The sequence below is a fragment of the Camelus dromedarius genome, chromosome 2 (assembly GCF_036321535.1).
Source record: "Camelus dromedarius isolate mCamDro1 chromosome 2, mCamDro1.pat, whole genome shotgun sequence".
Classification (NCBI taxonomy): Eukaryota; Metazoa; Chordata; class Mammalia; order Artiodactyla; family Camelidae; genus Camelus; species Camelus dromedarius.
The window spans coordinates 23,722,843-23,864,636 of record NC_087437.1 but is presented as its reverse complement, the minus strand read 5'-3'; the positions used below and the strand labels follow the sequence as shown (position 1 = coordinate 23,864,636).

The window sequence follows — 141,794 nt, the reverse complement described above, 5'->3', positions numbered from 1 at the left end:
GATAGATATGCTCAGCAGCTGTCAGAATCCACACATTGGTTCCCTGACCTGGGAGTGAGGGCTGTTATGGTGAGAAATGCCAAGTGGAAGGCACTAGAATTGCCTCTACTTAGGAAAGTAGTTAAGAAAACACAATTCCACATTCCTGGAGGGATTGTAGAGTGTAATGTTGCCATCAAACACTTGAAATTGTAGGAGTAGTTATTCCCACAACATCCCTATTTAACTTGTCTGGCCTGTGTAGAAGACAGATGGATCTTGGAGAGTGACAGTGGATTATCTCAAGCCTAACCAGGTAGTAACTCCAATTGTAGCGGCTCTACCAGATGTGGTTTCATTACTTGAGCAAATTAACACAGTCCTTTATTTCTAATATTCAGCTATTGATCTGACAAATGCTTTTGTTCTCTACACCTGCTAGTGAAGACCACAAAAAACAGCTTTCAGCTGTCAGGGCCAGCAATATATCTTCACTGCCCTACCTCATAAATTTAATAACTCTCCAGCCCTATCTCACAATTCAGTTCACAGTGATCTTGTTCACTTTTCCCTTCACTGACCCATTACATTGATTACATTGTTCTAATTGGACCTAATGTACAAGAAGTAGCAACCACTCTAGATTCACTGGTAAGAGTTTGCAAGGCAGAGAATGGGGAAATAAACCCAACAAAAATTCAGGGTAATTTTTGTTTACCACCTCAGTGTAATTTTTAAGGCCTCAGTGACATGAGGCATGTCAAGATATCCCTTCTACAGTAATGGATAACTTGTTGCTGGTGGCCCTTGCCACAATCCAAGCAGAGACACAAAAGAGGCATCAACCCTTCCCTCAGTCTCTAGCCTGTCTGCCTACCCAGCACGATTTAGACTTGTCAGTTTCCACAATTCCACAATCACATAAGACTATTCTTCAAAATAAATCATGAGAAAGAAAGAGAGAGGGAGAGGCATAGAGGGAGGCAGACACAGACAGACAGAGATCTATATATAGATATATATGGATATATACAGATGTATAAATACATAAAGAGAGCATGTGTACATATTTGTCTATATATTTTATATATAGTGTATATTGAAAAGTACACACACACACACACACACACACACACACTTGGTTCTGTTTCTCTGGAGAACTCTAATACACCAAATTATCTCTACAACCTATAATGCAGTAAATATTACTATACATGTATCCTTATGTACATATGACAGAGATTCTCTAGCGTTACTCCTATTAGTGAAGATCTTCATCATTATGAGGTATTATAACACTGTTCTCCAAACTGACTGTAACAATTTATGGTCTTAAAAGCAGTGTATGATTTTGCTACCATTTACTTACCTACCAAATGTTGGTATTGCCAGTTTTTATTTTGTTTTTGTCAAATAATATTTTTAATAAGGAATCTCATTGATTTTAATTCCATTTTTGGGATTTCTAGGAAAGATGGTCATGTTTTCATTTTTCTGTTGGATATTTGTAATTCCTCTAATGTGAACCACCTTTTCATAAATTTAAGTCATTTTTCTATTGGTTTGCTTCTCTCTGATCTTATGATTTGAAGTCCTTTTTCAGGTTACAAAGTCTTTTGTAAGTTACATACATCACAAATACCTTTTCCAAGGAGACAGCTATTATTTCAGTTATTTGTGATCTCATTTGTGTGGAAATTATAAATAGTCATATTTATCAAATCTTTTTCTGGTTTATGTTTTTGAGACATTTGCTTTTTGTTTTGCATGTTTTTTATTATGAAGATCATTAATCTCCTTGGAGTTCATTTTTACATGCTATGAGTAGATACCTAATTTTATTTTATGTAGATAGCTAACTTCCCCCAATATCAAAGAGGAGTCCATCTTTTCCACTAGTTTGTCTGAACATGTATAATGTATGCTGTACATAGGTAATGTATGCAAGTCATTGAGTTTGCAGATAAATACATATTCATGAAACCATTTTTGGCATAAACATATCCATCACCACCAAAAGTTTCCTCCCACCCTTTTTGTTTTTTATAAGAATATTTTTAACATAAGATCTACCCTCTTAGCAATTTTTTAAGCATAAAATGCAATGTTGTTAACTATAGGTACTATACTGCACAGTAATCTCCAGGATTTATTTACCTTGCATTATTAAAACCATGTACTCTTTGTCTAATTCCTCCCCCATTCCACCTCCCTGTTTCCCTTCCCCACAGCCCCTGGCTACCATCATTCTACTCTGTTTCTATGAGTTTGACTATTTTAGATTCCTCATTAAGTTGCATCATATATAAGCCATCTGTTTCTGGCTTATTTCACTTAGCATAATGTCTTCAAGTTTCATTCATGTTGCAAATATGAATAGTTCCTCCAGTTTTCAGGTTGAATAATATTCCATTATAAGTATGTATCACATTTTCTTTATCTACTCATCCACTGATGGACACTTAGGTTGTTCCCATGTCTTGGCTACTGTAAATAATGCTGCAGGGAACATAGGACTGAAGATCTCTTTTTGAGATTCTGATTTCATTTCCTTTGGATTTATAACCATAAGTGGGATTGCTGGATGATATGGTAGTTTTATTTTTAATTTTTTAAGTAGCTTCAATATTGTTTTCCATAGTGGCTGCAACAATTTTCATTCCCACCACGAGTGCACAAGGGTCCCCATTTCTCCACATCCTCACCAATACGTATTATCCCTTATCTTTTTGATAATAGCCATTCTAACAGATGTGAGGTAGTATCTCATTGTGGTTTTGATTTGCATTTCCCTGATTAGTGATGTTGAGCATCTTTTCATGTACCTGTTGGGTATCTGTATTTCTTCTTTGGAAAAATGTCTATTCAGTTCCTCTAGATTTTTTTTTTAATTATTGTTTTTTTTCCTTATTGAATTAAAACAGTTTTTATGTATTTTAGGTATTAACCCTTTATCAGATGTACAATTTAGATATTAACCCTTTATCAGATGTACAATTTGCAAAGATTTTCTCCTGTTCTGTAGGTTGCCTTTTCATTTTTCTGATGGTTTCCTTTACTGTACAGAAGCTTTTTAGTTAGATGTAGTCCCACTGTTTATTTTTGCTTCTGTTGCCTTTGCTTTTGGTGTCAAATCCAAAAAAGCATTGCCAAGACCAATGTCAAGGAGATTGACCCCTATGTTTTCTTCTAGAATTTTTATGGCTTCAAGTCTTATATTTATATCCATTTTGAGTTGATTTTTATATATGATATAAGATAAAGGTCCAGTTTCATTCTTTTGCATGTGAATAGTTTTTCCAGCACCATTTATTAAAGAGACTGTCCTTTCCCCATTGTATATTCTTATATCTTTGTCAAAGATCAGTTGAATGTGAGTGCATTTCTATACTCTCTCTTCTGTTCCATTGGTCTGTTTTATTATAATATCATACTGGTTTGATTATTGTAGCTTTGTAAAAAAAAAATAAAATCAGGAAGTGTGATACTTCCAGCTTTATTCTTCTTCCCCAAAAGTTATTTGGCTATTCAGGGTCTTATGTGTTTCCATATGAATTTTAGGATTGTTTTTTCTATTTCACCAAATTTGTAGATTACTTTAAGTAGTATGGACATTATAACAATATTAATTTTTCCAATTCCTGAACATGGGATGTTTTTACACTTATTATTTCTGCTTTAATTTTTTTCATCAGTGTTATGTGATTTTCAGCCTACATGTCTTTCACCTCCTTGGTTAAGTCTATCCCTAAGTATTTTATTCTCTTTAATACTATTATAAATGGGATTGCTTTCCTAATTTCCTTTTCAGATAAGTCATTGTTAGTGTACAAAAATACAACTGATTTTGAATGTTGGTTTTTGTATCTTGCAACTTTACTAAATTTGTTTATTAGTTCTAACAGGTGCATGTGTGCGTGTGTGTGTGTGTGTTTGGAATCTTTAGCATTTTCTACATATAAGATCATGTCATCTACAAAGAAAGACAAGTTTACTTCTTCCTCCAATTTCAATGCCTTTTCATTCTTTTTATTGCTTACTTACTCTGGCCAGGACTTTCAAGTACCACACTGAATAAAATTGGTTGGAGTGGGCATCCTTGTATTGTTTCAGATCTTAGAGGAAAAGTTTTCAGTTTTTTACCTTGAAAATGATGTTACCTGTAGGCTTGTCATATATGGCCTTTATTGGGTTGACGTAAGTTCCTTCTATACTTAATTTGTTAGACGTTTTTATCATGAAAGGAGGTTGACTTTTGCCAAATGCTTTTTCTGCATCAACTATGATCATGATTTTTATCCTTTATCCTGTTAAGGTGTTCTGTCACCTTAATTGACTTGCATATAATGCAACATCTTTGCATCTCAGAGATGAATCCCACTTGGTCATAGCGTGATCCTCTCAGTGTGTTGACTTTGGTTCAGTTAATATTTTGTTGAATATTTTGGCATTCATGTTCATCAGGTATATTGGCCTGTAATTGTTCCTTCTTGTGGTGTCTTTGTCTGGCTTTGGTATCAGGGTGATGCTGGCCACTTAAAATGGGTTTGGAAGTGTTCTTTCTTCTTTTACTTTTTGAAAACTAAGTATTCCCTTCAGTTCTTCTTTAAATGGTTGGTAGAATTCAGATGTGAAGCTTTCTGATCTCTGACTTTTATTTGTTGGGAGGTTTTGATTACTGATTCAGTTCCTTTCTTGTTATTGATCTCTTCAGGCTTCAGGAAGTAATTATGAAAATAGAAAATAAAATGCTAAAGGGTACTACAGGACTGAGGCAGAGAACGCTAGGAAGGACAAGGCTAGAGTTCAAACCTCTTTGGAGAAAGTGTAGTTGTGGCCTACCGGATGGTGGAGAATTTTACAGAGTTGCCTTTACCAGAGCTAATCCACAATCACCAGGCAAGGACACAAATCTCTGTAGTATAGGAAACTAGTCACCAGTGGAGGGGCATGCAGACAGACTTAGAGAGTTCTAATGTGGGTGTGATGTCTGGGAAATGCAGTGTCCCAGCAAGGAGTACCACAATCCTCTGGGATATAGATGAGCCACTTCAAGTAGAAGGGCATGCAGAGGGAGTTGGAGTCAGACTCCTGGGAAACATGGTCTCCACGCTGGGAAAGATGTAGGAAACAAACCTTCAGGGCACAAGTAAGCCACAACTTGCAGGTGGATATGTAGAGGGAGTTTGAGCGCCCTTGGTGACATAGGCCTAAAATATGTTGTGACCATATCAAGAGGCCAGAGAGCACATTACTGACCCATGCCAGGGCTGCAGAGGTTGCAGAGGTACTATGCAAACTGAATATGCTGGTAGGCAGAGCACCACTGGATGCCTGCAGACACCTGCACTGCTAAGCAAAATGCAGCAGGAGAAAGGGAAGGGGAGGGAAGGAAAAGCGCAGGGGAGGAGAGGAGAGGGAAAAAAGTCAAGTTAAGTCAAGTCAAGTCAGAGTAAGGCAACTAGAACTAGTAAAAGAATCCCTCGGCCTCCCACAGTATCTCCCCAATGCCCTCTACTGACAAGGATTATGCTCTCTGTAAAGGAGAAATTTTTGCGGATCCATATTTGCGGATAAGTATTAAAGACTGAAATTGGGGCTAAGAGATAATATATTGATAACTGACACAGTTATTTATAAATATATTGCTTAAATTTCTAAATTAGAAGGGATTTTTATGATCTTTTTATTACTAACTTTTATTTTAATTGTTACATTTAGCAGACATACTTTGTATTAATGCAATCCTTTTAAATTTTCTGAGAATTGTTTATTGGGACAGCAATACAGTCTACTTTGTTGAGTGTTCCATATGAATTTGAAAAGTATGTGTTTGCTGCTATTGTTGGGAGAACTGCTTTATAATGCCAATTAGATCAAGATTGTTGTTGGATCAATCAAATTCCTTATATCCTTACTGATTTTCTGTTGTTGGTCTATGGTGGGTTTTTTGTTATCTGTTACTGAATAACCAATTACTCCCAAATTTTGCTGCTTAAAGTGTAAAACATTTATTACCTTCTAGTTTCTGCAAAAGAGAAATTAGGAAATGGCATAGCTAGACAATTCTAGCTCAGCAGCTCTCATGAGGCTGCAGTGGCGATGTCTATGGGTCTACAGACACCTGAAGGTTTGACTGAAGATGGAAAATCTCCTTCCAAGAGGATCACTGACATGGCTATTGGCAGATGATCGCATTTCTTTTCTGTCTACTCGTAGACAGGAAGCATAATTCTCTGCCATGATTTAATTTTCGACACCTTGACTGTAACGTGGCTAGGGGTGATTTTCTCTGTATCTATCCCACTGAAATTTGATGAGCTTCTTGAATCTCTAAACATATTTCTTTCACCAAATTTATATAGGGTTTTTAAAGTGTGGGTTTAAAAGCTAGAATGTTGAATTTGGCTGTGGAATTGTGTTTACTAGATCAGACTGTTGCTGACTGCTTGGGTCTCAGAAATCTGTTCCCTGGACTGAAGCTATTGCTGATTTTCTGATTTTCAGAAGCTGTATGTTAAAGATGCTACTAACTCTCTTGGAGAATTGTGTGTGCTTTTGTAATCAATCACAGATTACTCACACATTTAGGTTTAACACTGGTCTTGATGGTTAGTCATTGCTATGGTGAAATTATAATCGGTTCTTCCTTAGGAGGATAAATATTTAGAAAAAGTTTGCTCCAGGCAGATGGAAAAGCAAGTACAAGGGCTCTAAGTCAAGAGGCTGCTGGGCAAGTTTTAGAAACTAAGAAAGCCACTACAACTGATGTATACCAAACAAGAGTGAGAGAAGTTTGAGTTGCAGAAGGAAACATAGCCAGGGACTAGATCACACAGAGTCTTGTGAGGCAAAATATGAAGGAGGAATTGACAAACTGTGGCACGTGACTAGATGTGAGCTATAAGGGAATTATAACTAAAAATTCAAGGATAAAGCCCCAGTTTCTCTCCAGCCCCAGTTCCTGTTGTGGAAAACTGAAGGTATGGCCATGCCACTCTCCAAAATAGGTACAACTCAGTGTTGGGGGTGCTATGATAAAAGAATGTATGTGAAGGCACAAAAAGAGAAAGCATTCAATGCACTTAGGGTGGCAGATTCGAATCCTTAGGGAGTAGTACTGTGTTGAACAAGGACCACTGATGGACATAGACAGATTTTTCTTTGTATAAGAAAGAATTTCATCACAATTAGAATTTTCCAGCCTCTCAAAATAGTGAAACAGTTCAACTTTCAACTTAAATGCTTCCAGGTCAGAAACTTAGAGAGTTTCCGTCTTGGGAAGATGTCAGACTGCATAATGTCCCAGACTCTCTGTAGGGACTACTGATAAGCTGAATGTGGCTGTAACCATAAGTGACAAGTGGCTTGGGAAGTTACTAGTGAGTGCTGTACACATGTTTGCAAGACAGTCAGGAGCATTCCGGGTTCCCTCCCAGCGCTGGGCTGGAATTATTTATGCTTTCAGTCGGAATGTCTTCATGTTGGTGAGTATGTTTTCACGATGAGATTTATGACCGTATGTACAGAACGCTAAAATTAGGATTCTTCCGACATAAAGAACAATGACCAATGAGGGTATGGGTTTAGGAGAAAGCCACATGAAAAAAATGAGGCATTGATAAAGTGTCCACTTCACAACTTTGTCTAAAATACACTTTTTAAAATAGAAGCTAAGCAAAGGTGTTAGTTGGAGAATACGTCATTGAAAGCATAATGTCCCTAATCTGCCTGGAGTGCTCTGATCATCCATAGGAGATAGCCAACTAGAGGACCTAATAGTGTTTTATATCAACCTAGAAAATCTACAAAGTCGTGCAGAGGGCTGGCTATGTGCTGCTGTACATCATTTGTGTGTTATGTGTGTATATTGTGGTGAGTAAGAACTATGCAGAGAATATGTTTATTTCCCATATTAAAGTACTTAGTCTATAGTAAAAGGGATGAAATGATAGGCACTAGGATTCAATTCAGCACTAAGAAAGTGAGCCTTAATAATTCTTCATAAAGAATGTCATAAGCTCAGTAGTTACACTAAAGTCATTAATACCACTTAAGTTACCCTAAAGTCTGCTGTCTCACACTATTCAGTTATTTGCACATGGGAAGATGTCAAATAAATTCTTTCTCTTCCTATATTTGGCTATCATCCTAATAAAAATAATAGTCAAGAAATATATAATATGGAATTTGACACAACACTGTAAAATGACTATAACTCAATAAAAAATGTAAAAAAAAAAACCCAAAAAACCCCAAAACAAAAGAAGAAATATATAATATGAGAATTACACATATGACAAAAATGTCATCTTAAAGCAATGGAGAAAAGTTAACTACTTTTAAAACAGCATTAGGATAATTAGAAAATATTTGCAAAAAGAAAAAGTTAGAATTCTTGTATGTGTCACATACAAAAGTAATTATCTGACAAAATGAAAAACAAAATGCAAAAAATAAAACCATAAAAAGATTAGAAAAACTAAAAGAGATTACTTTTATAATCACTATTTTGAGGAAGATGTCCTGATAAAAACCTGAGGAAAATACTGACAATTTTTAGTTTTATATTGCTGAGGCAATATGCCCTAAAAGTAAGAAGATTTAAAGAAAATATTGATTATCAATGAACTATTTATTTCCTAGAAATCTATAAAAATTGAATATAATAAGTCAAAATAAATAAACAGGAAATAAATGATAACAATCATCAGTATCCAGTATATTTACAAATGAAAACTCAATGTCAATAGCAATCAGAATCATAAATATTGTGAATTTTGGTGCTCTGAAGAAACTCCTTATACATATTATGTCAAGCAGAAGTTGTAAAAGAAGTTGTTTTACATGTGTCAGCAATGGTTGTTTTATATACTTTTAAAGTATCTTAGCTGTCTGACCTTTCAAAATTACAATAATTTTCGAAAACCTGAAAGTTTCAAACATAAAAAGCCCAATTAAATTATAATACATGTACAATTTCGAACTTCTAAAGATTTAGCTTTTAGAAGGCTAAATTTCTCATATTGAAAAACAAGAAACAAAAAGACTAACTTGCACACATTTAAAAAAATTACTGAGTTTAAAATGACAATATACATCACATACAGTCATTATAGACATATAACCTGGACATCCCTACCATCAGACTCTGTATTAGTGCACAGGCAAGGAAAGAGTTCCTTTCCATTTTTATTCCCTAGCACAAAGCACAGTACCTGATATGACAGAAGCCTCAAAATAATGGTCTGGGGATTTTTAAAATTACTGACTTCTATTAAACAATTTTATTCTATATTATCTTGTCATTAAGCTTATAAAGGAAAAAGAGTGATCTATACTTTAATTAAATAATCCTCAAAAATTATTCAAGCAGCCCAGCATTTATTTTGTAGAGACTTGAAAAAGATTCTCATATGTTTGGGGCCAGTTGAAGAGGCTTTGCTCTTACTTACTGAAGTATGATTTTACTAATGTGTGAATCAAAGCACCTCACAAATTATCCATTTTTCAGTTTCTAACCTTTCAAAAAAAAGTTCATTTTCATTTCATTAGAGTTTTGCTCTAGATTAAAAATCCATAAATTTTTGTTCCAATAGTGTGAGAAAAATGACATTTCTAATTTCATTGTATGTAATTAAGACAGGACCTCTGAACTCCTACCAAACTGAGCTGTTAGTAGTAGAAATAGTCATAACGATAATAGAAGTGGTGGAAACGGCAGTCATAACATAAGTAGTAGTGTAACTGTTGCCATTTCCAACTTTACAAATTTGGATCATTATTTCTCTTATTCTCCAGTTAGTTCTGTCAATTCACTGGAGTCTAGGCAGAGACTTTCAAAGTAGGCAAGAAAGGATAACAGAAGCACGTCTTCTGAATCTATGTGTTCTGTGTTATAGTTCATGAGAACTCTTTTTAAAAATAATATGGTCTACCTCTTCTTTGAAGGCTTGTAGACAATTTGTGAGAGATTCCTCAAAATATCATTTTGCATAAAATGGCTGAAATCATCATATTAGGAGAGAGAGATCACTCCATCTCCCAATTTACCAAGCCAATCCTATGGTTATTCAAGGCCTCAGTTCTACAAAGAATGGATTCTAAATTTTCACGAACTCTAATTCAAAACAGGACTTAACATAACACATCATACTGAGAGCTTTTGGTGTCATTTGGAGTTACAGCAGATTAGTATCCATTTATTATCTATAATGCCAAATTCAAGCCCTGAAAAAAGCAGCACTTTTCCAAATCTCAAAACTTAAGGTAAATATGTTTTATAGGCACACCAGATGGTAAAATTTAACTTGAATGATCCCTGAGAAGCTATCCTCCCAAAGAGGGAGTAAGCCTTGCAGAACTCCCGGTAGAGGACTGAGAGGAAATCAGAACTGGTCCACAGGACAAAACAGGTAGAAATGCAAGGTTGCACCCCACCCAGTCATGCAAGGGAAATAACTGGTGCTCCCTCAACCAGGAATAGTGAGTAGGGTAATGGGGCTGACAACCAGAGATCTGATACATCTCACTGCTGCCAGCATTAGACCATATTCAGAATGACAATCAAAAGTATAACTAGTAAGGAACCAAAGTGATCAGTATAGATGCTGGGGCAGACAGAATTCTAAAAGTGAGACCCTGCTTTCTTCACACTGATAACATCTGCCTCTCAAGCTTCAGATTTTGGATATGCTTCTGATTGGTGACCTCTCTTCTCTTCTGGAACTGGGAAGCAGAGGACACAATAAATTAGGCATTGTGTTTAACCAGAAGGTATGTGTGAGCACTTTTTCCTTGTCATTAGGCACAAACTAAAGGACATGATCCTGTGACCCGAATAGCAGGACGTGGCCACCGCAGCCACGACTTCTTTTACCTCCTACATCTTGTGCCTCACTGGACCGCCTCTCATTAAAAGTCTCTCCCAACCTTAGTTTCAGAACCATCACACTTGTTTGACGAATCTCTTCTTGTCCTCCCTTTCAATCCTCTTTAGGCAAAAGATGAAGAATCAGTGTTATTTAACTACCAGTTGTCCCCACTTGAATGTCCCACAGGCATCTCAGATTCATCTATCTAACTGGACTTTACCCCAAATCTCATCTGTGATATCTCACCATATGTGTGCACTGCCACCCATCCAATGCTCAGCTGGAAGCCTCCTTAAAACAATACTCTTCCCTTCCCCTGTCCCAAATCTGTTAACTCACCAAGCACCACCTACTCTTTTTCTTCTTTTTTAGCTCCCTGAAATCCCTCCCTCCCTTCTAGCTTTACCAAATAATATCTATCATTTTAGGATTACATTATTTTGTATCTGGAATTATCCCTAAATGATCCCCCAGCTGCTATTCTACAAATCATTCTTCACCCTGCCATATATTTAGTTTTTCTAAAGCAAGAGTCAAAGAGTGTTTTTCTCACACTAATAATTATGTAATTCTTCATTCCATCCTCCAAAATAAAATCCAATCTCTCCAGCTTAGTGTATGTCCTTTTACAAATGTCACCTGGCCAACTTTTTCAAGACTGATTACTTTGGATAACGGTAGCTATAGTAAGAACATTTCAAAGGCTTTCCCCAATAGCACTGTATTTCTCCATCAAGGTGGGGTCTCTGATCTTTGGGCAGCTTTTATCCACATGGTTTCAGGACCACAAGATCCTTCTGTTTTGTAGTTCTTTTTTTTCCTCATTTCATCATCTTCTGCATCCAACCAATGGTGGGGGCGTTGGGGGGTGGGTAGCATGGTGATAGCTCATCTACTTCTTAAGAACATTGGCCTGGAGGTGACTTACTGATTCATCTCACATCTACTAGCTGAAATTCAGTCACACAGCCTCATCTAGATGCAAGGAACTGTAGTCCTAAGCTAGATATCCAATTCTCAGTAACAATTCATTACCATGGAAGAAGGAACACAAATGATGTTAGTTACCATACAATTTAGATCTGACCAACAGAATGTGAACAGTAGTGATATGTGTGTCAATTCCAAGCCTGGCCCATAAAAACCTTTCATATGCAACTCTCTTCTTCCTTCCCTTTTCTGTAGACTCAATGTCAAAGCCCAGAGAACTTTGGAAACCACATATTAAAGATGCCAGTGCTTCCATTAACCTGGTCCTGGAGTAATGCTTGAGCTCGGAGTTCCAGTGCACCAAAGGGTGACATTTCCATTTGGTTGTTATATAATGAAATGACAACAACAACAGAAGCCTGTGCTGTGTTATAGAAGCTTTATGGTTGCTAATGCTACCAGTTTTACCCCTAGAATTAGAGCCCAACTCTGATGATTAACAGATTAATGGTAGTAATCTAATTGGAAAATTAAAATGCCCTACTTAGCCAATTTTATCAAAACAGAAAACCACAGCCTACGTCAGATGACCCTGAGGCACCAGATGTCAAGACCTACTCCTGCTTCTCACATAGCCCTATCATGCGAGCCTCACCCTGGGGCTGGGGGACTCTTGGAGCTACTGGCTACAGCAGCTGCCCTAGACAAGAAAACATACACATACAAACACATATACGTATATAAAAGTAGGTAGGAAATACTTTCCTAGAAGTTCTCAAGAAGATGTTTCCTTAGCCAAATCAGGGTAATATGCCACATGTACACCAATCACAGGAAAAGGAGGCTGGTACCACTATTATCTTCTACCAAAGAAAATTCATTCTTTGAGTTAGGACCCTCCTTCCATGAACACACTGCCCCTCAATACCTGATCAAAACAAGACTCCTGTACCAAGTGGTTCTCAGAGTGAGGTCCACAGAACAACATCAACAACATCACATGGGGACTTGTTAGAAAAGCAAATTCTCGGGCCCCATCAAAAACCCTAGGTGGGGCCCTGCAAAATGAGTTTGATAAGATTTCCAGGTAACTCAGATGCACTCTAAAATTTAAGGATCATAGTTTACCATGTAAAAGCAGATACACTCAATCCTCCCTATCCACAGATTCAGCAACCAAAGATTCAACCAATCTCTGATCAAAAACACTCCGAAAAATTTTTCAGAACGTTTCTAAAAGCAAAACAGAATTTGCTGTGCACCAACAACTACTTACATAGCATTTGCATTATATTTACAACAGTTCGCATAGCATTTACATTGCACTAGGTATTATAAAGTAATCTAGAGATGATTTAAAGTATAAAGGAGGATATATAAGAATGAGGAGGTCCAATTTAATTCCACAGAACCCCAAGGAGATGAGGACTTAGTGGTGCCAAATAAAGAGGAGGATAAAGTTGAAAATTAGAAATTAAACTGAAGGATGCACAAAGGCCTATATTCAGAAAGCTGTTCACCCACCATCATTCACTACCCTCCTGGAGAAAATGTAATAATGGTGTGTATTACACTAAGCAAAGAATGGATGATTCTTTCTGTGTAAAACTGAATAGACCAGTCTTCAGATTCAAAACATGACATTTATCAGGGAACCAGAAGTTGGAAAATAACATTTACTTTGGAAATCACTGGATCTCTGCAGTTTTCCTATCCCTTCTGCAGCAGAAGGTCAGCACTTAGGAAGCTAAACCCCAAGCAAAAGACTGGAGACCTTGGCATCTACTTTGACTGCTGCATAAAAATGGTATGAACTGAGTGTTTGTGTCCCCAGATTTCATATTTTGAAGCTCTCACATCCCTCCACCATTCGATAGTATTTGGAGATGGGGTCTTTGGGAGGTATTCAGGTTTAGATGAAATCATGATGGTGGGGCCTCATGATGGGCTGGGAATCCTTATAAGAAGAGGAGGAGAGACAAAAGCTAGTTCTCGCTGCCTTGTGAGGACATAGTAAGAAGGCAGCTGTCTGCATACCAGGATGAGGACCCTTACCAGGACACCTTGATCTTGGACTTCCCAGCTTCCAGAACTATAGGAAAAAGCATATGTTGTTACAGCCACCCAGACTATGGAATTCTGTTATAGCAGCACAAGCTGAATAAAACTGATGTCAAAACCAAAGATAAATTTCAGGATCTATCAAGAAGGAAAAGCTAATAGAAAATCCCTACTAAAATCTAGGCTCACAGAAAGTTATCACCTTATAAAACTAAAGAGTAACCCCACCGTGCAGAAAGAGCAAAGAGGAAACTTGACCCTCTTGACATGTTTCTGGATAAGGTATATCTATGTTTACATGTAAAAATATATATATATATATATATATACACACACACATATATATATATATACACACACACACATATAAGAATATGTTTATGAATTAAGTATTAATTTCAGACAAAATAAACATAAAGGGAAAGCATACTAAAAGTAAAGAGAACCACTTCATCATGACAAAGATTCAACTCATTGGGAAGATACAACCTTCAGTTTTTGCCTCATCTCATAATCTCAAAAATGAATGAAAAATTCAAAACAAGAAGAAATAAATCCATAATTATAGCTGAGATTTTAATATCTTTCTGAATAAATGATAGAACAAGCAATCAAAATAAAATGACCATATAATTAACAAATTGAGTCAACTAAAAAAAATAGAACACTGTACTCACAATTGAAGACCACACTATTTTTCAAGTAATTATAACTACAAAAATTGGCTGTGTACCAAAGGGCTATAATACAAGTCTTGAACCACTTCAAATGACTGAAACTATTCACAGCACTTTCTTGGACTACAACATAATTATAAATAATAGAAAGTATAACTAGAAATTCCCAACCCTTGGTAATTAGTTAAATAGATATCAAGGAAGAGGTCAAAATAAATGTCCTGGGGTTCAGTAGGCTTTTTAAAAATCAGGTACAGAACACAGAAGTAAAATTTTTTTAAAACACTAAAATGATTAAGAACAAAAGCTTACGTATCATGAAAGCAAGTGTAAGTAAGTTACAAACCAGAGACTCACTGGGCAAAGAGCTGTATCTTATTTAACAAATGAGAGCTTCAACTCCACAATATTAATAATAATAAAAAAAAAAAGTACCAACGAATCATTAAGGGGAAAGAATGCTAATCCCACAGAAAAATGGGTATTAAATATCAGACAAATCAAAGAATAAAATGGTAAATGATCAGTAATCATATTTAAATGTACTCAAACTTATTAACTGTTAGATATTACAAATAAAAACAAGAATAAGATAAAAATTGCCAGAGTAGCAAACATTTATAATTGAAATTATAGCATTGGAGAGATGTGGAAAAACAAGCATTCTCACACTTGACTGGCAGAAGAATAGAATGTTATTCTGTAGTTTGTACAGAAAAATATGTACAAAGATAATTACAATGACATAATATATAATTGTGAAAAACTGAAAATAAAGTACACCTAAATTATTAGATCAATAATTCAGTTCTGTATTAAAGGCTTGGAGATTTCCCAGACACATTATTTGGGAACAGTTGTATAAAATAATTCTGTTTATGCAAAAAATAAAAAAATAAAAAGCACTGTGTAGATGTGTAAACATATGTATACACATACTTGTATGTATAACATTTACATAATGCTTACTCTGGCAGGCACCATTCTAAACTCTTAATCTTCTTTAATCTTCATAAAAATCCTATGAAGCAGATACTATTACTACCTTCATTTAACATATAAAAATGAGGCACCGACATGGTCCGGTAACTTTCACAATGTCACAGAGATGGCAAATGGCTTAGAAAGGATTCAAACCAGCATGGTTTGGTCTCGTCCCTCCTTTCTCCGTCTTATTTTCTCAATTTTTCTCTCTATTCCCCTCCCTTCCAATATCCTTCTTCTCTCCTCCCACCTACCTCTCTTGGTTAAATATTCACGTGTCTGTTAACATGATTAACAGTGTAATGGGAAGAGAAACAGGGAGTGGAAAGGGTAAGGTTTCATTTTTTTTCCTCCATATCCAGCTTTATTGTTTGGAAGATCACGTGTTACTTTTGTAAATAAAAATTGTTTAAAAAAAAAAAAAAGAATGAACACACCAGTTTAACCGGTATGTATTTATGCATGGCTGTGTGTCATGTGGGGGCAAGAAAATTAAACACTGTACACATCTGATCGCTTTGACTGTTCAACTAGTTTAAAACGTCATCTGGTAGACAGAAAAGAGACCTTCAAGAAAATCAAGCGTGACCCATCCTCATTTGTTCTCTGAACCCCTCTCTGCACCCCAGCTTTGGAAGCAATGGGATTCTAGGCGATGGAAGTCAAGGTCTGAGAAAAGGAAATCCCCAGAGCTGGGCACTGAGAGCTCACGGTGAGGCAGCCACTCCCACATTAACGACTTCAAGTCTCAGCTGGGGGCCACGTCCCAGTTCCTCACAGCCCTGAACCTCAAAACCAACGTTTTTGGAGCCTCTCCACTAGTAAGAAAGGGAGCAGGCAACGTCTCTGTGGCTCGAGCCTCACCCAGAGCGGCGGTCTGGCCTCCATGGTCTACCGCCTTCCAGCAGCAACGCGGGGCCTCAGGGGAAGAGAATCACCTCAGGCACATGGACCCCAAACTTCCGCTGGCTCAGTTCTGACTGCGCAGGACCAGGGCAGAGGCAGAGCGCGTGCGCAAGAGCACGCGCAGGGGCCAAGACGGCCGGTGGGGGCGGGGCGCGAGGCTTCACCTGGTGGGGCTGGCGGCTCAGCCGCCTCTGGCAGTGACCTCAGAAACACAGCAGGGATCCAGCGAGGGGCCCAGCTAGCCCAGAGGTACCCCGGCCAGTCCCAGGACCTATACAAGGCCAACGTGTTTCCTGCCTGAAACCGCCTTGTAGGCTGCACTTTGCCTAGTACATCTCTTCACAGCGCTGAGAGCAGCCCTGGATCATGAGCAGAACCTGGGCTCAGGGGAGTCTGCCAGCACTTGGGGTATTAGAAGGGACGATTAATAGAACCTGCTAGCTGTCCCTGAACAGTAAGTATTAATGAGGAGTATGGCTGGAGCCAAAACTATGCTAGACGCCCCGGAACGCCAGAAGTGGGAAGACACAGGTGGTTTATCTCATTGAGGATAAAACCATTAGCTCAGGAGTCAACCTGCCTGACTTGAAGCTGCCTCTACTGCTTATTACCTGTGGACTCTGAGCCGCTTTCTTCCACATATTCCTTCCTTGATCATCTCTGAAATTGTGTAATGATCAAAAGTTAACAGGAGTTAGAGTATGATGTGTAACTTTATCAGACAGGGTCTGTCACTGCAGAATGTACTAGATTCATTATTAATATTTGACGAAGTCCCTGCTTCTCTAAGCTGTCTGGTTCCCATATGGTTTTATTTAGACAGTTATTCCTGGAAATTCTGACATAGCCCCTTCCCCACAGGCAATCTGACCACCCCAGTTTAGCAATTTGAGATACAAGGTTAGCACAAGTGTCACTTGCTTAGTGTAAAGTGTCAGGCGGTTCAGGGTCCTCTTTTTCTTCTTGGAACTTTCTTAACAACAGAACTTTCTCTTAATATCACCTGGGTGAATATGACAATTTTCAGGGCTTCGAACACTGAACAAATACAAGGAAATGAAAATAAATGAAAAGGGAAGCAAGTGCATGTCTGCAGTTAGACAGAAGTGGCATATAAAATAGCTGGGTCACATATTAGCCAGCCTTCACATCTGTAAGTAATAGCTGTTCTTTTTAACTGAAGGGACTGAAATAATACGGTACACACTGTTGAATCAACAAGCACCAGTTAAATGTCTTGTCCTGACGAGACAGGTCATGCTCTGGCCTTTGAGAGCCTAGAGAGCAGGTAAAGACACAGGAAACCTGTAAGAACTGTCCCCTGTCCACCTCTCCATCCTCCTGTCCAATGATCTTTCTCTTTGCTCTGTAACCCACAGATCTTCATTCCCTTGAATGAACCAAGCTCCTTCCAGCTTCAGAATTTCTACCCATACAGTTACCTTTGCCTCTAATGCCTCCCCACACCCAAACACACACCTCCATGGCCTGGTTGCTTTTAGACTTCCGGTGGCTCCCAGACCTGACTTTCTTGACAACTCTACCACCACCGCTGTCTAAAATGGTGCCTCCATCTCTCTTTCTTGTAAAACCATTATTTTTCATCATAGCACTTAGAGTATTTATAATATGGTACTTAATTTTGTTGTCCATTTTTCCCTTTGTTTTACTGCCTGGTATAAGGCCTTACCTACTTAGGATTTTGAAATGGAGAAGAGGATCTTCTTGGGAACACCAAATTTTAGTAAAGGATGTTAGAGATTTGTTGACTTTTTTTTCAAACATAAAATATAATATTATGTTAGTTTCTGGTGTACAACATAGTGATTTGACAATCAAATATATTAAAAAATAGTCACAATGATAAGTCTAATAATCAATATAACCGTACAAAATTACTACAGTATTACTGACTATATTCCTTATGCTGTATATTTCAGCCACTTCTTTTATACCTGGAAGTTTGTACTTCTTAATCCCTTTTACCCATTTTGCCCAACTCCACACCCCTGTCCCCTCTGGCAACTAGCAGTTTGTTCTCTGTATCTGTAAGTCTTTTCCTGTCTTGTTTTATTTGTTTATTTGTTTTATTTTTGGAGTCCACCTATAAGTGAGATCACAGCATATTTGTCTTTCTCTGACATATTTCAGTTAGCATAAAAACCTTTAGGTCCATCTGTGTTGTTGCAAATAGCAAGATTTCATTCTTTTCATAGCTAAGTAATATTCCTCTGTGTGTAAATGTTTATGTGTGTATGTGTATATGTAAGTGTGTATATACACCTTCTTTAGGCATTCATCTATTGATGAACATTTAGGTTGACTCCATATATTGGCTATTGTAAACAATGCTGCAGTGAACATAGGGGTGCATATATCTTTTTGAATTAATGCTTTTGTTATCTTTAGGTTAATACTCTGAAGTGGAATTGTTGGATCCTATGGTAGTCCTATTTTTAATTTTTTGAAATAGCCCGCATACTGGTTTCCATAATGGCTGCACTAATTTATATTCCCACCAACAGTGTATGAGGGTTCCCTTTTCTTCACATGCTTACCACCATTTATTATCTCTTGTATTTTTGATAAAAGCCATTCTAAGAAAGATTATTTGTTTTTCTTTGATATTGAGTTGTATGAGTTCTTTGTATAATCTGAGTATTAGACACTTATTGGAGGAATTATTTGACTTTATTTACCATTTATGATGACAGTAGGAAGCTTTAGTAAAGGGCAGACAAGACCGGACAGGGTTTGGGAAAGGGGAGGACTGATTCATATTAATGTGTAATTCAAGAGGAATCAGTCAGGTAACAGTTTTTGTCACATGTTAATTGTAATTAACAGGCATAAGTGGGTTGGGATTTAAGGTAGAGAGATAGCAAAAATAGTGACTAGGTGGTTGTGGGAAAAACTAGAATGAGATCAAGGCTCTAGAAAACAGAAGTTCTGAGTACAATGGGCTTGTCTGTTTTCTATTAAAATAATAGTTAGATTTCAGTTACATTATCATGTTTGTTTTCTACTGAAATAACCACAAAAAGTTTCAGTTCAATTATCATGGTGTTACAGCTCCCATAACCTCTGAGCAATTTTTTTTTTTTGGCTAAATGAATGTATTGATATATAAAACAGGGGGTCAGGCCTTCTCAAATTTGCTGTTCAAGCTAGGTAGAATATATCCTCAGGACCTGGAATTTCCAGAGGTATTTACAGTAGTACAACCTAATAGCTAAACTTTTTCCTCATGCTGGACCATGCCTGCAGCCCAGCCCTGAGGCTGGATGCTGGATCACATGCTCCATTGCTTTCTAACTTTGTTACCATATGCAGTCTTAAGCTCAAAATTTTTCTTCATGGCTTTCTGCCTCATTGGAGCCTCTCCCCTCAGGGTTTTAGAAATTGGTCACCATCCTGGGCTGACCAATCCCTTGTAAAATCCTATTCAGAAACACAGCAAAGGGGAAGGGTCAAGCCCAAGGGGTTTAAATGCCCAGATATGGCTATGCTAGATGAAAAAGAGGAATAGCCCATGTGTGTGTCTGTATAGCTTCAGAGTATCTTGTTTCAACTGTCATACTTGGCTTATAAATTTGTAGGCAGTGTATTAATATGAGGTCTTCTTTTTCAGAACTCTTTAAACCATGGACAACCAAAGTAAGTAATTCACTTTGCTTACTTTCCACCATATAATGTTAATTCTGTTGTTAACAGATTATTTGTTATAATGTTTTATTCAGTTTCAGAAAGGACATAATTTGCTTTGTGTTGTTTAATTCAAGAATCCAGTGTGTATTTCAGTATTGTACTATGGAGAAAATGTAGACAAATATCCAATTCTGCCTATTTTCCCTTTAAAAAATAAAAAAAAAAATTAGAGAAACCTAAGAAATGCTAAGTTTATTGGGAAATATATAATTTATTTCTCTATTCCATCCAGATCACTTTTCCCTTTTCTGTGGGCATTTCGTATATGCAAATGTTATTCAGATCATACTAATTAGTAAATAATAAATTTAATATGTCAATTCATTATGTAAAATCCTCAGCTATATCCCCTGATGTAATATTCTATAATATACACAAGTATATAGGTTTAAATAAATAACAACCATTATGTTCAGGCTCTTATTCTCTCAAGAAAATTCTAAAGAAGATGGATATTGATCAAGCATGTAATAAAAGACCTTCTCTTTTTAAAATTTTATTTTAAAGAGAAAAACAATAAATATGAGAGGAAAATGTTAAGAATAAAATCCTGAGGAGAACAAAGTTAGAGGACTGATTCTACCCAAAATCGAGACTTACTATAAATACAGTATCAAGACAATGTGGTGGTTGCAAAAGAACAGACAAATATAGGTCACTGGAACAGAACAGAGAGCCCATAGTTAGAAACTCAGTTTCTAACTATGTATAAATAGTCAACTGATCTTTGGCAAAGGAACAAGGCAATACAATGGAACAAAGATAGTCTCTTCAACGAATGGTGCTAGAGTAACTGGACATCCACATAAAAAAAAAAAAAAAAGAATCTACACACTGACCTTACACCTCTCACAAAAATTAACTCAAAATGCATTATAGACCTAAATGTGAAAAATGAAACTATAAAATCCCTAGAAGATAACAGAGGAGAAGATCTAGATAATTGTGGGTATAGCAATGCCTTTTAATTTATAGCACCAAAACCCAATCCATGAATGAAATGATTGATAAGCTGGACTTCATTAAAATCCAGAACTTCTGCTCTGCAAAAGATCTTATCAAGCAAATCAGAAGACAGGCCACAGACTGGGAGAAAATATTTGCAAAAGACAAATCTGATAAAGGACTGTATGCAAAATACACAAAGTACCCTTAAACTCAGCAACAACAACAACAACAACAAAATTCCTCTTAAAAATGTCCAAAAACATAAAGGACACCTCACCAAAGAGAATGTACAGGTGGCAAATAAGGGTATGAAATCATACGTCCATACCCATGTCATATCACATGTTATCAGGGAAATGCAAATTAAAACAACAATGAGATATCACTACATTCTTACTAGTATGGCCAAAATCTGGAACAATGGTAACACCAAATGCTGGTGAGGATGTGGAGCAACAGGAACTCTCACACATTTCTGGTTGGAATGCAAAATGGTGCAGCCACTTTGTAAGACAGTTTGCAAGTTTCTTACAAAACTAAACGTGTTCTTACCATACAATCCAGAAAACTACACTCATTGGTATTTACCCAAAGGGGTTGAAAAACCCACACAAAATCCTGCTCTTGGATATTGATAGTGACTTTATTCAAAATTACCAAACCTTGGAAGAAAGCAAGATACACTTCAATAGATGAATGGATGTATCAACTGTGGTACATACAAATAGTGGAATATTATTCAGTGCTAAAAATGAAATGAGCTGTTAAACCACAGAAAGGCATGGAGCAATCTTAAATGTGTATTAGTCAAGTGAGAGAAGCCAATCTGAAAAGGCTATATATGATTCCAATTGTAATGACATTCTGGAAAAGGCAAAGCTATCAAGACATAAAGTTCAGTGATTGCCAGGTGTGGGTGTAGTGGGAAGGTTGAGCTGGGAGAGCACAAAAGATTTTAGGGCACTTAAAATACTCTGATGACATTATAATGATGGATATATGTCGTTATACCTTTGCCCATAACCACAGGATGTACAGCACCAAGAGATGACCCTAATAAACTCTGGACTTTGGGTGCTTATGATGTGTCATTGTAGATTCATCCTTGGTAAAAAATGCATATGTAATAGCAGAGGGAATATGGGAAATCTGTATGCCTCCCTCTCAAATCTGTTGTAAACCTAATGGCTGTAAAAAAAAAAAAAAAAAAAAAAAGAATTCAGGCTTTAAAAAAATACCTACTAAAATGAAACAAAAACATAATCCTGCTTTTTCCAAAATGATCTTTATTCTCTTTTGTATCTTTGTCAAGATAGCCAAAACATGTTTATCTTTCATGACAATGGCAGCTTTACTAGATATATTAGATACTCCTCGAGACCAGAAACCTCACCTTTCCCTCAAGAAGATTCATGATCTTCTCTTAAAGGTTGCTCTGTTGACTTCATTTTATTTACAAAACTCAACATTTTTAAATGTAAACTTGGGCAGTATTAAGCTACTTTATTTGCTACAAGCTCTAAGATGCTTCAAATCACTTTAAACATAGATTCATTTGGTCATAACCACCTTTTAATTCATCACATTTATATAGATAGTTATATGTATTGGTATGTGTGTATGTGCATAAATTGAAATAAATGTATATGTGTATGTGAATATATGTAAATAATATTAAGTTGCATTTCATAAAGGCAGGAATCTATCTGTAATTCACATGTTCTTTGGTCTACTTGACCACTCCCCTATTCACATTTACACATTTTCCCTTTATATGAATTCTCCCTGGAACACCTGAAACCAGGATCATTGTTCTGGTACCAACACAACACCCCAGGGCTTATGAGCTCCTAATTTCTTGAATCTGTCAACTCATGGGTATGTCAAACAGTGGTGCTGGTGAAGAGGTGCCAAAATGTGACATATCATTTACAGAAGGGTCTTTAAGTCAGACTTGCAGTGCTTTTCCCTGAGATACGCTGAGTCTGATCCCGTTGTTTCCAACTCAAGTTGGGAGTGACAGCTGTGGGCAGAGCCTTGAGAGCTGGAGAACTAGGAGCTTGGCCACTCACCTGAAGCCAAGAAGCAGATGGAAGACTTGTGATACTGCAGAGACGTGCAGTAATTCGGGGTATGCGGCAGTGTCTGTACAGGGAAAAGCCCTGACTGAAGTGGAGGATTCTCTGTTGCCTGAATTTGAACAGTGTCCCTGAACTCCATTCTGCTCAAGTTGTTATGAAGTCAACAGACTGGAGGAGAAAGGGGGTTGGGGCACAGCTCAGCCTTCCTGCTGAAACCACCTGAGCTGAAAGCCCACGATAGAGACGCACACAAGAAATACGACAGATTGAAGGTTTGGCCAACATTTTGTTCTGTATTTATGCCATGTTCAAAAAAAAATTCTTTTTTTGAATTTACACTTAGCGAGCCACAATGAAACAGAGCAAAACATGGTGTAAGTGTAGTGTCCTGTAGACCACAAGTTTCATGAAGGCAGAGCCAGCCTAGCCCCCGAGCCTAACTCACAGGTGACACAAGAGATGCTCAATATTTATTTTCTGGCTGAGGCAGCTGCTAAAGGAATGACTGGAGAAAAAAATACTAATATGAAGAACTAGGAAATTGAACCATTTGTACATATATATATTAAGATTATTTAAATGACATTGATAAGCAGATAACAAAGATTTTAGTTTATTATAATTAAGTCCATTATGATTCATAGGTCAAAATTAGTCAAATATTGGGAATGTCCCATAATTTAACCGTTTTGACATAGTTCCAGGGTAAGCATAAAAAGAATATTTAAATACTGAACTATCTGCATTATTTTAAGTAAGTTTTAAAATAATTCTTATAATAATGATTATAGATATCTTTAAAATCAGACAAGTTTCTTCCATTACCATGCCCACCTCCAAGTAATTTCATTTATGGCTTTCTTCACGATCTATATGTGGTTTTTAATAGTTTTAATAGTTTTATTCTAATACCAACAAAATCAAAGTATAACAGTAAACACTCATCAGGCATATCTGATAACTAGAAATTCAGCCCCAGTAAATCAGGAGTCTCATTTTATCAAAAAGGGAATTTGTTTGAAACAGGATTCTACTGCAAAGTTACTCTGTAACAGGCACAGCTTTTGTTAAGGGAAGAATTCACTTTATTTCAATACAGTGGAAGATCATACAAACCAAAATTATCTAGGGACAATGCATTTTTTCTAATATGTACTTTATCAAAGCAGATGTATGTTTACCTCTCCTTGAATTGCAGATATGCAAATGAATGCTTCTCACCCAGGAGCATATTTACCACCTGGGTATTCCCCTGAATATCCTTCAGCAGCATTCCAAGGTAAGACATTTGTTTTAAGAATACAAATCATAATTAATTATTGATATTCTCCAAATGGTGTGTGTGTGTCTATCTTCTGTCCCTGTGTGTATTTATCATAGAAGTGCATTTTATTGAAAGCACAGTAATGAAATTGGTAGTCTAGTTATTGATTTTTTGTTTGATACCTATTATCATAAATATCATAAAAATAACTTATTTATACAGGGTAGTAAAAATGGAGAGTTAATAAAAACAGTACTGAATTTACACTTAGCTAATGAAATGTAAAGCTGCACATAAATTAAATCCGCAAATACTCATATTAAATAAAAGATTTTATTGATTCTCTGCTTGTCTGAAAATTGTGGTCATGTAATCACAATCAGGAGATTTATCCTTGAGTGTTTTTGAGTCATTTATTATCTGAGGTTAACTGTATTCAGTGAGAGTCACAGAAAAGAGATGGGTGCTTAAACCAGGAAGCTGCAAGCAATAGAAACGTAGCTTCCTGGGATAATTCTTATTTTTATTTTGTTAACATATGTGAAAGTTTACTGTTGTATGCATGCTGAACCATGCCTTACATTTGTAAGAAAAGTATTGAGTCATATCACTACATACTAGGGAATCCATTATTTCTTTGAATCACTGCAGAGGCGACTTCAGAGATTTTCATTTCGACAAATGCAGTTATCAGCATTACCAGAACTTTACCAAATGGCAAAGTTCACGGCGCACCTAGAATTGCAAGTAGGGAGGCTACCCACATCTTAAGAGACCATCCTGGGGACTTAGGATCAAAGGGCATCTGGTTTGGCCACAAGGGTGTATGCATTTTGTATTCTACTCTGAGCAAACAAATCTGCTTGGGAGCTGAATGGCTGGTTTGTCTAGCGATAAAACTTCCAGTAGGGGCTGGATTGCATCCAGATGTTTGCAATCAAAAGTATGTCCACTAGAAAAAACGTTAAGTCTTTAAGATAGTAAATCTCAACCATGCCTTAAGTATTAAGCAGAAGCTCTTATAACACCAGTACCAGGGCACTCTGCCAGAAAAATTTAATCAGAAGCTCTGGTTGTGGGTGTCGATTGAAAAAATTGCACAACCTAAAAGTTGAGAATTATGTTTTATATGGCTGACAAAACTGAGGACTTAAACTCAGAAGACTGAGGGATGGCTCCAAAGAGGTAGAGGAGGAGCCAGGACATACAGGATTTCTGCAACAAAACCAGGTAGTCAGGACATCAAACGTTTACTGTTAATTAAAGAAAACCAGACATCTCAACGTAGTGAATTAAGTGCTTTCCTCTCTATGGGAAGATGCAAGAGTCTGGGCTCATTGAATTCATTCCTTTGATCTGCACCTTAGCCATCTAGGGCCAGTGTCCTGCTTTTGTCCATCCTGAATCCCCTCAGGGTGCACAGTTGGGGGTGGCTGCAGTGGCTGCTGGCTTGATGGCTGGCTGCCTGCAACATCCTTTGTTTACTGATATGGCAGGGGATATTTTTCATACACGCGGGATTCAGGATTTGGTAATTTTTTAACTCCTCAGGTGATTAAAATGTGTAGCCAGGGATGAGAAATGCTGCTCTAAATTCTTATACAGTTGTTATTTAGAGAATGATTAGCAAGTCTAATATTCATCCAAGGCACTTGGAGAATGATTAAATCCACCCATAGACAATTGAAACAGGTAATACATAATTAAAATTGGTTCTAATCAAACTTGAGAGTTTGTGAGAAAAATAATTCAATTTTATTTTTCTCAAATCCAAGGTTGCATGTAGCATAGGTCTTGAGAGAAAGAATATGCTAACAATAATGTAGCTTAAACTTGAGAACTAACTGTGTTTTAGGCATTTGTCTAAGTGCTTATTGTAGATTAACTCATTTAATTCTCTGACAATCTTATGGGGTAAATTCTGTTAATTATCCTCATTATTCAAGTGGAAAAAAGGCAAAGAAGGGTTGGATTAGGCATCAAGTTCTGGCTTCTGTACCTACTAGTTGTGTGGTGGTCTTAAACAAGTTGCTGTACTTCTAAGCCTCGGTTTTCCTATCTATAAAATGGGGCTAATATTATCCAATCATTGGTTTAGAGATTAAATGAGAGTATATGTCAAATAGCAGCACAATTCAGGTATGTGTAAAATAACTAGCAAATGAGAAATGGCAACTATTTGCTATTATGTTATAATTTTTTAAACTGGGCCTTATATAAATGGAAATATTATCCAGATTTCAGTTGATTCCATATGCCTAATCCATTGATTTGAGGAAAAAATATACCATCCTTACTTTCCAAGAGTTTGAGAAGATTACAGAAATGCTGTTACTATTAACTCATATCTCCACATTGCCAGTGTCTTGCCTATGGTCTGGGTTTTACACTGTACCCAGTAATCTTTAACAGAACAAACCAACTTGTATTACAGAGAGCTTTCAGTCTCTACTTTATGGCTTTCCATTACTTTTAAATTAGAAGCCAAACTGCTTAATTTTGTTACCAGGTCCCAAAAGGCTTCCTTGCCTTCTCTTCTGTTCAGGGAGACTGCGCTATTTTTCAGATTTTTAAAGGCCCTTTGTTTGTTACTATCCCAGGACTTCTTTCTGAAATGTTCTTTCTCTGGCACTGGTCCGCTCAGCTCCTTTGTGTCCATTAGATCTCAGCTGAAGGTGGTTCTCAGGGAGGCTGTCCCAACTCCCTCCCTTTCTCTCTCGCCACCCTTTGGCACATGTAGTCATAAAACGCTGGTCCTTTCCTTCAAAGTACTTGTCTCTGATTCTAGTTAATCATTTAATCATGTTAGTGTCGATCTCTTTACTGTAAAGATGAGTATAAAGTTCTCTTTCCCCTTACTCAATGGGGGCAGGGATTGCATTTGCATTTCTCATCTTAAATCCCAGTGCTCGGTACTCCTGAAAATTTTGTAAGACGTAAATCAGACCATGAAACTTACTCTTCTGCTTAGAATACTCTCAGGCCTGTCAATGACACTTGGAATAAAATCCAAACTCCATTAAGCAGCTAAAAAGATGGACTGATCCTATGTCTTTACTGACAGCTGTTTCTTTCCTTCTTCTCCCTTATAATGTCCTTAAAAATGCCAAATCCATTCCTCACATGGGAGAGTTTGCATAGTATCCTTCCTCCTGGAATATTTCTCATCAGATCTTCGCACAGGTTTTCCCTCCTTATATAGTAAGGCTCAACATAAATTTTATCTAGTCAAAGAAATCGGTTCATACCTCTTATTCTCCCCCACGTATTTTCCAATCAGTTCAATATGAATTTTTTAGAAATCTTTTTTTTAAAATTTATATTTTTGTTTCCCAGAAGTTTCCTGTAAGCTCCCTGAGAGCAGGCTGCCTTGTCCATAGCTGTATCTTCTGATTCTAGAAGAGACCCAATCACATTGTAGGTCATCTGTAAATATTTATACATTTAAGAAGGAATGAATTATAAAACTACATTTAAAAGACATTACTACGAGGATTAGCCTCTCTTCTAAGACTTACTCTTTTTGTATAGGTAGGTGCCATTTGTCAGAATTCCGGAATTACCATTTTTTTGAAGGGTGATTTGGTCCTGGATATGTCGGCATAATGCCTCTATTGTGGGCTTTCTACCCAATGCCGTATCTCATTATGCCATTCCAGAATCTTTATGTATGTGACTCTATTGATTTTTTTTCACTTTTTTAGGTTTCAATCATATTTTCACCTGAATTTTGAAGAGTAAATGTAAGGATGAAGACCAACTCTATACTAGCCCAAATCCTCAAAATAGAAGTGGATATGAAACCACAGACATTTTATTGAAAAACTGCTGAATGATAAAAACAAACTTTAAGCTACGTTGAAACAAGATTTCTGAGCAAAAATTGTAGTTTATAGATAACTGGGATAATTCTAAAAAAGTTGATATTTTCACTTTTCTGTGCAGTTATAAATAATTTCACTTGTTCATATTTCAGCATCTCCAGGACATATTGGCTACCCTACTCCCCATACTGACAATTCTGAAACCCAGGATGAAAATCCTGTCCCCCAGAATGACTATCCTAAAACCAAGGCTGAAAATCCTTGCTCTAAGGCTGGCAATTCCAAAACCCAGGCTGAATATCCTGGCCCCAAGGCTGGCTACACTGGCACCCAGACTGACTACCTAGTCAGTAGGAAGGACTACCTAGTCCTACCAGCTGGCTATTCAGGGTCTTGCCCAGTTGGCTCTCCCATCCAATACCAGCCAGTGCCTCTTCGGCCAGGTGTGCCTGCAGGACTGCCCTGGATTCCAGCACTACCACCTTCACCAGACTGTCCACCAGGATTGGAATATTTAAACCAGGTAACTTCAAATACACAAAAGATTCATAGAATATAAAACTGTGCTTCCAGTTTACTTAGTGAGACTAACAATTGACTAATTCACAAAAGTCTGAATGGTAAAACAACATTTTTTGCTAACAAATTACTCTATTTCTTCTAGGTAAGGTTTACTTTTACAGTAAAAGACACATGTCTTAGGAAATTGTGTTTTCTATCATCTTGAATATAATCTGCAATAATACCAATAGCAAACCTTTATTAAGCACTATTTTCCAGGCTTTGTTCCTAAGCAGAATACATGTGTTAACTCAGTTAATCCTTTAGAAACTCTATGATGTGTAGTTGTTATAATTATCATCGTTTTACAGAAGAGAAACTGAGGCCTAGTGAGATTACATAATTTGCTCAGCATCAAAATGCAGAGGAAGTGGGAATGGCTTTTTACTTCTGGAACCTTGGTTCTGGATCCTGTGCCCTTTAATCCCAACACTGAATAATTTCCTAGGAGTTAGAAACAAACATCAAATAAAACTGTTCAATTTCAACAAGTGGTACCAAAATGGAGTAATGTTTTGTGTAGAATATGGCTCAACATCTTATTATACTTAATAAAATTACATTTTATGTTGCTTTTATTCTTTTGAAGACTCAGTTTTATAAACACAACCATAAGGTCAAAAAAAGTCCTGGATTTTAAGGTGCTACATGATAGCTTATCTCAGCAAAGTGAGTTTTTACATTTCTTTGATGTTAGAAATCTCATAGGTAAAGTAAGACTATGAAGTCCTATGTGTTAAAACGATACAAAAATAAATATTCCCATGCTATCCAACCACTTTTCAAAAACTGAGCTGTGTCCCTTGCACTCTCTACACTAATTTAATATCCCAAAATGCACCTGGGCATTATAATTTTCAAGAAGTTTATCAGTTCATATATTCTCCAAGAAATACCCTAAATAGATTTTCTTTAAAAAAAATCACGGACTTACAAAATATGTAGGGAAAATTATTGCTTACTACAAATGATGATATCAAGTACATGAAAAAGAAAAATTTTGAGATTTATAGTAAAAAATGCCTTTAAATGGATAAATTTTTAAAAATATTTCCTAAACCCCTTCTAGAAAGAACAGTGTGTTCTTATTCTTAAAGGGGTTTTAGTGTAAGTCAATTTTATTTCACTTGAATTTGCCCACAGGAATAGTGAACATATTCAATATGTATTTTTTCATTTATAAATATATTAAATTTCCTTTTACACCAAAGATATAAACTATGATTAAATATTGACAATATTGATAATTACTTATATGCATTCTTGAAAATATAAAAATGTATCTTAATTTGGTTGGCTTTAAAAAACATGATATATGCTTATAGCTCAATCTTTTGTTTGCTCTAATAGATAGATCAGATTCAGATTCATCAGCAAATTGAACTTACAGAAGGTATGTATTCATTGTATTCATTCTATTTCTAGAAAGAGGGGATGTTTATATACATAAAGGCACATCACCAACCACCAATATAACACTTTCAGTGATGTCGGAGAGTTAAACCTGGCTATTTACAAATGTCTGTCTTTGTGATAATGAATTGATGAGGATTATCAGTAGCTCATTTCTGGAAATTAGGAGTCGAGTGGTAAAATACTATTACTCTAGTAACTGTCTTCAAGTTAAAAACCCCAACTCAGAAGGAAAACAATCAAATTTACTTTTGTTCCCTTTTTTCTCTAGAAATCACTTCAGGGAATCTATCACATTACCTGATTTCTATACTTCAGCTATTTTCTCCCAGTTTGTGATAACCTTGAGATTGGCACAGAGCCACAGGCAATAGTTCATGTTAACTTAGTACCACGTACTTACAGTTACCTTAGTATGTTTCCAAAGAGAGTCAACTTACTGCATTTGGATGGGTGCCCATCTCCCACTTCTGAACATACAATGCTGAGCATTCTACCTCACCTCCATTTCCTCTCCCTCCCTCTTCACACGTGTGCATTGTGCGTAAGCCCTGTCATAACCTTCCTCACACAGTGCAGAATGATAAGCCATGGCTATGGTTTACAAAACAAAATCTCAAGCCAGTTTATTTAGTGTCATCTTATAAGGAGCATGAACAGAGCAATCATCCTGTATTCTCCTCCACACTTGAACACACGAACAAGGAGACATGTTCTGCATACACTTAGCACAGCTCCGGCCCTCTGCAGCTTCGCACCAGCCCTCACAGCAGAGTCTCCGTTTCTGACATGGGCCTATGCAATTAGGAATATACAGGTTATTTTCTTGTCCATGCCTCACATAAATCATCTTAATTTCTCTGTAGCTTACTTTCCCCTCCTCTTTCTCTCTCTTTCCCTTTTTTCTCTGACTAGATCATCTTTAAACCCCTTTCCTGTTCTTCCTCCTTATGTGACATGAAGTATCATCTAAAGTAATATCTGAAAAATTTTTGAATCTAATCTATATTTTTAACATTATGTTGATTATGATTTTATCTTCTACATTTTCAGTCATAATACGTATTGAAACAAATAACAAATATGAAATTAAGAACAGCCTTGGACAGAGGATTTACTTTGCAGCAGAGGATACTGATTGCTGTACCCGATATTTTTGTGGGGCTTTTAGGCCTTTTACCATGAGGATCCTTGATCTTATAGGCCGAGAGGTCATAACTCTGGAGAGACCACTAAGGATTAACTGGCTTTGTTTCCCCTGCTGCCTGCAGGAGGTCGGTGAGTGGTTACCAGGGTACTTTGCAAAGTAGTTCTGTAAGAATTTTACCCTCTTGTTGAATTTATATAATCAAACTGAGATCTAAAGGAAAAGTGGTCCACAAGCTATTGGTTTATACCTGAGAGTAAACTGTACAGGAAGGAAGGCAGGTGGAAAAGAGTGAGCACTTAGCCCCCTGTCCCTGAGTAGGGCACCTCCTGGGGGTGAGATCAGAGATCTCAGAGACCAGACTCCTCGATCTTCAGGGAGAGCTAAGCAGGTAGGGCACCTCGGTCAAGTCCCTCTCCCAAAATGACCATGAGGGCCTGGCCAAAGCCAGAGGAGGGCACCATGGAGATACCCTCGAATGCCATCCCAGAGGCAAGTGGACAGGAGAATGAGGAAAAGGACAGATGTGTTCATCTCACAATTTTAGCCAACCTACAAGGAGCAAACCTAGGAGAAGGCCCCCTGAGAAATCTCAACTCCTGTGTTTTTCAGTTCTCCATTGGAAAAAAGTAACATATTTGAGTCCCTGTAATAGGGATATGCTAGTTGTGAGGACCTTCAGCTCTATGAGGTCCAGCGGTCTCTTTCATGTTACTTGACAGCCTGGCAGAGAACATGGATCTCAGGAAGACGCCAGGCAGAGTGTTTACAGGACATTGGCCTCTGCCTAGATCCCACGGGCCTGAGCCCAGCCCTGCCTGTCACTCAGCCATCCATACAGGCAGCTGTGAGGGCAGGACAGACATGCAAGCACATAGATATCTGACGTCTAATACTGTACTTATTTTGAAAGGAAAATTGACCTTATTCATACCGAATTGTTTTGTTTTCCATGTCGTTTAGTTTAGATAGAATAATATTCATAAGAATAAGTGAGGAAAAACTAAGCGTTTGACAGAATATTCTCTAAAATTTATAGAGCATATTAGCATACATTATATTATTGATCTCAATAAACAGTCCTAGGAGGTCCTTAGTTAGGATAAGCATACTGGGATGGTCTCAAAGTGGCCCAACGATATAGCAGAACCAACACTCCAGGCTCCATTTCTTTCCATCACAGCACCACTGCCACTCATATTTGAAAACTGCCCCAGTGATCAGAGCTCTGTCCGTACATGTAAACCACCGTTTTTAAAGGAGTTTAAGAAAAGAGCTTTTAATAATTTAGATATTTTTCATGTAAGTATGAAAATTTAAAAAATATGAGGCCAGTGGAGCAGTGCTTCAGTGTAGAGACAGTGCACGTAGCTTCCCCAAGTTTGTGTCTCATCTCTCCCACTGTGCTGCTGGGGAATCTGATACAAGTTAATTAACCTCTCTGTTCCTCCGTTATTTCCTCTATAAATAGGAATAACAGAGCCAACCTGCTAAGGATGTAGTGTGAATTAAGTGGTGCGTAAAACAATATCTTGCCCTTAGAAAGTGGGCAAAGGACCAGAATAGACATGATTTGAAAGAAGACATACAAATGGCCAACAGATATATGAAAAGCTACTCAACATTATTAATCATCAGAAAAATGCAAATCAAAACCACAATGATGTACCACATCACACCTGTTAGAATGGATCTTTTTAAAAGACAAAAAATGTATGTTGCAAGGATGTAGAGTAAAGGGAACCTTTATACACTCTTGTAGGAATGTAAATTTGTACAGCCACTTTAGAAAACAGTAGAATTTCCTCAGATAACTGAAAGAGAACAGTTATATGATCCAGCAATACTAATTCTGTTACATACCCAATGGAAGTCAAATCAGGCTTTCAAAGGTATTTCCATTCCATGTTAACTGCAGCTTTACTCACAATAGTGAAGATATGGAGAAAACCTAAGTGTTTGTTGACAGATGAAGGGATAAAGAATATATATATATATATATATATATATATATATATATATATATATATATATATATATATCACATTTATATTTATATATACATTTATATATATATATTCAGCAAAAAAAGGGAAGGAAATTCTGCCATTGTGACAATATGCATGTACCTGGAGGGTGTTATGCCATGTGAAATAGACAGAGAAATACAATATACTATGGTATCATTTAAATGTGAAATCTGAAAAAAAACTAACTCATAAAAACAGAGATTAGAATGGTGGTTGCAAGGGATGGAGGGGTGGGAGAAATGGGGAGATTCTGGTCATCAGTACAAACTTTCAGTTATAAAATAAATAATTTCTGGGGACCTGATGTATATTACGATGACTAGTTAATACTACAGTTGATGCTTGAACAACTTGGGTTTGAACTTCATGAGTCCACTTACACGTGGCTCTGTCAGTAAATACACGCGGCAGCACTACAGTACTACACAATCTCTGGTTGGCTGAATCCGCAGATGCAGAACCTTGGATATGGAGGGCCAGCTGTAAAGGCTGATTTTTGAGTGTGCGGTGGGGGCGGGTTATGGGGACGGCCAGAGAGGAGTCAGTGCCCCTAACCCCTGCATTGTTCAAGGGTCATCTGTATGCTCTACACTTGAAATTTGCTGAGAGTAGACTTCAAATATTTACATCAAAAAAAAGAAGTGACTCTTTCAGATGATGGATGTGCTAATTTGATTGTGGTATCATTTCAAAATGTACATGTGTATCAAATCGTCACACAGTACACTTGAAATATATTATAATTTATTTGTTAATTATACTTCAGTAGACCTGGAAAAAAAGAATATGCCAATTTCAAAAAGTATACAGTAAATGAGAGTTCTTATTAGATACATGATAATGAAGATGATGATGATAATGATATATTACATTTATTCTTTTGCTTTTATAGATAGAAATCCACGCTCCTCCTGGGATACCAATAGGTTATGTTACTCAGATCAGGCACCTATTTCTGCCAAAGTTTAGAATTCAAAATGAGAAGAGAAAGGATATACTAAGAATTACTGGTCCATGTTTCATGTGCAGCTTTTGTGGAGATGTTGATTTTGAGGTAAGAGATGTGATAGCTTTTGTAAGATTGGCTCTCCTAAAATAAGGATATTATAATTTTGTAAGATGTTACAAATACATTAAAATACATATTTGTATAATGATCTCAAAAGGAAGGTAATGTGCTCATATATTTAACTTTCACTAGAGATGTGGTTTTTGCTCGTATTAAACATCAGTGTTAATCCTTCTAAATGTGAAAAAAGAAAAAAGTGTTATAGTCAAATAAATATAAGCAAAACGTCTAACATTTAAACATGGTGTTTTCTGTATGTACTGTGTATTTTATCTATTTCAATTAGAACACTAATATTGTCTTCCATGTCTGATTGCCAAAGCATATGGTCCTTCCTTAGTCTGAAATACAGGCTGCCAGTGATCTAGGCCCTCTATAGAAGCTCTAACATCTTTGAGTTCCTACAGAAAGCTCACTTATGCAAAGAGAATTTTAACAAAGATAATGTAAGATGCACTACCATTTGTGCTTCTTTATGGCATCTCTTTTATCTCTGTATTAAATTGATCTCTATAAACCACAATCTATCAGTATATTTACTACATAGAGGAGTTTCATCACAGCAGTTTTCCAACAGATGGGGCCTAACCCATAACCCAAAGTGTTTAGTCACAAATGTTTAAAGGTTGAGACATTTTATTGCTTCATCTTGATATCATGATTCTCTTGGAAAATCATAAAATCTGTTAAACTGGACACTCATTTTCACAGATGGGGCAAAAATCTAAAACTGAGCAGGGACGCCCCCTTATGATAAGCCATGAGAACTCTGCCACTGTCCCCTGACTTCCTAAGGTTTCCCACTACCCAGCATCTTTCTTTCACGTTATCTGCCTGGATTCCCTAGTCATATGGTTTTAGAGTTTGGCTATATGAAGATGAGTCACTCCCCTTATAGATTTCAGAGATGGGTAATTCTAGGAAATATATATATAATGTAGAGAGATTATATAAAGCTGTTTTATAGGAATATATATAATATGTGTGTAATAGGTTCATATAAGAAATTTGTATAAAAGTATATAAACAATAATACTTCTCCATGTAGAAGATGGCATATCTAACAAGACTTCAGAAGAATGGAAAGATAATTATTCATTTAGGGAATAATATTAACAGAGGTTTAGATAGCATATATTCTGTTTGGGTAAAGTTGGTGAAAACACTGGAAAAGTGTTGTGAAACTCTAATATTTAATGCTAAGGAATTTAGATTTTATCCAGCAACCTTTATCAATGGATGCTTTAATTCATATATAGTGAGTTAACTTCTCACCTGTACTTCTAGAATGATGCTAACTAAGCACCATCTTTCAGAGAATGAGAAATAGTCATTTAAATCAACTTCTGATGGAAAGTTGGACACCTTAAAGTAGGATTTATCAGTATGGGGGTTAACTGTGGAACATGGACTCCATCACGATGTCAATGGTCATGGAAACTTGGAGTAGAAAAGAGAACACCCTGAATATGAAGGAGGAGGTGCCATTCTAAAGGAGAAAATAATTTGGAGATATTTTGTAAGTGCACTGAGTGGAACTGATTCATGGATTTGATGAGTGTTGAAGATGGAAGAAAATTTGAAGATGATTCTGATGTCTGACATTTAGGAAACTGAATGAATAATGATGTAATTGGCCAAAATAAGAGTATTGGAGGAGAAACAGTTGATCTGTGGGAAGCTAATGATTTGTATTTGAGTAATGTTGGATTTTAGGTATGTAGAGGAAAAGATTGAGGAGTTTTCAGCATACAGATGGTAGTTAAAGCCATGAGTGAGTAGAAGAATATATATAGTTATATATATATACATAGTTAGGTATGTTTATGTTCATAACTTCTGATTCTTTAGTCTTAAGTATGAAAGTCCTCCCCAAACCTTATATTTTCTCTACTATTTTTTAATCTTCTTATATTTAAATCTTTAACTCACTAGGAAATGTATTAGTACAAGATAGGAGCAAACTTTATTTTCTTTCAACAGCTAGACAGTGTGTCATCAGAATTTATTAAGTAAACTATTCACTCCTTGCTGAATTAAAATACTATCCTTACCATACATTGAATTCCCACAAGTAACAGAATCTGTTTCTAGACTTTCTCCTCCGTTGCACTGACCTAACAATCTGCTTTCACAACAGTGCCTTATGATATGAGTATGGTGACTTAATGATATGTCATCCATCAAGTCAGAGCAAAATGATCACTCAGTATTCTTCATTTATCATATTTTATTGCTATTGTCTAATGTTTCCTTTCACATGGATATTAAGGTCATTTTGTTTAATTTTTTAGAAGGTAGACTCTAAGTATTGTGTGAAATCTATTTATCATTTTTTTTTTGAAATTAACATATTTATGGTGCTAAACCTGATCCATCCAAGAAGTTTTATGTCTTTCATTCATATCTTATTTTGTATTCTTTGTAAGACCACATAGGTTTCTTCATATAAAACCTCTACTTTTTTTGTTGTTTATTTGTAATTTATACCATTATCACTGTTAAAAGGTAATATTTATATTTTGAGGTGCTTATTATAAATAGTGAGAAAAGCTATTTTTCTTTACCTTTAATTCAGTTATATGACTGTATTTTAATATTAAATGTAGGTGTTTCAGCTTTATTTACTTAGTTTTGTTAGGTATAAAATCACAGTGCAAATGAGATTGTGATAGTTCATATGCTGTTTATATACCAGTGGGCTCATTTTTTTCCAGCCTAACTACAGATCAAAAATAATAATAATGATGATGACAATAGAGGGAATAGCTACCAATTTGATCATTTCAGTTGAAATAGTAGCAAATATTATAATATAGGAAGATATTGCTACTGTGTTTCATACCATTTTTCTATTCCTATGTTACCTAGCACAGAAATCAGCAAACCTTTTTTTTTTTTTTTGGAGAGAGCCATATAGAATGTATTTAAGGTTTTGTGGTCCATAGAGTCATCGTGGCAACAGTTCTACCATTATAGCATGAAAGTAGTCAAAGACAATACATAAATGAATGGATATATTTGTGTGCTAATAAATCTTTATTTAAAAAAAAAAAGAAGCTGACAGATCGGGTCATTGATCATTATTTCCTGACTCTTAAGTAATAATTTTATTAAAAATTGATACTTAACTTTTTAAAAGTCAGAGCATCGTAATGGTCAGGGGTACAGACTCTGGAGCCAGAATGCCTTGGTTTGAAACCCACCTCCATGATTTCTTATCTGTGCAATGTAGACAAATTAGCTAACCTTTCTTTGCTTTAATTTTCTCATATAAACATTGTATACAGTAAAACTACGTATTATGCAAGGCTATGAGCATTAAATTATCTAACAATTGTAAAACTTTTGTATGCCATGAATATACTAAATGTTATATATTGTATTAGTTAAAAAATGTTTTCAGCAGCATTAATATGATGATTTGTTTATAATTTATCTTTTTTTAGTATTTTATCCTTTATTACAGTATATTCTTTTGATACTTACCTAGGTTGCTAGTGTTCTATTTGGATTTTTTTTATTTATCTTTACATTGTAGGTAAAATTATAGTTTTCCTTTTAGAATGTATTTATCAAATATTGGTATTAAATTTTTAGATTTACCAATTTAATTCAAATATACCACAATTCTATTTTTTATCCACATGTCTGATACAAAATGTATGTTTTTTTTTTTTTCTCTATGAAACAGTTCTCCAATTCTCCAGACACCAACTGGGTGTGCAACTCAATTAAATTCTGACACTAACTAATTGGAGTTGATGCAGACCCCAAAGCTTAAGGGCTCAGTCTCACTAGACTACGCCCACTTCAGATGCTAATTACAAGTCCCAACCTCCTGCACTTCTGACCTACTGGCTATAAATTAGGGATGCCAATGACCCCCTCCTTAGGCTCAGTAATTTGCTAGGATAATCACAGAACTCAGAACACACTTTACTCATGTTTATAGGTTTTTATAAAGGATATTATAAGATACAGATGAAGAGGAAGTTAAAGAATTACATAGGGACGGTCTGGAAGGGCCCTGAGTACAGGAGCTTCTGTCACCATGGAGTTGTGCTATACCACCCTCCCAGCACATGGATATGTTCACCAACCTGGATGGTCTCCAAACACTGTTGTTTAGAGTATTTATGGAAGTTTTATTACATATGCATGATTTATTATATCACTGGCCACTGGAGATTAAGTCAGTCTCTAGCCTGTCTCCTCCCCAGAGGTCAAGGGAAGGGCTCAGAGTGCCAAGTTTCTAATCATTGCTTGGACTTTCTGGTAACCAGCCCCCAAGCTGAAACTGTCAGGGGCCCACAGCCACCAGTCATCTCATTAGCCCACAAAACTTTTATCACTCAAGAGATTCCAAAAATGTTAGCATCTATGTGCCAGGAACCTGGGACAAAGACCACATACTGTGACAAAAGACTCTCTTACAATCCCTATTAATCAGAAAATTACAACAGTTTTACAGATGTATGTCAGGAACCAGGGACGAAGACTAAATATGTATTTCTTCTTGTGTCACAAATACCAATAAATAATTTCCAGGTTGAATTAAGTTTATTACAAAAATTCTCTCCTTCAAAATTTAGCTAAAAAATACTTGGTCCTGATAACTTTTCAGTTTCGAATCATTATTCATATTTTTGATGCTTCTCATTAAAAATCACATTTTATATTTCTTGCATGAGTTTTAGTACAGTTTAAAAGTTCTTGCTTTAGGAATCAAAAAGGGGAACTGTTAATATCTATTAGTGAGATTATGGTGGCAGGTAAGTTATTGTCTGTATTTTTTTTAATTTTTAAAATATTCAAAAATTAAAAATAAAATTTAAAAAGATTTATTTACTAGCTACATATGCTTAAATGACAGCTATTATCTGATGGAGCACTAAAGTGTACAAGAGATTTGCATTAATCTGTTTTGCCACCATAATGTTGCATAACATATAACCCCTAAAGCTCAGTGGCTTAAAAAAATAAGCATTTATTCTCCTGTTTATGGGTCTGCAAGTCAACTGTATCTGGGGGATATACCTGGGCTCAACCAGATGGCTCTGATTTAAGGCTGCCAGTGGTCTCAGGTCTGCTCCTGGTATGTTCATTCTGGAGCTGTAGCAACAGCAGCTGCCTGGATCATTCTTCTCTGGTGGCTGATCGCTGGAGAGCAAGACTCAAGGCCAAACCACTCAGCCTTGTTTAAGGTCTCTGCTCATGTCACATCCACTAACACTCTGTCAGTCAAACAAGGCACATGGCCAAGCCTAATTTCAATGTGCAGGGAAGGATACTGGGCTAACAGTAGAAGGGGATTGAAATGAATATTTGATGAAGAGTAATCCATGCTATTGCAGTGTTCATGTTAGAAATTTAATGCAGGTTTTTAAAGAACTTAACTACCCATACCCAAATAAAATGAGTCAGCTGTTTTTAGTCTCCCCACATTTATGTACCTAGTCCCAACCTGAGCTAGGATTTAATACATGCACATTTGGTACCTTGTGCAAATTTGAAAAGGACACTCCTCTTCCTGGTTTCACACAACCCTGCTTGTACATACTTTGGTGAATGGGGGCTACTTTCAGCCCCTACGTGCCCGCTTGGTGAGGTGCATCTGTCTGGCTATAACTCTATCTGTCCAACTCTTTATCATGGCCCTTGGCTTTCCACAGGCAGAACTGTAAAATTAGAAGAAATTTACTTTGGAGCCTTTTTCTTTCATACACACTTTCTCATTTGTTGTCACCCACCCTCTCCTGTTGTCCAGTCTGACCCCAGCCTTGGACCTGGGGCATCCCACTTACTGGTTACTTTCCTACACTCAGAACTGCCAGTCCTCTTTTCCAGGCTCCTGGCATTTCACATTTTCCTTCTGACAGCGGGTGACAATGGGGCCACCCATCACCTCTAAACACTCAGCCTATGTAAACTCTCTGTGCTTGTCTTAAAGAACTCAGATGTGAGTTTCATTTCCTACCCCCTTGATGGCTTCTAGAAATTTCATCAAAGCAATATATCATAGTTGTGTCTTTTCCTGCTTAAATTATATTTTGGATATATTTGGATCAATTCAACTAATTTATCACTGTCTGTCTTAATGTGGGATTAAAAAAATACTAAATATTTTAGCAAAACTACTTTCATAAATGTTCTGTATAGTAAAGAAACTTTTTTTTTCATGTAACTATAGACAGATGCAGGTATTTAGATGTATCTAATGAGTGATGTAATTTTTAAAGTTCATTATGGCACATAACTTTAATAGAGTGTTCATTTTATTCTAACTTTAAAAGTAGTTTTATTATTAGTTTTTTAGAATTCTCTAAGACTCATTTTTTTTCAATTTAGATTAAATCTCTTGAAGGGAAAAATGTGGTTGGCAAGATTTCTAAGCAATTTACTGGGATTGTAAGAGAGATATTTACAAATTACAGTAATTTTAGCATCCAGTTCCCTTCAAACGCTGATGTGAAAATGAAAGCTGTTGTGCTTGGCGCGTGTTTCCTCCTTGTAAGTCTATGCTTGCTAATCTTGGGTATAGATGTTTTTCTAGTATCATTCTAATATTTATTAAATTTTACATTTTAAAAGTGACCTTCTCAAATGTATAGGTTTTATTCATAGGGTTCCCATTTAATCCTAGCTCTGAAATTCCATTTTCTCCTGATACTGTGGATTCAGTGGTGACTAGTGCTCTCTGGAAAGCCTACTTAGTTTCACAGGTCAACAGAAGGGCCTACGTGTTAAGGAGATACCCTGGTCTTTGGGGCTTGTATTAAAAAATCAAAATTGGTGCGTTGGAGAATACTTTAAATATGGGCTTATAAGGGATACAACTCAAACAGGGAGATTTCCTTCTGATTCACTATTAAATTTAATCATCTAATACAAGAGAGTAACCTGCAATAAAAGTCTACATTCAATCAAGCCATTAATCGAACTGCCAAATGAGAGAAAATAAATGGGAGTAGAGTGATGATCCTGAACTTGGCTTCCCATTAAATAACCTAGGTAGATTTCAAAAACCCCAAGTACCAAATCACACCCCAGTTCAATTAAATCAGAAGCTCAGAATCAGAAGTTTGTATAGTTCCTCAGATGATTCCATATGCAGCCAAAGTCAAAGACATCTGGGACAGAGGAAAGATTTTCAACCTTAGCTGCAGAGTGAAAGCACCTGGGTAGCTTTTCAAACTCCCTATGTCAAGACTGCATCCAGATCTAGTAAACCAAAATCTCTGGAGGTGGGAACAAGCCTTCAAGCTGTTTCGAGCTGTCCTGTGATTCCAATATGCAAGCAAGGTTTGAATTACTAGATGACTATCTTAAACATTCATTTGGGGATGCAATCTGAAAAAAGTTAAATTTTGAGACAATATACAGCAGAAAGAGCCAGTTCCTTCAAAAAAACCAAGAAAGATAAAAAGATAAAAATAAAATTAAAAAAGGAGAGAGACATCAACCTAATACAGTTTGTGAACCATGTTTAGGTACGGATTTGAAGAAATCAATGTGAAAACACATTTACAAGACATTCAGGGAATTTGAACATTGACTGGCTATTTGATGATATTAGTGAATTATTAAGGCTTTTTTTAAGCTCTAATGATGATGATCTAGTGGTTATAGAAAAGAAAACACCATCCATATCTTTTATAGGCAAATCCTAAAATATTTCAGTATCAAATGGTATAATATCAGGGTTTGCTTGTAAGTAATAAAGAAGAGAGCAGGATATAAGAGATGGAATAATTGCTGAACCAAGATTAGTCACGTTAATATTCACTGAAGCTGGGTAAAGGGCCTTTGGGACTTAGTTATGCAATTCTGTCTAATTTGGGATATGCTTAATATTTTCTATAATTACTTACAACCAGAGTTCTATGTAAAAACTGTGTTTTCAGTGTTGGTTTCACAGAAAAGCAAAATCTACCCTTAACCTTGAGGGAACAGTTCAACAAAGGCAGGAATAATGTGAACGATGTGGTGCGTTTAGGGAAGAGAGGCAACCCGGGGTGTCTGGCTGGACGGTTCATGAGACTGAGGCGGGGTGGTGGGCTTATTAGGAAATGACTTTGGCCTTCCTCTAAAGGACCTTTAAAGATTAAGTAATTTTTTGTAGAGGTTGGCAATTCATTGAAAATTGTTTTGTTAATTTGTTGGTTTCAAACTAGGTATAAGTAAATTTTATACATATTTATAGTTATACCTAGTTATACATCCAAAGTTTTGAAAGATAAATCCTGGTGTCTATGTGAGAAATGAATTTGAGAGGTAAAACTGTAATAGTGCAACTGCAAGTTATTAGCAATAAGGATTAAATTATTTCTGTTGAAGGGATAAAGGAAAATAATAGGTGAGAGAAATGAATTTCATAGGATTTGGCTAAAGTCATAGGGGAGGGAGTCTAGATCAATGATGATACAATGAAACAATCTGGCAAGCAAAGTTAGCAAATTGGAAGACAAATCATGAAATGGACACAAAATGTCTAATGTGCACTCTGACTCTTGACATGGCTGTCATTCTTACTAAAGAAAATCCAAAAATTGTACATGGAACCCCAGTCACAAGTTACATTGCTAGAGAAGGACTACAAAAAGTAGAGGAAGAAAGAACAAACAAGGAAGAGCCAAAGGGGATTATAATGAAATATATATGTAAAACAAAATACAGTGAAATAGAGAGAAATTACTAGAAGATTAATTAAACTCATGCAGATATCAACAAATGAATAAACTTACAGGATTTAATTGCTATTAAAGTGGAAAGCTTAAGGTAGACTTATGTAGCTATAGACTTGCCCCAGATTTTATTTTTTACAGTTAATTTTTCATATTTAACAGATGTATTACTGTTAAATCTGATCCCTTAGCATTTCTGCATCGGAGAACTGTCTCTCTTTTACTGCTAAAAATTCATTTCTATATCTTTGGTTTTATCTAGGATTTCATGTTTTATGAAAATACTGGATGCTCTAAGATTTTGACAGCAGGACTGTTGTAGCAATCTTAAAAAAAGTGTCAAAATTTAGTGTCTACACTGATTGGGACTGTGTAAAAGGAAAACTCAGTGTTTTTTCCTTGAAGGTCATTATACCATATGTGAAATACTCTATGATACCTGTAGCCCAGGTACGTGATTTCACTTCGAAATTATATATTTTATTTTGTTTACTGGCTTATAAATATTTTTACACATTTTCTTTGAATGTGACTTTTTAACTTGAGACACGAAACTTCTTATGAAAAACTGCTTTGAATCATATTATATTATTTTTTTCCATTTTATAGCAAAAGTTAATTAAAGACTATTAAAGTAAGTATAATACAAAATATACTTAATTAAATCTACTTACATTTTTACATATGTAACAACTAATGTTATTCTGCAAATGTTGTATATTCAAAAGTTAGTATATATTAAATTAATATGTATTAAATTTCCTTTATAAGTATGCCTAAAAAATACTTAATATACGTATTTCCAAGGAAAAGTAAAAATTTGCATTTATTTTATATGTAGGAATTCACACTACATAAACTTCCCCTATAGTCTAATCTGCTACTATTAGACTTTAATTAGCAGAAGAATAAATTACCAAGTTTTGATTTTTTTTTAGTGAACAAAGAGAGATATGACTCTGTCCCAAAGAAGGACACATTGTAAAGTCTCACTCACTCTGAAACTGGGGTATGGTTACAATTTTGAGAGTAATTTTTAATATCGAATCATTACCTCCTATATTCTATCACTCATAGACCATGGTAGTTATGAGATCACCCTAGGTGTTAACAGACAAACATATTCCTTCGCAGAGTATAAACTTCAACAATGGTCTTTTATTACTTATACCAATAATCAAATAACTGATAAAAAACTGTTGATATATTTCTTTGCATAGTCGATATTTTTAAACAAACCATGAACAATTTAGGTGGTATTCTGAACCCTGTACATTTACATCTCTCCGTTTTAAACCACCTTTAAAAGGAGCGAAAGCATATGATAACCACTAGTAAAATCAATTCCAGTACTGGAAACTAGGATTTCTAACCTGTCAGAAAGTTAAAGAAATTTTTGCAATCGATTATGTAGGGAAGATTGCATTAAGAGAGAGAGATCCAACCCACAGGTTACCTCATGCAAAGGGAAAGTGTGCTTACGGAATAGGAGCTTAGGGGAGAGGCTCCCTTTCACCCTCAGCAGAACTCCAGCACCACTGGCTCCTGATGCTGAGAACACTGGGAGGGCAGGGGGGCTACGGGAAAAGTGGTGTCCAGACCACCTTTCATTAGCCTAATCAATTCACCAGATGCCGGGTTCTCATGATGAATTATAACTGAGGCACTCAGGTCCGTTTACAGTTGGTACAGACAGCATGCCAGGTAGATGAGGCACTTGCACAGCTGGATCCCAGGAGCATTAGTTATGCCAGTTAGAGAAGGGGAGGGCTTTCCAAGCCAGCAGTCAGGTACCACAACCAACCCAAAAGGACACTAAAGGAGTGATGTGATCTCTGTGACAGCTACATCTTGCTTTAATTTTCCCCCTCAGCCTCCCTGTTTTCCTCCTCCCACTTATTTGCATAGGACTCAGGATCTCTGGTTAAGCAAAGTAAATCTACAACAGATCTGAATTCCTTCCTTCCTCAACTGCACAGAGAAGCCTTGAGCAGAAACACACACTATCTGCAGAATTCATTTAATTTCAAATACTAGACAAATAACTTCTCATTAGATACTTACAAAGAGAAAAGTCATCAAACATAGAAAGTTATAAATTTAAATAACAAAAATATCAGGAATTGCAACATATGTCTTAATTTGTAACCTCAGTGACATTTAGGGGATGTTGCATATTCATTTCTGGAGAAGCAGAGAAACAGGAACATTCTGATGCAGCAGAATTTTAGTAAAGGTGTGAAATATGATGACCACATTTTAAAGTATGATGGAGACAATGGAACAGTAGATTGCATAAAGTAGAAAGATAATACAATACAATAAAAAATTTATAAATTCTCCTGGAAGTCAGATAAACACAAACTGTAGAGAAAAAAGATGATTCCTGAGAGACATATACATCTATTTCATTTTATGCACAACATAAATTCCAGAAGGAAAATTCAGATGGAGCCAAGAAAATAATAAAGAGTAAGAAAACTTTCTTGCAATCAGGACAAACTGTATTCTTTTAGGTGAATGAATTGACCATATATCAGAATAATTCATGAAAATAACTACTTATGTTCTTAAATAATAATAACCCCTATTATGATTATTTCTTCACAAAACAATTATTATAGATATTATTAGGCCTTAGTAGAATGGTTTCTGTAGCCTGAATTCCATGATATTCCCACAATCTAGTTCATTTTTTCTTACTTCATCAATAAGGTTCAACCAGTTCAGCACTGTTTAATCACAGACATTTAAAGGACCAAAGAATACGGAACAAAAAGAAATCCTATAAAGGTGTTGTGACCTTGTCCCCCATTTCCCATGTCTGCCTTTGAGCAGAAACCTTACCAGTTCAGAGATTCTGTCCGTCAGCGTGATGTGACTTAGAGAGACGTGGGGTCATGGATCATTCGGAGCAGGGGCTCCCTTTTCCTGCCTTTTTCACCCTGAAAAGAACAAAGAGAAAGTGTCATATCTCAGGTCATCATTCTGCCCACCAAGTACTAGCTCTTGGTTTCTAAATACCATTCTCCACTCAAACTGGGCTCTTTGAGAAATAGTTGATTCCAGAGTTGAAGCCAGGAAAAGTACAAGATGAGCCTCGAAGAATTCATGAAATAGCAAAGAAGTGCTCAAGGAATGATGGTGGCGTGTCCAAAGGATAAAGTTGAAAGAACTCCAGCCACAAAATTAAGGACAATCTGAACATCAAAATATTTTATAAGAGATTATTAATCATTAGAGAAAATAGAACACTATGTACCTATTGATAACAAGAAACATGAAAGTTTAGTTTGATGAAGAAAAAGATATATATGACTTCAATATATTTTCCCATGAAATCCTTTTACTTTTAAAGAGAGAAAGAGCAACTTTCACAGCAAAGTCTGGCAGCCCCCACTATGATCATGTGATCAAAGTGATCATTGTCAGTAAAGTAATCATTGTCAATAATCAGACAACCTGCAGTTTAGTATTGCCTGATAAGGAGCAGGAAGATGCAGCCTCACAGGAATCTTGACACGTTGTTTAGAACAGTACATAATGCAGTAATATCTTTCCAAGTTTCACTGAGACACAATTGACAAATAACATTGTATTAGCTTTAGGTGTACAATACAATGATTTGAAATATGTATATATTGCAAAATGATTACCACAGTAATTTAGTCAACATCCATTACCTCATATAATTAGAATTTTTCCCTGTGATGAGAACTTCTAGGTCTACTCTCTTATGAATTTTCAAATACACAATATGGTATTATTAACTATACTCACCATGTGTCATATTACATCCCAGGACTTATTTGTCTTATAACTGGAAAGTTGTACATTTTTCCCACCTTCATCCATTTTGACAAACCCCTAACCACTGCCTCTGGTAACCACCAATATGTTCTCTTATCTACTATTTTTTTTAGATCCCACATAAAAGAGATCATACAGTATTTTTCTTTTTCTGTCTGACAATTTCACTTAGCAGGATAACTTTGTCACAAATGTCAAGCTTTTCATCATTGCTTTTTATGGCTGAGTAATATTCAATTATATATACACATATATAAATATGTGTGTATGTATACACACACACACACACCTTCTTTATCTGTTTATCTTTTGATGAGCACTTAGGTTGCTTCCATATCTGGCAGTTATAAATAATGACACAATGAACAAACGGGTTCATTTTTAAATTAGTGCTTTATTTTCAAAGTAGTGTTTTCATCTTTGTTGGATGAAAACCCAGAAGTGAAATTGCTGGATTGTATGGTAATTCTATTTTTAGTTTTTTGAGGAAACTCCACATTGTTTTCCATAATAGCTGCACCAATTTACATACTCACAAAAAGTGCACAAGGGTTCTCTTTTCTCCACATCCTTGCCAACAGTTATTTATTATCTTTTTGACAACATTCTACAGGTGTGAGGTGATATCTCACTGTGTTTTTGATTTACGTTTCCCTGATGTTAGTGATGTTGAGCATCATTTCACGTGTCTGTTGGCCATCTGTATGTCTTTGGAAAAATATATACATGTTTTCCCAATAGATTTACTTTTGTAAACAGGTGTCTCAAATGTTGCTTCCAGTTCAAAACAAATGAAAATAAGGATGTATTTCCCCTATCTCCTAAGTCTATAATAAAATTTTAGTAAGTGAAGATACAGATGGATAAATCAGAACCAGCGAAAGATAGCCCGGAACACATAGGGACAGTTTGCAATGGAGAAAAGACCTTATCCTTTGGTGGTAACTGGCTCAAAGACAGCAGTGTCATGCAAGATGGGAGTAGGCAGATGTTAACTGAAAATCTGTCTACTGAAATACTGTGCTAGTCAGATTGCCCCAAACTCACCTGACTTCTAAACCCCTTCCTTTTCCCCATGCACATTAAGCATAATCAGCCCAGCACCAGTCCTAGGCATCCAAAGATAGCATTCTTATTTAAATAATTACAATTAACTGCATATGCAGAATTAAGATTTCTAAAGTTGTTGGAATGCCTTCCAGAGCCATAGAGCAAAGCTCTCCTCACTTCAACATCCAAGGAGTGGTTTCTCCATCTACTCACCCTAAAGATAACAAGCATTCTTCATACATGGGCCTACCAGTCCTATTCTACTAGAGAGAGACAGAGCAGAAAAACAGGCTTACAAAAAGCAGACACAATGACAGTGATGTTTCTGTGAGTCTACATCTGGGCTCTCTGTCCTGTTCTGTTGATCTATTTGTCTGCTCTTTCACTGACAGTATACTGTCTCGATTACCGTGGCTTCGTTGTCCTAAGCCGTGATGTCCAGTGCTGCCAATCCTCCAGCTTTGTTCTTCTCCTTCAGTATTGTGCTCTTTATCCTGGGTCTCTGTCTCCTCTTGTAAACTTTAATATCAGTTTATTTTCGATATTCACAAAGTAACTTTCCTGGGATTTCACCTGGGATTGCATTTCATCTTTAGATCAAGTTGGGAAGAACTGACATCCTCACAATATTGAGCATTCCTGACTATGAACATGGATTATCTCTCCATTTATTTGGTCCTTTGAATTCATTCATCAGTTTTTGTACTTTTACTCATAGAGAATTTGTACATACTTTGTTAGATTTATATCTAAATATTTCATGCTCAGGGTACTCATGTAAATAGTACTGTGCTTTTCATTTCAAATTCCACTTGTTCATTTCTGGTATAGGAAAATGATTGACTTTTGTATATTAATCTTACATCCTGAAACATTAATACTTCCTTATTATAAGTTCCAGTAGGTTTTGGTTGTGATTCTTTCTGATTTTCTACATGAACAAAGACAGTTTATTTCTTCCTTCCCAGTCTGTATGCTTTTTATTTCCTTTTCTTAAGGCATTAGCTAGAATTCCAGTACAATCTTATAGATATTTTTGTATCCAGCTGAGGAACTTCCCCTCCATTCCTAGTTTACTGAGACTTTCTTTTTCCTAATCATAAATAGATGATGGATTTTGTCATATGCAATTTCTACATGTATTTATATAATCATGTTATTTTTCTTTTTAATCTATTGATGTGCCATATTATGTTAATTGATTTTCAAATGTTGAACCAGATTTGCATACCTGGGATAAATCCCACTTGGGCATAGTATGTAATTCTTTTCATATGTTGTTAGGTTCATTTTGTTAATATTTTGTTGAGGTTTTCTCATATATGTTCACAAGTGATATTGGTCTGTAGGTTTCTTCTCTCTGTAATGTCTTTGTCTGGTTTTGGTGTTAGGGTAATGCTGACCTAATAAAATGAGTTAGGAAGTATTTTCCCTGCTTTTATCCTCTTCAAGAGATTGTAGAGAATTGGTATAATTTCCTCCTTAATTATTTGATAGAGATCACTAGTGCACCATTTGGGTCTGGTGCTTCCTGTTTTGGAAACTTGTCAATTTATGGTTCAATTTCGTTAATAGTTATAGTTCTATTTAGATTGGCTATTTCTTCTTTGAATTTTGGCAGACTGTGTCCTTCAAAGAATTGGTCCGTTTCATCTAGGTTATCAAATGTGTGGGCACAGAATTGTTCAGTATTCTTTATTATTCTTTTAATGTCCATGGGATCTGTGCCATGGCCTCTTTCCTTTCTAATGTTAATCATGTCCTCTCTTTTTGTTCCCCTTAGCCTGTCTAGAGGCATATTGACTTTATTGATATTTCCACAGAAACAGCTTTTGGTTTCATTGATTTTTCTCTATTTTCTGTTTTCAATTGCATTGATTTCTTCTCTAATTCTTATTATTTCTCTTCTGCTTATTTTGGATTTAAATTGCTCTTTTTTTTTTTTTAATTTACCAAGGTAGACAGATGAGGGTTTGCTAAAACACATGAAGGAAAACTACTTCTTTTATAAATTCTGCTTGAAAAAATGAATATTCATGTACAATTTCAAACCTCTAAAGATGTAGCTAATTTAGAAGGCTAAATTTCCCATATTAAAAACAAACAAGAAACAAAAATACTAACTTACATACATTTTTAAAAGTTAGTAAGAGTTTAAAATGATAATATACATTTCATAGCAATTATAGACATACAACTTGGGTGTTTTTGCCACTAGATGGTACTACTTTCAGAAAAACAAACTTTTTCAATTTTTCTTCCCTAGTGCAAAGCACAGTACTTGATATCACAGAAGAAGCCTGATATATATTTGCTGAGTGAAAGTCAATCTTAACTTCCAAGTCAGAATATATATGCCAAATTTCTCATCATATTCATCCACTATGAATACAGATGGAATAAATCCCACAGATATATTTGTCTGGATTATGTATTAGTGAATATATACATCTTGGAATCCTCATCTGATTCTGAATACCTCTGAATAAATTCTGATTTTATGACTTAACAGAGCTGTACCTATTAGGAGTTATGTATGTATTATCTCAAGTTAATTCTTCAAGACTTATTTTAATACAGAGAGGCAATTTGGAGAATTTCTAGCCTTTTAGCTGTGCTTGAGCAAAGTTAGTTCATTTCCTAAGCCAGAGTAGCAGCAAAATATAAATAAATAAATAGGTAAAGTTTGTTCACGTTTGTCTTTACAGTGGCCAGTTTTAATGAAATCAGCAAGTAAATTAAGAAACCCCAGGGAATACAAGCAGTAAATAAACATAAACAGATTACCATCAAACAGCAAGCCGACCTCATATATAAATTTCCCAAATCTTTTGGATTTTTAACTGGTGGAAATGACACACACTTCCGATTATAAATATGATATTTTCATCCATAAATAAAAATTGCAGGTAGTATACTTCAAATCATAGGTAAGGAATGTGGCTAGTTAGTACATTGTGTTCTTTACAAGGTGATAAATTCACCCCCTAGTTTGTCTAGTTAACTGTAATTCTTCCCACTGATACAAACATCTCATTTATTCTGGCAATCCTTATTCCAAAGCATGAGTTAACAAAAAATTCAGAAGGGTGAGAAAAAAAAAGATTAGCAATAAATCAAAGCACATTATCTACCTAGGCTGATAATAATGATGACAATACTTAACACATATTGAGCATTGAGTACATATTAGACATGTACTAACTATACATTAACTTATTTGACCCTAATCTTTTTATAATATTATTTCCACTTTAGAGATGAGACAGCAGAGGAGGAAACGGTGCAGAGTGGTGGAGCAAGCAGAGAGCACCTTTGTAGAATTTACAACTGGGTCAGCACTGAGTCACTAACACTCATGCTTCATATTTAGATGTATGTGAACAACCAGTAGGTGTTAAGAAGTCTAAAAATATTGTTATTGTTTACTGACCAATTAGTTCAGTGAATGTAGCTATAAACATACGTACATCTATACATACATATGAGTGTGTACTCATGCAAGTAGCCACCACAGAGGTGGCGACTCCCTCGTTAATTACTTCCCAATTTCCCGCGGATGGCCACGTCGCTGTTCCTCATAGCCTGGAGCCTCAGAAACAACATTTCTGGAGCCTCGCCAGGGGCAAGAAAGTGAGCAGGGCAGCCTATCCGCGCCTGGAGCCTTACCTGAGGTGGTGGTCCCGCGTCCAGGTCTCACGCCTTCCAGCAGCAACGAGAAGGCTCAGGGCAAGAGAACCACCTGGACCCCCGGTCTCAGCTGGCTCAGTCCCTATTGCCCAGACCAGGGCAGAGGCAGGGCGCATGCGCACGTGCAGGAACCAAGGCGGCCGGTGGGGGCAGGGCGCGAGGCTTCACCTGGTAGGGATGGTAGCCCAGTGGCCTCCGGAAGCGACCTCAGAAGCAGAGTAAGACCGAGCGAGGGGCCCAGCTAGCCCAGCGGTACCCCCAGGCAGTCTCAGGACCTATCTAAGGCCAACGTGTTTCCTGCCTGAAACCGCCTTGTAGGCTGCACTTGCTTAGTACATCTTTTCACAGCGCTGAGAGCAGCTCTGGATCATGGGCAGAACCTGGGCTCAGGGGAGTCGGCTAGCACTTGGGGGTATTAGAAGGGACGATTAATAGAACCTGCTAGCTGTCCCTGAACAGTAAGTATTAATGACGGCTATGGCTGGAGCCAAAACTATGCTAGACGCCCTGGAACGCCAGAAGTGGGAAGACACAGGCAGTATCACATTGAGGATAAAGCCGTTAGCTCAGGAGTCCACCTGCATGACTTGAAGCTGCCTCTGCTGCTGACTCTGAGCCGCTTTCTTCCACATGTTCCTTCCTTGATCATCTCTGAAATTATGTAATGATCAAAAGTTACAGGAGTTAGAGTATGACGTGTTAACACTATCAGGCAGGGTCTATCACTGTAGAATGTACTCAGTAAAGGCTAGATTTATTATTTTTAATATTTGACCCAGTCCCTAGTATCTCATTTTTCATTACTCGTAGGATGTTAGGGGCATAGAATTATGGGACTGTTTTTAGAGCAGTAGTGTTTTTCTAAAATAATTAAGAACATGTATCCCTGTCTTGGGACTATGAGGAACACGTTGACTGGCTTGTTTTTAGGCAATTAAGAAGTAAAATTTGGATAAGTAATCCAAATCCAGTTTATTCCTAGTTTTAGGAATGGTAGTTTTAGGATCTTTCAAAATAAGGCATGTTTCCCCTTTGGGTTGCAGATAACACTTCAATATTTTTCATGCAGTTAAATAGAAATTCAGGCCCCCAAGAGGTGGGTCAAAAGAGTTTTCCTGTAATATAAATTGTGGAGCCATAGTGGGGTATCATCCGCACTGTTTCTCCTCCTTCATAGCAGAGTTTTGTGATTTTCCAATATCCCAGAGCAGCAATGGATCTTATAATGTCTGATAGAATAATTTTAACAGAGATATATTCATTTGTGTGTAATATATGATGCTTTAATTTCCTCAGAAGCTGCCATTTAACAGTGTTAAAAAGTGTGTAATAATATTATAATTCGAAGTTCTGTATTTGTCCTGAAACAATTATGATTCCAGTGGAACAATATGTAATATAACTTTATTAGAGACTTTTTTTCCCCTTTAGTACAAGATAAATATGATTTTCTATTTCTTGTAAGCTTTACTGGGATTTGTTTCTCACTAGGAGTAGGAAAAGGCATTATTTAAAAGTTAATATGTTAATTAATTAATTCAGCCAAGACACAGCTCAGTCATTTAAAAAACTGAGTGGCATTATGTCTTATAATAGACCCATTAAGTTTGAGAAACCCACAAGATCTTTGAAACAGTAAAGAAGATTGGACAGGGATGCACGTGGTAGGTATCTTTAGTTCACAGGAGCTTTATTCATTCTACCTGGCACATATACAGGTACAACTGTCACTTCACATTTTGCACCAGAGCTTATGACACCACTTCATGCCTGAAATATTATGGATTGTGAAAATTGAAAACCTACAGGAAAGTGAGGACCACCCAGATTTTGTTCTGCAGTAGTTTTGCCAACAGGTACTTATGCTTTACAAATCTATAGTTTAAGACTCAAAATAATGTAACCAAGTAGGAAAGAAAAGAGCAAATTTGACAAATGAGCTCTGTTTAAGAGTCTGTTTAGTTTCCTTTCCTGGGATTTCAGTGCAAGGAGGTAATTCTCCCTGGCCCCATAAAAGGTAAATACTCTTATATTCGTAGCTGGCACTCATTTGGCAAGGACTAAGGAACTTATGGCACTCCACTGCTTAAGAGCCTCCACCTGTTCCTAATATGATGCAGAGGTATTAGTGTATGAATTATTTTTCTAGAACATTATTTCTGACTTGCACTGAGTTTCCCAGGCTCAAACAACTAAATACTAACTGTATTTTAAATTAAAACTTTTTTTCCATCTCAGATATATAGATTTGCACTCCAGAAACTATGGATCTTTTTTTTTTTTCCAATTCAGTGGTCTGTTCAGACAAAATTTTTTGCTGTTTAATTTCAAAAATAGTATTTCTGGGTATTTATTAGTCAGTATTTGTCCTTGAAATGAGTGCTTTTTTTGGATATCGTAGGCAAGATGAGAATGACTGAAACAACTGTCCCTTAAAATTGCTAAGTTGATTAAAAGCCACAGAACATTTTTTTAAAAACTGAGCATATTACAGAGTGGTCCTATGAGAAACAGTTGTTAAGTAAAAACTCAGCTGTTTAGTTCAGTGTGCTAATTAAGGGCTACTGCTTATTCCTACTCCAGAATTTATTAGTCTATTAATCTTTATTTAAATATATATATATATACATATATATTTAAGGTACTCTTAGCATATTTAAAGATAATAGGTATGAATTTTAATATATAATCTTTGATCATAAAAATGTGATGTTGACAAAAGTAATCACGGCCAGATACATGTAAGAATTTACTCTCCTTTTTTAGTTCTTCATGTGATAGAGTGTAAGACACTAATATGGCCTTTGAAAACTTTTAGTACACTTTTGTTACATGTGTTTATTAGCTTATTGTTCCCCTTATTGATTAATTGCAAAATATATATATACAAATTTCAATCTTTTTGCCCTTCTGGCTGAGGTGGTTCCTGGCCATGGTTACTGACCAGTTAATGGGGTTGCTATTGTTCTAGGAAAATCCAGGGAGTCAAATCTATCAAAAAACATATATTTAAAAAATTTTTGCAGGGCCAAGAAAACCCATTACTCAACTTCTTCGGTATATACAATTAAGAGATGACTATAATTGGAATAGTCCTAAGAGTTTTACTATATTATTAAATTTTATGATTAAAGCAGGCAATGATAAATAAATAATTTAGAAAAGGAAAGGAGAGATGTGGTTTCTTCTTGGGAACACCAGATTTTAGTTAATGATGTGGAAGGCTCAACTGACTTTTATTTACCACTTAGGATAAAACAGTAGAAGGAGTTAGTAAAGGGCAGCCAAACTTGGAGAGAGGCTGTGAAGGGGAAGGACTGATCCATATTAATGTGTGGTCCAAGACGAATCAATCAGATAACAGCTTTTATCACATGTGTTAATTGTAATTAAAAGGCACATAGAGGGGTTAGGATTTAAAGTGGAGAGGTAGGGAAAGTAGTGACTGGATGGATAGTAGTGGGAAAGATTAGAATGGAATCAAGGCACTAAATTGTTTTTGTTTGTTTGTAGAAATAACCAACACAAATTTTCAGTTGGATTATCATGGTACTGCCATAATTCCCCAGCTTATGTGTTTTGGCTAAAAGCATGTATCGATACATGAAACAGAGGGGCAGGCCTTCTCAAATTTGCTGTTCAAGCTGGGTAGAACATATCCACAGGACCTGGAATCTCCAGAGATATTTGCAGTAGTGTGACCTGATAGCTGACCTCTCTCCTTCTCATGCTGGACCGTGCCCGCAGCCCAGCCCTGGGGTTGTGTTCACTGTAAAGGCTCTGATTTGTAACTTGGTTACCACGTAGAGTCTTAGGCTCACAGCTTTTCTTCCTGGCTTTCTGTCTCACTGGCCCCTCTCCTCCTAAGCCTTTTAAAAACTGTCACCATCCTGGGCTGCCCTACAACTTCTAAAGTCCTACTATGAAACAGTAGTGGGGAAGGAGTCAAGCTAAAAGGATTTAAATGGCCAGATATGGCTGTAATAGATGGATAAAGAGGAATACCCCATGTGCGTGACTGTACAGCTTCAGAAGTATCTTGTTCCAACTGTCATTCTTGACTTATAAATTTGTAGACAGTGTATTAATATGAGATCTTCTTTTTCAGAACTCTTTAAATCATGGACAACCAAAGTAAGTACTTTGCTTTGTTTACTTTCCACCCTATAATGTTAATCCTGTTGTTAACAGGTTTTTGTCATTTTGTTTTATTCAGTTTTGGAAAGAACACGATTTACTCTGTGTTGTTTATGCATCAAAATCTAATGTCAGTAGTTGGACTTCAGAGAAGATGTAGACAAATATCCAATACTGTTAATTTTTCCTTAAAAAAAAAACTTAGAGTAACCTAAGAAATTCTAATCCTATTGGGAAAATTATATAATTATCAATAGTCCATCAAGGTAAGTTTTCCCTATTCTGTGTACATTTTATACATAAAAGTTATTCAAATCATACTGGTAAACAGATAATGAATTTAATATGTCATTTATTTGTGTAAAATCCTCATATACATCCCCTGATATATATTTCATAACATACACAAGTATATAGGTTTAAATAAATAACAATCATTATGTTTGTACTCTTTTTCTCTCAAGAAAATTCTAAAATAAGATGAATATTGATCAAGCATGTAATAAAAGGCCTCTATTTTTAAAATTTTAATGTTCTAGAGAGAAAAATAATATATATATATATTTGGGGAAATATTAAGAACTAAATCCTAAGAAGAGCAAAGTTAGAGGGCTGATACTACCCAAAATTGAGACTTACTATAGAAACAGTATCAAGACAGTGTGGTGGTTGCAAAAGAACAAACAAATATAGGTCACTGTAACAGAATAGAGAGCCCATAGTTAGATACCCTTAAATACAGTCAACTGATCTTTGACAAAGATATAGGCAATACAATGGAACAAAGATAGTCTCTTCAACAAATGGTGCTGGATCAACTGGACATCTACTTGCAAGAAAGTAAATCTAGACACTGACCTTACATCCTTCATAAAAATTAACTCAAAATGCAGTATAGACCTAAATGTAAAAAGTGAAACTATAAAATCCCTAGAAGATGACATAGGAGAAAATCTAGATAATTGTTGGTATAGTGATGCCTTTTTATATACAACACCAAAAACACAAGAAGTATTTGACAAATTAGACTTCATTAAAATGAAAAGTCTCTGCTCTGCAAAAGACAACATCAAGAAAATTAGAAGACAAGCTACAGACTGGGAGAAAATATTTGCAAAAGACATATCTGATAAAGGACTGTATGCATAATTGTAATGCAGAGTACTCAAACTCAATAATTAAAACACCCTATTAAAAATGGACCAAAGTATTTAAAGGACACCTCATCAAAGAAGATATACAGATGGCAAATAAGCATATGACAGTATGTTCCACATCACACATCATCAGGCAAGAACATGCAATGGAGAAAAGACAGTCTCTTCGATATGTGGTGCTGAGAAAACTGGACAGCTCCTTGTAAAAGAATGAAACTAGAATATTCTCTAACACCATATACAAAAATAAACTCAAAGTAGATCAAAGACCTAAATGTAAGATAGGATACTATAAAACTAGAGGAAAACATAGGCAGAACAGTTTTTGACATAAATTACAGAAATAAGTTTTCAATCCATCTCCTAGAGTAATGAAAATAAAAGGAAAAATAAGCAAATGGGAACTAAACTAAAAAGCTTTTGTACCGCAAAGGAAACCATGAACAAAATGAAAAGACAACCTACAGAATGGGAGAAAATATTTGCAAATGATGATAGTGACAAGGGATTCATCTCCAAAATATACAAACAGCTCATACAGCTTAATATCAAAAATAAATAAATAAATAACCCAATCAAAAAATGGGCAGAAAGCCTAAATAGACATTTCCCCAGAGAAGACATACAGATGGCTAACAGGCACATGAAAAGATGCTCAATATCACTAATTACTGAGAAATGCAAATCAAAACTACAGTGAGATATCACCTCACACTGGTCAGAACAGTCATCATTTAATAAGTCTACAAATAATAAATGCTGGAGAGGGTGTGGAGAAAAAGGAACCCTCCTACACTGTGGGAATGTAAATTGGTTCAGCCACTATGGAGAACAGTATGGAATTTACTTAAAAAACTAAAAATAGACTTACCATATGATCAAGTAATCTCACTCTGGAGCATTTACCTGGAGAAAACCAATTTGAAAAGATACACACACCTCAATGTTCAAAGCAGCAATATTTACAATAGCCAAGACATGGAAGCAGTCTAAATGTCCATCAACATATGAATGAGTAAAGCAGATGTGGTATATAGAAACAGATATAGATATAGACACAATGGAATACTACTCAGCCATTAAAAAGAATGAAATAATGCCATTTGCAGCAACATGGGTGGACCTGGAGATTATATTAAGTCAGACAGAAAAAGAAAAATACCATATGATATTGCTTATATGTGGAATCTAAAAAAATGATACAAATGAACTTATTTACAAAACAGAAATAGAGTCACAAACATAGAAAACAAACTTATGGTTACCAAAGGAGAAAAGGTAAAGAGAGATAATTTAAAAGTTTGGGATTACAGATACACACTACTATATATAAAAAAGATAACTAACAAGGGCCTACTGTATAGCACAGGGAACTATATTCCATATCTTGTAATAACCTAAATGAAAAAGAATCTGAAAATGAATACATATATACATATATATGTACATGTATAATTGAATCACTTTGTTTTATAAATACTGTAAATCAACTATACTTCAATAAAATAAATAAATTAAAATGTTAACTGTTAGACAAAAATAAATAAAATTAAAAATTAAAACCATAATTAATTATTGATACTCTCCAAATGTTGTGTGTCTGTCCGTCTGTCTCTATGTATGTTTATCATGGAAGTACATTTTACTGAAAGCACAATAATGAAATTGGTAGCCTAATTCTTGACTCTTTGTTCGACATATTTTATCATAAATATCATAAAAGTAATTTTTATTTATACAGGATAGTAAAGATTTAGAGTTAATAAAAACAGTACTGAATTTACATTTAGCTAGTGAAATATAAAGTTATACATAAATTAAACCTCAAATTACACATATTTAATAAAAGTTTTTGTTGATTCTCTATCTGTTCTGAAAATTGCAGTCATGTAATCACATTTAGGAGATTCACCCCTGGAAGTTTTTGAGTAATTTATTTTCTGGGATTAATTGTATTCAGTGAGAGTCGCAGAAAAGAGATGACTGCTTAAACCTGGAAGCTGACGCAACAGAAATGTAGCTACCTGGGATAATTCTTACTTTGATTTTGTAACATATGTGAAAGTTTTACTTTTGTATGCATGCTGAACCATGCCTTACATTTATAAGAAAAATAACTGAGTCATATCACTACATATTAGAGAATACATTATTTTTTTAAACCACTGCATAAAAGATGTCAGAAAATGTCAATTAGACCAATGCCGTTTTCAAAATTACCAGGACTTTACCAACTGCCAAAATTCTTGGTGTACCAGATTTGCAAGTAGGCAGGGGCCCTAGGGACCTGAGATCAAAAGGAATCTCATACAAATACTATGCTATTATGATTACTGTAGCTTTGTACAATAGTCAAGTCAGGGAGGTTAATACCTCCAGTTTTGTACTTTTTTCCCAAGATTGCTTTGACAATTCCAGATCTTTCATGAGTATATATAAATTTTAGGATTGTTCTAGTTCTATGAAAAAATGTCATGGGTGTTTTGATAGGGGCTGTATTAAATCTATAGATTGCTGTGGGTTGTATGGGCATTTTAATAATTCTTCCAATCCATTGGAAGCATATCCTTCCATTTCTTTTAATCATCTTCAGTGTCCTTCCTCAGTGTTTTTAATTTTCAGAGTCTAAATTTTTTATCTCCTTGGCTATGCTTATTCCTAGGTATTTTATTCTCTTTGTTGTGATTTTAAATGGGATTTTTTTACTTTCTCTCTCTGATAGTTCATTATTAGCATATAGAGAAGTAACAGATTTCTGTATATTAATCTGTATCCTCCAACTTTACTGAATTCATTTATTAGTTCTAATCGTTTTCTGGCAGCTCTGTAAATAAGAACAGTTTTATTTCTTTTCTTCCAATTTAGATGCCTTATTTTTTTTTCCTGTCTGATTGTTATGGCTAGAACTGTTGATACTACATTAAATAGAAATGTCAAGAGTGGGCATCCTTACCTCGTTCCTGAAATTTAGGAGAAAGGCTTTCAGCTTTTCACCATTCAGTATGATGTTAGCTGTGGGTTTGTCATAAACGGCCTTTATTATGTTGAGATATGTTCCCTCTATACCAACTTTATCATGCATGGATTTTGACTTTTACCAAATGCCTTTGCTATGTCTATTATAGAGATTTATTTTAGGGATATATGAATGGTTCAATATTCACATGTCAATCAGTGCAATACACCACATTAGTGGAAAGAAGGATAAAAATCACATGATCATCTCAATGGGCATTATTTTGTAATAACTTTCAATGGAGTATGATCTAAAAAATACTGAATGACCATTCTGTACACCTGAAATGAGTATAATATTATAAAACAACAATAATTCAATTTAAAAAAAAAACAGAATTTCATAGGCAGAAGGGTATATGCATTTTTATATACCACTCCGAGCAAACAAATCTCCTTGGGAGCTGAATGGCTTATCTAGTTGTGTAGCCAGAAAACTCTGACTGGGGACTAGATCTCATCCAGATGTTGGCAATTTAAAAAATTTGCAGTAAAAAACCTTTAAGACGTTAAGGTGGTAAATCTCAATCATGCCTTCACTTAAGTATTAAGCAAAAACTCTCAAAAACACCAGTACCAGGACATTATGCCAGAAAAATTAAATAATAAAACTCTATGCGAGACCTAGGGATTTTTTTTTTTAATTCCTCAGGTGATTATAACATGCAGCCAGGGCTGAGAACCACTGCTGTAAACTCTTACATGGTTGGTATTTGAAGAATGATCATCTAGTCTATAATATTCATACAAGGCATTTGGAGAATGATTTAATCCACCCATAGCTAAATAAAAGTGATACATAATTAATTAGGTTATAATCAGGTTTGAGAGTTTGTGAGAAAAATTGCTCAACTCTATTTCTTAAGTCCAAACCAGTGAAGCACAGGTCTTTTGTGGCAATGATGATAACAGTGATAGATTAAAATTGACAGCTTGCTGTGCCTAATGTGGAAATGATCAATTATCCTCTCTCTAAGGATCTTGTAAAGATTTAATAATGCTAATAATACAACAAATTAATTCACATCTCCTCACCCTCACAGGTTTGCCTGTGGTTTGATCTTTGCACTGTAATGAATGATGTTTAAAAACACATATCTGTATAATAATACATATCATAGATAGTGCTCAGTGGATAAGTCATTATCTTCCCCTTGCTTTCAGGTTAAAGACCAAAATGCTTAGTTTGGTCCACCACACACAAGGGGCTCCCCTGCCTTCCCCTTGACTGCTTCTTTAGCCTGTCTCTCTTCTGTTCAGGGGTTCTGGCCATTCTTCAGATTTATAAAGGTCCTATGTTTGTTACTATCCCAGGCTTTCTCTCTGAAGTGTTCATTCTCTGCCACTGGCCTACATAACTCCTTTGTGTCCATTAGATCTCAGTGGTACTCAGGGAGGCCGTCCCAACTCCCTCACTTTTTCTCTCCCCATCCAAACATCTTCCTTTGGCACATGTAGTCATAAAACCCTGGTCCCTTCCTTCAAAGTGCTTGTATCTGATTCTAGTTAATCATTTAATCACATTGGTGTTTATCTCTTTACTGTAAAGGTGAGTATAAAGTTCTCTCTCCCCTTTGTCAATTGGGGCAGCAGTTACATTTGCATTTCTCATTTTAAATCCCAGGGCTCGGTACTCCTAAAAACTTTGTAAGGTATAAATCAAACCTCACTTACTGGAACTCACTCTTCTCTTTTTTTTTTTTTAGTTGAAGTACAGTCAATTACAGTGTGTCAATCTCTGGTGTACAGCACAATGTCCCAATCAAACATATACATACATATATTCATTTTCATATTTTTTCCATTAAAGGTTATTATAAGATACTGAACATAGTTCTCTGTGCTATACAAAAGAAACTTTAAAAAAAATCTATTCTTATGTATAGTGGCCAACATTTGTAAATCTCTAACTCCCAAGTTTATCCCCTCCCACCCGCTTTCCCCGGTAACCATAAGATTGTTTACTAAGTCTGGGAGTCTGTTTCTGTTCTGTAGATGAGTTCATAGTGTCCTTTCTTTTTTTAAATTTTAGATTCCACATATGAGTGATAGCATATGCTATTTTTCTTTCTCTTTCTCATTATCCATGTTGCTGCAAATGGTATTATTTTATTCTTTTTGTGGCAGAGTAGTATTCCATTGTATAAATATACCACAACTTCTTTATCCAGTCATCTGTTGATGGACATTTAGGTTGCTTCCATGTCTTGGCTATTGTATATAGTGCTTCTATGAACATTGAGATGCATGTATCTTTTCCCATTAGAATTCATTCCAGATATGTATCCAGAAGTGGGATTGCTGGATCATATGTAAGTCTGTTTTCAGTTTTTTGAGGAATCTTCATACTGTTTTCCATAATGGCTGCGCCAAACTACATTCCCACCAACAGTGTAGGAGGGTTCCCTTTTCTCCACACCCTCTCTAGTATTTATTGTTCACGGACTTTTTGAATGATGGCCATTCTGACTGGTGGGAGGTGATATCTCATTGTAGTTTTGATTTGCATTTCTCTGATAATTACTGATACTGAGCATTTTTCATGTCTATTGGCCATTTGTATGTCTTCATTGAAGAAATGCTTGTTTAGGTCTTCTCCCCATTTTTGGATTGGGTTTTTTTGTTTTGTTAAGTTGTATGATCTGTTTATATATTCTGGAAATTAAGCCTTTGTCAGTTGCATCACTTGCAAATATTTTCTCCCATTCCGTAGGTTGTTGTTTTGCTTATAGTTTCCTTTGCAAAAGCTTATGAGTTTAATTAGGTCCCATTTGTTTATTTTTGCTCTTATTTCTGTTGCCTGAGTAGACTGCTGTAGGAGAACCATTGCTAAGATTTTTGTCAGAGAATATTTTGCCTATGTTTTCTTCTAGGAGATAAATTGCCTCTTATAGACTTACTTTTTAATAGTGTATGTATTTTCTCATCAGTATTCCATTTAAATGTATTTGTAAATTGCTTATTCTAAGTATTAAATTTTGCATAGCCTTTACAGTTACAATGTGGGACACAGTCCTTTGAAATTGTTCTCCATTTCTGCAGAATTTATATTTTATGTACTGTACATATAAGCTTACGAAGATTTATTATGATTACAAATTCATATGGAATACAGAGTATATACTTATTAAAGTTCTCCCCATACTGTTGACGACTGAAATAAATGCACAGTCTAAAAGTTGAGAGTTATGTTTTATTTGGTGGACATTTCTGAGGACTCAAACCCCTTCGAGCCAGGGATGACAGACTCTCAGATCGCTCTGAGGGAATGCTCTGAAGAGGTAGGGGAGGAGCTAGGATATATAGGAGTTTTACAACAAAGACCAGGTAGTCAGAACATTAAGGATTACTGATAAAGAAGACCAGACATCTGGAATTTGACACATTGTAAAATGATTATAAATCAATAAAAAATGTTTAAAAAAAAAAAAATAAAAATAAATAAATAAATAAATAAATAAATAAAAAGAAGACCAGACATCTCAAGTTAAAGAATTTAGCACTTTTCTTTGGGAAGAAGCAAACTTCTGGGCTCATTGAAATCATTCCTTTGACAAGCACCTAGCTATCTAGGGCCAGTATCCTGTCCTTTCTTATTCTGAGTCCCCTCAGGGTGCACCATTGTGAGTGGCTGCAGAGGCCGGGCTGCCTGCTTATCTTCACTGTGGGGGGTGGCAGCAGTGGCTGATGAATTGATGGCTTCAGCAATCTTTGTTCCTGATATGGCTTGCAGTATTTTTTGTTCACCCTGTTCTTACAAAATACTTAAGGCAGTTTTGCCATTTACACTTTTTAGCTTCCTTGGTTCTCAAATTCTACTTTCCTATACGCTGAGGGTGCAAAATTGTGAAGTTTAAATTTATAACTTAAATGTCATAATCAAAAACATTTTTTATTGTGCAGGGTCTTAGGAATGAAATTGCACCATGGATTAAAACTCCAGACAAATTATTAACACAGAGAAGTATCTGGACAGGACTGGATGTAACGACATGCTTTTAACACTGTGCCAGTCCTCTCAACAGCAGCACTACAATATCTGGGGATGGATAATGCTGTTTTCGAAGGGTGCTATTCTAGGCATATGAAGCCAGCATCAGTGGCCTCTGTACTCAAGGTGCCACTACTACTCTCCCTTCAGTTGTGACAACAAAACATCTCCAGATCCTGACAAATAGCCCCTGAGGGAGCAAAACCACCATCATTTGTTAGAATTCCAGAATTACTTTTTGACAGGGTAATTTGGTGCTAGAAATGCTGGCTCAAAGCCCTTGTGGGCCCTGCACCCACTGCCACCTGTCATTTCTGCGAAGGCATTCCAGATTCTTTATGCTTATGATTCTAGATCATTGTTGTTTTTCTCACTTCCTTAGGTTCAAGAATATTTTCATTTAAATCTTGAACGATAAGAGTAAGGCTGTGGGCCAACTCTATACACAGCCCAAAACCCTCAAAATAAAAGTGGATATGAAATCACAGACATTTTATTGAAAAATTGCTAAGTAATAAAAACAAAAACCTTAAGCTTAATAGAAAGAGGATATCTAAGCAGAAATTGTAGTTTGTAGATAACTGGGGTAATCCTAAAAGAATTAATGTTTTCATTTTTCTGGGCAGTTAAAAACAACTTCATTTATTCATATTTCAGCATCTCCAGGAAATACTAGCTACCCTGCCCCTCAGGCTGGCAATCCTGAAACACAGGCTGAATATCCAGCTTCCCAGGCTGGCAATTCTGAAACCCAGGCTGAGTATCCTGCCTCCCAGGCTGGCTATCCTGAAAAACAAGCTAAATATTTTGCCTCCCAGGCTGAATATCCTGAAAACCAGGCTGAATATCCTGGCCCCAAGGCTGGCTACACTGGCACGCAGACTGACTACCTAGTCCTACCAGCTGGCTATTCAGGGTCTTGCCCAGTTGGCTCTCCCATCCAATACCAGTCAGTGCCTCTTCGGCCAGGTGTGCCTGCAGGACTGCCCTGGATTCCAGCACTACCACCTTCACCAGACTGTCCACCAGGATTGGAATATTTAAACCAGGTAACTTCAAATACACAAAAGATTCATAGAATATAAAACTGTGCTTCCAGTTTACTTAGTGAGACTAACAATTGACTAATTCACAAAAGTCTGAAATGGTAAAACAACATTTTTTGCTAACAAATTACTCTATTTCTTCTAGGTAAGGTTTACTTTTACAGTAAAAGACACATGTCTTAGGAAATTGTGTTTTCTATCATCTTGAATATAATCTGCAATAATACCAATAGCAAACCTTTATTAAGCACTATTTTCCAGGCTTTGTTCCTAAGCAGAATACATGTGTTAACTCAGTTAATCCTTTAGAAACTCTGTGATGTGTAGTTGCTATAATTATCATCGTTTTACAGAAGAGAAACTGAGGCCTAGTGAAGTTACATAATTTGCTCAGCATTAAAATGCAGAGGAAGTGGGAATGGCTTTTTACTTCTGGAACCTTGGTTCTGGATCCTGTGCCCTTTAATCCCAACACTGAATAATTTCCTAGGAGTTAGAAACAAACATTAAACAAAACTGTGTTGTTTGAACAAGTGGTACCAAAATGGAGTAATGTTTTGTGTATAATTTTATTAGAATTAATAAAATTACATTTTTTTGTTGCTTTTATTCTTTTGAAGACCCAGTTTTATAAATGTAACCATAAAGTCGAAAAAATAGTCCTGGATTTCAAGTTGCTACATGATAGCTTATCTCAGCAAAGTGAGGTTTTACATTTGTTTGATGTTAGAAATCTCATAGGTTAAGTAAGAATATGAAGTTCTATGTGTTAAAACGATACAAAAATAAATATTCCCATGCTATCCAACCACTTGTCAAAAAATGAGTTGTGTCTCTTGCACTCTGCAGTAATTTAATACCTACTGTTCACTTAGTCATCATATATTATTAAAACTTTATTAGTTCATATATTGTCTAAGAAATACCCTAAATAGATTTTCTTTTAATCAGAGACTCACAAAATATATATGGAAAGTTATCACTAACTAAAAATGATGATATCATGTACACTTAAAAGTTTTGAGATTTACAGTAAAAAAAAAAATCTCTTTAAGTGGATAAAATAGTCTTAATATTTTCAAAACTCCTACTAGAAGGAACAATGTATTCTTATCTTTATAGGAATTTCAGTGTAAGTCAATTTTATTTTACTTGAATTTGCCCACATTAATAATAAACACATTCAAAAGATATTTTTTCACGTATAAAATATCACCTTTAGTTTTACTCTGAAAAATAATATAAACTATTATTAAACCCTGAAAATACTGAAAAATATTGATGATTACTTATATGAATTTTTAAAAATTTAAAAACATATATGCTTACAGCTTAATTTTTTTGTTTGCTGTAATAGATAGATCGAATTCAGATTCATCAGCAAATTGAACTTACAGATGGTATGTATTCATTGTATTCATTATATTTCTAGAAAGAGGGGATGTTTATGTACATAAAGGCACATCACCAAACACCAATGTAACACTTTAAGTGATGTGTTAAACCTGGTGATTTACAATTGTCTCTCTCTGTGATAATGAATTGATGAGGATTATCAGTAGCTCATTTCTTGAAATTAGGAGTCAAGTAGTAAAATACTACTACTCTGACCAAACTGTCTTCAAGTTAAAAACCCCAACTTAGAAAGAAAACAATCAAAATTTACTTTTGTTCCCTTTTTTTCTCTAGAAATCACTTGAGGGAATCTATCACATTACCTGATTTCTATACTTCAGCTATTTTCTCCCAGTTTGTGATAACCTTGAGATTGGCACAGAGCCACAGGCAATAGTTCATGTTAACTTAGTACCACGTACTTACAGTTACCTTAGTATGTTTCCAAAGAGAGTCAACTTTTTGCATTTGGATGGGTATGTTTTGGGAAATTGTACTCCTGGTCATAGGTTCTCTTGGGAATTCAGATGAATGCTATAAATCCTATGTCCCCATCCCATGGGATGTGTTCCATGGACTGTGAAGTACCAGCTTGAATGAAGGGACCCTGTGATGCTGGAGTGTGTTGACCAGCAGGCCCAGTGGCGTGGCTTCCTAGATGAGCAACCCTGAATGTGCTAAATGACTCCTTTGATTCTACCAGATGTTTCCAGTGCTCTCCATGTGCAAGAATACAGTTAGGAAGCCACTAGATGCTTCAGCACTGCTGCCAGTGGAAAGAGAATCTGGAAGGTTCATTATCCAGAGTGTCCCCCTTCCAGATGTAAGGGGTTTGGTAAAAACTGCTAGTTGTGGAATATATCTATAAATATATCTTTATGTCTCTACAAAGTTCCTTTTCAGTAGGAGATTTAGAACATGAATTGTACTAGCAGAGTAATGGATTTGGTTAAAACACACAATTATCACCTATTACATTTAAATTACTTATAATGGACCAGTTCAAGATCATGTCAGAGCAGGCTCCTAAACTCACCTTCTCCCAGGGACACAATGAATCTACAACAAACTTATGGAATAATTCCCTCTGAAAGAAATCCAGAAACTAGCTGAGTGTCTGCACATTGGGCAAATGAGAAAAAAAATACACACTGAAATGGGTAGGGGAAGCTGAGACACAATCTTTTCATAAACCATACCCCCAGCACAACACACAACCTGGTGGGAACTCACACCTCCCAGCTCCTCCCTGAGGAGTGAAGGGTTTGACACTATACCTGGTGCCCCAACTCTTAAGATTGAGTAGTGGGCATTCAAATTATCTAGCTTTGAGAGCTACGGGGCTTATGTTCACAAGACCCACAAGGCTACATCAAACTCGAGATAATTCTTAAATGTTGACTCATGGAGTCTAACTCTGGAGGCCCCAGCACAGATGTAGCAGACAAAAAGAAGCCCAGTCTTACTGTGGAAGAAGTATAGTTGCTTATCTTAAAAGCTTTGACTTTTGGGGAAGGTTTCTAATTTAACACACATCTATGGCCAACTGCAGAGCAATCCAGAGTCCTTAGTGGCCTGTGGGCGCCATCTTTGTGCCCTTCCTCACCTCCATCTTACTTTGCTGATGTCTCTTAGAAAGAAGCTTGTACACATGTCTGTTACCCAGCTTTTGCTGGTGCCACATAGAGGAAACATCCCTTCATAGCCTGGCTCTGGTGGTAGCAGGGCTTGTATTCAGTTTCAACAGGACAGTAGCAAACAAACAATTCTTAACTGGCTATCCACCCAGGGCTCAGTGCATATATAGCTGAGAGAAATGCCCATCTCCCAATCTTCCCCTGAAAGAAGTATATTTGCATACTTTAAATGCTGCTGCCTGAAAGTCCAGCTTCCAATCAGACTGCACCTAGGTGCTGACTAAGGTCCTACACTTTGGGAAACTGATAGGTCTTGGCACAACTGAACTACTGAGAGCCACTAAGAATAAGAAGGCTGCTGGGACAGTCACAGAGCTCTGAGAGACAACTAAGAGCTAAGGCAGAGTTAAATGACAAGGTTCACCTCCTACTTTAGGCTGCTCCTTCAAGACGGGGAGAAGTAGCTGTTTTATCTAATACACTGAAACCAACACAAGGACTCAAGGAAAACGAAGAAGCAGAGAAATATATTCCAAACAAGAGAACAAGATAAAAACTCAGAAAAAGACATAATGAAATGGAGATAAGTGATTTAGCTAATAAGAATTAAAAATAATGGCCATAATTATGCCAAGTAAAATAAGTCAGACAGAGAAAGAAAAATACTACATGATATCACTTATACGTGGGATCTTAAAAATACAACAAACTAGTAAATATAACAAATAAACAAAACAAAAAAGCAGACTCACAGATATAGAGAGCAAATTAGCAGTTGCCAGTGGAGTGTGGGGAGGGGCAATATTGAGGTGGGGGACTAAGAGGTACAAACTATTAGGTATAAAATAAGCAATAAGGATATATACAACACAAAGAATATAGCCAATATTTTATAATAACTATAAATGCAGTAAAACCTTTAAAAATTATAAATCACTATATTTTACACCTGTAACCTATAATATTGCAGAGCAACTATACTTCAATATAAAGGCTAAAGAAATAATAGCCATAGAGAAGCTCACCATGGTTAGAAGAATAATGCATAAACACTGTGAGAATTTCAACAAGGGATAGAAAATATAAGACAGTACCAAATGTAAATACAGAATACTGAAGAATACAAGAATTGAACTGAAAAATTCAAAAGTGGTTCAACAGCAGACTAGATGAAGCAGAAAAATGGATCAGCAAACTCAAAGACAAGGTAGTGGAATTCATCCAATCAGAGGATCAGGAAAAATGGGGAAAAAAATTAATGTCACCTTAAGGCACTTATGGGACAACACCATGCAGATCAATAAGCACATTACAGGGATCCAAGAAGGAAAAGAGAGAGAGAAAGAGGCACAAAACTCACTGGAAGAAATAATGGCTGATGACTTCCCTAACCTGGGGAAAGTTACAGACCTCACAATTGAGGACCCAGCGTGTTCCAAATAAGATTAATCCAAAGAGATTCACATGAAGACACCTTATAATTAAATTGTCAGAAGTAAAATAGAAGGAGAGAATCTTAAAAGCATCAAGAGAAAAATAATTTGTTACTTACAAGGACCTACAAGACCATGAGTAGATTTTTCAGCAGAAACGTTGCAGGCCAGAAGGGAGTGGGATGGTATATTCAAAATTCTGGGTGGGGGAAAGTGCCAACCAAGAATATTCTACCTAGTAAAGTTGATCTTCTTAATTGAAAGAGAGAGCGTTTTCCAGACAAGCAAAAGTTGAAGAAATCCATCACCAATAGACCTCCTTACAAGAAATATTAAAGAGACTTCTTCAGGCTGAAACGAAAGGACACAAAGTAGTACAGGAGAACGTATGACAGTATAAATCTAACTGGCAAAAGTGAAGATAGAGTTAAATTCAGAATTATCTACAGTTAAAATGGTGATGGATTAATCACTTATAAATCTAATATGAAGGTTAAAAGACAAAAGTAAAAAAACTATAACTACAGTAATTTGTTAATGGATACACAAGGTAAAAAGATGCAAATTGTGATATCAAAAACATAAAATGTGGTGGGTTGAAGAGTAAGAAAGTGGCCCTATAGAATGTGTTCAAACTGAAGTTGTTCTAAACTTTAAACAAACTGTTATAAAGATAAGATGTTTTATATAAGCCTCATGGTAATTCCAAAGCAAAAGCCTATAGTATATTCATAAAGTATAAAGAAAAAGAAATCTAAGCATATCACTACATAAAATTCTCAAAGCACAAAGGCAGAGACAGGGAGAAAAGAAGGGAACAAAGGATTGCAAAACACCCAGAAAACTATTAATAAAATGGCAATAATAAGTACGTATCTATGGGGAGAAGGTATAGCTCAGTGGTAGAGTGCCTACTTAGCATGCACAAGGTCCTGGGTTCAATCCCCAGTACCTCCATTAAGAAATAAAAAAACCTAATTACCCTCCCACCAGTAAATAAATAAATATTTTAAAGTGCTTAAAAATATTAAAGTAATCTTTAAATGTCATATATATAAATATATATATGAATACTTTAAATGTAAATGAACAGTATTCTCTGATCAGTGACACCTAGTGACTAGATAAAAAAGCAAGATTCAACTATGTGATTGCACAAGATACCTCAGCTTTAAGGACACACACACCCTGAAACAGTAGTGACGGAAAGATATCCAAGCAAATTAAAACCAAAGAAAGCTGCGATAGCTATTCTTATATTGGACAAAATAGATTTTAAGACAAAGAGTGTCATAAAAGACAAAAAATTTTGTTATGTAATGATAAAAGTGTCAACACAACCAAAGGATATAACATTTGTAAATATCTGTGCACCTAACATAGGAACACCTAAATATATAAAACTAATATTAACAGATCTAAAGAGAGAAGTAGCCAGCAATACAATAATAGCAGGGGACGTTAATACCCACAGTCAGCAATGGATAGTTCATCTAGAGAGAAAATCAGTAAGGAACCATTGCACATATATGGCGTGTTAGGCCAGATGAACCTAACAGATATTTACAGAACATTTCATCCCAAAGCAGCAGAATACACATTCTTTACAAGCATACATGCAACATTCTTCAGGATAGATTGTATGTTTCACAAACAGAATTATTGATACATTTAGGAAGACTGAAATCATATCAAACACCTTTTTTGAAAACAATGGCATGAAACTAGAAATGATTACAGAAAGAAAACTGGAAATTCACAAATATATGGAAATTAATCAATATAGTGCTGAACAACCAAATGTTTAATGAAGAGATCAAAAGAGAAATAAAAAAAAAAACTTAAGATAAATGGAAATATAACAACCAAAACTTACAGGATGCAGCAAAAGTGGTTCTAAGAGGGAACTTCACAACAATAAATTCAACATTAAAAAACAAGAAAGATCTCAAACAATACAATTTTATAACTCAAGAAACTGGAAAAAGAACAAACTTAGCCTAAAGTTACTAGGTGGCAGAAAATAATAAAGATCAGAGCATAAATAAATGGAGACTAAAAACAAACAAACAATCAATGGAACTAAGAGCTGGGTTTTTTAAAAAAGATAAACAAAATAGACAAATCTTTAGTTAGACTCATCAAGGTAAAAAGAGAGAGGGTTCAATGAATAAAACTTCAAAAAACGGAGATGTTACCACTGACCTTACAGAAATACGAAGGATTACGAGAGATTGCTGTGAACAATTATACACCAACAAATTGAAAAACCTAAAAGAAATAGGTAAATTCCTACAAACATACAACCTTCTCAGAATTCATCATGAACAAATAGAAAATCTGAGCACATTAATTACAAGTAAGGAGACTGACTCAGTGATTAAAAAGTCCTCAACAAACAATAGTCCAGAACCAGATGGCTTCACTGGTGAATTCTATCAAACATTTTAGACAATACCCAATATCTGAAAGTCTCTCAAAAAAGATAAGAGGCGGAAACACTTTTAAGCTCATTTTAAGAGACCAGAATTACTCTGATGCCAAATCAAAAAAGGATGCTATTGGAAAAGAAAATTACAGGCTAATATACCTGATTAATATATACGCAGATCAATCCAGGTGATATATTATATTGACAAAATGAAAGATAACAATCATATGATCATCTTATTAAATGCAAAAAAGCATCTGACGGAATTCAATATCCACTCATAATACTAAACTCTCAACAAACTGGGTATAGAGGGAACATATCTCAACACAAAAGGCCCTATGTGATAAGTCGACAGCTAATGTCAAACTCAATTATGAAAAACTGAAAACTTTTCCTCTAAGTTCAAGAACAAGGCAAGGATGCCAGCTCTTGCCACTTTTATTCAACACAGAACTGAAGTCCAAGCCAGAGCAATTAAGAAAGAAGAAGAAATAAAAGGCATCCAAATTGGAATGGAAGAAATAAGCTGTCTCTATTTTCAAATTAAATGTTATTATATAGAAAATCTTAAAAACTCTACCAGTAAACTGATGGAACTAATACACAAGTACAGAAAAGGTGCAGGATACAAAATCAATATACAAAAATTGGTTGCCTTTCTCAATGCTAACAGCAAGCTACCAGAAAGAGAAACAAACAAAACAATCCCATTTACAATTGTATCTAAAAGAAAATATCTGGAACAAATTTAACAAGGAAGAGGGAAAAACTATACTCTGAAAATTATATGACATTGATAAAAAGACAGTGAAGGAGACACAAATAAATGGAAAGACATTCTGTCTTCATTGATTTGAATAATAAATATTATTTAAATGTCTATACCACACAAAAGCAATCCACAGATTCAATTCAAACCCTATCAAAACCTCAATGGCATTTTTCGTTGAAAGAGAAAAAAAAAATCCTAAATTTTGGGAACCATAAAACCCCAGAAAAGCTAAAGCAATCCTGAGAAAGAACAAATCTGTACTAATTATGCTTCCTGATTTCCAGCCATAATACAAGGCTATATTAATCAAAACCATAGAGTATTGGCATAAAACAAACATATAGACCAATGGAATAGAGTGGAGAACCCAGAAATAAACCTATATGTATCAGTCAATTAATTTATGACAAGGGTAAACTGACTATAACTCAATAAAAAAAATTTTTTTTTAAATTTTATGACAAAGGAACCAATAACACACAATGGGAAAAAGACAATCTCTTCAATAAATGGTGTTGGAAAAACTGGATTTACACATGCAAACGAATAAAACTGAATCACCACCTTACACATCAAAAAGAACTCAAAATGGAATAAAGATTTGAATGTAAGACCTGAAATACAGAACTCCTGGAAGAAAATAGAGGGAAAAAAAGAAAAAGAAAATAGAGGAGGTAACCTCCTTGATATTGTTCTAGGCAATGATTTTTTTGTATAAGTCACAAACAACAGAAAATTAAAACAAAAACAAAGTAGGACTACATTAAACTAAAGAGCTTCTGTCCCGCAAAGAAAACCATCAACAAAATGAAAAGTCACCCTATGAATGGGAGAAAATATTTGCCAATCATAAATCTGATAAGGGATTAACATCTAAAATATATAAAGAATTTATAAAACTCAATAAAAAAAATGATTAAAAATGAGCACAGGATCTCAAAAGATGTTTTCCAAAACAAAAATCATACAAATGGCCAATGGATACATGAAAAGGTGCTCAACATTACTAATGATCAGAGAGATAAAATCAAAATCATAATGAGATATCACCTCATACTGGTTAAAACCTTATCAAAAAGAGAAGAGCTAACAAGTGCTGGTGAAGATGTGGGGAAAAGAGAACCCTTGAGCACTGTTGGAGGGAGTGTAAATTGGTGTAGCCAACATGGAAAACAGTATGGAAATTCCACAAAAAAAGTTTTAAAAATCAATATGATTTCATATGTCAATTATACGTCAATTAAAAAAAAAGAACTACTATATAATCCAGCAATTCCAATTCTGGGTATTTTTCCATAAAAAACAAAATCACCGTCTCAAAAAAGTATATGCAATCCCATGTTCACTGCAGCATATTTACAAAATAGTCAAAATTGAAAACAACCTGTTTCTACTGACAGAAAGATGAATAAAGAAAATGTGGTATATATACACTGAAATATAATTCAGCCATAAAAAGTGGGAAATGCTATCATTTTCAAACACATGGATGAACCTTGAGAGCATTATGCTAAGTGAACTAAACTAGATAGAGAAAGCGAATACTGTATGATCTCATATGTGGAATCTGAAAGAAACCAAACTCAGAGATACAGAGAACAGATTGTGTTTGCCAGAGGTATGAGGGTTGTGGGTGGGAGAAATGGGTGAAGGTGGTATAAAGGTACAAACTTCGATTTATAAGATAAAGAAATCCTAGGGAAGTAGTGTACAGCATGGTGACTATAATTAACAGTACTGAATGGTATATTTGAAAGATGCTAAGAGAGTAAATCTTAAAATTTCCCACACAAGAAAAAAATTTGAATGTATGTGTGGTAAGGATGTTAACTAAACTACTGAGGTATTCATTTTGCAATGTATACAGATATCAAATCATTATTTTGTACACCTAAAACCAATACAATGTTATATGTCGATTACATCTCAATAAAAAATAATTTAAAAGTATCATCTTAAAATATTACTTGTAATATATATTATTAGATATTATACTATTATTAGTTTTGTTCAGTTTCTTTAAAATCAGTTTTCTCTGGAAAGGAGCTCTTTGAAGTTTCATAATTTACATTCTGAATTTTTAATGTTTTATTCCAAGGCATATATTATTGAGATTATGTAATCCAAAAGACAAGACATTATATATTTTACAATGCTTGATTTATAGTTTTTAGATTAAAAGCTACATATATTCATGAAAATCCTTGTTCTTTGGCAAGAAATATAAAGTAAGTAACAAATTACTAGTTGTTAATTCTTCAGTGTTTTTAAAGGGAAGTCTTTAATTTTCTTTTTGTCCCAAATAGAAAGCTCTATCATATTTTAACATTATGTATGAGTTGTATAAAGAAATGAAGATTACTTTGTTTTTAGCATCTGAGACCATAACAGACACTTAACTGCTGCCCTAGTTCAAAATGTATTACACTATAAAAACATAACCACAGAATTCTTTTGTTTTCATTTTTCAGTAATTAGAAGGAAACTTAAGAGATTGTGTGAACCCATTGGTCTCATTTTACAGATGAGCAAACTGAAGATTATTGAAATAAAGGTGCTTAATGAAGTAGTTAGATAATAGATTCCATCTCAATCAATTTAGCTTTTTTCTCATCAAACATTTGTCTGGCAGATATTGAGGTCAAAGATGGTTCTTTTAGGCAAAGTCCAGGGCCTGTTTGAGTAAAAGACATTTGAAGGAGGTCATGGTGATAGAGCTTGTGACGGAGATTTCTATCTGACTAAAAAGTCTATCCACACAAATATTAGAGAGTGGTTTTCGTCTCTGTATATTTTTATTAATTGCTCATTATTTGGTGGCTCTGACATCCTGTGACACATGTTAACGAGGGCTGTGGACAAGTGGGACCATTACTTGCTCCTTCCTGGCCCTAAGCAAGGAGAGATTTCAAAGTGTAGTTCAATATGGGAAGCCCTTTGGTAAGATACCACATGAGTGTCAGCATTTAGCATGGCTGTTTCCTCCATGAAGAGACCAGCCCCCTCTAAGGTACAGGGTTCACTTAGGATGCCAGTGGTCTAGACATCCTATGAGCTGCAGCCTTGGTTGCCAAGCACCTTTCCGCCTTGTCTAGTACCCATCTCCCACTTCTGAACAACCACTGCTGAGCTCAACAAGGGTGCCCTGGGCCCAGGGTGATGTTCTATCTCACCTTCCATTCCATTCCCTCCCTTTTCACACGTGTGCATTGAGGGTAAGCCCTGTCATACCTTCCTCACACAGTGCAGAATGATAAGCCATGGCTATGGTTTATTAAACAAAATCTCAAGCCAATTTATTCAATATAATCTTATAAGGAGCATAAACAGAGCAATCATCCTGTATTCTCCTCCACACTTGAACACACGAACAAGGAGACATGTTCTGCATACACTTAGCACAGCTCTGACCCTCTGCAGCTTCGCACCAGCCCTCACAGCAGAGTCTCCGTTTCTGACATGGGCCTATGCAATCAGGAATATATGCGTTATTTTCTTTTCCATGCCTCACATAAATCACTTTAATTTCTCTGTAGCTTAATTTCCCCTCCTCTTTCTCTCTCTTTCCTTTTTTCTCTGACTAGATCATCTCTAAACCCCTTTCCTGTTCTTTCTATTTAAGAAATATCATCTAAACTAATGTCTAAAATATTATGAGTCTAATATTTTAACATAATGGTGATTATGGCTTCCTCTTGTATGTTTTTAGTCTTAACAAGTCATGAAACCAATAACAAATATGAAATTAAGGACAACTTTGGACAGTGTATATACTTTGCAGCAGAGGATACTACTTTCTGTACCAGATGTTGCTATGGATCTTTCAGGCCTTTTATCATAAAGATCCTTGATCTTAAGGGCCAAGAAATCATAACTCTGAAGAGACCACTAAGGTGTACCAGCTGTTGTTTCCCCTGCTGCCTGCAGGAGGTCGGTGAGCGGTTACCAGGGTACTTTGCAAAGTAGTTCTGTAAGAATTTTACCCTCTTGTTGAATTTATATAACCAAAGTGAGATCTAAAGGAAAAGTGGTCCACAAGCTATTGGTTTATACCTGAGAGTAAACTGTACAGGAAAGAAGGCAGATGGAACAGAGTGAGCACTTAGCCCCCTGTCCCTGAGTAGGGCGCCTCCTAGGGGTGAGATCAGAGATCTCAGAGACCAGACTCCTCGATCTTCAGGGAGAGCTAAGCAGGTAGGGCACCTCGGTCAAGTCCCTCTCCCAAAATGACCATGAGGGCCTGGCCAAAGCCAGAGGAGGGCACCATAGAGATACCCTCGAATGCCATCCCAGAGGCAAGTGGACAGGAGAATGAGGAAAAGGACAGATGTGTTCATCTCACAATTTTAGCCAAACTACAAGGAGCAAACCTAGGAGAAGGCCCCCTGAGAAATCTCAACTCCTGTGTTTTTCAGTTCTCCATTGGAAAAAAGTAACATATTTGAGTCCCTGTAATAGGAATATGCTAGTTGTGAGGACCTTCAGCTCTATGAGGTCCAGCGGTCTCTTTCATGTTACTTGACAGCCTGATAGGGAACATGGATCTCGGGGAGACGCCAGGCAGAGTGTTTACAGGAAGTTGGCCTCTGCCTAGATCCCACGGGCCTGAGCCCAGCCCTGCCTGTCACTCAGCCATCCATACGGGCAGCTGTGAGGGCAGGACAGACATACAAGCACGTAGATATCTGACGTCTAATACTGTACTTATTTTGAAAGGAAAATTGACCTTATTCATACTGAATTGTTTTGTTTTCCATGTTAATTAGCCTAGATAGAACAATATAGGAATAGCTGAGAGAAAGATGAGAGTCTGATGGACTGTTCCCTACAATTTATGGAGCACATTCGCATACATTATTCTGTTGGTCTCAGTAAAGAGACCTGGGAGGTCCTCATCCACAGATGAACGTACTGAGATTCTCTCAAGGTCGCCCAGCTAAGATGCACCGCCAAGACTCCAGGCCCCATTTTCTTTCCATCATAGCACCACTGCCACTCATATTTGAAAACTGCCCCAGTGATCAGGGCTCTGTCCATATATCTAAACCACTGTTTTTAAAGGAGTTTAGGAAAAGAGCTTTTAATAATTTAGATATTTTTATATAAGTATGAAATTTTTTAAATACATGAGGCCAGTAGAACAATGCTCAGAGTGGAGACTGTGCATGTAGCCTCCCCACGTTTGTGTCTCATCTTTTTCACTTTGCAGCTGGGGAATATGATACAAGTTAATTAACCTCATTGTTCCTCAGTTATTTCCTCTATAAATAGGGATAATAGTATCAACCTGGTAAGAATGTAGTGTGAATTAAGTGGTGCATAGAACAGTATCTTTCCCTTAGAAAGTGAGCAAAGGATCTAAATAGACATGTTTTCAAAGAAGACATACATATGGCCAACACATATATGAAAAGCTGCTCAGCATCATTAATCATCAGAAAAATGCAAATCAAAACCATAATGACATATCATATCACACCTGTTACAATGTCATCAAAAAGTCAAGCCATATGTTGGCAAAGATTTAAAGAAAAAGGAACCTTTACACTCTGTTGGTGGAAGTGTAAATTGGTACAGCCATTATGGAAAAGAGTATTAAGTCTCCTCAGATAATTAAAAATAGAACTACCATAAGATCCAGCAATCCAACTTTTGAGTATATATCCTAAGGAAATAAAATCAGGTTCTCAAAGAGATTTCTGCACTTATGTGTTTATTGAACCCTTATTCACGGTAGCCAGGATATGGAAACATCCTCAGTGTCCACTGACTGATGAATGGACAAAAAAAATGTGAGATGTGTGTGTATAATATTATCCAGCCAAAAAAAGAGAAGAAAATCCTGCCATTTGTGACAACATGCATGCTTTGAGAAACCAATATGCTAACTAAAATAAGCCAGATTAAAAACACAAATACTGGATGGCATCACTTATATATCAAATCATTAAAAAAATGTCTAACTCAGAGATACACAGAGTATAATGCTAATTGCCAAGGGCTGCTGGGTGGGAGAATTGGGGTATGTTAGTCAAACACTACAAACTTTCAGTTATCAGATGAATAAGTTCTGAGGATCTAATGCACAGAATAGGGACTATAGTTAAAAATACTAAACTGTATACTTGAGATTTGCTAAGAGATATATCTCAAGTGTTCTCACCAAAAAAAAAAAAAGTTAACTATATGAGGTGAAAGTTGTTTCATTTAACTTAATTGTGGTAATCTTTCCACACTGTGTATGTGTATCAAATCATCCCATTATGTAATTTAAATACACTACAATTTTGTATGTCAGTTGCACCTCAATAAAAATGCGAAAAAAGTATACTACTAATATGAAAACAAGTAGTGAGTAAATGAGCACTGTTATCAGACATTGTTATGATAATAATGATGATTACATAATATATATACTGTTCTGTTTTGTAGATAGAAGTCCACACCCCTCATGGTGTACCAATAGGTTATGTTACTCAGACTTGGCACCCATATCTGCCAAAGTTTACAATTCAAAATGAGAATAAAATGGATATTCTAAGAATTATAGGTCCATGTCTTGTGTGCAACTGTTGTGGAAATGTTGATTTTAAGGTAAGAGAGGTGATAATATTTATAGGATTTGCTTTCCTACTATAAGGAGAAAATAATTGTGTAAGATGTTATAAATATATTAAATAATGATTTGTATACATATTTCAAGAGGAAGAGAATGTGCTCATATATTTAACTTTGGTTATTATTGTTCTAATTAAGTTTAAGTGTTGATTATATTAAATGAAAAAAAAGAGAAGCACAGCCTTATAGTCAAATAAACATAAGGAAAGCATCTAACCCTTCAACATGGTGGTTCTTACGGAGGCAGTGTACATTATCCATTTTAAATAGAACCGTAACCTTGTCACCAAGTCTGATTGCCAAAGCATATGGTCCTTCCTTAGTCTGAAATATGGGCTGTCAGTGCTGTAGCCCCTCTTTAGAAGCACTGACATCTTTGAGTTCCTACAAAAAGCTCACTTATGCAAAGAGAATTTTAAGAAAAATGGTGTAAGATGTACTATGCAATTATACTTCTCTGCAGTCTTCGTTTTCATATTAACTCCATTGCTGTAAACCACAATACACCTGTGTATTTCCTAGATAAAGAAACTCATCACAGCAGTTTTCCAGCAGGTGGTATCCGCCCTTATAGACTATATTATTTAGATGCAGTTGTATAAAGGTTGAGTGTTTTATAACTTAATATCATGATTCTCTTAGAAAATCATAAAATCTGTTCAACTGGACCCACATTTCTGCAGAAGGAGGAAAAAATCCAAAATTGAGCAGGGCTGCCACCTTATGATAACATGTAGGAATTTTGCCACTGTCCCCTGACATCCTAAGGTTTTCCACTATCCAGAATCTTTCTTTTACATTATCTCCTCGCTTCCCTTGTTATATAGTTTTCAATTCCTCTGCTAGACCCTGCTCATTTAAAGATTAATCACTCTTCACATGGACTTCCTAGTCTAATGACAAAGATGAGAAGTCCCAAGAAAACACAACTAATGTAAAGAGACTTCATAAAGGCTCTTTTAAAGAGCTATGTACAATGTATGTGAGATGTACGTAAAAGGACTTCATAGGTATACCTAATACCAGTTCTCTGTGTAGAGGATGGGGTATCGATCAAAGATCCAGAGGAGCAGAAAGAGATTATTCATTCAAGGAACAACATTAACGGACGTTCAGCTGGCAGATGCTTTATTTGGTGGGAATAAGTGAAAACATGAAAAGTATTTGAAACTCTGGTATTTAATGCTAAGAAACTTAGATTTCACCCAGCAATCCTTCTCAGTGGATGCCTTAAAACAAGATTATATGTAATGAATTAGCTTCTCTCCTGGGCATCTAGGATGATGATAATTAGGTATTCTCTTTCAGAGAATGGAAAACATACTCACTTGAATCAATTTCTGATGGAAAGTTTGACACCTTAAAGCGGGATTTATCAGTACGAGGGACCACTGTGGAACCTGGACTCCATCATGATATCAGTGGTCTTTGAAAGTTGGAGTAGAATGGGACAACAGCCTGAACAAGAAGGAGCAGGAGTCGTTCTAAAGGAGGAAATAATTCAGACACATTTCATAAGTGAACCAAGTGATTCACAGATTTGATGTCAGCTGAGGAGGAAAAATATTGGGAGATGATTCTGATGTCTGATGTTTGAGAAGCTGAATGAATAATGAAGGCGTTGGCCAATTTAAGAATATTGAAGGAGAAACACGTGATGTGTGGAAAGCTAATGACTTGTATTTGAGTCATGCTGGATTTTAGGTATGCAGAAGAAAAGGTTGGGGAGTTTTCAGCATACAGATGGTAGTTAAAGCCAGGACAAGATTATTCCAAAGGTGAGCAGAAGAAAGACAAGTAGGCTTTCAATCTCATGGAGATGATAGGGCAGTCTGTCTTCTTCCAGGACTCTTGGTGGGGGAAAAAAATATGCCTGTATGAAACTGATATCCAATCCAGTCCCTTCTGTGACTTTGATGTCTGAATGCATACCACTGTTTTGGTTCAGGAATCTCAAAACACAGAAATTGACCTTGAGTGGTGATACAGATGGCAGAATTGAATGCAGAAGCACAGTAGATTATCACTGAGGGTACCCTCTATTCCTACTGTAAAAGCCTATCTTCACATGAGCAGATTGAAAAATTATATAATGCTCTAGCAAGTAATCCACCAAGAATAAACGGCATACAATAGAACAGTCTACAATCAGTCATATAAGAAATACCTAAATAAACACTAAAGAGACCAAGAAGAAGCAAAAGTCACAAGAGAAGAATAAGAAAAAGGATTCGAAAACAAATCAGAAGAATCTCCAGAAATAAGGAGCAGTGCCTGATTAAAAAGAGGAGGTGGGAAAAAGACATAAATTTGAAGGGACAAAAATAAAATTGAAGGGACATAGAAGGCTAGGAGGGAAAAAAAAACAACTGCTTGTGCATATGCCAAAGAGAAGATACAGAGAAGGAAAAGACAGAGACTGTGCTGAAATGATATTCAAAGAGATAAATTACTAAAATTCTTTCAGACCTGATGCTATGAATGCTCAGATTAAGAAATTGCCAGGAGTTCTGGAAAAGAAAAAGAAATGACACCCAGGTACAGCTTAGATAAACAGCAAACTTCAAACTAAAAATGGAAATCTAAGATCAGCAAGTGACAAGGAAGAAATTTATCTTTAATACATAATGTCCTACAATTAATGCTTTTGAACATTTTACTCTACCTTCACTGGCTACTTTTATTTGCTCTTTTTGCATTATGTATTAATATCCATTTACCTATTGGGCTGTTTGCTTTTTATTGTCAATTTACAAAAATAATTTGTGTACTGGAGATATTAATTCTGCATCTGTCCTCTGATTTGCAAATATTTCCCACAAACCTACCCTTTGTTTTCGTACTTTTTTAAAATATATTTTTGCCATACAGAAATTTTAAATCGTTTATGGTCAAATATGTCTATTTTCACAACTTCTGGTTCTCTTGTTTTAATTATGAAGGTACACAGCAAACCTTATATTTTATCTAATCTTTTTTAAATTTTATATTTAAATCTTTAACTCATCAGCAGTTTTATTAGTACAGGATAGGAGCAAACTTCATTTTATTTCAGATAGCTGAACAGTTGTGCCAGCAGAATTTATTAAGTAAATATTCTTTGCTAAATTGAAATACCATCCTCACCATACATTAAATTCCCACAAGTAATGGAATTAATTTCTAGATTCCATGCTCTGTTGCAGTGACCTAACTGTGTTCACAGCAGTGCCTTATGATATGCTCATGACGCCTTAATGGTATGTCCTCTGTCTACCCATAGCAAAATGATCACTCATTATTCTTCTTATCATATTTGCTTGCTCTTATCTAATTTTCCTTTCATATAAACAGTAAGATAATTTCATTCAGTTTTTCAGAAGTTAGAATCTAATCAGTACTGAGTGAAACCTGCTCATCATTTTTAAAAATCAGCATACATGCAATGCTAAACCTCGCCCATCTCAGAAGTGTTATGTCTTCAAATTCATACCTTATTTTGTATACTTCATAAGACCACATAGGTTTCTTCATATGGAACCTCTGACTTTTTTGTTAAGCTTATTCCTAAGTAATGTGTAGCCATTTATCACTACTAAGAAGGAATATTTATATTTTGAGGTGCTTATTCTAAATAGTACGAAAAGCTATTTTTCTTTACTTTGTATCCAGTCATATGACTGTATTATAATGTTAAATTTAGGTGTTTTTGCATTATTAGTTTTTCTAGGTATAAAATCACAGTGCAAATGAGATTCTGGTAGCTTTTCTAGTGTTTCTAAACCCGCTGGCTCATTTTTCTTCCAGCCTAACTACAGATCAGAAATAGTAATGATGATGATGACAACTGTGGGAGTATCTACCAAGCTGATGATTTCAGTTGAAATAGTACCAAATATTTCACACTTTAGGAAGATATTACTCTTGTTTTCATAACATTTTTTTCTCTTCCTATTTACTTAAAGCAGGAATGAGCAAAAAAAAATTTTTGTACAGGACCAGACAGAGAATATTTAAGATGTTGTGGGCCACATGTTCATTGTCACAACTCAATTATACCATTGTGGCATAAAGGGAGTCAAAAGTAGTACATTAATGAATGGTCACGTTTGTGCACCATTAAACTTCACTTACAAAAACAGAAGGCAGGCAGATATGCCCACGGACCACTGTTGGCTGACTCCTGACTGAGATTTTTATTAGGAATGGATACTTAACTTTTTGAAAAGAATACCATAATGACCAAGAGTACAGACCCTGGAACCAGAATGCCTTGGTTTGAAACCCATGACCACAATTTATCTGTGTAACAGTGAACAAATTACTTAACCTTTCTTTGCTTCAATTTTTTCATATGGGAAATATGGATAATAATAGTAGGTAACATGCAAGGTTATCATGTGCATTAAATTACCTAACAGTTGTAAAGCCTTTGTATGCCATCCGTATACTAAATGTTATATAAATGTTTAGTTAGTAAATACTAAAATATCTTTTCAGCAACCACTGATGCGATCTTTTGTTTTAAATTCTATTAATTTTCTAGTATTTCACACTTACTATTGTATATTCTTTTGATACTTACCTAGGATGCTGTGCTAGTGTTCTACTTGGATTTTTGGATTTATATTATGTGAGTCTATAGTTTTCTTTTTAGAATATCTTTAACAGTTATTGGTATTAAATTTATGTACTTACAAATTTAATTCAAATATAATATACATAATGCTATTTTTTTACCCACACTTCTGACACCAAAGGTATGAAATTTTTTCTCATACCAAACAGTCCTCTAACTCTCCAGGTACCAACTGGTCGTCCTACAATTTAATTCATTTCTGACAGTAACAAATTGGAGTTGATGCAGACCCCACAGATTAAGGGCCCTGTCCCACTAGACTGCCCCTACCTCAGATGCCAATCACAAGTCCCAGAACTCCTGCATTCCTGACCAACCTGGTATAAAGCAGAGGTTCTCAGATTTGATCATTTTTGCTGGAGTGGATCACAGAGCTCAGAAACACACTTTACTCACACGAACAGGTTTTCTAAAGGATTATTACAAGAACGCAGGTGATCACCAAGAGGAAGCACAGGCACACTTCTTATCTGCACCTCACTTTATTGCTCTTCACAGATACTGCACTTTGTACAAAAGGCTTGTGGCAACCGTGAGTGAGGCCAGTCTACCAGCACCATTTTTCCATCATCTTTTGTTCACTTCGCGTGTCTGTTGTCACAAAGTGGTAATTCTTGCAGTATTTCAAAACCCTCCACCAGCAAAAAGATTATGATTCACTGAAGGCTGGGATGATAGTTAGCATCTTTTAGCAATAAAGTATGTTTAATTAAGGCATGTATATGTATTTTTTAGACATAATGCTATTGCACAGGTAAGAGGCTACAGTATAATTTACAAATAATTTTGTATGTCCTGGAAAATCAGAATTTCATGTGATTCACTTTGTTGTGAGATTTGCTTTGTTGTGGTGGTCTGGATCCAAACCTGTAACATATCCAAGGTATGCATATATCTAGGGTAAGGTCTGGAAAGGTATAGCTGTCTGTCTTCATGGCACTGGGATGCATCCCCCTCTAAATATATGTATACATTCACCAACCTGGAAGATCTCTGAACCCTATCAGTTAGTTTTTATGGAGTTTTCATTACATGGACATCGCTGATTAAATCACTGGCTGTGGGTGATTAAGTCGATCTCTAGCCTCTCCTTCACACCTCCTTTCCCCGCCCCCATGCCAAGTCTCTGTTCATCGTTTGGACTTTCTGGTGACCAGCCCCCATCCTGAAGTTGAAAGTAGTCCATAGCCAGTGTCATATCACTAGCCTGCAAAAGATTTATCACTCAGAAGTTTCCAAAGGTTTTAGAATCTGTGTGCTAGAAACCTGGAATAAAGGCCACATAGTACATAAACAAAACAAAAGAAAACTCCTATAATTCCTATCACTCAGCAAGTTACAAGAGGTTTAGAGCTCTATGTCAGGAGTCAGGCGCAAAAACTAAATATATGTTTCTTGTGTCACAAACAAATTAATTATTTCAGAGTTGAAATAACCTTATTATAGGTATTTTTCTCTTTTTTAAAAGGTCATTTGGAATTTAGGTAAAAAATTACCTAGTTCTCATAACTTTTAAGTTGTGAGACATTATTCATATTTAAAGGTTTCCACAAAAATTTTTTTATTTTAACTTTGGAATGATTTTGGTGGAGTTTAAAATGTCTCACTATAAAAATCAATATGGGGAAATTTTAGTATCTTAAATTCAGTGGTGGGATTATAGTGGCTGGTAAGTTACCTTCTGTATTTTTTATTTTAAAAAATATTTTTAAATTAAAAATAAATTTAAAAAATAAGATTTCTTTACTAGCTAAAAATGGCAGCAATTAGAAGGTGAACTACTAAAGTGTATGAAAGATTTGTGTGTGTTTTGCCACAATAGCACTGCATAACAAATAACCCCTAAAGGTCAGTGGCTTATAAAGCAGGAATTGATTCTCATGCTTATGGGTCTGCAGGTTAACTGTGTCTGGGGGATATACCGAGGCTCAGCCAGACAGCTCTGATTGAGGCTGCGGTTTGGCTTCAGGTCTGCTCCTGGTATGTTCAGTCTGGAGCTGTAGCAACAGCAGAGGCCTGGATTGTGCTTTTCTGGTGGCTGATCCCTGGAGAGCAAGACTCAAGGCCAAACCACTCGGCCCTGTTTAAGGTCTCTGCTCATGTCACATCCACTAAGACTCTGTCAGTCAAACAAGGCACATGGCCAAGCCTAATTTCAATGTGCAGGGAAGGATACTGGGCTTACAGTGGGAGGGAATTGAAATGAATATTTGATGAAGAGTAATCCATGCTATCGCAGTATTCATATTAGAAGTTTAATTCAGGTTTTTAAAGAACTTAACTACTCACACTCAAATAAAATGAGTCAGCAGTTTTTAGTTTCCGCATATTTATGTTACTGCCAACATAAGGTTGTTCCTAGTACATGTGGTACCTTGTGCACACTTGAAAAGGACACTCCTCTTCCTGGGTTCACACAACCCTGCCTGTACATGTTTTGGTGAATGGGGGCTACTTTCAGCCCCTACGTGCCCGCTTGGTGAGGTGCATCTGTCTGGCTATAAGCTGTTCAACTCTTTATCATGGCCCTTGGCTTTCCACAGGCAGAACTGTAAATTTAGAAGAAATTTACTTTGGAGCCTTTTTCTTTCATACACACTTTCTCATTTATTGTCACCCATCCCCTCCTGTTGTCCAGTCTGACCCCAGCCTTGGACCTGGGGCATCCCACTTACTGGTTACTTTCCTACACTCAGAACTGCCAGTCCTCTTTTCCAGGCTCCTGGCATTTCACATTTTCCTTCTGACAGCGGGTGACAATGGGGCCTCCCATCACCTCTAAACACTCAGCCTATGTAAACTCTCTGTGCTTGTCTTAGAACAGAACTCAGATGCAAATTTCATTTCCTACTCCCTGATGGCTTCTAGAAATTTCATCTAAGAAATATTTCATGTCTTTACTTAACTTTTATTTTGGATCAATTCAACTCATTTATTAAGTCTTTCTTAGTGTAGAATAAAAAAATGTTAAATATTTCACAAAACTACTTTTATACGACTCCTCTAAGGCAAAGAAACAGTTTTTTTATGTATCTATAAATAGATGGATGTATCTCTATGATCTAATGAATTATATAATGTTCATAGTTCTATCTGGAATATACTTTTAAGAGTAAATTTGTTTCATTTTAATCAAACTTTGGAGGTAGATTAAAATTACCAAGAATTGTGTAAGACTAGAGTTTTGTTGTTTTTTATTTTTTACATTTTAGATCAAATCTCTTGATGGAAAAAATGTTGTTGGCAAGATTTCCAAGCAGTTTACTAAGATTATGAGAGAAATGTTTACACATTATAGTAACTATGGCATCCAGTTCCCTTCAGATGTTGATGTGAAAATAAAAGCTGTGATCATTGGCACGTGTTTCCTCATTGTAAGTCTGTTCTCACTAACATTGGGTATAGATGGTTTCTCTAGCATCATTCTTAAATTATTCAGTAAACTGTATGTTTTAGAATGACCTTCTTCAATTTATAGGTTTTGTTCAAAAGGGTTCATTTAATCCTGGCTCTGAAATTCTATTTTCTCCTGATACTCTTGATTCACAGGTGACTAATTCTCTCTGGAAACTCTACTTAGTTTCACATGTCAATAGAAGGACCTTATGTGTTGAGTAGAGGTCCTGGTCCTTGAGGCTTGTATTAAAAAATCAACATTGGTGCACTGGGGAATACTTTAAGTATGGGCTTACATGGAATAAAACTCAGTGAAACAAGGAGATTACCTCTTGATTCACTATGAAATTAAATCCTCAAATACAAGAGTAGAATCTGAAATAAGTGTATACATCCAATCAAGCCATTAGATCAAACTGCCAGTTGAGAGGAAATTCATGGGACAGAGCAAGGCCCTTGTCTTCACATTAAATCACTTTGGGAGATTTCAAAAGCCCAAGTACCAAATCACACCCGAGTTCAATTAAATCAGAAGCTCAGAATCAGAAGTTTGTATAGTTCCCCAGATGATTCCATATGCAGCCAAAGTCAAAGACATCTGGGACAGAGCAATGATCTTCAACCTTGGCTGCACAGTAGAAACACCTGGGGAGAAATACCTGGGTAGTTTTTCAAAGCTTATATGTCAAGATTCCACTCAGATCTAGTAACCAAAATCTCTGGAGGTGAGACCGGGTCTTTAAGCTGTTTAGGGCTCCCAGGTGATTCCAATATGCAAACAAGGTTTGGAATCATTAGATAACTATCTTAAACATTCATTTGGAGATGCAATGTGAGAAAACTAAAAGGTGAGAGGATATATAGCAATAAAGGACCTGGTTCCATCAATAAATAAATGTCAAGGAAGATAAAAAGATAAAAACAAAATGAAAAAAAGAGACCAAACTTACCTAGTTTACAGATCATGTTTGGATATTGACTTGAACAAATCAATGTAAAAACACATTTACAAGACATTCAAGGAATTTGACAATTGGACTATTTGATGATATTAATGACTAAGGTTTGTTTTTTTTTTAAAGCTATGATGATAAGAATGGTTATATAAAAGCAAAGTATCTTTTAACTTTTTGAGGCAAATACAAATGGCCAATAGGCACATGAAAAATGCTCAGTATCACTAATTACCAGAGAAATGCAAATCAAAACTACAATGAGGTATCAACTCTTATCAGTCAGAATGGCCATCATTAAGAAGTCCACAAACAATAAATGCTAGAGAGGGTGTAGAGAAAAGCGAACCCTCCAACATTGCTGTGGGGATGTAGTTTGGTGCAGCCATTATGGAAAACAGTATGCAGATTTCTCAAAAGACTGAAAACAGACTTACCATATATTCCAGCAATCCCAGTCCTGGGCATATACCTGGAGGAAACTAATTCAGAAAGATACATGCACCCCAATGTTCATAGCAGCACTATTTACAATAGCCAAAACATGGAAGCAACCTAAATGCCCATCAACAGATGACTGGAGAAAGAAATTGTGGTATATTTATACAATGGAATACTACTCAGCCATAAAAAAAGAATAAAATAATACCATTTGTAGCAGCAACATGGATGAACCTGGAGAACATTTTATGTGAAGTAAGCCGGAAAGAGAAAGAAAAATACCATATGATATCACATATATGTGGAATCTTAAAAAAAAAAAAAAAGATGAATTTATTTACAAAACAGAAACAGTGTCAGCCGAGGGAGGCTGATGCGGGGTTCTAGGAGGTGAGCAGCCCAAACGAAAAAATGCACGAGGAGTTGCCATACTGCCGGGCAGACTTCAGCCGGAGACACCATGGGATTAACAACACTTTATTGCCACAGGGAGGTGCGCCTATGATGCACCTGTCCTGCTTTTATCTGTTTTCTGTCAGCACATGCGCGGTCTGAGTTTCTTTGTTCATTAGGCTTACAGAATATCTCTAGCACATGCGTACTTCTATTTTCTTTGTTCTAAATCTTATATAATTGATGCATGCGTGGAGCAATTATTTACTGCATACTATAAACATGCTCCAATCGTGGCCTTGGGTCCCACGGCCTTAACTCATCTCAAGACCAGCTCACAAACAGACTCACAGAAAACAAACTCATGGTTACCAGTGGGGGAAAAGAGGTGGGAAGGGATAAAATGGGAGCTTGAGATTTGCAGTTAGTAACTATACATCAAAAAGATAAACAAGTTTATACTGTATAGCACAGGCAACTATATTCAATATCTTGTAGTAACCTATAATGAAAAAGAATACAAAATGGAATATATGTATGTCTGTATATGAATAAAACATTATGCTGTACACCAAAAATTGACATATGAAAAGTGACTATACTTCAGTAAAAAAATAAAAATTTTTGTTAATTGGTTGGTTTCAAAACAGATATAAATTAACAAGTTATAAATCCAGATTTTAGAAAGATAAATCCTCGTGTTTATGTGAAAAATGAATTTGAGAGGTAAAATTGTAATAGTACATCTATCTACAAGTTATTAGCAATAAGGATTAAATTATTTCTGTTGAAGGGATAAGGTAAAATAACAGGTGTGAGAGAAATGAATTTCATAGGATTCAGCTAAAGTCATAGGGGAGGGAGTCTGGATTGATGCTGATGCAATGAAACAAGCTGGGAAACATAGGGAGCAAATTTGGAAGACCAATCATCAAACTGACACAAAATGTCTAAGGTGCCTTCTGACTCAACATGGCTGTCATTCTTATGAAAAAAAAAGCTAAAAATTATACATGGAACCCCAGTCACAAGTTACATTGCTAGAGAACGACTACAAAAAGTAGAGGAAGAAAGAACGAACAAGAAAGATTCCAAGGCAGGTTATAGTGAAATAGAAATTACCAAAGATTAATTAAACTAATGCAGATATCAACAAATGAATAGACTCACAGGATTTAATTGCTATTAAAATGGAAAGCTGAAGGTGGAACTTTATGTAGCTATAGACTTGCCCCAGATGTTATTTTTTACACTTAATTTTTCTTGTTTAACAGATGTATTACTGTGTTTCACCAGATTCCTTAGCATTTCTGCATCAGAGAATTGTCTCTGTTTTATTGCTGAAAATTCATTTCTGTGTTTTTGTTTTTATATAGGATTTCATGTTTTATGAAAACAATGGATGCTTTCAGCTTTTGACATTAGGAATATGGTAGCAGACTGATGAAAGCATCAGAAAATTTAACGTCTATACTGATTGGGACTATATAAATGGAAGACTCATTGTTTTTTTTCTCTTGGAGTCAAATACCACATGTGGAATACTCTGTGATGCCTGTAGTCCCAGAATGTGACTTCACTTTGAAACTATATAGTTTATTTTCTGTTCCCTGGCTTATAAATGTTTTTATACATTTTCTTTGAATGTTCACTCTGTATTTGGGAAAAATGACATAGGACTTTTTAAGCTTAGACATGAAATTTCTTATGAAAAACTGTTTTCAATTATACTCTGGTTTATTTTCCATTTTTATAGCAAAAATTAATGAAAAACTTATTAAAGGAATTATATTATAAAATTATACTTTATTAAATCTAGTTATTTTATATGTAACAACTCATGTTATTTTGTAAATCCTGTATATTCAAGGATTCACATAATTTCAGTTTCCTTTACAATTATGTTCAAATAATTCTCAATATGGAATTTAAGGAAAAGTAAAATGCATTTGTTTTACAGTCAGGAATTCACATTATATTTAACTTTTAGATAAACTAATCTGCTAACATAAATAAAGTCTTCATAATGACAAGACAATAAATTACCATTTTGATAGTTTTCAGTGAACAAAGAAAAATATAATTCTGTCCCAGAGAAGGACACATTGTAAGAACTCACTCTATAACTAGGATATCGTTATCATTTTTGAAGTAACTATTTATATATGGAATAGTTAGCACCTACATTCTAGCATTTATAGAACACAGTAACCTCGATATTACTCTATGTGTTAATAGAGCACACATATACCTTTGCAGAAAATAAACTTCAATATGGGTCTAGTATTAAATGTACCAATAATCAAACCACTAAAAATTTTAAATTGTTGATATATTTCTTTGCATATTCGGTATTTTTAAACAAACCATGAACAATCAAGTCAGGTGGTATTCTGAACCCTGTACATTTACCTTTCATTCCCTTTCAGATCTCCTTAAAAGGAGCAAAAGCATATGACACCATTAGTAAAATCAAATCCAGCATTGGAAAACTAAAATTTCTATCTATCAGAAAGATAAAGAAATTTTTATACTCTGTTTTGTAGACAAAATTGAATCCAGTGAGAGGAGATGTCTAAACTTCAATTTACTTCATGCAAAGGAAAAGTGTGTTTAAGAAACAAGAGCTTAGGGGAGAGATTCCCTGTCATCTCAGCAGAACTCCAGCACCACTGGCTCCTGATGCTGAGAACACCGGGAGGGCAGGGGAGCTGCAAGAAAAGTGGTGTCCAGGTCACCTTTCATTAGCCTAATCAATTCACCAGATGCCAGATTCCAATGATGAGGTGTAACACAGGTACTCACATTCAGTTTACAGTTGGTACAGACAGCATGCCAGGTAAACGAGGTACTTGCACAGCTGGATCCCAGTGGCATTAGTTACGCCAGTTAGAGAAGGGGAGGGCTTTCCAGGCCAGCGGTCAGGCACCACAACCAACCCAAAATGAGGCTAAAGGACTGACATTATCTCATGACAGCTACATCTTGCTATCATTCCTCCCCTCCCCCGTTTTCCCTCTTCTTTGCATGGGACCTAGGATCTCTGGCTAAGCAAAGCAAAAAAACAAAAAACAACCCAGCAATTAATCTGAACAGTTCCTTCTGTTTTCAACTGTGCACAGAAGACGTAAGCAGAAACACTATCTGCAGAACCCATTAAGTTCAAATATTAGACAAACTCCTTCTCATTATTTACAAAGAGAAAAATGATCAAATATTAGAAATGTAAATGAGAAAAATATCAGGAATTACAAAAAGTATCATAATTTGTAATCTCAATGAGATTTGAGGAGATGTTGCATATGTTTTTTGGAACAAGCAATAGAGAAAAGGGGAACATTCTGAGGTGGCAAAATTTTAGTAAGGTTGAAACATATGATGACCACATGTTAAAGTATGATAGAAGAAAGATAACACAATAAAGTAAAAGACAGATTTTAGAAACTCTTCAGGAAGTCAGAGTTTAGAGGAAAAAAGGTGATTTTTGAGGAATAGAGAGATCAATTTCAATTTATGCATAATAGGAATTCCAGAAAGAGAAATCAGATGGAACCAAGAGAATAATTTTAAGAAGAAAACTTATTTACAATCAGTACAGATCATATTCTTTTAGGTGAATGAATTTGCCATATATTAGAAAAAATTATGAAAATACCTATTTATGATTATTCACAAAACAATTATTACAGATGTTGTTAGGCCTTAGTAGAATGGTTTCTGTGGCCTAAATTCCATGATATTCCCACAGTCTAGTTCATTTTTTCTTACTTCATCAATAAGGCTCAACCAATTTAGCACTGTTTAATCACAGACATTTAAAGGACCAAAGTATGTAAAACAAAGAGAAATCCTATAAAGGTATTGTGACCTTGTCCCCCATTTCCCATGTCTGCCTTTGAGCAGAGACCTTACCAGTTCAGAGATTCTGTCCGTCAGCGTGATGTGACTTAGAGAGATGTGGGGTCATGGATCATTCGGAGCAGGGACTCCCTTTTCCTGTCATTTTCACCCTGAAAAGAACAAAGAGAAAATGTCATATCTCAGGTCATCATTCTACCTACCAAGTCCTAGCTCTTGGTTTCTGAATACCATTCTCCACTCAAACTGGGCTCTTTGAGAAATGGCTGATCCTAGAGTTGAAGCCAGGAAAAGTACAAGATGAGCCTCGAACAACTAATGGAATAGCAAGGAGGTGCTCAAGGAATGATGGTGGCGTGTCAAAAAGGATAAAGTTGAAAGGGCTCCAGCCACAAAATTAAGGACAATCTGAACATCAAAACCTTTTATAAGAGATTATTACCATTAAATAAAAGAACACTGTGCACCTACACATACAATAAACATGAAAATTAAGTTTGATGAAGAAAAAGATATATATATATATATATGTATATATATATATATAATTTTAATATAGTCTCTCATGAAATCCTTTTAATTTTTAAGAGGGAAAAAGTAACTTTTTTAAAGTTAAAAGCTCAGCAGCCCCCACTATGATCATGTGATCAAAGTGACCATTGTCAGTAAGAGGAAAAAATAAGTTGAGTGTCACGTCATAGGATTCAGTAAGACACAGTATCAGGAATTGTGACATGCTGTTTTATGACAGCACACAGTAAAATAATATTTCAAAGTTTTATTGAAATACAAATGACATATAACATTGTTATTGGTTTTAGATGTACAACATGATGGTTTATGTTTATATTGCAAAAGGATTACCACAGTAAGTTTAGTTATCATCTATCCCCTCATATAATTACAATTTTTCCCATGTGATGAGAATTAAGATTTACTCTCTCAGCAACTTTCAAATATGTGACACAGTATTACCAACTATAGTCACCGTGCTGTACATTACATCCCCAGGACTAATTTATCTTATAACTGAAAGTTTGTACCTTTTCACAGCATTCACTCATTTTGCTAACCCTCTAACTCCCCGCAATTGACAACCACCCTCTGTACTCTGTGTCTGTGAGTTCAGATTTCAATAGTTTCCACATATAGGTGAAATCACACAGTATTTGTCTTTCTCTATCTGATATATATCATTCAGCATAATGTGCTCAAGCTCCATCCATGTTACTGTAAATGGCAGGGATTCCTTCTTTTTATGGCTGAATTCCACTGTATACATATACCACAGTTTTGTTATCCATTCTTCTGTGGATGGACATTTAGGTTGTTTTCAAGTCCTGGCTAATGTAAGTAATGCTGTGATGAACATGTGTGTTCAGATACCTTTCTGAAATAATGATTTAACTTCCTTTGCTTGAATGCCCAGAAGTGGAATGGCTGCATCACATGGTTGTTCTATTTTTAATTTTTGAGGAATCTCCGTACTCTTTTCCATATTAGTTGCCCCAACTTACATTTCCACCAAAAGAGCACAAGAGTTCCCTTTTCTCCAGGACCTTGTCAACACAGTATGTCTTATTTCTTACCTTTCTGAAAATAGCCATTCTAATCGGTGTGAAGTAACACCACATTGTCATTTTGATTTGCATTTCTCTGATAATAAGCAATGTTGAGCACATTTGAGTGTATCTATTGGCCATTTGTATGTCTTCTTTGGAAAACATGTTTATTCAGATCCTCTGCCCAGTTTTAAATCAGATTCTTTTTTTGTGCTTTTGAATTATATGAGTTCTTTAATATTTTGTGTATTAACCCCTTACAAAATATATGATTGGCAAATATTTTCTCTCTTTTTGGAGGCTCCTTTTTCATTTTATTAATAGTTTCTTATGCTGTGCAAAAGCTTTTTAGTTTGATGTAGCCCCACTTGTCGCTTTTGCTTTGGTGTCAAACCTTAAAAAAAAATCATTGTCAAGACCAATGTCAAAGATATTGCCCTTAAGTTTTCTTCTAGGAGTTTTGTGTTTTCAGGTCTTACATTCAAATCTTTACTTCATTTTGAATTGATTTTGGTGTATGGTATAAGAGAGTGCTCCAGTGTCATTCCTTTGCATGTAGCTATCCAGTGTTGCCAGCACCATTTATTAAAGACTATTCTTTTCTCATTGTATTTATATATCCTTCATCACAAGTGAAATGACAACATATGCATGGGTTTACTTCTGATTGTTCCTGATCTACATGCATTTTTATGCCAATTTCATACTGTTTTTGATGACCACAGATGAGTAACAGTTTGAAATATACATGCTTCCATCTTTGTTATTCTTTCTCAAGATTGCTTTGGCTATTCAGGGTTTTTGAGATTCCATGCACACTTTAGGAATTTTCTTTCTCTTTCAGTGAAAACTCCCATTGGAATTTTGATAGGGATTGCGCTGAATCTGTATATTGCTTTGGATAGTATGGATATTTGAAAAATATTAATTCTTTTAATCAAAGGCTATCTGTCCATTTATTCATCTCTTCAATTTCTTTCATCAATGTCTTATAGCTTGCAGTGTACATAGTTTTCACCACCTTGGTGAAATTTATTTCTAGATAACTTATTCTCTTTGATACAATTGTAAACAGAATTGTTTCCGTAATTTCTCTTTTGCATAGTTCATAGCATACAGAAATGCAACTAATTTTTGTATATTGTTTCTCTATTCGGCAACTTTAATAACACATTGATTAGTTCTAATAGTTTATTGGTGGAGTTGGGAGTTTTCTATATATAATATCAAGTCTTCTGTGAATAGAGACAGTTTTACTTATTTCTGTCTGATTTGGATGCCTTTTATTTCGTTTTCTCACCTAACTGTTCCAACTAACTTCCACTACTATGTTGCATAAAACTGACAAGAGTGGGCATTCTTTCCTTGTTCCTGATGTTTGCAGAAGCTTTCTGCTTTTCACCATTGAGTATATTACCTGCTGGCTTGTTATAAATGACCTTTATTATGTGGAGCTATGTTTCTTCTATACCCAGTTTGTTGAGAGTTTTCATCGTGAATGGATGTTGAATTTTATCTGATACTTTTTTTGCATGTATCGAGATGATGATATGACTTCCATTCTTTATTTGATAAAGTGTTATGTCACATGGATTGATTTGTGCATTCTGGACCATCTCTGCATCCCTGGAATACACCTCACTTGACTATGGTATATGATTCTTTGAATATATTGTTGAATATGCTTTCCTAATATTCAGTTGAGAATTTTTGCATTTACATTCATCAAGGATATTGGCCTATAATTTTCTTTACCTATAGTATACTTGCCTGGTTCTTATATCAGGGTAAGGCTGGCCTCTTAAAATGAGATGGGAAGTGTTTCCCTTTCTTCCTTTTTTTGAAAGACTTTGAGAAGGATAGGTATTCATCCTTCTTTAAATATTTGGTAAAATTCACCAGTGAAGCCATCTGGTCCCAGACTTTTGTTTGTTGTGAGGTTTTTGATTACTGATTCAGTCTCCTTACTACTAGGAGATTGGTTTGCTCAGATGTTCTATTTACTGACGATTCAGTCTTAGATGTTTATTTGTTTCTAGGGACGTATCTATTTATCCTAGGTTGTCCAATTTGTTGGTGTATAGTTCATTGTAATTTCTCATAATTCTTTGTAGCTCTGTGGTATCAGTTGTTACTTCTCATTCATTTTAAATTTATTTATGAGTCCTCTCTCTTTTTCCTTAGTGAGTCTAGATAAGGTTTGTCTATTTTGTTTACCCTTTTAAACTCCATTCTTAACTCCATTTATCTTTTTAATTTTTTTCTATATTTTATTTGATTCTGCTCTGATCTTTATTACCCTTCATTCTACTCCCTTTGGACTTAGTTTGTTCTTCTTTTCTAGTACCTTCAGGTGTAAAGCTAGTAACAGATTATTAGAGATTAACTCAGGGGTACTCATTAGTTAAATCCATTTCACCTGTAACCTGCCTTCACTAATCAAGGTCATTTTAATTTGCTGCCACATAAGACTTGCATGTCCTCAGAGAGGCACATGGCCTAAACAATAAGATGTTTGCTTGAGTTGTTGTCCAGGAACTTGGAGTCAGCTGTGTCTAGTTGGAGCTGAGCTGGTTAAGACTGGATAGGACCACCAACCCTCCAACTGGGCATATACAATGTCCACTAGGTGACCCTCTGATGTCAGAGAGCCAAGAACTCCAACCTCATCTCATGCTACATGCCTCCATTTTTTTTTTTAACTTGCAGAGGCCTATAGCCTAGCTGTACCTGTGCAGAACAATTACCACACCTTTTCCCAATCACCTTTCCCCACATTATCCATGCTTCATACTATCCTGATTTTTTTATTCTTTATCTCATAAATATGCCAAGACCCTTGTCTTTGGGGAGGCAGATCTTCTCCTGTCTACTCACTTGGCTGCCTTTTCTATTTAATGGTCTTACACACTTAGTTTATCTAACTGCCAATTTTGTAAACATACACTTCAATGTCAAGATTCAGACTGAAACATAATTGTCTTACAAAGATTGTGAATGGAAATGTCATAATTGGACTTGTAAGGTGCTCCACCAGCCCTGCTCCCAGCCTTTCCTGTTTCTTACATCAAAGGAGTTATGTCTGTCCCACAGAATAAAAACTAAAGTAGCCTTGTGAATAAACCCTTTCTTTGCTTCAAGTCAGTATCTCAACATTTTGGCTTGCCGTGCCTCTTGCTGACAGAGTGTGATGACACGGCCCACCGGCCTTCCCAGTTTCTGAAAAGGAGCAGTCAGCCCTAGGTTGTGTTAAACGGAAAGCCTGACCCTCAGGCTGCAGCTTTTAAATTATGCAAATAGGCATCTTTCAGGCAATGAATTACAGATGGGTATTTCTGTCTGCTGCCTCTGTGCTGAGCTCGGTGGGATAGGCACAGGAAGTCTTTGGGAGACCCTTATGAACTGTTTCCTTGCTCGCTGTAGTCCTGTGGGTCTCACAGAGGCAAGCCTTGATCACTTGTAGAACTAGGTATTTTGGGGGCCCATCCCTCAAGGGGAAGTCTTAGAAATTGGGATGCTTGAGTTGGGTCCAGACATTTTTCTCTTCAGGGAGATTCTCGGAGTTGTGAGTTCCCTCTCAATTACGTGGCAATGTGCCAGGCATAGGGTTTATGGAGATTGTTTATCACAGCCATTCCTACCTATTTCAATGTAAGGGTTTTGTTTTTCTCATTTGCCCCACATAAAGAAGTTGCTCTGGTAGTTTCAGAATTTCTTTTAGAATTATTCTGTGTATGGCTGTAGGTGCTGTGTGTCCTTGGAAGGAGGTGAATTCTGGAGCCTCCTATGTCATCTTGGACCTTACCTTCCTCAAATTAATTATGTTTTAATGCTCAATGAGCTCATCTTCCCTTGTCGTCAGCTTTTTGCCCAGCAACTTGTGTTTTTCTAGTGAGGCCTTTGGCTTAGTTCGCAGTTGGTTGTTGCAGTTACCCTTGGTGCACTCCAGATTTCATATTCTGCTGGTGATAGCTTATGTTCAGAATGTGGGCCAGTTTACTAGAAAGTTTTACTGAATATCTCCTCGGAGAGAATCTTACAGCGCTCCATCCATAATTCATTCTTCTTTTCACTCAGTGCTTGTTAGTCTGGGGCTGGGGAATAGGGGACAGAGTATTTTCTGATATTCGAGATAAGCGTCAGTCTCAAGCAGGCACTGTAAACCTCCTGTTCCCCAATTCAAAGCAGCCTGAAGTCAGAGACTGCGGATTTGCCCAATTTATCTCTTTAGTCACATCATCACTCAGGAGGCGTTCACAGATCCAGGACTGGCTAGAAACCTGAGTGCTGTGTCTGGGTGTGTGAATGTGAGGGGAGTTGATGGGTGATGGGTCTGAGGGAGGAGGGGTGATAGCATCTCTCAGTCTAAAGAGACTCGACCAGTGGACAAACCTCAACAAGTAGACAAACCTAATGATCGCAGTTAGAAATCTGCCAGAGTGGAAAAGCTCAGGAAAGCAAAGTGAGGCCACTCCTCTGGGGCCACGTGGCTGGGCTGGGGCGCAACTGCAGACAGTACTGAGTCTACATTATCCTAGGACGGGGAAGTGGCTTCTGCACTCCCACCCCTTCATCCTCCTACCCCTCCAGCCCTACACCCCGAGTTCCTTGTCCTGAGAGGGAAGACAAAGGGTGGGAAGCTTCTTGTCCTGCTCTGGAAGTGCCTGAGGCCCAGGAGAGGGGAAGTCGAGGGCACACCTAGGGCCTAGGAACCAGCCCACCGTGGGGTGGGTTGTGACAGTGAAAGCTGAGTCACTGGATGTCCCTGACTAAGGGGTAAGTGTGGGAAGAGGATGCAGAGGCAGGGAATGGAGCTGTTTTCAGCCTTTGAGAAGTTCTGGGTGGGTGGTCTGGCTAAAGTGTCCAGCACCTGGGCAGAGAGCTTTGGGGGTGGGGGGGGGAGGAGCTAAAGCAGAGTAGCTGCTGGGGCAGAAGAGATGCTCCAGGCAGAGGCAGCTAAAATATCCAGAAAATCATGCCTGGGCTCCTAGCACCCAGTCAGCTACTCTTTCCAGTCCAGGTATTGAGGCTGAATCCCCTTGAATATTACTCTGATCTGGTTTCTCTACATGTCTGCCTTTTAACTTTGGACCACTGATTGGGCAATGGGGTAGAGTATGCCGCGGCAGGGCATTTAGTTAAACTGGGCTAGTCTCTAGCAGTTTACCAAGTATCTATTCTTCATTTTAGTTTCCCTTGATTTTGTTTGTAAAATGCAAGTTAAATCATGGTAAGAAAGAAACAGGGGGGTCAAAAGAAAACTTTAGAGGTTCATGCAATTCCATGATTAAAATAGGCTACCTACTCCAACATTTTGAGTTTTATGTAAAATATGATAGGGTGCATAATACATATTTTTAAATCACTGAATACTGCAGCTTTTTAAAAGAGGGAAGTTCTGAATAAAGATACTTCTGAAGAGGCAATATGTCTCTTTCAAAACTCAAATTTATACTAGATTTTAAGTGAGACAGTATCTCTATATTTCCTTTAATTACTGATTTATGTCACTTCTCTGAAACCTGTGTTGCAGGTTACTGGGGCCAAGGGGGTACATTTCTGGGCTGTTTATTTGATCCTTCTGGGTCCAGAGATAGGGGAGGTTTTCAAGGTTTCGATTTGACTGAGGGCGTATGAGTTGCTACTGGCCTGTATGTATTTAACCTCTCTCATCTTCCCTAGGGAGAAGTTAGCCACCCACAGGGCAGAGTTCCTTTTGGGCTAGTTTCATGTTCCACTAAGTGGCAGCCTTTATCATCAGGGTCTTTTCTCCTCCTGGTGGTCAGCAGGCACTTGTCTCTCTCCCCTGAACAGCTCGAGTATGAGCTAGGGGCTGAACCGCATCCCTATTGACAGGGAACACCCCCACCAGAGCTTCAGTGACATCACGGGCAGAGACCAGGTGGCCTCTCATGCTCACATCCATTCACAGGATGTGCAAGTCCCTTCCCTTGATTCAAGGGGGTTCACAAATGTCCAAGTCTGTGTGTGGACCATAGCTAAGGTTAGCAAACTGGCTCACGCATGAGGGAAGCTGACTATAGTATCCCCATCACTCTGCTTCAGGTCCTCATTCGGTGAGATGCTCTCTCTCTCGCTTCCGTTTTGAATACCTTCCACTCCTGTTTGGAGATACCAGAGTCTTTACCTTTTGCCTTAAAGCCTGACACCAAATGTGATGTCGTAATTGACATTCACTGTTCAACACAGAGTTGTAGGGGGTTTAGCTGCCAATAAACCCAAGAGGAAGCGGCCCCAACTTGGTTAATTATTCAAACTAAGTGTGTGTGGTGCTTGGCACTCTGTCCTTCTACTGCCATCCTAGAACGGCAGGAGAATCACCAGCTTTACATCCTAGTACACATGTGAGTACGCATAGAACTAATTCGCTTCAAAGTTCTGAATGGAATGTTTACTGTTGTGGCTGTTCGGATGTCCCATCTTAGACTCTTCCTCACAAGAGCTTTGAGAGGCTGTGGATGTGGACCACAGAGAGGACCAAGCCTCTTCAAGCTCACCTCTCAGGTAGCCACATCATAGGGAGTTTCAGAGACAAATGTGTTCCAACTGTTGGTCACCCTAAGCGATGTCTGCCCTTTCTTTCTATCTGTGGTCCTATTCGTGACCTATCTAATGAACATCCTACAGCTTACATTAGGAAACTGTAGTCTTCAGGCAAAAGGATCTGTAACTTGGCTGATGCTTCACTGCTGTTGTTCTGATAGAAGGGGAAGTTTTGCTTTCTTTCTGGAGAGGATGCCAAACTTCCTGGGCTGAGGACAAGTCTCTGAGATTCCCACTCAGGTGTTCAATATCAAAAGTAGGAAGTGGATGTTCATATTTATATCTAGAGAACAGAAAAACAAATATCATAGCTCATGAGTAACAAATCTCCAAACTTATCTTGTTTCTGAGTTATAATTAGCCACACATATAAAATACATCTGTCCCTACATAAGCCTCTTCCTTCCTGCCCCAATACAGTTACTCCATCCACACCCCCATTTCATAATCCATCTCAAGGACTCCTGCTATTCATCTTCTTCAGGATGCCTGGGTGTTACTGCTCTATTTATAAATCTAAATGACAATGAAACATCTTTGAGTCTCATATTTTTGATCTGCAAAACTGGGATGAGAGGAGAATGATGTTATTGAAGTGGCAAAATTTTTCTACCGTATTACACCCAAAGAAGACTGATTTTGACAGTCACCCACAAATGATAATGCGTTTATGAAAGCCCAGGAGTTCAGCAGAGATACTCCAGCACGCTGCTGGAGTAAAAAAAGTATCAGAGATTGGACACATTGAAGAGGGTAAGAAGAAGGATTTCACTTTACCCACATCACCCGTACTCCAAGGCGGCAAAGCCCAGTACCAAGGGAGACCTCGGCTGTGATTTTCCCATCAAGCAAAGCTGGGTGTGTGAGTGAGTGTCCAGTGCAGGATGCTGCCGAAAAGACCAACTTCTTTCTCACCCTATCCAGAATACTGACGTGTGTAGAACGATGAGGGGACAACTGGGAGAACTGTAGCTAGGGCTCTTGGAGGACATCAAAAGGACATGGATCCTACTCACTGCATCACAGACTCCATCAGGTAGCCCACCCACTAGCCCCTGGGGACACCTCACCTGCAGATCCCTCCCAACCGGCCCACAGGCACCCCCAACCCTTCATGTGCCTCACCCTCACTCACATCCCTACCCTGTGGCCAGCTCCCTGTGCATATCCCGAAAGGTGGCAAGAGTGAATATTTGCAGATGGCTAGTGAGCACACACAGAAAGCAGGGCTAACAATACAAGGTTGGGGAAAAAGATCAGACAAACTTGAGCATTCAGCACCACCCTAGGGAAAGCAAACAAGAAGCTATCAGCACCTGGCCTGGCTTTGCAGGATAATGAGAAGGCATAAAATCTTAAGAACTACCCCCAACAGGGAACAAGAAGTTTGGAACAAGCATATTCATACAAAGGGCTGAGAAAGCCTCAGAGTCCCTAGTATGGCTATCAGAAGACATTTCTCTTCAGTCAGTAAAGACTGAAGGAGTTGACTGCTTCTTCAACTGCAAAAGCAATGTAAAACTTCAAGAAACCTGAAAACCAAGAAATATGACATCACCGAACACAAGAATTTTCGAGTAACCACATCCCAAAAAATGAAGACCTGTGATTTGCCCAATAAACATTCAAAATAGTTGCTTTAAGGAAGCTCAGTGAATCACAAGAAAACAGAAAGACAATTCAATGAAATTAGTAAACAATACAAGAACGAAATGAGAAGTTAAACAGGGAGATAGAAATCATAGAAGGAACCAGATAGAAAACAGAGTTGTATTTCTAGGTATATATTTGAAGAAAATGAAATCACTATATCTATGTCAAAGAGATAGCTGAACTTCATTTTCTTTCTTAAAAAAATCACTGAGATATAATTGATACATAATATTGTGTGAAGTTTGAGGTGTACAATGTATTGGTTTGATATGTTTATATATTGCAATATGGTTAGTACAGTAACATTAGTTAATACTTTTATTACATCATATAATTGTCATGTTTTATGTGTTGAGAATAATTGATATACTCTTAGCAATTTTAAAATTTAGACTACAGTATTGTTGACTATAATCACTCTATATTGTGCATTGGTCTCCAGAACTTATTTATCTACTAGTTGCAAGTTTGTACCTTTAAATAATATCTTCCCCAAATTCCCCACCCTCTAGCCTCTGGTAACCATCATTCTACAATATGGTTTTTTACAAGTTCAGTTTTTTTTCATGTAAGTAGTAGTATACAGTATTTGTCTGAATTATCTCACTTAGTATAATCAAAATACATCCAAGTTGTTACAAATGGCAGGACTGCCTTCTTTCTCATGGCTGAATAATGTTCCATTGCATAGGATGAAAATATCTATATAGATATCTCCCATCTTCTTTATCCATTTATTCATTGATGGACACTTAGGTTGTTTCCGTATCTTGGCTACTGTGAATAATGCTGCAATGAATATGAGTGTGCAGATCTCTTCAAGATACTGATTTTAATTCCTTTGGATACATACCCAGAATTGGAATTGCTTTATCATATAGTAGTTCAATTTTTAATTTTTTGAAGAAGCTCCATACTGTCTTCCATAATGGCTGTACTAATTTGCATTCCCTCCAACAGTGTATGACTTCCCTCTTTTCCACATCCTTGCCAAAATTTGTCATGTCTTGTTTTTTTGAGAAAAGCCATCCTAACAAGTGTGAGGTAATATCTCTTTATGGTTTTAATTTGCATTTGCCTGATGATTAGTGTTGATTAGCACCTTTTCCTATTCCTGTTGGCCATTTGTAAGTCTTCTTTGGAAAAATGCCTATTCTGGTCTTTGTCCATTTTTAAATTGTATTATTTGGGTTTTTTTTTTTTTTTGCTATTGAATTACATGAGTTCTTTATATATCTTGGATATAGTTCCTTATGAGGTATATGGTTTATGAATATTTTCTCCCATTCTGCTGGCTGCCTTTTCAAATGTATTGATTTCCCCTGCTGTGCAGCAGCCCTTTAGTTCAATGTTGTCCCACTTGTTTCAGTTTTTGTTCCCTGTGCTTTTGTGACTTATCCAAGAAATCACAGCCTAGATCAATATCAAGAATTTTTTCCCATTTTTTTCTTTGAGAGTTTTATAGTTTCAGGTTTACATTTAAATCTTTGATTCATTTTGAGTTAATTTTTGTGAATGGCGTAAGATAAGCATTGTTTCATTCTTCTGCATGTGGATATCTAGTTTTCCCAACACCATCTATTGAAGAGACTGTCCTTTTCCCATTGTGTATTGTTGGCACCCTGCTTGTTTGCATGCCAGTGCCACACTATTTTTAATTATCACGGCTTTTTAATGTAGTTTAAAATCAGGAAGCATGACACCACCAGATTTATTATTCTTTCTCAAGATTGCTTTGGTTAGTCAGGGTCTTTGGTAGTTCCATGCAAATTTTAGGACTGTTTTTCTGACTCCTCTGAGAAATGCCATAGGAATTTTTGCAGGATTGCATTGAATCTGTAGGTTGCTTTGGGTAATACGAACATTTTAGCACGACTGATTCTTCCAATTCATGGGTATGGGATATCTTTCCATTTATTTGTGTATTCTTCAATTTGTTTCATCAGTGTCATATAGTTTTCAGGGTACAGGCCTTTCATTTCCTTGGCCAACTTTATTCCTAAATATTTTATTATTGTAAATGGGATTGCTTTCTTAATATCTCTTTCAGATAGTTTGCTGTTAGTATACAGAAATGTAACTGATTTCCATATGTCAGTTTTGTATCCTGCAACTTTACTGAATTCATTTACAAGTTTTAACAGGTTTTAGAGTAGTTTTTAGAGTTTTCTATATATAAGGTCATTTCATCTATAAACAGATAATTTCACTTCTTCATTTTCAACATGTATGCTTTTTATTCTTTTTCTTACCTAATTGCTGTAGCTACTAGTTCCAGTACTATGTTGAGTAGAATTGGTGAGGATGGGCATCCTTGTCATCTTTCTGATCTTGGAGAAAAAGCTTTCAGCCATTCACTGTTGTGTATGATGTTAGCTGTGGTTTGTTGTGTATGGCCTTTTATTGTATTATTATGTTCCATACCCAATTTGTTGAGGGTTTTTATTTTTAAAAGATGTAGTTTTTCAAATTATTTTTCTGCATTTATTGGAATGATCATACAATTTTTATCTTTCATTCTATTAATGTGGTATCACATTTATCATTTTGCATATGTTGAACCATCCTTGTATCCCAGAGACAAAACCCACTTGATCATGGTGAATGATCTTTTAATGTGCTATTGAATTGGGTTTGCTAATATTTTGTTGATAATTTTTACATCTGTATTCATCAGGGATAATGACCTGTAATTTTCTTTTCTTGAGGTACTTTGGTATCAGAGTAATCCTGGCCTCAAAATGAGTTTGGGAGTATCCCTTGCTCTTCAGTTTTCTGAAAGACTTTAAAAAGATTGGCATTATTTCTTCTTGAATGTTTGGTAGTGAAACCATCCGTCCTGGGATTTTCTATGTTGGAAGTTTTTAATTACTGATTCAATCCCTTTATACTTTATTGGTCTGTTTATATTTTCTATTTTTCATGATTCAGTCTTGGTAGGTTGTTTGTTTCCAGGAACTTATCCATTTCTTCTAGGTTATCCAGTTTCTTGGCATATATTTTTTCATAATAGTCTCATAATCCTTTCTATTTCTGTGGTATCAGTGGTAATGTCTCCTCTTTCACTTCTGGTTTTATTTGAGTCTTCTCTCTTCTTTTCTCAGTTAACTCAAGTTCTGTCAATTTTGTTCATCTGTTCAAAGAACCAGATCTTAGTTTCACTGATTTTTTTCTATTGCTTTTTAGTCACTATTTTATTTCTGCTCTTATTTCCTTCCTTCTATGGATTTTGAGCTTGCTTCTTTTTCTAGTTCTTTGAAGTGTAAAGTGAGGATACTTATTTGAAATCTTTGTAGTTTCTTAATACAGGTATTTATTGCTATAAACTTCCCTCTTAGAACTGCTTTTGTAGCATCCCATAAATTTATGTTGTATTTCCATTTTCATATGTCTTAAGATTTTTTATTTCTCTTTTGATTTCTTTTTTGACCTATTTTTTTGGGGGGAAGCATGTTTAATCTCCACATATTTGTGAATTTTTCACTTCTTCTCCTGATATTAATTTCTAGTTTCATACAATTGTGGTTGGAAAAGACACTTGGTACGATTTCAGTCATCTTAAATTTGCTAAGATATGTTTTGTGACCTACCCTGGAGAATATTTTATTGCACCACCATTTTCATTGCAGTATTATTAACAATATACAAAATAGGGAAACAACCTAAGTGTCCACTGGCAAGTGAAAAACTACTATAGGGATTGAGCTTGGAATGATATGTAAGTTCCCACAATGAACCAACTATAATTCTACTAGAAAAAAAAAAAAGATGTTTGATGTCAAAAAGTCCAAAATTATCTCCAGAATTAAAAAGCAATAATATTTGCTTAAAGGAGAATACAAGACTTACAGTCTCCCTAAAAATTCAGTAGAACTTCCATTTTTTACAATTGTATAGTTATTACTGATATTGAACATCTGTGCATTTATTATGACAGTGTTTACAAACAGTGCTTATATTTTAGGTTCTACTTTATCAAACTAGAGATAATCATAAATAGGGCAAACATTTAAAGTTGAGGTGCTTTGAGAAAACAATTGGAAGACCACAAATTTATCCAGTTTTTTTTAACCTTCTCTCTGGTGACATGTCTATAAAGATCAATATAGTTATACTTCTTAAGAAACATTACAAGTATACATATAAAATATCTATATATACTATGTAAAATAATTACTTATTAAAATATTAATATATTGGTAATAGCAATTTAAAAATAAGTATATTTCTCATTTAAACATATAAAGTATTTCAGAAATTATGAATGCACACGTTAAGTATATTCTTATTTGTTTATAATTCCAAGTAATTGTCTCTCTATATGTGTTAATTATTTCAAACACACACAAAAAACCTCAGAGTAAGTGTCTCTGAATATTTGTGCCTCAATAAAAGCAATTAAAACACTCGTTTTAAAAAAAGTTAAAATCAACTTTTTCAGAATTCTGAAAATTACCCCAAAACTTGAAACAGTTTGAGGAGAATGTATTCAATAAAAAATGGAAAAAATCTCAGTAAGAGCAGGCAGTTTTGTGGCATTTCAATTTGCTCTATTTCCATCTCCCCAGCTCCACAGAATCCTTGAAAACCAACAGCCTTGCAATCATAGTACCCATGATTGACATGTGATTGACAAATAATGACACACAAACATGTGCACATCATAATCCTCAAAACCTGTGACTGTGTTATCTCACATTGTAAAATGTCTTTTGCAGATATGATGAAATTAAGGATCTGGAGATGAGCAGATTATCCTGTATTATCTGTGTGGATCTGATCAAATCATATGGGTTTTTATAAGAGGGAGGAAGTCAAAGAGGAAAGGAGATGTTACACTGCTGACTTGGAAGACAGAGGGAGGGGGACACAACCAAGGAATGCAGGCAGCTTCTAGAAGCTAGGAAAGGCAAAGAAACACATTCTTCCTTACAGTCTTTAAAAAGAATATGGCCCTGCTGATCCATTGTACACTTCTGAATTTCATAACTGCAATATAATAAATGTGTGTTTTTATGCCACTAAGTTTGTGGTAATCTGTTAGAGTAGCAATAGAAAATTAACACAGATTTTGGTAACTGAAAGTTGGGTGCTGCTATCAAAAATACCCCAAAGTGTGGAAATAAATTTGTAATTGAATAATGGATGGGGAACTAGAAGAGTTTTGAAAAGCATAACAGAAAATTTCTGGGTTACCAGAAGATTGTTAGTAGAAATATGGTTATTTAAGATGCTGATGATGAGAGCTCGGAAAGAAGTGAGGAGCACGACAGTGAAAACTGACTTTTGCGAACACCTAAACCATCACAGACTATTGGTAGAAATAAGTACATGAAAAACACTGGTGGTAAGGGTTCAGAAGGAAACGACAAAAGTCTTACTGCAAACCTGAAGAAAAGGCATCTTCATTATACAGTGACAGAATGATTAGCTGAATTGTGTCCTGGAGATATTTGAAAAGAAGAATTTGTAAGCAATTAATTGTATATTTAGCTGAGGAGATTTCTAAGCAAAAAGTTGAGGGTGTGCACAAATTAAGTCCAGGCCCAGACGACTTACTTGGTGAATTCTACCAAATATTTAAAGAATTAATACAAATTTTTCACAAACTCTTCCAAAAAATGCAAGAAGAATTACATTTTCCAAATTATTATTGAGGCCAGTATTACTTTAATAATAAAACTACACAAAGACATTACAAGAAAGCTACAAATTAAAATTTCTTATTAATTTAGACACAAATCCTCAAGAAAGTATGAGCAAACCAAACCCAGCAAGATATAAAAAGAATTGTATACCAAGTAAGATTTATTCCAGGAATGTAAGGTTGATTTGAAATCTGAAAATCAGTTAATATAATACAACATATAAATAGAATAAAATACAAAAGCTAAATGATCATCTCAATAGACACAAAAAAAAGCACTTGGAAAAGAATCAAACACACATTTGTGACAAAAAAAATTATGAAAGAACTAAGAATAGAAGGGAAATTCCTCAACCTAGTAAACAGCATCTGTCAAAAACAAAACAAAACAAAACCCACAGCTAACATCATACTAAATGATTAAAGACTGAATGCTTTTTACATAAATTCAGTAACAAAGCACAGATGTTCCTTCCACTTCTACTTAACATCATACTAGAGGCTCTAGTCTGATGAACTAAATAAAAAAATGAAATAAAAGAAGTAAAAGATTTTCTATTTGTAGATGGCATGATCTTGCACAGAAATTCCTAGGAGCTTCACTAAGACACAATTAGAATGAAAAAAAATAAGTTCAGTAAGGTTGCAATATTTAAGATCATTGAACCAAATCAATTTTATTTCTATAAACATGCAGTGAACTGTCCTAAAATAAAAATAAGAAAGCAATTTTATTTACAATAGCATCAAAACATTAAGATACTTAGGAACAAAGTTTTAAAGATGTGCTAAGTGCTGAAAATCAGAAAATAGTATTGAAAGAAATGAAAGAAGATCTAAACAAATGGAAATACATCTAATGTTTATGGATCAAAAGTCTTAATATTGTTAAGATTGCACTATTCCCTAATACAACCTACAGATTCAATGAATCTCCGAATCACAAGTAGCTTTTTTGTAGAAACTGACAAAGTAACCCTAAAATTTATGTGGAAACTCAAGGGATGCAGAATACCCAAAGCAATCTTGAAAAGGAACAAATTTGGAGGACTTATTCTTCTACATTTCTAAACTTCCTGCAAACTACAGTAATTAAGACATTGCAGTACTGACATAAAATAGATATATACATTGATGGAACAGAGTGAGAATCCAGAAATACACCCTTACGTTTACAGCCAACTGACTTTCAACAAGGATGGCAAAATAATTCAATGGCGAAAGATAGTCTGTTCAGCAAATAGTACTGGAACCACTAGATATTCTTATGTACAAGAATAAAGCTGGACTCCTACCTCACAGTAGACACAAAATTTAACTCTAAAGGGATGAAAGACCCAAATGTAAGAGCTAAAACATTAGCACTATTAGAAAATAGATAAGTTGATAAATTGGACTACATCAAAATTTTAAACTTCTGTGCTCTAGAGGACACCATCAAGAAAGTGAAAAGACAACTCACAGAATGGAAAAAAATACTTGCAAGTCTTGTATCTTATAATGGGATTTAATCCAAAATGTATAAAACTCTCACAATTCAACAATAAAAATGCCAATTACATAAGCAAAAAATGCACAAGAATTTGAAGAGTTCTCCAAAGAAGATACACGAGTGGCAATAACACATGAAAGGTTGCTCATGAACATTAATCATTAGGATAATGTAAACGAAAGTCACAAGGAGATACAACTTCACACCCACTAGGATGGCTGTAATTAAAAAGACAGACAATATAACAAGTGTTGGAAAGGATGCAGAGAAATTAGAACTCTCTTACTTTGCTAGTAGGAATGTAAAATGGACTAGCCACTCTGGAGAATATGTTCTAGTTTCCTCCAAATTTAAACATACAGTTACCATATGACCCAATTAAGCAGAGAGAGGGGGGTGGGGGAGAGAGAGAGAGAGAAAGGGAAAAGAGAAAAGAGAAAAAAGAAAAAGAAAAAGAATAAAAAAGGAAGGAAGGAAGGAAGGAAAATACTTCTTAAGTTTGCATTTTCCTTTCCTTTGTAGGATCTGTTCTTCTCTTTACCTCAACTCTCATTTCATAGCTTAATTCTTAATTCTTTGGAATATAATCTATTATTTAAAACTCACTCTTGTTTTAAGTGGTAAATATTTTTCCAAAATACACCTTTCTCTTATCAACATTGATATTCATCTCTTATGCTAATGTTGTGATGTCTTATTTGTTTGCTTCTTTTAATGTACCTGAATGAGAGTAAAACTTAGAATATTGGCCCCAAAACAATATAAATAAATTCTGTAATACTTTCAATGTGTTTATAGTCACTGTTAGAATCATCTTCTTAAACTCTGAGCTGGAAGCATGGGCTTGTAAATTTATTCCATAAATGTAATCCTGATGCAAGCTGAGGAAAATACAGAGAATAATGAGACTTTAATCAGGGCCAATAAGAAAGTTTTGACTCCATATATATTTGTTATAAGTTTGCTAGAATCATGGCACTAGAGAGAAATAGCTCCCCAAACCTCATTTTAAAATTCATGTCCACCATAACATGTCCTTCAACATTGGAGAAGAAATGTTCATCCAATCACTGTCAAATGATTCTGAACCTAAAGGTTTAATTGTATTTAAATAGACCAAGATCACACAGGAATGTGTGTAATAATTTACACTAAATTCATTACATTGGTACTAACTGGGATTTCTTGTATTACTGAGGTTCCTTTTTTGGCTTTTGTTGAGAGACTCTATAAATAAAACCATAAATATTTCAGTTGAAAACAATTTAAAAAATTAAGTATGGATGATGTTTACCATTTAATTTAATGTTTATCATTAAATGAAGAAAAACTAAACTTGGAAGTTGACTTCTGTCTCTGACTAGATTAATGTTTCTGTATTGTTAGATTTTAAAGATAAAAGGGGAAATCTCTTCAATCTGTCACAGTCTCAAGCATTCGGTAATCTAGATTATGGCTTTTTGTGATTTACAACCTACGATACAATGGATGCAAACACCAGGGTCAATACTCAACTGTCCACCTGGACTGGAATATTTAACTCAGGTATGATAATGTGTTTCTTAATTTAGCTGATGGATAATACTATGAATTTAGATGGATTAAAAATATAATTTGTGTTATTAGAAAATATTTTCACTATAGACTAAAATACTATACCTGTTAACATTAAGAATTCTACATTTTATTTAATTTTAATTTTTGATTGAGATAGTAAATTCACAAGTTAAATACAGTAACCCCTCAGTATCCACTGGAGGACTGGTTTCAGGACTAGCCCAGAAGATACCAAAACTGGAGGTGCCCAAGTCCCAGAGTCGGCCCTTCAGATCTGCAGTTGTGAACCGCAGGCTCAACCGACTGCAGATCATGAACACGGCACATCGTCAGAGGCTGGCTGAGTGTGCGGATGCAAGACACAGGGGTATGGAGTGCTGACTGTAAATTTACTCAAAACAATGCATTTATAAGTAGACCTGAGCAGTTCAAACCCATGTTGTTCAAGGGCCAACTACAATGTAACATTGTTATTTACAAATGGGTTTTATGGGAAACCCATTTAAAAATAAATACCTACTTTTTAAAATAGGAAATTGGATTCTGAGAATGTAAGTAAAAATGACTTCAAGACTCTTCAGTTTATCTAACTGATTAGGTATTAGACGCCTGGTACGCAAATATGAACACTAATATTAGGAAAACATCTCCATTCTCTAACAAATTTAATGACACTGAATTGCTATTTTGTTTATGCTATCAATTCTGATTTAATTTTCCTGTAGTGCTATCTCTGAATAACTAATTAACTTTGATATTTCACATTACAATTCGTTGGCCACATCTTATTTTTTAATTCTTTAAAAATGAAAAGGTATGCATGTTCCTTCTTAAAAAGATTTTTTACATTTTCAATGCTTAATTATAAACTATAAACTAATATTAACATAAATCTAACAAGACATTTTTGAATGTGGGTAAAAACTACATTAAAATTTTTACTTCAAATTACAGTATAGATATTTCTCTCTCAATTTCAAAGATATCTTTAATAAAAGTCTTTAAAATTTTTTCTGAACCAAAATACTGAATACATAAACAACAGGGCAAAGAGAATACACATTATAGACTATCTAAGATTTTTTCATTTCCTTTTTCTATAGTACAAATGTTAAAATGTCACACCTAGACTGGTATAATGTATGATATTTGACAGAAAAAAATAAGAGATGTTGATAATGAATCAATTACTGTAAATAACCTAATTGTAAGTATTAATGTATATTTGTATTATTATGTGCTTTAAATTTAGTTTGATTACTTCATACCACCTATGTTTATTTTCTGCTGTAATAGGTTAATCAGTTACTAGTGTGTCAGCGTTTTGATCTGCTGGAAGGTACGTACCAAATGCACTGATATGTTAATTCTCAAATATGTAACTTGTTTTGCTGTAGTTCAGCCAACCCCTATTAATTAAAGCACTTCTTATGTCTAAGGAAAACTAAACTTTGAAATATGAAGAGAATAAATAGAAGGTCTTTAGATGATGAAAAGGTGAATGTGATAGTAGTCTTCTCATGAGACAAGAGAAAGATACGGCTCCAGATTACACCTGAAAATTCTGGTCTGTGTTTTAAGTCTTGCTAAGCAGTAGGTCTGTTTCCTGAAAGAGTCTGCCTATCCTGAATTCCTCAAATACTGGTATTTCAGAGAAGCAATGATTCCAGATTTCTCTGGAATTCTGCTAGTAGAAGCAGAATGCAGGTAAATTTCTGGGCGGCCCAATTCCTAATTCCACTCCTTAGTCTGAGAAATTAAACTGCCCTTTAGAATTCAACTGTTTTCGTTTATTTCCTCCACTTAGTACAAATATTTATTTCATTTAGATGAAGCTGCAGTACATGTAAATAAAATGAAATTGACTGTCATTAAAAAAAATAGTATCACCATCGACGACCTTTCTTACTGACATTAGAGAATCTAAGACTAAAATAGGCATTCATGGTTTTGTTTAATTAATAAAAGCATTCCAATTTAGACATATTATAAATGAGTGCTTTGGGAGAATTTTTCTTGCTAGCTTACACTAAATGCTTTATTTTATGAAAGACCATTTATTCCAGAATTCCCATTGAGTACCTATAATGAACAAGCCATTTTGAAAGTATCAAAGAAGAGTCTGACCTGGCCTTGCCCTGAAGGGCTTGCCCTAAAATGTGAGAGTGGCTGTACTTAAATAAAATACACGGTATGAAGTAATAAAAGTCATGAGAGAGGTAGGAACCAATTGTGGGGACTCACAGGACATAAACAGTCACAGTAACTTGCAATTTCAATTATGATAAAAATAGCAAAAACATTTAGAAAAATCTAACCAGCTATATTACAGGGAACTAGTTCTGCAAACTAGTGATGCTCAGAGCACGGTCACTGGGCCAGCACCACCAACATCATATGGAACGTATTAGAGCTATCAAATTCCCAGGCTTTATCACAGACCCCCTAAATCACAGAATCCAGAGGCGGGGCTCAGCAGTCTGTGCTTTCTCAAGCCATCCAGATGGTTCTGATGAAGGCTCAAATTTGTGAACTGCTGCTCTAAATGACACTTTCACATGATTTAACACTGGGCAGTTATTTAAAAGACTGAGACAGCTCTACAGAATTGTCAGGAATATCTCCAAGGTATATTGCTAACTGTTAAAAGCAATTACAAAGTTAGTGCATATAGTAGCATGTGTGTGTGTGTGTGTGTGTGTGTGTGTGTGTGTGTGTGTGTGTGTAAAATACATTTAGGTTTTGCATATGTTTGAGATATCTCTAGAAGGATGCATATGAAATTGGAGAAAGAAGAAGAAATAAAATAGGCCTGGGAGGAAGAATTATTTTTAATTTTATACTCTCCTTTGCATTTTAAAATTTGTGCCATATATATGTAATTCTTAATCATAAAAGAAATTAAATCTAAAAGGCAGCCAGAAATTTTTTCATAAATCTTGAATCATGATTTAACTTTGAATGTTAAATCAGAATGAATACCTATCAAATATGCTGGTACAATAAGAAAACATATGTTTATATGCCCAAAAACCATTAAAAAGTGACGAAATTCTATAACTAATTCTGTGACTAAATTCTGTTTCAAAGGTTAACAGTAAAACATAATGTTATATGCATATCAGAGCAACATATGTATATCAAAATAAACATATACTCACTAAAGTACATTTGAAATTAAGAAAACTTAGGAGGAAAAAATCATCCATATGTAACTAGTAAGTTTCTTCTGAAGGCTTTTAAAAATATTTCTTTGATGAGGTCTTTAAAATAATGTTTAATCACTGTCCATCTAATTTTTTATATTTATCCACTTAATTTTTTTTATCCTGAAACCCAACATTTTAAATAGCTACACAATAATCCTCAAGAGAGGATACTACACATTGCCTTCTGTTTCTGGATATTTACTTTTCTTCTGTTTTATTTTTTCTTTTCTAAGTAGTGCAGTAGTTAATGTTTGGTGCAGAAAGCACTTTTTTAAAAAATTAGGATTGTTTTATTTGCATAATCACAGAAGTAAAGTTATTAGGACAAAAGTTAATACTTCCATTTGCCTGCAAAAGAGGTGAATTTGAATCTGTCTTATGTGGTTAATATTTGAGACTGCTATCTCCGTTAATTTAGCATAGGTAAAATATTTTTTATTGGTTTCTATTAGACAGACTGAAAACCCAAGAAAGTCATTTTCACATCCTGTAGGAAGGAAAAGATGAAGAGGAGTAAAATTTAAAATAACTCAAAACATAATGGTAACAGGTTAATTTCTCTGAAATTCAAAATGACACAAAAAAGCTATGCATGGAATTTTAGCAGTAAAAAGAACCAAAGAGTAGCTAGCATCACTTCTATTTTTCTGTGTGAGAAAATATGGATACTAATGAAGAACCACTTAAAGCCAAGCGGTTTCTTACATAACTTACTCATCTTATTCACATTTGAACATAATTTGATATGCAATTTATACAAGTCCCTTTGGCATTAATAAATCACCATATTGTTTCATTCTTTAGTCCTTAGCCATTTTGAAACTAACAAAACATATGATGTCATGGACAATCAAGGACAGAGAATTTACTTTGCAGAAGAGAAAAGCAACTGTTTCCTCAGACACTTCTGTGGACCTTCAAGGCCTTTTACCATGACAATTTATGATAACAGAGGCTGTGATGTCATCACTATGCATAAAGCTCTAAGATGGAGCTGTTGCTGGAGTAACTGCTGCCTACAAAAGGTCAGTACATATTATTTCTACCATGTGATTTAGAATGTATTTGAGTTCCTTCAGAAAAGCATCAACCCTGGGCAGTATGCTAAAATTAAAACATTAGGTTTGGCTACAAAGGATTGTCCGGAATGAAGTATGTCAGAGAGAGAATCATATATTCATACCTCATACCTGCAGGATAAAAATCATGCATATAACTGTAAATATTTTTAAGGCAATGAAATTCACAAGAAATTGAGAGTTTTAGAACTTTTTTACTCTAAAATATTATTGTGATTTTTATTTGCATTTCCCTGCATACGCTTGTTAGATATTGAATATCTTTTATGTAGTGTTTAAATCTGTTGCACATTTTTAAATGAACCTATTTGTCCTGTTAAGTTATAAGAATTTTTAGATAGTCTGAATATAAGCCCTTATATATAAAAGTGGAAGGAAGGAAAGGAAGGGCAGGGAGGAAAGGAAAGGAAGGGAAGGCAGGAGGGGAAGGGAGGAAGGGAAGGAAAGGAAGAAAAAGAGCAAGCTAGCTAACAGAAGTATATTCAGAGAAACAATGTCTCTCAAACCCTCATCTCCTGAGTCTGCTGCTGTATTCTTCAGAGGCAATTGCTATTATGAGTTAGGTATTCTTCCAGAAATATTCTATGAATATTTATGTAACAGATGTATATTTGTGCTATATGTGTGCTATATATGTGTGTGGGGGGTGTGTTTTAAACACAAATGGTGAACATTCTTCTACAATTTTTTAACACATAACATGGCTTGTAGATTGTATAAGTATGAACAGAGCTTCCTCATTCTCATAAATGGCTGCATAATAACCCATTGTATGGATGATATACCATAATTTATTCAACCAGTCTCTATCGGTTCTGATGAACTGGGCTTCAAATCACAATGAACATAAAGAATTTTAACGAATTCACATTTTAGATAATAAATAGTTTTTGGTGTAACTGGAGTTTTTAAGGCATATCTCTTGGGCATGGAAATCTTAAAAAGTGATCCGCATAAGCCCCCAGAGAATAGTTTATTAATTACTATTCTAACTGCCCTCATTTTTTCAAACATTCTTTTAATAACTTTGTTTCTAATTACAAAAGTAATGCATATTCAGTGTTAAGACCCTTGGAAAACAGAACAACACGGAAAAAAAGTGCTGTGTGTCTGGCCACCATCTGGAGACAGCCACTGCTAACAATTCAGCATAGGCCCTTTCTTTGCACACGTACCCACTAATATATATGCATACACACTTACATTTTTTTTAACATTCTTTATTGATTTATAATCATTTTATAATGTATTAAATTCCAGTGTAGAGCGCAATTTTTCAGTTATACATGAACATATATATATTCATTGTCACCTTTTTTCCTCTGTGAGCTACCATAAGATCTTGTATATATTTCTCTGTGCTATACAGTATAATCTTGTTTATCTATTCTACAATTTTGAAATCCCAGTCTATCTCTTCCCACCCCCTGCCCCCTTGGCAACTACAAGTTTGTATTCTATGTCTATGAGTCTGTTTCTGTTTTGTATTTATGCTTTTTTTTTTTTTTAGATTCCACATATGAGCGATCTCATATGGTATTTTTCTTTCTCTTTCTGGCTTACTTCACTTAGAATGACATTCTCCAGGTGCATCCATGTTGCTGCAAATGGCGTTATGTTGTCGGTTTTTATGGCTGAGTAGTATTCCATTGTATAAATATACCACCTCTTCTTTATCCAGTCATCCATTGATGGACATTTAGGCTGTCTCCACGTCTTGGCTATTGTAAATAGTGCTGCTATGAACATTGGGGTGCAGGTGTCATCCTGAAGTAGGGTTCCTTCTGGATATATGCCCAGGAGCGGGATTCCTCAGTCATATGATAAGTCTATTCCTAGTCTTTTGAGGAATCTCCATACTGTTTTCCACAGTGGGTGCACCAAACTGCATTCCCACCGGCAATGTAGGAGGGTTCCCCTTTCTCCACAGCCTCTCTAGAATTTGTCATTTATGGATTTTTGAATGATGGCCATTCTGACTGGTGTGAGATGATACCTCATTGTAGTTTTGATTTGCATTTCTCTGATAATTAGTGATATTGAGCATTTTTTCATGTGCCTTTTGATCATTTGTATTTCTTCCTTGGAGAATTGCTTGTTTAGGTCTTTTGCCCATTTTTGGATTGGGTTGTTTGGTTGTTTCTTATTAAGTCATATGAGCTGCTTATATATTCTGGAGATCAAGCCTTTGTGGTTTCATTTGCAAAAATTTTCTCCCATTCCATAGGTTGTCTTTTTGTTTTACTTCTGGTTTCCTTTGCTGTGCAGAAGCTTGTAAGTTTCATTGGGTCCCATTTGTTGATTCTTGCTTTTATTTCTATAGCTTGAGTAGACTGTTCTAGGAGAACATTTTTGATATGTATTTCAGATAATGTTTTGCCTATATTTTCTTCTAGGAGGTTTATTGTATCTTGTCTTATGTTTAAGTCTTTGATCCATTTTGAGTTGATTTTTGTGTATGGTGTAAGGGAGTGTTCTTGCCTTCTTTTACAAATGGAAAAATTAATTTCAGAGAGGTAAGTGACTTATCCACATTTCATGTTGTTGGTGAGCAGCGGCAACAGATCTCAATTCAGGGGTTTCAACATCTAAATCCTGGGTTTCAGACTTCCAGTCAATTCCCAAATATAGGGCACGCCTTAAAGTCAGAAAGTTCTGTTCACATATACAAAAAGTTAAAAGGTCACAACATTGTAAAATGATTATAAATCAATAAAAAATGTTTAAAAAAAGTTAAAAGGTAGCATGTAAGTAAATACAGTGTAACTTACAAATCAAACTTATCTCATTTGATCAATGTTCTATTTTTCAATATTTTCTAGCTAAAAGTTGAGGCTCCTCCAGGAGAAATAATTGGATATGTTTATCAATACTATCACCCATTTTTGCCAATGTTTAAAATAAAAAATGAAAAAAAGGAGGATGTAATGAAAATCAGAGGGCCATGTGTGCTTTCTAGCTGTCTCAAAGAACAAAATTTTAATGTGAGTAATTCATTATGTTTTAAGATTATCATGTTCAAATTAGTTAATAGCTTGATAATTTTCTAGTAAAATAATTAATAAATGTGATTAAAAGAAAACAAAAACATTATCATGTTATTGCTAGAACTATTTGCCTATTTTTAATTGAATATCTAATTCATAGTTTCTTTTCTTAAACTCTACAGTTTGTGCAGCTTGTAAGGCACCTTTATAAGCTATATTTTAAGTATACAGTTATCAGGGGGAGGATATAGCTCAGTGGTAGAGTGTGTGCTTAGCATGCATGAGGTCCTGGGTTCAATCCCCAGTACCTCAGTCAATCAATTAATCAACCTAATTACCTCCCTCCCCTCCAGAAAAGGTTTTTATAAAGTGTTAACTATATAGTTATCAAACAACAAGTTTTGTATTTAATATTTCGTAGAATATTGAAACAGAAAATTAAGCATTATTGCAATGGACAATGACAATTCAGCATTAATTATAGATAATACATTAATGCTAATTTTTATAAAATTCTAAAACTGGTATGATACAATTTTATTACATTTTTATATGCTTACTGATTTATTTCTCAGATTATGTCCAAAATTCAGATAATAATTTTGAAAGTGAACTACTAAATATACTGAATACAGTTAATAAAGCTAGATAGTCCAGTACACTTGGTTAAATCTGGAGATTCCTAAACAACAGAGAATACTGTCTTGGTTTAATAAAATATTCAATTTGAAAAAAAGTACTGCCTTTCAGTATTCATCAAGGACATGTTTGCTTGTTTTAATATCTTTAATATCTAGTCAGGAATTTGGACACAACCTAGGTAAAATACTACCTGCTTTTTTTTTCCTCCTCTAGAGTATGTCAATTCAGTTTAGTGATACTAATTCTGATTAGCATTTGCACGTACTGATTAAGTAAAACATACTCTAATTAATAACAATAGTAAGTTTAGCTTAGAAAAATTTAACAAAGTGCGCACACAGGACTCTTCTCTATTTCAAGTTGGAAACCAATGCAACAGAGTAGTCTATGCATAGAATTCTGGAAGCCAAAGCTACCTTGGCTCATTTTTTAATAATATCATTGGTTTATATCTCACATTGTAATACAATAAATTCTATTTTATTCTAGTATTTTGAGAACTTTCTCTAAGGTATACTTCCTATTTCTTCTAATTTCGAAGCAAAGCCATTTTAGAGCTGGCACTTGTGGGTAATCTCCAAGAGCGAGGAGCAAGAAAGGGAGGCAAATGGTTCTGTGAGAAAGTCATCTTGTGCATGAATGTGGACAAACCTTTTAATACTTTTGGCTATGAAAAAGAGGGCAGAAGCCAAGGACTTCCTAGTAATAGGACAGGACCACAGCGAGGCAAATAAAACATTGATCTCAGGTACAAAATTTAAAGGGGTATCAAAAACCTAGTAATTAAGATAAATGACATGTTTTAAACATCAAAATTAATGCAAAACAATCTGTTATAAACAAATACCAAAAATTTTAGTTAAGACCAAAACTCACTAAGCACTTGTATGACTTGTCTCCCTGCCTTACAATAATCCTGATCCTGGCTGGATGGGGGCACAGGGTGAACAGGAAGGTATCTTCATGAAAGGTATGTCCTTAGCATATTTTGATTTTAAAAGAAAGAAGCCAAATTGGAGGAAAAGTGTGGAGAAACGGCAGAAATTGAAAATCTGATGAACACTGTCTCTTATTTGGTATGAGACCCAAGGCTGTATGGAACTGGCCTTGAACAGGCATAGAGATGTCCCATTCATCATACCATGAAGGAAGCAGGGGGTGTTGGTACAGATACAACAACTTTCTAGGCTGGTGTCTAGGGTTTTCGTAAGTTTCTGTCCAGCTGCCTCGATTTTTTCTTCAATGTAAAATATAAGCTGTTTGCCAAGAATAAGGGGGAATGATGTGTTCAGAGTTGTGAAAAAACTGGGGAAGTTTTGACATAGTTATATAAAACTTTTCCATAGTTTTCTTTCCTCAAATTCCTTAACATTACTTACAAGGCTATGGAAGACCTAGCCCTGTAAACCTCTCTCTTCTCACTCATTTTCTATCACTACCCTCCTCACTCATTTCACTTCCTAATTCAGAGCATTTTCACATGTAGTTGACTTTCTCTAGGAGGCTCTCACTTTTCCTAGTTCTCTGTCACTAATTTCTATTGATCCGCCAAGTCTCAGTTTAAATGGTACTTTGCCTAAGAGGCTTGCTCTAAAACCATCCCCCGGATTCTTTCAGTCTGCCTATCATCTCCCTATTATGCTGCATCATAGCACCCTACCTTTTCATCTGGCATTCACTACCAGACAAGTAGTAGGATTTATCACAGATTTATTGTTATGTTCACATGAGTATCTCCAATGTTGAGAAATGAATATTTTGTATGAGAAGTGATGCCCTGAGGAGTCTAGATAAGTGCAGGAGAAAAGCGGATGAGGAAAAGATAGAGCAATTCAGAAAATTAGTATCTCTTAGAAAAGAGTTAACTAGCTGAACAGCTAGTGGTTTTCATTTTGCAATTAAATCAATTCTCCAAATTATATGTATTAACATAATTGTATATATAATGTGCATTATATATAAAGATTATATATTATATGTGTATGTATACAAACACATACATAAAATCAGTTGTATATAATCAATTTGAAAATCTCTTTTTATATAGAAATTGTCTGTAGATGTTTTTATAGGCTATTATGTGTCCATATTGCTTATTCTTTTTATTGTAGGGTACAACCATAGTTATATTACAGCTTGCTTGATTATTACTCATATAGGTCATATTTAATTACTAAAACTGATATAGGAATACCTATTCTTTTTATTTCAGAGATTTTATCTAAGACTATATATATATTTTTTATTTTAGTTATTGTCCCTGGATGAAGAAATAGTAATTGGTAAGATTTCAAAACAGTGGGCTGGATTTATGAGGGAACTATTCACCAATGCTGACAAATTTGGGATCCAGTTTCCATTTGATCTTGATGTTAAAGTAAAAGCACTGATGCTCGGAGCAAGTTTCCTCGTTGTGAGTCTATTTTTATTCTATTTAGCTGAACATTAACTTTCTGAGATTTTAACTACACCTTTGCCAATATTTCTCCTCAAATCATCAATTGCAATCTGTGCTTTTGGTCTAATCTTCAGTCCCCAAATCACTTCATGGACTAGTGTTCACACTGCAAAGGAAATAAAAACTAGAATGTCTTGGAAACGTGATTGTTAAAGTTAAAATCCTTTGCCTTAATGAGAAACAAGACTAAGTCACTGAAAATAGGGGGATAATGGCTCATTCAATGTAATTTATTGTTATTTCCAATAATTTAAAACTTCATTTTAAAAGTACCATTATTTTGCATTTTAATTCAAAAGTAATGCATTGTTATTTGGAAACCATAGATATGTAGAAATATTTTAAAAAATGTCACTTGATTATAATTGGATCTTAGGGGCACAATGAACATAAGCAACTACCTTCATTCTCCAAATGTAATGAAATGACAGAAAACAGCAAGAGAGGTATGCAGGGCTGAGTCATGTAGTATTAAGAAAATTTGAAGAAAGAGAAATATACACAGAGTAGATAGCAGATCAAATGAAAGTGAGAAAAAGAATAGTGAACTGAGAGATATAGTTGAAGAAATTATTCATAATGCACTACAGAGATAAGGAAATACAAAAGTGAGGAGTTCCAAATAATTAAGATAGGATAGAGAATAAATAATCACTAAAAAGTTTCCAGAACAAAGAAACGTGAATCCAGAAATTCATAAAGGACAATCCTATGTAATTTTATTAAAAATTAACATCTATATAAACCAGAGTGAAAAAGCAGAACAACAAAGAAAAATAACCCAAAAGAATCAATAAATCTCCCACAAGGAATTAGACTGACAACTGACTTCTCAACAGAGTGGAAACCAGAGAAAGTAGAATATCTTCAAAGTATTGATTAAAAAAAAAATCTTAACTCTCAAATTCTATTTTCTTCAAAAGTACAAATCTCAAGGATAAAACAAAAATACATAAATTAGTTTTTTTAAAAACACAGAGTTTTACACACACAGATCATTTCTAAAGGAGATAATTCAGGAAGAAGGAACACAATCTGAGAAGGATCATCTGAAGTTCAATAATACTCATGAGCAAATAAAATGCTAACCATACTTGTGAATGTAAACATGCTTTTAAAAATAATGTCAGAAGTGGTTCAAGATAGTGGCATAAGAACAGCCTGAACTCATCTCCTACCATGGGCATACCAAATCTACCGCTACATAGGGAATAATTCCCTCTGAGAAAAACCTGACAACTAGCTAAACAGCTCTTCAACAGTATACGGTAAGGATCACGTCAAGATGGGTTGGAAAGGCAGAGATGTATTCTCACCCAAAAACCCACACTTGGTGCAGTGACCCACAACCAGGAGAAATCTCACAAATATGGAGCTTCTCCCCAAGAAGAAAGGGGTTCATGCCTCCCTTCAGGCATCCCAGCCCTTGAGACCTGCAATGGAGAGACAGACTAGCCTGCAAAACATCTGGGCTTGGAAGCCAACAGGACTTATGTCCAGGAGACTCAAAGTGCTGTAGGGAACAAAGTCTTAAAGGACTCATAGACAGACTCACCCTAGGACAGCAAACAGCAGTTTGAAAAACATCTAAACTAAATGATATTAGCTAGTAAAGAAGATTCACTAGCTAATCTAAAAACAACTGCTAAAGGGGCAGGGGCCTGTTGGGACTCTGATGATGAAGACACTGGTGTGCACCATTTTTATGCTCTCATTCTATCTTGTAACAGCCAGCACAGATGGTGCCACTTTTGCATTCTTGTTACCTTGCTAGTTCTGTGGTTGTACACTGCCTGCAGCCTTGCTAAAGGCAGCAGGCATGCCCTGGCCCCAAGCTCACCTGCAGCCCTGGCAAAGCCAACAGGTGTGTACAGTCCACAATGGAGATACCTCTTCATCACCTGGCTCTGGTAGCCAAGAGTGCTTGTTTCTGAGCCCCATGGGACTGAAACAATCAGAGAGTTCTTAAAAGGCTACCACCCCCCAGACCATGGTATAGACAGCAGACTGAAACACAGCTCCAGTCTTTCTGTGAAAAAGGCCTATTTACTGGTCCCAGAGCCTCAGCTTGAGGGGTAGGCTTCAAGTTTGTCACACAGCTAGACGCTATAAAGCTGACCCCAGGGAATATAGGTAGGGAGATGCCATTTTTGCATTCTCTCTTGGCCTAGCTTCAGCTTTCTGGTATCTACCAGGAAGGAGCTTATACACTCATCTAGGGTGTGAATTTCTTCAAACGTCACTAAGAGGATTCCTCCAAATTACTTGATCTGGAGTCCAACTGGGTTTATGACAGCAATCCCACAGGACTATATATATTTGTATACCTTAGAAGCTGCTGCCTGAGAGTCTGGCTCCCAGTGAGCCTGAAACTAGGTACTGACTGAGATCCTTCCTTCTGCACAGTGACATGTCTTGTAACAGCCTCAACAACTAGGACCTATGAAGACTAAATGTGGGTGCTTAGACAATCACAAAGGTTTGAGAGATAACCAAGAGCTAAGGAAAGGTCAAAGGACATGGTTCATCTCCTGTAGAAGGCCATTTCTTCAGGATTGGGAGAGGTAGCTCCTTTGCCTAACACAGAAACAAACATAGAGAGTCAAGCAAAATGAAGAAACATGCAATAAATGAAAGAATAAGGGAAGACACCAAAAAAAAAAAAAAAAACCACTTCAAATAAGAGCAACACAAAGAGATCCACACCAAGATACATTATAATTAAGATGTCAAAAGTTAAAGAGAGAATCAAAAGCAGCAAGAGAAATATAACCTGTTACATACAAGGGAACCCCCATGAGGCTATCAGCAAATTTTTCAATAGAAATTTTGTCAGCCAGAAGAAAGTGGCATGTTATACTCAAAGTGCTGAAAGGAAACGTTCCAACCAAGAATATTCTACCAGGCAAGATTATCATTAAGAACAGAAGGAGAGAGAGAGCTTTCCAGATCAGCAAAGACTGTAATAGATACTCAAATATAATTTAAAAAGGAATTTAGTGATAATACTAAAGAAAGTCATCGAAACACAAGGTAAGGGAACAAGAGAAAAAGAGAAGAACTATAAAACAGCCAGAAAACAATGAACAAAAATGCCAGTAAATACATGCCTAACAAAAATGACTTTAAATGCAAATGGACTAAAGTCTCCAATCAAAAGACATAGAATGGCTGAATGAATGAAAACAAGAACCATCTATGTGCTGCCTACAAGACAGTCACTATAGATGTAAGGACACACAGACTGAACGTGAAGAGATGAAAAATATGTTTCATATAAATGGAAACCAAAAGAAAGCTGGGATAGCTATATCAGACAAAATAAATTTTAAAATAAACACTGTAATATAGACAAAGATGGGAATTACACAACAATAAAGAGTCAATCCAACAAGAAGATGTAACGTTTGTAAATATTAATGCACTCAACAAAGGGGAACCTAAATATATAAAGCTAATATTAATAGACCAAAAGGGAGAAATTGACAGCAGTACAATAGGAATATATTAATACCTCACTTACATCAATGAATAGATCATCCAAACAAAATCAATAAGGAAGGATCAGCTTTAAATGACACATTAAACTTGATGGATTTAATACATAGAACATTCCATCCAAAAGCAGCAGAATACCCTTCTTCTTAAGAGCACATGGAACATTCTCTGGGCTAGATCACATGTTAGGCCATAATACAAGCCTCAATAAATCAGAAGATTGAAATTGTATCAAGCATCTTTCTGACCACAATGATTTAATACTAGAAATTAATTACGAGAAAAATGAAAAAATCACAAATATGTGGAGCTCAAATAACATATTATGTAACAACCAATGGGTCAACCATAAAATCAAAGAGAAACCAGAAAATACCTTGAGACAAATCAAAATGGAAATACAACATGCCAAGATCTATGATATGCAGCAAAACTGGTTCTAAGAGGGAAGTTCATATCAAAACAAGCCTACTTCAAAAAATAAAAGTCTCAAACAATCTAACTTTATACCTAATAGAAATAGAAAAAGAACAAACAAAGCCAAAGGTTAGTAGAGGGAAAGAATTAATAAGATCAGAGCAATAACAAATGAAATATAGACTAATAAGACAATGGAAAAGATCAATGAAACTAAGAGCTGTTTCTTCAAAAAGATAAGTAAAATCGACAAATTTTACCTAGACTTATCAAGAAAAAAGAAGGATCAAATAAATAAAGTCAGAAATAAATCAGAAGCTACAACAGATACCAAAAAATACAAAGGATTATGAGAGACTACTATGAACAATTATATGCCAACACATTGGACAACCTAGAAGAAATGACCAAATTCCCAGAAACATACACTCTTCCGAGACAAATTCATGAAGAAACATAAAATTTGAATAGACCGATTACTAGTAAGGATATTAAACCAGTAATGAAAAACCTCCAAACAAACAAAAGTCTAGGATCGGATAGCTTCACTGGTGAATTCTACCAAACATTTAAAGAAGCTTTAATACCTATTCTCACACTATTCCAAAAAATTGAAGGAGAGAGAATGCTTCCAAACTCATTTTTATAAGGCCAGCATTACCCTGATACCAAAACCAAACAGTAACACTACAATAAAATAAAATTACAGGTCAACATCCCTGATGAACACAGGTACAAATATCCTCAACAGAAAATGAGCACATTGAGTTTAACAATACATTAAGAGGATAATAAACTATGACCAAATGGAATTAATTCCAGGGATGCAAGGAATTATAACATCTGCAAATCTACCCACATGAGACACATTAACAAAATGAAATATAAAAGCATATAATCATCTCAATAGAGGTAGAAAGGCTTTTGACAAAATTCAACATCCACTTATGTTAAAAACACTCAACAAAATAGAGGGAACACACATCAACATAATAAAGGCCGTATATGACAAGCCCACAGCTAACATCATAGTCAATGGCAAAAAGCTGAAAGCTTTTCCTCTAAGATTAGGAACAAGACAAGGATGCTTACTCTCCTGACTTTCATTCAACAGAGTATTGGAAGACCTTGCTAGAGCAATTAAATGATAAAAAAGAAATAAAACGTATTCAAGTTAGAAAGGAAGGAATAAAACTGTCATTATCTGCAGACAACACAATTTTATACATAGAAAACTTTAAGAACTCTACCAAAAAACTGTTAGAACTAATAAGCTAAATCAGTAAAGGTACAGGTATAAAATTTATATACAAAAAGCTGTTGTGTTTTTATACACAAATAATGAACTATCAGAGACAAAAGTTAAGAAAGGACTCTCATTTAAAATGGACTCAAAAAGAATAATATAACTAAGAATAAATTTACCAAGGAAGTGAAAGACCTGTACACTGAAAACTATAAGATATTCATGAACAAAGCTAAAGAAGATACAAATAAATGGAAAGATATTATGTACTCATGAATTGGAAGAATTAATATTGTTAAAATGTCCATATTTCCCGAAGAAATCTACACATTCAAAGCAATCCCTATCAAAATTCCTAAGACATTTTTCACAGAAATCAAACAATCCTAAAATTTTTATGGAACCAAAACAGATCCTGAAAACCAAAGCAATCTTGAGAAAGAAGAACAAAGATAGAGGCATCATGCCCCTTGATTTCAAACTATATTAAAAAGCCACAGTAATCAAAATAGTATGTATGATACTGACATAAAAAAGCAGCCTAAATGTCCATCAACAGAAGACTAAATAAAGAAGATGTGGTATATTTATATGATAGAATACTATTCAGCCACAAAAACCGACAACATAACGCTATTTGCAGCAACATGGATGTTCCTGGAGAATGTCATTCTGAGTGAAGTGAACCAGAGAGAGAAAGAAAAATACCATGTGAGATCGCTCATATGAGGAATCTAAAAAAAAAAAAAAAAAAAACATAAATACAAAACAGAAACAGACTCATAGACATAGAGTACAAGCTTGGGATTGCTGGGGGACAGGGGGTGGGAAGGGACAGACTGGGATTTTAAAATGCAGAATAGATAAACAAGATTGTACTGTATAGCACAGGGAAATATATGCAGGATCTTGTGGTAGCTCACAGCGAAAAAAATGTGACAATGAATATATGTATGTTCATGTATAACTGAAAAATTGTGCTCTACTCTGGAATTTGACACAACATTGTAAAATGACTATAAGTCAATAAAAAATGTTAAAAACAACAACAACAACAACAACAAACAAACAAAGAAAAACAGCCCCTTCAATAAATGAAACAGGACAGAGACCCCCAAAATAAGCCCATGCCTATATAGTCAATTAATTTATGATGAAGGAACCAAGAATATACAATGGGGAAAGGACAGTCTCTTCAATAAATGGTGTTAAGGAAACTGGACAGCCACATGCAAAAGAATAAAATTAGGCTACTATCATAGATCATGCACAAAAATTAACTCAAAATATTTTAAAGACTTGAATATAAGACCTGAAACCATAAAAGTCCTGGATGAAAACATAGGTGATAAGCTCCTTGACATTGGTCTTGGTGAGGATTTTTGGATATGACTCCTAAGGAAAAGACATAAAAGGCAAAAACAAACAAGTGGGACTATATCAAACTAAAAATCAAGGTTACCATCAACAAAATGAAAAGGCAACCAACTGAATGGGAGAAGATATTTATAAATTATACATCCAGTAAGGGGTTAATATCCAAAATATAACTGTAACTCATACACTCCATAGTTAAAAAATGAACATTCTGATTTAAAAATGGGAAGTGGATCTGAATAGACATTTTCCCTAATAAGACATATAGATGGCCAACAGGCACATGAAAAGGTACTCAACATCACTAATCATCAGCAGAATGCAAATCAAAACCTTGATGAGATATCACCTCACATTGGTTAGAATGACTATTATCAAAAACACAAGAAATAAGAAGTGTTGGCAAGGACATGGAGAAAAGTGAACCTTGTGCACTGCTTGTGTAAACGGGTGCAGCCTCTATGTAATTCAGTACAGAGCTTCTCAAAAAATTAAAAATATAACATCCATATGATCCAGTAATTCACTTCCAGGTATTTCCCTTAGAAAATAAAAAATTTAACTTGAAAATACTGCACCCTCAAAGTAGACAACTTATGGAAATAATCTATTGTCCATCAATGGATAAGTGAAAAAGAAAGATGTGTTGTGTACACACACACACACACACACACACACGGGAATACTACTCAGCCATAAAAAAGTACGAAATCTTGTCTTTTGTCACAATGTATGAATTTTGCCAAATGCAACAACATGGATGGACCTCCAGGGTTTTATAGTTAGTGAAATCTGTCAGACTGAGAAAGACAAATACCATATGATTTCACTGATATGTGGAATCTAAAAGACAAAACAAACAAAACTAAATTAAACTACTAGATACAGAGAAAAGATTGGAGGATGGGCAAAATGGGTTAAGGGTCAAGATGTACAAACTTCGAGTTATAAAATAAATAAGTCATGGGATGTAATGTACAGCATGGTTACTATAGTCAATAACATTGTATATTTGAAAGGTTCTAAGATAGTAAATATTAAAAGTTCTCATTATAAGAAAATAAAATTGTAACTTTGTATGATGACAGATGACAACTAGACTTATTGTAATGGTCATTTTGCAGTGTATACAAATATTGACTCATTATGTTGTATATCTGAAACTAACATAATGTTATATGTCAATTATACCTCAATTAAAAATAATAATAGCTGTAGGCCCCCGCCTGAAGGCTCTAGAGAATAAGCCATGGGCTGAACTGATAAACTGTGAGAAATGTCACGTAGCTGGCTGGGTAAGAGATGGTCTATTTAATGTATCCAGTATGGACGGCTGGATAGCCAATGACGGGTAAGATCCTCAGAGGAGGACAACCTAAGACAGGCACAGCCGGCTGGGTAAGAGATGGCCTACTTAATGAAGTTTCATGACAAACTTTAAAACAATCTGTCCTTGATCATGTAATAACCTGTGCTTACTGCAGAAGCCTGGGAACCTGGAGCCTGGGAACCTAAATAGCTTAAAATTATTAACATTGTTATAACTTAGATGATATGTGAGACACCATGCATGTTCTATATAAATCCTTTTCTAAGAATCAATAAACAGAGAACTGCTTCGCTTCTCTCCTCACGGTGTTCGTGTGTACATGATATCGCGCCACTGACAACAGCAAATGTCTAATTTGTGAGGTCAAAAAGAAGCAAAGCTAAAATAATAGGGAAAAAATTATATAAACTGTGAGAAAATGATCAGAATTACAATGTTGTAATGTCCTTGTATTGTTCAGGAGGTGAGTTAAGTTAAATATGAATGTTAGTTTTATGGACAACCAATAAAACAATGAAATAGACTGTACATCAAACTAGTAGAGAGAAAAATGAGAATAAAACACAAGCAAGCAAGCAAACATATAAAAAATCCATTTGAGGGAAAAAGAAAGAGAAAAAAGCATAGAGAAAATGGGGCAAACAGAAATAGGAATTAAAATGGTAGAAATAAATCTACCTATTCAGTTATATTAAGATGTCAATTAAATATATTCTATACAATATTTTATAATTACCACAATAAATATAAATGGTCAAAGCTTGCAAGTAAAATGATACATATCGCTCAATTTGATTTTTAAATTATCTGTAGGCTCTGTATAGGAGACAAATTACTATAATGACAAAAAAATGAAAGAAGAAAATATGGGGAAAATTAACAGAAAAATACTAACCACAAATAAGCTAATAAAGCTAACTTATTACCAGGTAAAAAAGTAGACTTTAAGACAAAAAACACTGTTAGGGACAGAGGCAGAGAGGGTAACTACATAATGATAAAAGTTCTATTCAAAAGAAGATACAATAATCCTAGGCTCCTGTGCACCTAATATAAACCTCAATATAGAGAAAATGGTATGTGGTTAGTGACAAACTCATCATTATAGTGGGTGCATACTTTTCAATTTTTACTTGATGCAGAAGACAGAACCTTAGTAAAGTTATTTAAATTTGAACAACAAAATGAACAAGCTTGATGTAAAACTTTGTATCAAGCAAGTAGACAGTATACATTGTTCTCAAACTTTTTTTTAACACCAATTTTTCTCCTATTGGGCCAAGAAACAAGTCTCATGGAATTGGTGTCATCTGGACCATGATATCTGAGCTAGTAATACTAAATCAGAAGTTGATAAAGAAACATTTTAAAATACTTTGTACATATGTAAATATGTAAATAACTCAGGGATAAAAAGTAATGTGTAATGAAATTTTAAAAATACATCAGATTGTATAGTAACTAGCATATGACATGTTAAAAATTTTGGATATAACTAAAAATGTTAAAGAGAAATGTATAGCTGTAAAAACTTATTGAAGAAAAGAAGAAAAGTGAAAATTAATGAACCTAGTACCTATCTCCAAAAAGTTAGTAAAAGAACAGAACAAACCCAAAGGAAGCATAAGGAAAGAAATACTGAATTATTGATCAAAGATAAATGAACAAACAGATCCACACCTGGTCTCTGGATGAAAAAGAACTTTCAAAGCAAGTAAATCATACAGTAACGGATTGCTAAATTAGAAATATTTTAAACTTCTGTACCTCAAAACAGATCATACCATTAAATATTCAAAAGCAAATAATAGAGTAAAATATGTTTCAAATATGACCAAGAATTAATATCCTTATATTAATAAATGTTTACTTAAATGAGAAAAAAATATCAAATTCCAAATGGAAATGGACAAAGAATATGAAAAACTAATTTATACAGCCATTAAAGAAGGAATACAAATAACCAATAACCATATTAACAACATTTCAAAAACATGAAGAAAAAAAACAATAAAATATCCCTTTTCACTTTTATTTCCCCGAATGATGAACTGAATGCTGATGAAGTTTTAAGGATTCAAACACTCATGAGCTACAGGTGCAATTTTGGGGGAACAAATGGAAAACATCTATCAAAAAAATTAATGTTTATATTTTCATATGCATTAGTTTCTTCCAAAAAACATCAGGAGATGCATACAAACAATTATGTGTATTCTAGTAAATAGAAATGTATATCCTATGTAGCAAACTTCACTCTAATAAATAAAAAAATTAAAACCTAAAATTTAAGGTATGAGATGTATTAAGCACATTAAGAGATATTTCTAAAACAGAATGCTAAAGACTCAAAATAAATGTTCATAAATGAACTTTAATGACATGAATATTCAGCATATACTATGCAGTGAATAAAAAAAAGCAGCATATAAGCATATTATAATACCAGTTGCGTATTTGGAAGTAATTTGAGCCAAAATATTAATGGCAGACCTTGGGAGAATTGAAATGGTAAATTTTCCCTTCTCTCTTCATAAATTTTTCTATTTTGAATGTATAGGAATGAAAAAATAAAGAGAGAAAATGAGGTGGAATTAGTTGCTGTTCTCTAAGGACCATTATATTCAAATGTATTATTTTAGTGTATTTAAGAGTAGTCAATCAATCATTGTTAAGCCCTTAGAAGTTAGTTCCTAATAGTTCTGATCCTCAGAATTCTATTTTAATATGTTTTATAATCATGTTATTATAACACAGGACCCAAAAAGCACTCTCATGTCTAAGGTCTGTACCCGTTTCTATTATTAAGCCTATCTAATGACATTTATTTTTCATTTTCATCCTAGGACTACATGTATTTTGAACTTTGGTCATAAGAATCATCCTGAAAGATTATGCCAGAGATTACTGGCAATAAAGTTCGCCACACCTCAGCAAGATTAAACAACTTTCACTTAGAGTATCTAAATAAAGTTTTGTTTCACTAAAACTATTTGTATGATTTTTTTCTGCATAATAAACCAACCCAAAATTTAGGAACTTAAAATGATGATTGTATCTAGTCTAGGATTCTGCTGTATAGTTCTCCTGGTCAAGACCTGGCTCACTCATGCACGTGCAGTCAATTAACAGATTGGCTGGGGACTGTCTCATCCCAGATGGCCTCATTCAGAAGTCTGGCTGTTGTCTGAGGCAACAGAGGCAATAGGCCACATAGCTTTCATCATCTAGGGAGCTATCCAAAGCTTTTACACATGATGACTATATTACAGAGGCAGCAAGGAAGCATGCTCAAATGTTCACGCTCACTTCAAGCCTCTGTTTCTGTTATATTTACTAATGTCCCATTCATTAGCCAAAGCAAGTCAAATAGCCAAGTCCAGATTGGAGGAGTGGAAAAATAGACTCAATTTCTTTATGGAATTTGCTGCAAAATATTGTGTGTGTGTTTTTCTTTAATCCCCTGCAATCTATCATTGTAGACCCTCTGGTTACAATTATTTCATTCTCTCCACATGCAAAGTATCCTCAACCCTCTCAGAACTTCCAAAACTCTCTTTCAACTATGGCATCAGGTTCAAGCCCAGTATCACGTGATCTGCATCTTCTGTGAATGCAAGTGAAGATACTGCATGCAGCTCCTCTTGATTCAGAGACTTTAAAACTAAAAAGAGACACTCAACTCTAGTAAGCCAAGGTCAAAACAACCACAATAAACAAATACTATCTTCATAGCAGTCATTGGTCAATAGCAATTTGAGAATTGAGAAGGGGACCAGTTCCCCTTATTCTGGTAACAGAGAATATTCTGCCCTCTGGTAGTGGCTCTCTAGTCCCTTGTTCTCTGTGGCTGTGCCCCCTGGGATTTGGACTCTTGCCTTCTCAGTTATTTTTTTCCCTTTCTAAATGAAATGGCCATGTTTTTAACTGAGTAGCTTTTGCAGCCTTCTTCCTACCTACTGAAAGTTGGAGACAGAAGTCTCTTTCCATTTTAAACTATCTCAATCTCTCTTAGTCTATGCTAGCCCAACTCTCTCAAAAACTATGTGGCTTTCGATGTATCAGAGTTAGCCCACTCTATTAGAAAAAGCCATGGCCAGTCTTCCTTTCAGGACAGGACTTACTCATAGCTAGCCTCGTTTCTCTACAGGATAGCTGGGTTCTAAAAGCAGCCAGAGAGCACAAGCACTTTTCAAGTCACTACTTACATCAAATTTGTTAATGTCCCATTGGCTAACTCAAGTCACATGGCTAAATGCACATTTAAAGGACGTTTAAAGAAATCCCACTTCTTGATGGGAGGCACTGTGAAATATTGTGAACATTTTTTTTCACAATCCATCACATGATTTAACAGGTGATTTTTCTTCATTTGTGTTTGCCCTAGACTGAATATTTGTGTCCCTCACAATTGAAGTTTTGAAACCTAATCTCCAATGTGACAGTATTTGGAGGTGGGCCTTTGGAAGGTGATTCGCTCATGAGAATGGAGCCTACATGAATCGAATTGGTGCCCATGTAAAAGGGGTCCCAGAGAACTTCCTTGCCCTCTCACCATGTGAAGTTATAGCAAGCAGACAGCTGACTATGAATCTGGAAGGTGACCCTCACCAGACACTTAATCTGCCAGAATCATGATCTTGGACCTCCCAGCCTTCAAAACTATGAGAAAAAAAGTTCTGTTATTTGTAAGCCACTCAGTCTATGGTGTTCTGTTACAGCAGGTCAAACTGACTAAGTCAGTGTTACCTATGAAATAGTTTTTAATATATGATTTTATTTTCCAATTCTATCTCATTGTATAACTGTCTGGTAATTATTTATGATGATTCTTAGATACGGTAGGTTTCAATGAGAGATAAGGTTCAAAGAACAGGTCACTCTACATCAGAACTATGCAGATCCTGTCCTAAGGGGAATAAAAGAGATAAAGACTCAGTGAAATATAGTAAAATGAGGCCTAAATACTTCCACACAAAGGCTATTCTTCCTTATTACAAGCGTCTGGATACAGCAGCCCTTGTCATTCAAAGATTCTCATTTCAAGTTCTAGGTAAATCCTGTCCTAATGGTAAGGATTTCCACCTGGGGAAGAAAATAGCAGGTTTTTGTTTGCAAAAACTCATGCTTGGAACAAGGATGACTTGGATCATTCCAGATAGATGAAATAAAAAATTTGAAGGTGTCAGAAATGGCCCATCTAAAGAGAGAGGGGTAGACTTGAGGCAGCTATTGCCAGGGGGTAAGGATCAGTCGCCTACTCCCATTCAGTGATCCAGAGGGAAATGGACCCACATGTATGCCTACAGATGTTTACTGGGTGCTTGGCCTGGGAGACTGACATAAAAAACCCTATACTCTGGCCTAGTCAGGAGGAAGTAGAAGCCCTTGCCTTCAAGAGGACCACAGGACCTTGGTCTATGATCTTCTCCTCAGTTTTCTATACTCTGTAACATTCCTTAGCAGTCTTTTATGACCTTTTAGTTGGAGGACAACACACACACATCCTCAAAAAAAAAAAAAAAAAAAAAACCATGAGACTGAATCTCTCACCACAATGGTGAGAAGAGACTTGGAATCAAATTAATTTAAAGAAGAAACGCCATGTGCAGCAACATGGATGCTCCTGGAGAATGTCATTCTAAGTGAAGTAAGCCAGAAAGAGAAAGAAAAATACCAATACTGTATGAGATCGCTCATATGTGGAATCTAAAAACAAAACAAAACAAAACAAAAAAACAAATAAAAACAAAAACAAACAAAGCATAAATACAAAACAGAAACAGACTCATCGACATAGAATCCAAACTTGTGGTTGCCAAGGGGGCAGAGGGTGGGAAGGGATAGACGGGATTTCAAAATTGTAGAATACATAAACAAGATTATACTGTATAGCACAGGGAAATATACACAAGATCTTATGGTAGATCACAGAGAAAAAAATGTGACAATGAATATATATATGTTCATGTATAACTGAAAAATTGTGCTCTACACTGGAATTTGACACAACATTGTAAAATGATTATAAATCAATAAAAAATGTTAAAAAAGAAAAAGAAGGAGAAAATACCACAATTTTTGCTCCTAAATTCTGTGGAGCAGTTTAATTTCCAAGTTATCTGTCTCATTCTTAATTCCTGCTATGAAACTTACCTGCCTACAATCCCTGGAAGACACATCTGCTTTTCTCTCTCCATCAGGTCTGACTGAATCAGCATTTGGCACCACTGGGGTAAGATACTCATCCCCTCTAAACTGCGTCTGTGGTAATAATAACTAATTAAAGCATTGCTTGGAACATGAAATTAGATCATTTTTATCACAGTGCATGGTGCATACTGAACATTTAGTGAACGTTAGTGTTATTATAGCCATATTTAATTGAATGTTCATAGTTCAAATATCCACATATCCACAATGAAACATTGGTAGAAGAGTTGCAGAAAGCTGCAGAAAGTTGGTCTATAATAGAGTTTTAGAGCAAAGTAACTGGAATTTCAAAATGTACTTCAAAACAAGATGCTATTATGCATAGAAATCATTACCTGTTAGTCTCACCAGCTACTTATGTGAATATGACACTCTATCAGCCTCTGAGTAAAGCAGATCATACTAGCCAATACTATCCAAGTCACTCACCAAAATAAATCACTGACCAATGGCTGCTGACATTTTGGAGAAATGCCAGTGCTCCCAGTTATTAATTTCTGGACATTCATTAAGATAGTGGGCCTCAAACTTTAACACACATCAAAATCATGTGCAGGGATTATTAAAACACAGATTGCTGCACCCCATTCTCAGTGTATCTGATTCAGCACCTCTTAGGTGGGGCCTGATAATCTGCATTTCTAATAAGCTCCCAGGTGAAGCTACTGCCACTGCTGATGGGGACCACACATTGAGAATCTTAGCACTAGACTAAATTATGAGATTTCAGCTGGAATTTCATGAGCTTCTGAAAGGCCCAAGTGGAAAAAAATTAAGGAGGCTTATTAAACATGTTAGAGGACCGCTGGAATCATCCAAATTACCCCATCTTCAAATGTCAAGGTTGGAGATATTTAGGTAGCTACTACAGAATGTATTGTCGATTTAATGAAATCATAAGAATTATGCCAGCTCGCAGGAGCTACCACTGGGAACTTCCCCAGCTCTACCAAGGACTTTGGTATTTATTGCCTTTGGAAGTGCATGTGGGACGTCAGCTTTGCTGGCTCTTTCTGCCCTTGAAGGACGGTCTTCTCAGAGCTGTATCAAACCATCCTGTAGGAATCAGCATTCCCAGTGCAACTAGCAATGCCTTTGGACCAACTGGCACTGCTCCACGTGCAAAGCCTGCAGGACAGTTATCAGTAGTCAAACAATTCTGGACAATTAGTATTCAAACTACTGGACGACTAGAGAAGTTTTGGGCTTAGATTAGTTTGGTTTGGTTTGGATTCCATAAGTCTGTAAGCCAAGTGTCCACTGAACGACTGTCCAAAGGTAATTCCTACTTCTAAGCAAAAGAGTTACCTTTGCTATGCAGCAGATCTTAGAAACACTGGTGGGAGAGCCTTGCTTTATTGGCTTCTACATGAGAAAACAAGTGCTAGGATCAATATGGCTACAACTGCACACACTTCTTGGGATATCGATGTAACCTGGAGGTAGCTGTCTAGAATTTAATTTTGCTACCACGTGAGGAATTGTAGATTATCACTTTATGACAATGTATGTGTCAGATACATGGGACGACTCCAATACCACCAATACTATCTTAAAACACCTGAAGTCATCAAAGTAGACCTTCCCTAATTTCCTGCTAATCCACCAACAAACTTACTTGAATTCACATTCGTACTTTCTTTTCTCCCCTTTTTGTCACAAAGGAAGAGGCACCTGCCTTTCCTTGCATCAAAAAGGCAACCAAACCACTGGTGCTCTGGATGCTTTCCTCCTCCCACGGCACCTTGTCCCATCAATGATCTCCTTTCTCCCCTTTATCTTCAATCTCTCTCCCTAGAGCAGAGTGATACCCCTTGAGTTAGTATCAACATAATCTGGCAGCTTTTCCAAAAGGCAAATTCATGGGCCCCACCTATCGACATCCCTAATCAGAAACTCTGGGGATGAGGCCCAGCAATCTGTGTTGTAACAAACTCAAGGTATGTTTAATCGTTACTCAAGTGGGAGAAGGGCCAGAACAGTGCAGTGGTTCTCAGACTTATCTACACACTGGAACCACCACCTGGAAGCTTTAAAAAACTATTGATGCTTTGTCCTATCCCCAGAGATTGATTTCATTCAACTAAGGTACAGCCTGGGCACCAGCTTTTTAAAAACAGAATTCTTTTAAGAGCAGTTTTAGGTTCACAGCACAGAGATGTCCCATATACCCTCTGCCCCCACATACACAAGGCCCTGTAATTTTTAAAAGCTCTCCAGGTGGTCCTCATGTGCAGCCACGTTTGGGAACCCCTCCCAAGAATACTTCCCTTATTGGTATTTAAACATGCTCAGGATTCTCTTCTTTGCCCTCAAGTCTCCCTCAATCACATATCTCTCTCTATCTTTTATAACAGTTTTATTGTTGCTCTTTCATATCAAAGCTTGAGTTTTCTCTCCTTTCTTCCTCCACTTCCTCACCTCCTATTTACCACCCAACTCCCTGTGATTTCTCTTGCATTTCCACCATTCCTTTATTTCAGTGAGGGATCCTTTTGAGCCTTATCTGAATTGACTTCTCCAGGGCATTAGGTGTTGTTAACAATTCCCTTTTGAACTCTGCTCTTTCGTCGACTGGTTTGCGGACAACCCGTTCTTGGGGGCTGATTCCCCTCCTCGTGCCACTCATTGTCAGTCTGTTAGACTTGCTCCTGTGCCCACCCCTTAAACGTGGATGTTCCTCGTGCTTGCATCTCAGGCTATTTTCTGAACTATCTAGCTTAGCAGGAAAGTTGAGGTTACACGAGAATTTTTTAAATTAACATTTATTAATGTACAGAATGAGAGTAGCCTAAATAGTCAAACACTGCTAAAAGACTTAGAAGACTGGCTACTCCCCTCCACCCATGTTTCACAACACAAACAAAAAACTTCCTGGGATTTTTGTTCAGAATGTCATTGAATCCACAGATTGGTTTGTGAGAACTGACATTTTAACAATATTGAAACATCCACTCTGAAAACATGGTGTATCTCTCTTTTATGTATATCTTTAATTTCTATCACCTAAGTTTTGTAGTTAGCAGAGGAGGGGTCTTACACATTTTTCATTATCTTTTTAAACTAGATATTTGATGTTTTTATGCTGGTGTACATGACAGCTTTCAAATTATATTTTCTAATTTTTGTTTCTAGTCTGTGGAAATACAACTGATTTTGTGTATACTGACTTGCATACTATGACCTTGCTAGACTCACTTACCAGTTGTAGCTGTTTCTTTGTAGAGACTTTTGGATTTTATGTGTACATAACCATCATTTGCTAATAAAAATAACTATATTTTACACTTTCCAATCTTTAGAGATTTTCTCTTTTTTGCCACTTTTTTGAACTGAGGAGGACCTCCAGAATAATGATGAATAAAAGTATTGGCAGGAGACATCCTTACTTTGTTCCCAACTTTCTGTAAGGGGAAACCTTTTGATAGTTCACCCTTATATAGGTTGTCAGCTCTAGGTTTTTGGTAGATACTGTTAATCAGATTGTGGCACTTTAGTTCTATTCTTAAATTGCTGAGATTTTTACCAACTTAAATTTAATTAAATAACTTTTATGCATCTGCTGATAAGGTCACATCGTTTTCTCCTTATGCTGATAAGCTGATGAACTACATTGATTTATTCTGAATTATTTAGCTAACCTTGCAGTCCTAACAGATCAGTCATATTTCCATGTCCCACTTGATCATAATGTTTTATTTGTTTGTTTTTGCTGAGATATATTAATTGACTGTTAAAGATGTTTACATCTATGTTCATGAGTGATTTTACTCTGTAATTCTCTCCTTTTGTAACGTTCTGGTTGAATTATGGAATCAGGGTTAATCTGAACCAGTGCTGTGCTGATAAATGTTGTTATTGGCTTTCCAGGGGAGAGTAAAAGGCCTTGATTTACAGTGATTGATGCTTACCTTGGTGAACATACTCCCATCATGGCTGATTTCAATCTACCAATGTGATGTCACTGAAAACAGTTGGAAAGAGATACTCACAATTGGCCCTTGTTGGCCTGTGAAAGCTAGCCCCAGCATACCACTATTCTGACCTAAAGAAAAAGGCTGGAATTTGTTCTATATTGCTTTACACTCTGAAAGAATTGGGGTAATGTCTGTATTTCTACTTCCTCTTTAAATTTTCGTTAGCATTCACATGGCTTTAATCAATGAGTCTTAACATTGATCCTGTCATTTCTGAAATGGGTGTACACTTTTTCCTTTCTTAATGCAAGACATTTCCTTCCTCTACAAAGAGCAAGTCCTTAATCGCGCCATGTCTTTCAAGAGAAGCTCTTATTTAATATGTGCCATACTGCCGTATTCCGGGGGAAAGAAAAATGAATGGAGCAAAAAGCAAAAAGAACCTCATGGTCCTGCCACCTGACAAGGACATTTGTAGTTGGATAAATAATTAGCAGTGGTTTTTGTCAAATGCTAGTGGAGAAAGATCTATGCTAATAATGGTTCACTTTGTCTTATGCTCAGACATTAATTTAATCAGTGGTTCACTTTCTCTTTAACTAAAACATTAGCTAAATCACATTGGGAAAACAAAACCCAGAGGCAGAAACTAATTGGAAACATTGCTTTTAGGTAATGAAGCACTTACACATCCATGTTCAGGATTCACCGTGTTTTAGTTCAGAGAATTTTTTAAATAACTAACATAAAAAATGCATAGTTGTGATTCAGATATGTAACTGCCAAAATCTGGGTAAAGGGAGAATTTGGCATTTTATTTCATCAAACATTCCATCAATATTTTGACTAAATTTTAGGAGTCCAAAGATAAAAAAAGATGAACAAGACTATATTCCACTACTTAAGGAGACCAGTAGGGGACAAATACATTTAAACAAATAATAACTCCATCAGGTGACAAGGCAATTAAAGACAATGATATAAACTACTATGGAAACAATGAGAGAGCAATACATTTTTTCTGGATGGGAGACAAAGTCTATTGACAATTTTACAGTCCCCCCTTCTTTTATTTTCCTCTCTCTCTCTTCTACCCTCCCCCCTTTCTCTATCCCTTTCCTTATCCCGTAGATTTTGTATTTTGAAGATCAATTTGAAAAAGCGGCAAAGTAGCCTTTCAGTAAACTAGAGGAAGTCACTTTCATTCTAAGTCCTACAGCTCCATAAAAGGTTTGCTCAACCCAAAGGAAGAGGAATTCATTCCCACTGAGAATGCCCCTTCCTTTAGAGAACTCCAGAAGCATCACCATGGGTGGGGAGCCAGTCAGCAACAAGTGAGCACATTTAAGGTTAATGAGTACCATTCTCACAGGAAAGAGAAAACTGTTATCTGAAAGGTTAAGCTGTTTCACTAATGATGAAAAGAAATAGATCAGTCTAAAATTTTCCTGGAACAATCTTCCTTGTTGGCTAGGACAGGTTTTATCATATCTATAAACAAAGGCTGTTAAAAGGGCTGTGAGATATTTTATAAAAGCAGGACCAGCTACACAATTCACATAAAGATGCTGTGCCACTTGTTCAAATACCACTAAAGATTCAAGCTGGCAATGGTAGCACATTAAACCAAGCATGGCACCCTTTATGACTGCACAGCTCCCGGGCCCAAGAAGCCAGCCCTGGCCCGAGGACAGTATCACTGTATGTATTGAAGCAAGCTAAACCTTTCTCATTTGGTCTAGAATGAGAAACCATAAGCTTTGAAATACAGCACATACAGGTCTGAATCCTTCCTCCATCACATATTACCTACTAAATGTTGGACAAGTTGTGAAATTTTTCATTTCCTCACTGAAATGTGGCCCTACAAATTAAAACTTCCACCAGAAGTTCCAATGATATATATGAATCTTCTTCTGGTAAATTTGTAAATAATTAGATATATCATAAAAATAATTT

At 35.7% G+C, this 141,794-nt stretch overlaps 3 protein-coding genes across 3 annotated transcripts; all 3 read left to right on the top strand.

Annotated features, from left to right (window-relative positions):
• The first annotated feature begins 16,884 nt into the window (after positions 1–16,884).
• Positions 16,885–43,465, top strand: LOC105089521 (phospholipid scramblase 2). The gene is made up of 7 exons (XM_031463149.2): positions 16,885–16,942; positions 28,389–28,759; positions 30,148–30,190; positions 31,264–31,484; positions 34,280–34,441; positions 40,808–40,969; positions 43,406–43,465. The coding sequence occupies exons 1-7, from the start codon at positions 16,885–16,887 to the stop codon at positions 43,463–43,465; spliced, it is 1,077 nt and encodes a 358-aa protein (XP_031319009.2).
• An 8,705-nt stretch (positions 43,466–52,170) lies between these two features.
• LOC105089522 (phospholipid scramblase 2-like) lies at positions 52,171–90,565 on the top strand. The gene is made up of 7 exons (XM_031463092.1): positions 52,171–52,231; positions 64,651–65,042; positions 66,397–66,439; positions 76,420–76,640; positions 79,143–79,304; positions 87,159–87,320; positions 90,506–90,565. The coding sequence occupies exons 1-7, from the start codon at positions 52,171–52,173 to the stop codon at positions 90,563–90,565; spliced, it is 1,101 nt and encodes a 366-aa protein (XP_031318952.1).
• A 10,423-nt stretch (positions 90,566–100,988) lies between these two features.
• LOC105096761 (phospholipid scramblase 1) lies at positions 100,989–132,689 on the top strand. The gene is made up of 8 exons (XM_010989165.3): positions 100,989–101,074; positions 111,292–111,450; positions 112,759–112,801; positions 115,476–115,696; positions 118,573–118,734; positions 121,631–121,792; positions 122,971–122,972; positions 132,552–132,689. The coding sequence occupies exons 2-8, from the start codon at positions 111,358–111,360 to the stop codon at positions 132,646–132,648; spliced, it is 780 nt and encodes a 259-aa protein (XP_010987467.2). The 5' UTR covers positions 100,989–101,074; positions 111,292–111,357; the 3' UTR covers positions 132,649–132,689.
• Positions 132,690–141,794: the final 9,105 nt, after the last annotated feature.

Excerpts from the sequence above, each read along its gene's own strand:
- LOC105089521 (XM_031463149.2), top strand. The coding sequence starts at position 16,885 with ATGGCTGGAGCCAAAACTATGCTAGACGCCCCGGAACGCCAGAAGTGG. Across the intron at positions 30,191-31,263 it reads GCAAATTGAACTTACAGAAG|TCATAATACGTATTGAAACA; the intron begins GTATGTATTCAT and ends CTACATTTTCAG. Across the intron at positions 31,485-34,279 it reads TCCCCTGCTGCCTGCAGGAG|ATAGAAATCCACGCTCCTCC; the intron begins GTCGGTGAGTGG and ends TTGCTTTTATAG.
- LOC105096761 (XM_010989165.3), top strand. The coding sequence starts at position 111,358 with ATGGCTTTTTGTGATTTACAACCTACGATACAATGGATGCAAACACCA. Across the intron at positions 112,802-115,475 it reads GCGTTTTGATCTGCTGGAAG|TCCTTAGCCATTTTGAAACT; the intron begins GTACGTACCAAA and ends TTCATTCTTTAG. Across the intron at positions 118,735-121,630 it reads TCAAAGAACAAAATTTTAAT|TTATTGTCCCTGGATGAAGA; the intron begins GTGAGTAATTCA and ends TTTTTATTTTAG.
- LOC105089522 (XM_031463092.1), top strand. The coding sequence starts at position 52,171 with ATGGCTGGAGCCAAAACTATGCTAGACGCCCTGGAACGCCAGAAGTGG. Across the intron at positions 52,232-64,650 it reads GAAGTGGGAAGACACAGGCA|CATCTCCAGGAAATACTAGC; the intron begins GTATCACATTGA and ends TTCATATTTCAG. Across the intron at positions 66,440-76,419 it reads GCAAATTGAACTTACAGATG|TCTTAACAAGTCATGAAACC; the intron begins GTATGTATTCAT and ends GTATGTTTTTAG.